Below are 144,179 nucleotides of genomic sequence, written 5' to 3'. Positions count from 1 at the left end.
TCATACCTGTCAGTATATATGCCCATCATACTGGTTTACTACCTGATATCTGTATGTGGCCCGTAAATGATATATCTGTGTCTGTGCTGTGTGATACACATCCATACATGTACAAGAAGTACTGACATATATATGTTAAGTATGCACATTCATGCACATGTGGACGTGACAGACAATAGGTTACCTGGGTCACACAGGTGGATGCTACCTACAGCATGTGTCACACACCTTGCTGCCCTGAAAGGCAAACATTGATAGCAGGTTGTGAACAGTGGCATTATACGTGGAACAGTGGCATGTGCAAGCATAATGTGTGAGCCACATTGTGTAATGGTACTGAGATGCAGGTGCCAAGATGACCTCTCCTGGCTGTGTTAGTAGTTGTCATTATTAGCAGGACTGCTACCCTAAGTATATCTCACATTGGTCATATACACAATTTCTGCTGGTGTCCATCACCTTACATGAGGCATGTGCTACAAAGCACATTACCGCCACTCGTAGTGATGTCATGGTATGAGTAGCAACTGTTAGACCAAATCAATGAGCCAATGTCCTGCTGTTATTATGAGGTTGTCCAGTGTCTGTCATTCTGGGCTGTCATGACTGAATGACAAGCCTTCAGCACAGAGTACATACATCCATGTTTCACATGTGTGTGGATAATACCTAGGTAGCATTTACCCATATAGCCACATTCCAAGGTAAATGTCCTACACCTAGAAGTAACACCCTGACACCTACAATACAATTGCATTGGATGCTTATGCTAACCAGTGCTAGACGTGTGGCTTTAGTAATCCATTTGGTCAATGTAGAACCTACAATGGGTAATACTGACATCTGTGCAGTGAGGAACACCTGGCTGAAGGCTCTGTAGTGCACAATTGCACTACCACCATATAATTCAGATCCAGACATGTGGACCATAACAGTGGTATGGACCATTCCTGGTGGTGGTGTACACATATTCATAAAGGCTATTCACATGTAAAGACCACTACTCCGACATAACATATCACAGATGAGTCAGGTACAGGTGACAGTGGCAAATGCTGCATTCTAGGTTGTATCCTCATATACATGACCACCTTGTCCCCAGACTACCAACACACATCCATATGTGGTATGACATAGTATGGTAGACCACCAGATAACCCTCGATTGGTGGACTGTACCTAGGCCTACATCAACTATGCAAAGTACCCATGTACAGACACAGCTGCATAATGTGTTATGCAATGCAATAATACCACTGTTTTTAACAAGCTCAGTTGTGCACATACTAGTGTCCCTCAAATGTTGTCATCATTAACATGGTCAACTGTAGATCTACACCAGTAAACAACACCCTCATGGTTGGATATGACCTTACTGTACCTGCCCTGGATATGTACATCCCACACTCATACAACATAAATGACATTACCATAGTTTCCATTATCCTTTCTACATACAGGTGGCTACAGTCATTACACACACGCACATGGCAGATAGCATGCTAACAGTACATAAGGTTTGATATCTGTGTTAACAGAGGTAATATTCCCTCTCTACTGGCACCCATGACACCTATCATATCATACAACACCCCATGTGGCATGTATGTCTTTAGACATGTCCACCTAATGCAATGCCTACAAACATACTCAAATAACAGGATCATAGGACCTACGCAAGGCCTGTATTGACAGACTCAAGGAAATCCAGCTCTGCTCTGTATGTTCCTCAGTAGTCACAGGTGATATATTCATGACATGTACAGCCATATGTGGCCACAGCTCCTACATATACCCCATTTCAACAATTGCAAGCCATGCATGTTGTGTGCTGTCTGGACATTAGCCTTAGTACCACAATAGCCAGTACATGCTGAGGTGAGATGTTTACAAGCCATAGACCTCGCACATGCTTGAATGAGTGTACTGCCTAGCTCTAACAGAGCACATTGCTGGCACTCTTCCAGTAAACATGAGTCATGTGTGGCAAATATGTTGTGCTCACTGTTGACCATTACAGTGCCCTGGCTTCACCATGGCACTGTCAAGTAACAGTTTGTAGGAGCATGACATGGAATAATGCTGTGTATGTCTCGTTGATATGTGCTGTTGTCATATATGTACACTTGGCTACTCGGTGAAGGTGGTGGTGTTCTACCAGTACATGAATACAACATCCATTATGGTGTAATGCTCGGCTATGTTTCACACATGGCGTGGGGAAGGTGTGGAATGTATCCTTTTGACCTGCTAGTGCACTTACTGATGTAGACCGCATATGTGTAAATGTACTGATGTTTGTGTAGATTACATGTGTGTGCATGTGTCTGATGTCTGAAGGTGACTGTTGTCTTAGTACATCATGCTGTTGCAATACAGCCTCAACATTGACAACTGTATATGGAGATATGCTCTAAGTACAGTAAGTCGTACATGAGGTATGGACAGATGTTTGGACATGACTACTAAGTGGTGGGGCTTCTTTGCAGATGAATGATTACTGAGGACAGCTCACTGGTGTGTTACAACCAGTCATACAATAACCTGTGTAACTGCTAATGTCAGGTTTTGATAAGTGAAGTGGACGACAGACAATGTAGAATGCTGTAAGGGTGACACTGAAGGCAAACCTCATGACACCTGTTATAGTAATACCTCCCCTGTGCATATATTATGCATATATCAGCACAGTTGGCAAAGGAAAGAGTCAGTAAGCTTTGTACCAGATGTGATAGTGCTGTACTTCTGTAATACCTATCATGAGATAGGCAAGTGTTCAATTTACAGTACTGGCATGTGTGAGTGTGTGTGTGGCCATATATGTCATGTACGGTTGGGAATACATCCCACATAATATCACTCTCCTGAACACCGTTGTTGACACCAGTACAGAGTGAAGTGTAGAAAGAAAGGCATAGGAAGATGGTTGAATCTCACACATGTAAAGTGTCTGTATGTGTGTGTGACATAGGTGTATATCATTGTGAATGCCACAGTGTGTGTGTGTGTGTGTGTGTGTGTGTGTGTGTGTGTGTGTGTGTGTGTGTGTGTGTGTGTGTGTGTGTGTGTGTGATTGTGTGTGGCTGTCTGTGTGTATGGCTGCCCGGATCCTGGAGTGAGGATGTATTTTACCATAGTAAAATGTTAATGCCCCCTCCCCCCATCCACTCAATGCAATCTAGCATCCCTGTTGATATCATCATCGTAGACGAGCATTCTAACCGCCTGTTAACATGTACACCCTGGGGTGTTTTCTGTTGTTACATAGCCTACTGATGGACCCCCCTCCCCACATACACTCACTGCACTGTAGTATCCCTCTCGATGTCCTCGATCTTAGGCCATTCCAACTACCTGTACATGTGTAATCTCTGTGGCCCGTCTTGTAATTGTGTAGTACTATAATGATGATATGCACATAGGTAGGGGGTTCTCATCTGAACACTGGCAACTGTGTGCGTGTGTGTGTGTGTGTGTGTGTGTGTGTGTGTGTGTGTGTGTGTGTGTGTGTGTGTGTGTGTGTGTGTTACTGTGTCTGTGAATCCCTGAGTGTGTGGGTGTGTCTGTGTTTGCATGCTGTCATGGCAGTGGGTATTACTGCTTCCCAATGAGAAGCCACTATTTCTACTGGCCTTTACCCTTGTCATCCGGCATACCACTCTCTTACCTCCTCCCCGCACCAGGTAACTATACCTGTGATGTCACCCACTATGGATGTGATGGCTCTGAACACAGTAGCTTACTACACAGCTATCATGCTCTTGGATCATTAGAACAGTAAGCATAACTGAAACATGTGAGAATATAACTGTGATGTGGAAGATACAAAGTGCATGTAGGTATTGTCATACTGACCTGTGTCTAGTCAACTTGTACATATGGGACACTAACTGCAAACACCGACATCCCCTGGCACATGCAACTACACCTGAAAGAGGAAGGCAGAACGTCAAGATCAACATGCTGTTAGTGCTGTTACACATGATACATACTGTCAAATGTACAAAATGCATTCTAAAACTGTAATACATGATATGTCTGCTGCCTCTCAACACTACTCAGCAATATTAATCTACAATTGTCTACCTAGTATGTTCACCCTGTGCATCAGACCATATGAGCATGTCCCTGTACCGATTGTGTGGATGACAGGGATGAGGCACAGGCATAATCATATGCACAGGGTGATAATGTTTGGCAGATGCCTAGGCTACACCATTGGATCTGTGTGTGTGTTAGGGCCTGTGATATCACTGGGCGTGTGTGGATGTTATGGGTGTGTGTGTTGAGGTGCCCTACATTTGTTTCCAGTATGTGTGTATGCATGCACACAGGTCTGGCATGTGGCTGGCCTACACAGGGGTATTATTGACATCTGCAGACTGTACAAGGCAGGTTTCACAGTTCCTGGTGTCCGGCCACGGCCACGTGACCTGCACCTGTCAGGGATTGCACGGGCACTACCAGGCAGAGGTCCAGATTGAGTACTGTCTGATGACACATGTCCACTGGTATCGTGTCCCTGTTGGGACAGTAAAGGACCACATGCACGTGGCCTGCTGTGTCCTGGTTTGGACTGCACAGCACCAGCTGCACTGCTGCTACTACTGCCACTATGGGAGCAGGCATGTGCAGTAGCATGTTCATGTAGACCTTCAACAGGTGATGAGGCTGACCTACTTCCATGTGCCTGATGCCTCACTCCCATCAGATGTTTCAGCACAGACATTCCACGCTCGAGGATTGACATGCCACGATCAAGGACTCCCACCATGTCTCCCAATCGTCTATCCAAAACATCTGCAAGATGATGGCGAGCATTTGCAAGTGCCTGGATGTTATCAGTTAATGAATGGACAGCAGCCCTCTGAAGCTTCAGACCCTCTCAGTTGTGCCATTCAGCACGTGCCTGTGCCTCCATTACAGCCCAAAACATACATCTGGTGGCTCTAACTGATGTGCTTTGTCTCGCAGGGGCATGTTGGCCAGTGGTCCTCCTACAAACAGCACTGGGCACATGCCTGCATGGGACATCACCAGTTAGTTGATTGGGATCATGGGTGTGCAGGCACACCTTCCATAGTCTCCACACTTCCCTGTTCCATGCTACCAACCGCCAACTGTCCTTCCTCTATGGCCAGTGATGATGGGGTATGTGTAGCCAGGGGAACTGTGTGCGAGGATGAGGGGGAGACAGGTGGAATGGCAACCAATGGCACAGATTCAGCCCCTGACAACCCTGCCTGTGCCTCAATCATACTATCATCATCATTGCTAGAGTCTGTGGGGACACTAACATCAGGTGGACCGCAGGAGGGCAACGCACCTACATCAACACCTGTGAGGGGAAGACAAGAACTGTATATTACAAGTTATACCAGACAGAAAACACAGACACACACAGACACACACAGATACACAGACACACACAGACACACATGCTACATGCAGGTGATATGACAGATGGCATTCAGCTTAGACAATTATAGTTTCAGCTTAGACAATTATAGTGGTAGTTATATATCCCTGAGTTGCAAACAACAGCATGCATGTGTTATAGCAGATGGCATGCACCTTACACAATTATAGTGGTGGTTAGCATACATACCTGTGTTGCACCATTTTGTGTTAGTAGTCTATGCCCCATACCTGCAGCACAATGCATGCACTTTGCACTGTTGCACCGCACTGCCATGGTGTGTGCAACATACACCACATGTTAGCAGACCATCGCTAACCTTTGTACATCTGCCACTGATGCTTTGTGTTGTTATGTCGACTGTATACTATGTTTGCTTGTGCCCTAGATTGCATATCTCCACCAAATCAGAGCACGTCTGTTCAACATTATTCCGCCTACCCCTGAGCTGAGTCTAGACATTGTGCATGTGGCTGTACACACATTTTACATGGCTGTCCCTACTTTGCAATGGTGCCGCAGACCAGCACAGGTTTACAGTACACCAGCCTGCTGTGTGGCATATGACCTTGCCCATCATATGTAGTATGACATGTCTTCTGCTGACATGTTGAATGACATGCATACATGTGTTACACACTGGTGTCCTTTCCAATCTACAGTACAGTAATGGTGTCCCAATGCAGGGACATGTTATACTAACATGGACCTTCAGCTGATGCAATGTTGTCTGTCCACCCTACAAATATGCAGGGACATACTGCACATTGACCTGATGTGCATAGCCATTGCAGGGCATCATGTGGCTTCACAATTGCTATACAGTGTGAGCTACTGAAACAGTTCATAGCCATGACTATTTTCATATACAATACATATCTAATGTGGAATGTGACCCATGTCACTGAGGTGTATACACACTAAACCTTAATGTGGAATGTGTGACACAGGTCACAGAAGGGTATATGGATGACACCCCTCACATCTACAACCATATTACTGATGCCTGGCAACTATGCCCACACATGGCTAACTTAGCAGTACTCTATGCCCCACATGCCATCTGTGTACCTCATACACATGAGGAGCAGGCATGACAGTGATGTCTGACACCAGCAAGGTGAATGTACTGTATCTTTGGCCTGATGTGGTTGTATGTGTATGTTGTGCAACACATGTATGTATTTGGATACTGTATAGGTGAATGATGTCATGTCATGACACACTCAAGATGTTCAAGACATGTTATGTGGTGGTTTCATGTTATGCCTACATAAGCTGTGCACAGGCCTGTATGATGTTTAGTGTTTCACATCTGCAATATCACCATTACACAAAGGCCATAGTTGTATTGTGTCGAGCCAATGTACAACAGATTTACACATGTACATCACTTCTACTGTGTGTGTTGCTTCATGTCTCTGGCCATCTTTCATGGCCATGTGTACACATGTTCTGTCCAATGGCTGTGATGGCCATCTTATTTCACATGGCAGTGTTATCCCATATGACATACACCCATAGATGTCATATGCTCCACTGGGGACAGGGTTATGCAGACAAAGGGTGGTATGTATGGCATGTGAGACATGTTTTGCAGGATATCTGAGCAGTGTTGCAGTCAGCCCACTACATGTCATAGACATGTCAGATAGCACATGACATTGTGTGACATTCATAGGAAAGGTATAATCCACAAGGGTGTATCCTGTGGGATGGTCATATTCCAGTTCCAACAAATTTAGCGTGTGTGCACACATATGCTCTCTGCACAGTACTGTTTTCATTCCCAACATGTGTAATGCTGATATGTAGTACCTGTCCCTACAGTGGAACACACCTCCACCATTGTATTCACTGTTGTCCACACATCTGGCAATGACAGTTTGGAAGGTTTAGTGTAGGTGTTTCATATAGTCTTCAATTGTTTCACATGGGTAAACACTGTGATGCATTGCAGGTCTGACCAGTGTCCATTAATAGGACCACCATACATTATGTGTACGTGTGTTATGGCAGATATCATGCAATTAATATGTTCTGTGCATTATCAAGCCTGGTAAATAATAACAATCTCACCTGACACAGGCTGCTGTCACTGCAAAACACAAGAGGTACCTAAACAGGAGTGCCACAGCAGTATGATCATTATCCACACCTGTGTGATAGCTACAGGGTGCAATGTTCATGTTAGCACATAAGCCAGTACAATACACTATACTATGGAGTATGCACATCTGTGCATACATAGAGTAGCAGACTATAGTATGTGGCATGTGTGCATACATGCCTTGCATATGATGTTACATTACATATTGCACAGCAACATATGTAACTATGTGAAAGATAGTTGTGTTATATGTGCAGTAGTGCCTTACCAGGCAACTCCAGGCTCAGTGGTTGAGAGACCCCCACCTCCACAATACCAGCTAAAGCTTATGGATGGAGGTCTGCAGGTGTCCCCAGGTTGGCCAGTAGCTCCTCGGTACGTGTGAGTGGGGGCTGGGTGAGTGCCCCCCCCACCTGTTGCACCTTGTTCTCTGACGATTGCATTAGCATGCTGTTTCGCCCATCATATGAGGTCAGTGCAGTGTCAGCGCACCTGCTGATAGGTGCGATTGTGACCGGCAACATCATTTACCCTCCATTCTGAGTTCCTCCCACAGGACATCATGCTGCTGTGCATCCTGTGGCACATGGCTGAAGAGTGTTGTGTGGTTGTAGAGGAGGTATGGGATGAGGACCTTATCCTCCAAGTGGCTGTATGCCAGCAGTCTGCTACGTGGCATACCTGGAAGACATAATGATGGAGACAGGTCACAGTAACTTACAGAGAAGAACAGCAGTACAGCTGAACATACATGTGTATCACATTTATTAAGATTACAAATACGTCTTTGCAAATCTACATGACACAAACACCACTGACATGTATAAGTCACACACATTTGACACTTACTGGTGATGTGATGTTATCGCCATATATGTATGTGTCATGTGATGACATTGCTCATACACCATGTGGATGTTGTCTTGATGTGGGCATGTCTGTTTGCCTGTACTGGTGTCTTTACCTATCAGCACATGCCTGGATGTGTTCACATTAATGCAATCAACATTAATGCTGTATATATGTCACATATATAGCCATACATAGCCATGACCTGTGACCCTGCAGACTTGCAAGCATGTATGTGTTTTGCCATATACATCTACATGTCACTGTACAGCTGTGTAACATCCTGCCATGTATTGCCTGTGTTGCACCTGTGTAACACATGGGACAATAGCTAGCCTGATGGTATTTTCAGGGTTGGATATCAATTATAGCATGTATGGTCATAGTGATCTAGTATGCTATATGCCCTGGGCCATTTATGAGCCTAGGCAGACAGGTTACCTAGCTGTAGACAACAGATAGATAGGTTTCAGTGGCCAATTCAAGCTGTGACACAGTATTGATCCACAGGGTTACTGATATATTTGGCATGCGGTCATCACACCATGTCACAGAGAGGGGTGATTTGCAGCTTCGCTGGACAGGGATTCACAGTATGGCAAGAGTATGTTAAGTGTATGGGACATAGATCTGTCAGGCGTGTTGTGATTCTTGCACTATAAAGGTGGATGTCCATGAAGTATGTGTTTATTTGGGATCAGGATGTGTTAAGTGTAGCATGTCTAACACCTCTCGGTTGGACATGGCTTTATTCAGAGTAGGCTGCATGCTACATAGTGCAGCTAGGGATTGGGAAGGGCAATGTAGGCCATCTACACATGGGCAATAACCCTTAAAGGAAATATGTGATCCATTATGGGTCACATGGGTGTTGAGTATGGCTGAGCAATTATCTCTATATTCCTTGATGGCACCCTGTCATGATTAGGGTTGTCACATATGACTACCTGTCTGGTGTGGTGAAATAATTATCATAGGAAAGAGTACTGTCCAGCTGCATCCCATACACACAGTTGCCATTATGCTGACTGCTGCCTAGGTGATAGTTCATGGGTACAGGGTTTGTAACATAGAGGATGACAATGCAATACTTAGCTGTCAGATTTTGGCCATACGTCACACACCACACATCTGACACACTAAGGCCCTTATGTATGTTGAACGCAGCACACATTGAGTCGACTATTGCTCCTAGTTCATAGTCATTTGCAAACATCAATAGGCTGATGCCCTCTGTGTTAGTCTGTGTGGTATAGATAACAAAGAGGGGGAGTACCAGGAATGAACCCTGTATTACTGTGGCTGGCACTGGTTTGATGTGCGTGTATTAGTCAGACACCTTCTGTAGTGTTGGTTCTGCCAGCAGCCCAGTTACCAACCACTCCTATGACATAGGAATATACACCTAGTTTACTGTGTGTAGCTGGAACACAGTATGGGTGATGGTCTCCTACGACCTGGCAAGGTCATGATATGCAGTGTGAATTAACCCTGCTATCATCTACATCTGTACTGAGTACATCAAATACGTTGATCATGGTTTATGGCCTTACAGACCAGACTCAGCTGGGTAGTTGTGCACTATTTCCCATTATCAATGGTGTCTCCCCCTTTGTGGGGTGTAATAACTGCTGCTGTGCACCATTCGGTGTGTACACAGCCTGACATGGAGTTATGATTGAACATGATGTGTATGTGGATAGCTGAATATTCTTACATTTGTGTTGGATACACCCTGGGATGTTGACAGGTCCCATGAAAGCTGTATGTATGGCTTTAAAGAGTGCAGCTTGTACTTGCATAGTCATTATTACAGGGGCCCTGTAGTGTACATGGATATATTACTAAGTGTACCTGTTGGAGGGGTGGGAGTGGGTTTAGGTTCTCCAAGACCCTGTCTGGATGAATGTGTGCTATTTCTGTAGGTGCAGTACTTCTCATGCCATAGTGCTGTGCAGCACGGCAGGTGATGTCGTTGCCATTACGATTAATGGCACATCTATAGAATGCTCTGTGCTTGGCCTCATAATATGTGGCTGATTAGTTTCACAGTAGCATTGTGTGGTTTTATATGGTGTATCTGCATCTTACTGAGGCTGTCCAGGGATCACCTGCACTCATGTGTGTTCACTCTTGCAACAGTTACTACCTTCTGTGGTACAGTTTAAAGCATGGTGCCACCAGTTTGCCTTCTTGTTTGTGTTGGGTTGAATCCTGGTTCTGTTTCAATGGCACAATCACTGCACATATGTGACTGCTTAAGATTCATTTATGTAGGATTCAGCATTTGCACATGCATTGTCCATCTGCATGGGTGCCATGACAGTCACCACTCTGCTCTTAGGAAACATAACATTGGCATTGGAGACTAACTATGTGTAGCATACTGTTAGCACTGTTTGTGTGACTACTGTGATCCAGATCAGTGGGATCAATGGAATCCAGCATGCATTGAGCGCAGGTGTTGGTACATGAGGAGTCTTCCCAGTTCATAATGGAATAGTTGAGAGTAGCCATTATTATGGTTTTGTCTCAGACCTAATCTTCCCCATTACAGCACATTGTGACAGCTGGGAAATCTGTGGCTTTGTGGGTGATCTGTCTCAAGGTGCAATTTGAATTCCACCTTGGCAAAAAGGTAGTTGCTCAGCATAATGCATCTGAAGTTATGCAAGTGCAACTAGCATGGGGGTGTACTGGTGGGTGATCTGTCGCAAGGTGCAATTTGAAATCCACTTTGGCACAAAGGTAGTTGCTCAGCATTATGTATCTGAAGTTATGCAAGTGCAACTCATGTGGGGGTGTACATATCCTTCAGGAATATGGACACACCTGCGGCCCGTGTTTTCCAATAAAGGATAATGGGCAAGAGGTGAGGTATGTGTTATAACATGGTCATGCAGGTGCACTCTGCAGAGCATTGAAACATGTCTCAGCCATTGCACAGCTATGTTATCCATGTTAGGGATTGATATATATGTGTCCGTATAGTGTTTCTGACGTGTATCGTTGTGTAGCGAGACCTGCAGTTTATTGCTTGGCTGTCCCTGTAACAGCAGTGGACCTTTACTTGAACTGTGCATGATGAAGGCACTATAGGGGAAGCATGAGCCCTAGGCAGTATCCAAATTCCCAGGGGTGACAGATGCAGGCCCTGTCTGGCAAAGCATCATGGTCTGTCAACCATGTTATCCCAGGCAGACAGATACTGGATACTCTTTGACTTGCACCACTACACTAGACAATTATGGAATACAATCCTTTTGTCCCTGTACTGCAGTATCATTCTGGCCAATGGCAGAATGCTATCCAGGCCTTGAGACATACCTGCATGAGCTACACAAGACCTGTCATTTCCAACATGTGTTTCCATGCAGTCCAAGCTACTGCATCACAGGTCCTGTACAACAACATGGAATATGCCAGAGCCATGTGTATAATTCAAAAGGTGGTCTGAGTGTATGGGTATGTGGCTAATCATGGCAGACAGCTCACAGTATGTATGCCCTTGTATAAGTTGGTGTGTAACATAGTGCTAGAGTTTGCATTCACAAATGAGTACTGTTGGCCATGTTTACAGTCATGTGTTCTGAGGTGTGGCACAATTATGCAAACTATGTCATACAGTTTGTGTATTTCGGTGTCTGTCTCTTCCTGCTTGGGGGGCTCACTTGTTTGGCCAGATACTTAGAAGCATCTGTGAATGTATGTGATTTCTGGTAGTGTGTGTGGGTGTCCTTACTCTGTTTTGGTAAGGGTATGTGTTGGTTGTGTTGATGAGCTGCAGTGTTAACCTACACCTCATGACTGTCCAGGCCAGTCATGGCTGTAGACAGGGCTGCCTTCCAGCTTACCCATGTAGCTGCATCCCAAGCAATGTGTGGGTGTGGTGTTAGGTGTGTTTGGCAGTGTACATGGCATAGAGATTGCATTCCCCCAGGATGGCCACATACACAAAGCTGACTTTAGTAAACACCAGTAGCTGACTAGTGGACATGCCTGTATGAGCATTCAGTACTACAAGCACCAGGCACTGTATTTAGTTTAAGTATTGCTTATGAAGATGTTTTAGACAGTGATGCTCACATGCAAATAACTGTGTTATGGATATGACAACACTGGCTATTACAGAAACATTGTAGCTACCTTTCGCAGCAATCCTCCTCTGAGGTGCACATCACATCCTGTTAGTTGATTACAGATGATGCAAGTGTCTACAGGTCTGTTTCCTTCTCTGGGTATATACTCACATATCCACCAGGACCATGAGCTCTGTTGGGCACAGACACCCACTCTCCAAACAGAGTCATGTATTAATAGACTCTGATGCCACTATCAACATGATCAGGATATAATCAAATAGTGTGAGCCATCACCTATGAAGCAGCTATTACACATGGGCAGCTGTCTCCTACATCTTACACTCCTACTGCAGATGTTACACTGGAGTTAAAGATGATATGCAACCTGTTTCATTACCAGTGCTGTGCACTACCTTACATACAGTATGTGCAAGCGGCTGTTAGGTTGGCAATGAGAGGATGGGCTACACAAACCTGGTAGCTCAACCAGTGTGTCCCTACTCTCAATATCTACTCTATGTAGGTGTGTACATAGCCATTTGGCCCAGCCCTGTAACAAGGGTCACTACACATTTGCATAACATGTATACATGCACAGCTGTTATTGCTTGCAAACGATACTAGAGAGGTCCAGCCCTGTAACAAGGGTCACTACACATTTGCATAAAATGTACACATGCATAGCTGTTATTACTTGCAAATGATACTAGAGAGTTCCAGCCCTGTAACAAGGGTCACTACACATTTGCATAACATGTACACATGCACAGCTGTTATTGCTTGCAAACGATACTAGAGAGGTCCAGCCCTGTAACAAGGGTCACTACATATTTGCATAACATGTACACATGCACAGCTGTTATTGCTTGCAAATGATACTAGAGAGGTCCAGCCATGTAACAAGGGTCACTACATATTTGCATAACATGTACACATGCACAGCTGTTATTGCTTGCAAACGATACTAGAGATGACCAGACCTGTAACAAGGGTCACTACACATTTGCATAACATGTACACATGCACAGATGTTATTGCTTGCAAACGATACTAGAGAGGTCCAGCCCTGTAACAAGGGTCACTACACATTTGCATAACATGTACACATGCACAGCTGTTTTTGCTTGCAAACGATACTAGAGAGGTCCAGCACTGTAACAAGGGTCACTACACATTTGCATAACATGTACACATGCAGAGCTGTTATTGCTTGCAAACAATACTAAAGAGGTGGATATTACATGTGTTATGTGCATGGATAGTTACCTGGCTCTTCCAATTATCTTTGTTATCATGCTGCTAAACTGTCAGATGAATACAAATGATATGTATCCTGCTATTGAGTATTGTAATTGCCAATAGACATAACTACTGTTTACATAAGATAACAGAACTGCTATGTCGAATAAAATACAGATCTGCCTAAAATACTGTACATTACACAGTTATTGGCACAATATCCCACAATGCACATCATATTTGCATGGTAAGCCCACCTTTAACATTTTCATCTTACTTATACACCCATACATATGTCAACTGTTACAATTTATCGACATATACTATCCCCTGTTATAGCACATACTTGTTGGACCAATCCTGACACTGACAGTGGCTGGAAGAGAATTGGTGGGTTCCAAGCCCATATCATCCCTTGTGGTGTATGCAGAGTTTGCCATGTGACCTACAGCAGTACACACATAGAATACTACAAGCATTACCACTGCTCAACAATACATCGCTACAAGATAGCTATTTCCATTATATGCATTGATTACATTGTAATTCTTACAGTGCAGGTACTATATACACAGACATACTACATGTTATACATACCTTATTAATTATCAGAGGTATTATTCACTAGTATAATACTCATTTTCGGTTTGTCTTTCAGTGTTTTGTACTGTCCTACAGGTAGATAAAGATGGTTTGAATGTGTGACAAAGCAACCTTTTATAGTTACAGATCAGTAACATGTGCTATCCCGATAACCAATTGGTGTTCCTAAGTAGCTAATTACATGCACATCAGCTGTGGTGCTACTGCCTTAGCCAATACCATGGCTACAGTGGAGTATAACTGAGTACTCCACTTGGGAGTTGTCCCTTTGCCTTACTTGTGAGGAAGACAGCATGAAAGTGTTGTTTAGAATCTATTGCAACAGCTGTATAGAGATGAACAGCAATATATTGTGTGCAATGCCTAGAGGATTTGGTCTAAATGTGAGTACTGCTGTTATATTTCTGAACGTTGCTACTTGCATATGGTTTGTCTGTACCTAATACTTTTGCATATTTTTCAATCTGGTCAGGTTGTTTGAGCAGCTCAAGGCTGCATAGCTATGCATATAATGTTAGGGGGTTTATAGTGTGTTTACCAGACATATTTAGTTTGGTGTTACTGTGTATCATACTGTGCTGAGAATCAGTACTCGGTAATACTTCCTGGTGTACGAACCTTTCAACCCTCCAAAACAGGATTAGGTCATACAAACCCTGTTACATCAGCAGCTGCTCGATTGTATAATGGCAAATTTTTCACATAGGGTCATGTTAGTGTGTCTGTGTCCAGGTATGTTAAGGTTTCAGCAGATGTTGTACAGTAGTTGAATAATTGGTTATGGTATGACAGTATGTATTGATGTAATTATTTTGGTTGTGGGGTAGATGTTGGTGGGTGTACATAGCACATGCAGGTGTGTAGGAACCCCTTTTATACAACGTCTATATGTGTGTGGGTGTTTTTTTCCCTATCAGAACACCTATCCCTTAGAGGACTAATAGTATGGTAGATGCAGTTTGATTTATTAAGGCAGTATTAAATGCTTCTTGTATAGCATGCAGGTACTGTTAGTCCTTGAATCCTTTTGGCAATACATCAGAATGTAATAAAGTTTTGCAAAATGAAAGCTGTCGGTGTTTTTTTGTCATGGATTTTTGCAGTCATTGCCGTTGTTTTGGTGACTGTGTCCATAGAACATATTTGTAATAGTGTATTGGTATATACTCTTCATATGTTATGTTCATATTGTTTGGGGGGGGGTCAGAATGTGTGATTGCTATGGTCCATGTTATACTCAGATATGAACACTTTGAATACTGTATGTGAGTGTGTGTGTGTGTGTGTGTGTGTGTGTGTGTGTGTGTGTGTGTGTGTGTCTGTGTGTGTCTGTGTATATATATATATATATATATATATATATATATATATATATATATATATATTATTGCATATGTTTATCTCTACCTCCATAGATGTGTAGATGTTTTTAACCTATCTATATATCTACATATATATGTAGACCTGTTTATATCGACATGTCTCTATGCATCTCTCTCTCTCTCTCTCTCTCTATATATATATATATATATATATATATATGTGTGTGTGTGTGTGTATATGAGCATACACCTTTAATTGGATACATGGAGGGTTGCCCTATTTCAACAAAATCCCCCCTTTTGTGTTTTAACCTGTCTGCATACACAACTGGGATAGGTACTCCCCAGGTAGCTTAGTGTTAGGTTACTTTGAGGATGGAGTACATGATTGCGGGTTATACTCCTGGAAGGTGTTATTATTTTACCTCTCAGAGTAGGCACTGGTAGGGAAAGTGTGAATAACACACATTTACGTAGTTGTAAGCAGGTTTGCCTGTGGTCTGCGTGACGTTAAGCAAAGGTTAAATCTGTGAAGCGCTTCTCCGTTTACCATGTTTCAGTGCCTCTTACCATCATGCAAACCCCTGGAAACCCATTTACAACTGCTTGAGTGTGTTAATCCACCTGCATCCAATAGCCCTTATTCTGGCCCTCAAAATAACCTCATAGCCCTTGCGGGTCTTGAACCCAGGACCATGAACACCACAGTCACTGACGTTACCACTAAGGCATCTGAGATATGTACAAATGTTATGGTGTTTAGAATATACATTGTACTACAGACATTCCACACTACTGAAAACAAATGCGACAGTCAGTTGGTGTACATATGTCTGATACATGTTAATGTTCATATGTTTGTGAAATTAGGTGTTGCAATGTGACATGACAGGGAGCATTATGAATGAGAAAGGTTCTTGCTTTGTGTCCTTTTTAAATTGCCCCCATACTCCATGTATACCCTTCCAGTTCACTTATTGGACATCCAACCCAGGCCCTCCTTGAAGCATGATTGCATTACCCATCATTCCTCTCCCACCCCAATCTTCACATACACAACAACCACCCCATCTATGGTGAATTAGGTTAATATTAATTGTTATAATACCAGAGCTGCATGTGTTTTGTGTACACTCCAATTCCTTTGGAGGGCTTCAGTGTCACAAAGTATGTTCATAGATGTTTATATATATGGCTATTGATGTAACTGTATAATATATATATATATATATATATATATATATATATATATATATATATATATATATATATATATATATATATGTGTGTGTGTGTGTGTGTGTGTGTGTATATATCTATATCTATCTATCTATCTATCTATCTATCTATCTATCTATCTATCTATATATATATATATTATTGCATAAGTTTATCTGTACCTCCATAGATGTGTAGATGTTTTTAACCTATCTACATATATATATGTAGACCTGTTTATATTGACATGTCTCTATGTATCTCTCTCTCTCTCTATATATATATATATATATATGAGCATACACCTTTAATTGGGTACATGGCGGTTTGTCCTATTTCAACAAATTCCCTCTTTTGTATTTTAACCTGTCTGCATACACAACTGGGATAAGTACATCCCAGATAGCTTAGTGTTAGGTTACTTTGAGGATGGAGTACATGGTTGCGGGTTCTACTCCTGGAAGGTGTTATTCTTTTACCTCTCAGAGCAGGCACTGGTAGGGAAAGTGTGAATAACGCACATTTACGTGGTTGTAAGCAGATTTGCCCATGGTCTGCTCAAAGTTAAGCAAATGTTAAACCTGTGAAGCACTTCTCCGTTTACTGTGTTTCAGCGCCGCTTACCATCGTGCAAACCCGTGGAAACCCATTTATAACTGCTTAAGAGTGCTTTAATCCACTTGCATCCAACAGCCCTTATTCTGTCCCTCAAAATAACCTAACAGCACTTGAACCCACGACCATGGACACCACAGTCACTGACTTTACCACTAAGGCATAACAACTTTACACCCACAGTTTCACAGTAGCTTTCTGGGAGAATGAGAGCTTATAAGGACACCACTGTGCTTAATGTTCAGCTCCAGGTATGGTTTCTTCTGTCAGGAGTATATTAGCACATCATACTTTATGTAGTCCAGTAAACCAGATCTGAGTTATGTTGGGGTTGGTGCATTACAGTATTGGGAATGGCTGGCCATTAGGCAACAGCATTACGTTCGACTGTAATGAATCAGTGGCCTGTTCAGTGAATCAATCATATTATTTGTGTGTTCCTCATACAATCTGCTCCCACCGTGTGATGCCTATCACATCGGACTACATGACTATGGGTAAGGGAGGAACTTGAGGTGTTTTGGTGTCCATGAGCTAAAAAAAATGCAGTTTCATCTGAGGATCAGATCCAAACCAAAAGGTTGAGGAAGAATGAAAATGGGCAACATAGACAGAGCGTTATGGTAAGTACATAACTTTTTACGAGTAAATGTTTTCCTTTAACAAAGTTAATAAACCCATTAAGCAGGTGAACCGTTGTCTCATTACTTTTGGCACTGAAGGGATGGTAGATAGCAAGGAGGAGGAGCCAGATTTACCTTTCTACTAAAATGCTTATATATAGCAATTCTACACCTAAATGCACTGTGTTTATGGCTGTGATATCTGCACTATTTTTTTCTAAACAGCCATTCAGAGTCCATACTTAAATGGTTATCTTTCTGCTTAATACATCCCTGTTATCTAACAGAAACCTGTTTCTAAGAGCAAAGACCTTGATGTCCTGTGATGTGAGGTGCCTAAATAAAATAAACATGGATTATGTTCTGTTTAGCCCTCATCCGTGCCATATAGCATTTATGAGAGTTCCTAACATGTCTCAGACCAGCACACAGCACTAAAACCTGAAATTCCACATTGCCCTGGTAGCAGAAGCTAGGGATTCTCAGGCAGGCAGCAGTCCTGTGCCCCTTTCAGCCCTACACAGGATTTCCCCATGAGCTCAGCTGTTTGCAGCAAGAATCAGATGGTAGAGAGCAGGCCAGTTGTTTGCCCACTGGGGGTGGCCTATACTCTTTCCCCCTAGTGGAGCACACCTCTCCTGCGGTGGTTCTTCCAAGTTCCACTATATAGCTTCCTTCTGAGAGTTTTCTTTTGCTTACAATGTAATTGCACACAGTAGTAATGGATCGATAGACTAAAGCTCCACAGAATAGACATGTAGTGCTCCTGCCAGGTGTCAGCCATGTGAACAGCTTAAATCTCCCTTCCCCCAGGGATGGGTGAGCAGCCAGTGGAGAGTGGTTGACTCAGAATGTGTTTAACCGAAGTCTTTTCTTTTAAGAAAAACTTAATACCCACTCCTCCATCTATCCACCACCAGAGAACATTAACCAAGCTATGCACATCTGTTGTCTAAAACATAAAAAAGAAGACACTGCTTCCGTCACAGAACTTTGACTGCAAGAAGAGAGTGATATTTACGTTCTGCTGTAGATGTTCAGTTACTGGGATTTTGCACATAACAGTATTTATTTCAAATTGTCACCACAAATTAGCTTTTTTTAATAAAGTATCCATAATTTCTAAATGTTAGCCATGGAAACTATAGTGAGTGATGTACATGATGTAACTCAAATAATTTTCCTTACCTAGCTAATTCTAAGGGAGCAAAATACTTAACTTACCTTTGTTGTAGTGTAGACGGTGTGTACACAACGAAATTAATTAAAATAATGAATCCTCTCTCTATGCTACGATCTCGCTCCTTCCTGCAGCTTTTCTTTACCAGTAGTAATATAAAACGCCCGAGCGGTGTTTTTAAGATACATACCAGCGGAAAGACGCTGGTATGAAAAAAACGTAAAAAGAAAGTTGGCGCATGCGCAGAACAGCAAAACTACACGGACGTATAAACACACGGAAAAAAAGTGAAATTAAATTTAAATTTAAATTTAAGGGTCGCGGGCCGCATGGGAGAGCTCTGAGGGCCGCATGCAGCCCGCGGGCCGCGGGTTGGACACTCCTGATATACATTGTATTACAGACATTCCTCACTACTGAAAACAAATGTGACAGTCAGTTGGTGTACATATGTCTGATACATGTTAATGTTCATATGTTTGTGAAATTAGGTGTTGTAATGTGACATGACAGGGAGCATTATGAATGAGAAAGGTCCTTGCTTTGTGTCCTTTTTATATTGCCCCCTACTCCATGTATAACCCTCCAGTTCACTTATTGGACATCCAACCCAGGCCCTCCTTGATGCATGATTGCATTACCCATCATTCCTCTCCCACCCCAATCTTCACATACACAACAACCACCCCTTCTATGGTGAATTAGGTTAATATTAATTGTTATAATACCAGAGCTGCATGTGTTTTGTGTACACTCCAATTCCTTTGGAGTGCTTCTGTGTCACAAAGTGTGTTCATAGATGCTTATATATATGGCTATTGATGTAACTGTATTTTATATATATATATATATATATATATATATATATATATATATATATATATATATATATATATGTGTGTGTGTGTGTGTGTGTGCAGACATCACTGACATGTATGTATATATATATATATATATATATATATATATATATATATATATATATATATATATTAATTTGTAACAGTAATACATTTGTTGACTGTAATGTGTTGGTTCACAAACTACAGTACATTACAATGTACTGTACATATGTACACAAAATAACTGTCCCATTTGTGATCATTACAGTGAAATGCATATGGTATAAGGTGTAGTCTCAAGACCATGAAACATGTATACACCTCGGATGGCTTTGTGGTATGTCCCATGATTATAATGTGCATGGTCCAGGGTTTAGCACCTGAAATAGTTTAGAAATGTTTTTTTATTCCAGAATAAGCCTCATTTAAGCAGTTGTAAGCATGTTTAAAAGTGTTTGTGTGACATTATAGCAGTGGTTAAACACAGTTAAACAAACTTTGTATCGTATAACCTGTGCACGCAAACATGGCCACATCTGCTAACTACACTGGATGTCAGTGAAGTAACATCTCACTATGTGCTGACATAACATTACATTCTCTGTTGACTGTACTCGCTAGCACACATGGGTTTATATGGATGTTTCAAATGTTTATTATACAGATGATTGTTACCTATATATGCAAGCTGTGGTTAAGGTATACTTTTGAACATGAAAAACATACCTGTCTTTATCGGGATTGGAACCTCAAATGCACAGATACTATGCAGATGCTGTAACCATTACACTGTTGACATTAACATTGCTTCTGCCTATTTCCTATTTAGATAATTTCTATGTATAAGCTAGGCTAAGCAAAGGGCGGGAGTCCCCAAACTCACTGAGCTTCTCGTACACTTGAAATAACAACATATAACAAATGTACTGTGAGACAATACATTACATTCCTAACTACATTAGGCATAGCCCCTCACTGACACACTTCAAGGGAAACCTTGTTGTATGACTGGGTAACAGAATATACATTCCTGGGATCATGTGTCCCAGAACCCTACAGCCAGGGGGTGGGGGAGCCTGTCCAGTTTGATAGCTGCGAGACCTGTTGGGGGAATTGAATGGTGTTGAATTCTCACATTAACATGCCCTCTTTAGATCACCAAGTGCCCCATCACCCTCCACAACACCAGTCTTCAACAGCTTCCAGCAACTCTGCCTGGAATTGCTTCATTGGCTATGCTTGACAGAGGCTAAGTTACTTCATCAATGGTGCGGGGAAAGCCAACACACTGTAGCTATGCTTCTAATTGCCCTTGGGCAGATAGGTAGTAGGCTATCTGTGAACCTCTAATGTGCAGACCATCACAGCCATAATATGTGAATAAACAGACCTTCAGATCACACTATACAGTGAGAAATTACCATGTAGTCAGTAAACAGTTAAGTACAGCAAGAACATACAGAACACTGATACTTAGTCACTTCAAAAGCCTATCTTGGATGCTAGAAGACTTGTATAAGTTTAAGGCTTTCTATTGCTTACCAGTAGGTTACCTACAGGAGAGATGAAAAACAAGTACAGATGGGGAACATGTATGCAACAATACCATACCGGCCTATGTCTCAGCCTTAGGCTTTGGAATACTGGCCAAGGCTATTGGCGACCTTTGGTACCTTATTTAGGAGAGTCTTAAAGGTGAATACCAGCTCTGTGAACAGCGCAATAGCAGATTCAATGAGAGTTATGCTACTCAACACCAGAGGTTGTGATCACAACATGGATGCACTCACATTACTCCTCAGGATGGACAACATCAACATCTGTGCAGTAAATGAGATCTGTCTTAAGGCTCCTGAGAGCACACCAGCACTACCAATCTACAACCTATACCACACATTTAAGCCACAGAACATTGACTGACAGACACGGAGGGGCTGTATCCATATTCATCAGGGATACCTACACCTCCAGGTTAGTGGGGTAGCATGATACCGCTGAGATCATCCATGTGCAGCTAACAACAGCCACAACTGCAATTTCAACTGTGTCCTGCTATGGATCACCCTCCATGACCCAGGATTACCTGGAGATAGTGGAGAACATGACAGTCCTAATGCACACCCTGTCATTGGTTGATGTCAACTACCACACCATTAACTGGGAAACTTACTCCAGTACTCACTTCCAGGCCAAGCGCTTCCTGGAATTTATCACATCATATGCCCTGTATCAGGTGGTAACCTCCCTAACGTGGGGTGGAAACTACTAGAAGTGATCATCACCAACATGGGCAACAGGTGCACCACAGCAGAGGTTAACCAGTCACTGGTTAGATCTGACCATGAACTATTCACTGTTTCCACACCCAAGCATCTCCCCCACTCAGGGATACCACAGTGTATACCTTTCCTACAGCTAATTTTACACTACTAGTGACAGGGGTGGGGGGTTTCACAGCCCCCACACTAAGGGGAAACACTGCTCAATATACAGACAGATTTACAAATGCAGTCTATAAGCACCTACATGGATGTATGGATCTTGCCATCACTGGTAAACCAAGACTCACTCCTCCTAGACAAGGACACCGGTCTGGTGGACCTCTGCAATGAACAGGCTATACTACAAAAGAAGGGCAGTGTTCCAGACAAGCAGCAAATCCCATGAAGGGCAGACATCCGTGACCACTATTAGTATGATACGTAGGTCCATCATGACATCATCCAAGGCTAACATCAGCAGGAGAATACACAAGGATTCGAAAGATAACCACAAAGCCTTTTTTGGCTATGTTAAGGATCCATGTGGTGACACACAGATTTGCACTGTGCCGGTGAAATATAGCACAAAATATGCTGACCTTACTGATATCGCCAACATCCTTGCAGATACATTCAGTGCATACTTCACCTCCAAAAGAGCCCACAACACTACCTGAAAGGTACAGTATCCCACACATCAAAGACACACAGGTGGAAATGGCCCTCTCTAACAGCAGAACACAACATCAATGGAGACAGATGTTGTCTCAGACTGCATCTAGCAAACTGTACAAGACAACCTGCCCCCCACCAAATTAAGCTTTCTTACCTCAGCCTCTCCACAGGTAACATGCTCATACAATGGCACATGGCAACAGTAATTCCACTCCATCAAGGTGGAATCACAACTGACCATGGTAACTCCCACCCCATAAGCCTGACTAGCCTGGTCTGCAATGGTATGGTTTGCATCCTCATGGCACTCTTTAACAAAGACATTGGAAACCTCCGAACATGTGACCCAACCCAGGTCATCTTGACGGAGTGCAGTTCATGCCTACTGAACATGTTTGATGTCTTACATACAGTTACCAAGACATTAGATGACAGGGGAGGTGGTTCACACATACTACGTGGACCTCACCAAGGTTTTTGACACCATGCCCTACTCAAGTATTATTGATAAACTCAGCAGCCTGTACATATACCCATACATCACAGGTTTGGTTGCCAACTGGCTTACACACAGAACCCACATGGTACGACTAGCAGTCTCCAGGTCCAACCCTTGACCAGTCATGACTGTTGTCCAACAGGACTCAGTCCTGGGAGCTCTACTGTTTGGCATATACATCTCAGAGGTACAGGCAAGCAGAGGTGGACTACAGCAGACGATGTTTGGCAATGACTGCGAACTGGGAGCCATGATTAATAGCCCAGCTGACACAGACATCCCTCAAGGGGCCTCACAGAGAATGTCACAGGGTGTCAACGTCATGGCCTCCAGCCAAGTGCCACTAACTGCATGGTCATTCCATTGTGGAATTGGCACTCACATATTAACACATAAGTGGCAGCCACTTTAATATGGATGAGGTAATGGGGTATCTGGGGACTAAGGGAGATAGTGATCTCCCCTTTGACAATCACATCTCCACAGTAGTTAGGACATCCTTCAATGTAGGCCATCTGATTACTAAAGGATTCCCATCTAGACATACTAGAGTTATAGTGCCCCTTTATTCATCACTCATCAGTCTCATCATAGGGTATAATAACCCATGTGGGATGTACCTCAGAAGACACTTCCAACAGCTGGGAGGTCCACGAATGTACCTCACCAAGAGGAATACTGGCATCCAACATATGGCCTATGCAGCTAGAGTGAATAAACTCCTGTTTTACTCAGTGGCATCTCGTTTACACAGAGATGATCTCCGCTGGCCAACACAGTCATGTCAAACTTAGGCTTGATGGATGTGCTCCACCTATGGGAATCCATGTCACAGTGAGCCACACGCTGTAGTGAGCTGAACCTTGCCACAACAATAACTGGAAGATGAAGGAAGGACAGTTCCCTGTCACAGACACTCCCCATAGTTTGGAACAACATCCCTAACTACATTATACAGAGCCGCTCACTAACACTCTGCAAGACAAACCTTGAAGAGTGGATGGGGAACTGTAGTTTCTCCCCAGGGATCCCACCATTGGCTCTGCTCCACAGAGGGACAGTTAATGAATCAATGGGGTGGCAAAAGCTGACACATTTTGGCTGGGCTTATGAATGGCCTCTGGCATTTGGCCAAGTACCTACCTATGAATCTATACATACAGTAGCTGCATATGCTGATAGCTTAATTTACTGATCACATGTTGACTTACCTTGTGCCAATGGCAGTTGTGTGTGCAATAGTTCAGGGCTGCCTATGTTGGATGCACACAGTAGACTCCCTATACACGACAATTTACAGGTAGTCTTGTGCGTGTGCCATCCAATTTTACTGTGTGTGCAGGTGGAGAAAGGTGTCAGTCCCTAGGTGCCTACACTGTCAGAGTGTGTGCTATACATTCCCTCTTTGCCAAGGCATGGGCATACTGGGCACGCCTTCATCTGCCTACTGGGGCTGTCTCAGGATGTTCATGGTCTGAGTACTTCTGTGCCTGTGGGGCCCTTGGAAATGGTGGTGGGCTGAGAGGGCCTTCACCATTTTGTCCCTGCTGCAGCTGTTTCCACAGAACCATATTGTGTAGCATGGCACTCACTATAAAGATGTGGGCACATGTGCCTGGAGAGTACTGCAAGACTCCACCAGATATGTCCAAGCAACGGAACCATGATTTCAGCATCCCAAACACACGCTCTATGATCATTCTGGTTTGAGTGTGTGCCTCATTGTGGTGTTCCTGCATGGGTGTGTGTGCATTTCATCCATGGTTCCAGTGCATAGCCAGCATCCCCAACCAGGTGGCCATTTGGGGTGTTTCCCCTGGCAAATAACCGATACAGCTGTGAGGCATGCCAGATGTGGGAGTTAGCTTCCAAGGCTGCCAGCACACACATCCATGATAATACCCTGGGCATTGCACATGACCTGGCAGTTGATGGAGGGGTATCCCTTGTGGTTTATGTAGTGCCTACCCTGGTCACCGGGTGGTGACTTGATGTGTATGTGCATGCAGTCTATTGCACCCAGTACCTCTGGGTATCCTGCCACACAGTGGAAGAGACGCATATCGCTGGCCAACTCCTCCTGCATTCAGGGGAAGTATATGTGCTCATTGGCATGTGGTAACATGGCATCCAGGAACTGGTGTAGTACCCTGGATGCTGATGCCTGTGAGATCCCCATGATATCCATAGTTGGTCTTTGAAACATACCTGTAGCTAGTATTCTCAGGCTTACACATACCTTCGTATCCACTGGGATGGGTTCCTCTCTGTTTGTTCTGGCTCTGAGGCATGGCTGGCACAGCTCCACAAGTTGCTGTATGATGTCCCTGTCCACCCTGTAATGCTCTACTATCTCCAGATCATGTAGCCCCTGGTAGGTTACCCTGGGTCTGAACACTCTCCTCCTCCTCTGGTGCCTGAGGTGGTCATGTGCATTATTCTCCACACCACCTTCAGTCTCCAACACATGCTGGTGGATCAAAGCTATGGCAGCCCCTAACATGTACATAATAAAAGTTCCCTGTCTGTATACACCACTGGTGCAAAGTGTATGGGAATATGCAAATGTGTGTGAGGTGCTTTCACACTTTATATTATTGTGCTATGGATGCTGCTGATGTCAGTGGGTGTGTATAAGCTATTCCAGCTGCAGTATGTCTTAATTATGGGTTTTGCAATGAGTACTGCAAGTGTGGGGCCTTTACTGTGGAGATCTACTTGTCTGCCTTGATTAATCTGTTGCCCTTTAATTCACTTTTAGACCTGGATTTCCTCCCATTATCAGGCAGGCATCCACCTGCCATCTTTCTTGTTTTGTACTTTCTCTACCCAGTCATGGCAAAATGTGCCTTGTAGCTGATATACTGCAAATCCGCTTTGTTCTGCTTTGACACTTTACTGTTTTCTTTGCAGTACAGCCCCTCCCATTTCCTGTTCTGCATGTAGCTGCTTGAAGCCTTGTTAGCTGTTATCAATGGCCCACTGTAGGCTCCTAGGTGTTAATTAGTCATTTGTACTCCAATTTCACTGCTGCAGCATTTCCTTATTTTTTCCTGTATCCTTCCTGTTTCAGCTGCAGTGTGCGCCGCGCATACCTGTTTACCGGGTTTACGTGCATTTTCATCTCCGTTCACATGCATACTTGGTTACCTTGTGTACTCTCAGCTAAGCATAGCTATGGCCAATTTGACAAACCCCGATCCTGCAGCTTTGCCTAGCTAGAGGCAGACTGGTTTAGCAATGATCCAATGTGCTTACAGCAATGGTGACACACCCCTCTCTTGATGTCATCTTTATCTGAAGGGCACACCTCATTGTTATAATGCTACGCTGTGAGGTGCATCCTTACACTAGCGGGGAATCTGCGATTCACTATTATTCCTCTCATTTGCATGGCATTGCCTACTAATTCCTAGCTACTGTGCATAACACTGTCACTGCCCCTTAGCAACCCTTGCGCCATAAGTATGGTGTAGCATGCCTGCTACTGACTATTATGGGAAATTGTGATATGTGTTTCATTGTGGTTTTATTCTATATTTTTATATATGCCTTGCGATCCCCTTTGCACTCTGCTTCCCTGCACTTCCACATCATGATAGTGCGACTATATATATTAAATGTTAATTTTATATTTTGTACATTTTTTATGCCAATGGCTATATATTTAGCCATTGGCATATAATATAATACATGTGTTTGGTCGGCTGTCATGGCTCCAATTTTATGTTTGCAAAAATGTAAACCATTTTTTACGGTTTACATTTCTGCATGCTTACACTACACCTGCACCATTTTCTGACATACCTTCATTTGCATGCTACACTGCTGAACATGGGGTAATTAGCATACAAGGTTCGGGAGTTGTGCGGGCGTAGCCTATGCAGGTAGTGCACGTGGAAACAGCTCATATCTGAATCGCTCGGTGGCCATATTTGGTATTAGAATGCCAACACTATGCCTGCACCTGGCGTAAGCTTCATGAATCCCGGGGATCATTATTAAAAAAATATATATTGACACAATAACTTCCAGTAACAAGTCTACATGAAATTAAAGTCCCAAATTAATGAAGATTTTTTTATAGGATAAATGATGAATTCTTGAAATTTGCCTGGTATTTTTATCCTCTCCATTGTCTTAATATCTGTTATATTGTAAATTAAAGCAGAGCCACTATAGTCTTTGTGAGTACTATGTAATATAACATATAATGAAAGCAACACTTTCTCACTTCTACTAATAGAAACACAAATAATATCCATCATGACAGTATAACACTTTCTCACAACTGCATTAACAAATGCTTCCATTTTCAGATTGTCACCTATTATAATCCTGAGATCTTTATCACAACTGATCTCAAGAATGTTGTCCTGATTGACTACCTATGGGTATTTGTTATTTTGTTGACTAAAATGTTGAATGTTGTACATTTTTTTAATTAAAACTACATTATTGTTCTCAGTCAGTTTATAATGGAGATCTACATAATTTTTCAAAATACTCTGTTCACTGAGATTTCAGACAATAACAGAAATCTTTGCATCATCTGCATATATGCTTATCCAGATTATATCTGCCTTGGGAATGTAGATATAAGCAGGCTAAATAAGAATGGAACAAAAAACAAAACCAAAGATACCCCAATGCTAATAACATTTTCATCAAAAATGGTGTCCTAATCCTTAACTTTATATGTCTTATCTGATAACCCCTGTGCTGTCAAATTTATAGTTTATTTGTTAATTTTTAATGACTAGTTAACTTTTAACATTCTGTTGTGATGCACATTAAAAGTAAGATTGACATGTGTGACCCCAGCTAGAAAGCCTAACTCAAAAGAGAAAATAGCATCCATGCAAAAATTTACCAAATTACTTAAGAACAATCTAACAGATATAAATCCATATTGTGTGATATCAAGCAACTTTCTCAAAAACAAATATAATAGTGGTCTTTTGAATGCTTTACCTGACAAACTTGCCAGACCGATAAGGTGGTAGTTATTAAGTGCACTGGACTCCCCCCTTATGAGAATAGGGATAGCAACTGCTATCTTTCACATTTTTGAGAATTAACCACATCTTAAAGTTAATTGAAATATTTATCTTAATCAGGGAATTAACTTTGTCATAACTTTCAATAAAAACAGCCATTGGGTCCATCTGATCCTGTATTTTCCTGATTGCCTTAATACAGTCACATACCTCATCTATTATGATGTATGTGTATTCCTCCTCTTCATTAGAGAAATCAGTTGCACAAGTTACTGAGACAAAAGAGGGTAAAGGGGAGAAAAAAAAAGCAGCATATCACGTATTAGCCACTCACTCAAAGTATTTATATAAGGAATAGCGAGGCATCCCATATTTCTTACATTTATTCTATGAACTTAATGAATATTTTATTTTTTATAGAAACAGTTATTATCTTTGCTGATGTTAATTTCATTTCATAAGTTTTTTTCATAGTCTATAGATAATAACTGACTTCCTGAACCTTTTTTTTTTTTGAGTGACTAGGAAATTTACTATACATGGTCAAAAAATACTTGATTCTATTGTAGCACTTTTTTGGAGATCTGAACACCAGCAATGATTTTTCCCCATTCTTAATACAATTTATTTTTTTGTTTATAAAATGGAAAAATATGACATATAAGAGATTAAATGAACTTAAAAAGATCTTCTTTAAACACTTTGAGATGTCATTCTCTCTTCCACTTGACTAATTCTTGATCTATTGTAGAATAGATAACTATAACACACACACACACACATATATATATATATATATATATATATATATATATATATATATATATATATATACAGAGAGGGAGAGAATATTTTGGTGACTGACTTGATGAACTTTCAGTCAAGATAAACATTTTAAGGGGACTACTATGTGATCAGAATTTCCAAGCTGTGGAAATTATAGTACAACCCAATGCTTTAAGCACATTGCTAGACAATACCATATTAACGACATGTGCAGCTTGAGCTGGTTCCTTCACAATTTGTGTAAAATCATGTACCATACATTGTTCTAATAAATTCATTAGTAGTTCCTACCTACTTACAAACCAGTGTTCCTGGATATATCTAGGGTGTTTATATCACCCATTGCAATTAGGAATTTATTTCCAAAACAATGATATAATTCTGAAACACAATTTCTAAGACTTGATTCATACCTTTTTGGGGATTGATAGAAGGAAGTACTTATAGATTTTAAATTCCCATCTAGATTCTGCAATTATTTCATTAGTAAGTATATCAACACAGTCTAAGGACATAACTATCCTTTAAGTAGAAAGGCACTTGCCCAGCAGATCTTGCAGTGCTAAACTTAAGGTAACCCTTCTTTCCATAGACATTATGAGGCAAATTGCAACTGTTACACCATTTTAACAGCAAAACTCTGTCTTATAGTTTTCCTCTATATTTCTTATTTTTTAAACTCCTGTCATTAATCATTTTTCTATTTTCTTTTTTATAATAAAAAATATATGAAACATGGTCAGAAGTGATCTTACTAATTTTTTTGATAGCCTTAAAGTTTGTACTTGACATCTTACTTCATATGTTAAAATGGTGAAAACCATCTTGAGAGAATAAAGGGGACTTTGATACAAAATGTCACATAAGAAAATATCTGAATACCACTCTTCTGACAATGAAATTAAAGAAAACTTTTAGACATGAAAGCATCTTTTCTCAAAATAAAAATTAACAATGGGGTCTGAGGAATGCCTGTGAATATCAAAGAACAATGCTTTCAATGATGTTTTCCAAGATTTCAGCTGAGGTTTGCTGTCATCATTGCTTCTATATAACACAATGGGTAAATCATATGGCTTACCATTTTGGAAAATTCTTAGTAGTTGAGAGTGAACATATTTAGTTTACAGTCAGGGAAACAGGACACAATCAGCTGATCTTGACTAATTCTAGGCAATACTCATTTTGCACTTCTGAACTGAAGATCATCAATTAATTAATCCCTTCCTGTAGTATCTACTGAGGAAGTAAGTGGGTTCATAAAAGTACATTATTCCAAGACCATCAGTGTGCAAATTACTTTCTTCTTATCTGTACTTTTGAAGAAAAACCTCTTTCTTAGTCAAACCCACATCCTTGCTCAATAAAGCCCTCCCAACAGCATGCATTCTTCATCTGTTTCCATACCCAACCTATTTCATGTTTATCCTCTTTCAAGAAAATTTCATTTTACACTACTTCATTTAAGGTTCTCGTTTGATAAAATAGTTTCAGACACACTATGGGTGAGTCTATGTTTTTTCACAGTCATGTTATCTTCCTTTTTGGTATGTAGTAATTAAGATATAGATGTATTACAGCAAATGTCAGAATTAATACAGAGTCTTACAAAAACTTACTGTTTCTGTATTGTATGGAATCTGTGTTCACACAAGAATCAACTTTTGTGATGACAAAAAGTAAGATGATGATGTAACACACAAATTATCAATTGTACGTCCTTGTCCCAAACAGCTATTCCATTGTTCCCTGGACTATTCTGTTCCATAAAAAAGTGTTTTTGAGCAAAAATAACATACATTTGTTATATCTTTAGATTTAACTAAAAGAGATGGTTGTACTGAAGCTGCCACAATATAAACACTGGAGATGCATACATTATTAAGAATACATTTAGAACATTTTGGGGTAGAGGGATGTCAAATTCAGCAAGATCATCACATAACAATTTACAGTCTACACAGTGATGTAGAAACCCACTTTTCATTAAATAATCCAAATAATATTTGCCCATCTCATCCATACTTAGAGTATTAACAGGAGTTAAACTGTGAGTTACTCCAAAATTATTAGAGGTAAATCACGTAGCTGTGCAAAAATATAAAAAATATACTATGTAAACACAGAATGAGTTCCACAGAAATCTTTTAAGACATCTCACAGCAGTTAAAAATATATCTTCCACACAATGACTGCCCACGACTCTCTACAATCATTGTCTATGACCTTTTACTCTTTTAAGTCTTTCTTGGACATGCATGCCAATAAAGTCAAGACCCACTAGCTGTAGACATGCCATTGTTTGCCTTTTTTCTGAGCTCATCAGTGCATTCAGACACTGTGTAGCTGAAACACTGGTATGCCATTTAGGGATCATTTGCATAAATCTCATGGGGTGCTCCTGCAGGAAGTTTAAGGTATTACTCAGTGAAGACTCTAGATTGGCTGGATCTTTCTTGCAGTTTTTGCTAAATAATTTTTCTTGCAACTATCCCATTGGCTTCTCTTGTAGGAGGTCTAAGGTATTACACAGTGAATACTCTAGCAGGCCTAGGTCTTTCTTGATGTTTTTGCTAAATAGATTCTATGGCCTTGTCTTTTTGGTAATAGCAAAGGTCTCTCTTAAGGTATTATAGAGGGAAAACTCTAACATGGCTGGTTCTTTCTTGTCATTTTTGTACTGAATAGTTGGTCTGTTTCAACCTTTTTCCCTTTTGTTTGGATGCAGTCCTGACATGGTGATTTGAGTCAATAGTGGGAGATCACATTATCAGATGAAGGCAATTGTTATTATTAAAGATAAAGAAACAATGTGCATAATTCTTGCTGGTGTACATTCACAAATCTATGGATGCGTAGTAGGTCCAGGGTATTGTCAGTAATAAAATTGTTGAAATACTGTGCATATATGTTGTTGCTGGACTATGTTTGTCAGTCTATGGATGGGTAGTTGAAACCCACACGAAAACTTATTTGGTTTAATTTTCAAGAACTCCAGTTTAGGTACACATTGAGGGCAGTGGGAGACATAGAATGGGTTCTAGAAAGATATGGTAGTTACATTTGTGTATTGGAATTATGTTATCTAAGTGTTTGAGGTTGTTATCATGTTGGATTTATTTTAATGTGAGGGGGTTAAGAATGAACATAAATATGCCCGCCACATACATACACACTAAACCCAGGAAAGGAAGGAGTGATTTCAGAATGCAGATATGTATTTGCTCAAGGTTAGGAAGGTCGTATGTTTTGGGAGTTGTCTTGCTTAACCTCATAGCATTTGAAGAGTGGCAGCTTTAGAAAGTCCTGATTTGAATTTATTAAAGTAGATGTTTTAGAAGACTGACTGCCTCAAAAAGGTACTCTGAGGGGTAGAAAGTATTTTGGTCAGTGTGCAGAAGCTTTGTTTGTAGAGGTGCAGACCATTCCTGGTGAAACAGGCAGGACTGCCAACAATTTCCTCCCATGCTGACACTCAAATCCTCCTGGAATGTTGCCAGATACAGAACCAATTGTGGAAATTATTTTTTTTCCAATATAAGTCACATGCATAAAGGACATGACTATGTAACTCTTCATTTCCCCTATGGTGGAGCACCTAAAATCTTACACCCACCTGAGCAACAGTCAGACCGCATACATACTGGGGGATAGAGATCTTATGGCCCTAGTCATATCTTGAATCCTAACACCATAAAATACCTACAAGGAAAGAATTGAAAAGACAACAAATCAAGCCCCATATTAAAGGTGGCTTTGCAAAAGGTTGGAATCATATATGTCAAAAGTCAATTATTTTGCAGAATATCCCTGATTTTGTCTCATTCTTTTGCCCTGTCCCTCATGAATTTTTGATTTTCTGGTAAATTACTGAGGATTACATTCAAAACAATAACAACAGACATTAGAGTTTGATGGCCCTTATTGTTCAGAAAATGAACATTAATACAAAATATGCAGTTGCTTATCTTTTTAAAAGAAATGCAGCAAACAATTGTCCCACATTTTGTGCCCTTGTCTCCTATTATTTTTGGATTTGTCCAGAAATCCTGACAAGAGATGTTGATCCATATGGTTGCCATCATCTCAAGCTACTGTGTAATTCATTTCTTTAGGATTGGGGGTGCATTAGACTTAGTAAAAGAAGGATCATCAGTAGATACATTAAAGATGGTAGATAGATGGACATGAAAAGTCTACCCAGGTCATATTAGATACGTTACTATCTTACTTTCTTGAAACTGATGAGAAAGAGGTCAGATGTTGCTCTATTATCGGATCTCAAGCTTAACATTAGGAAGAAATGGAGAAGTTAAAGCACAGGCAAAAATGGAGACATGGGTTTTAATCAGTAAAAGTTTAGGTTGGGAGTGCAAAAACTGTATGGTGGGAGTTTAGATGATGTGAGATGATGGGTAGAGAGGTATCATAGAAAGGAGAGGGGTGTAGTAGTGGGTTTGATATTATTAATCAAATAAAGGTAACCAGTCTATTGTAAAAGAATGTCTGCATACAATATGGAAGTTGTCAAAAGAAGGGGACATTGTGATATAGGGGAAGAAATTTAAATATGGTATTGGAGCCATAACTGGACAGCCTATTTGGCTAGGTAGAGTTTTATAAAAATGAATCCAAAGACATTGCAGAAGAAATGGTTGAGCTAGGACTATTAAAAAATGTGGCATGAAAAATGAGATAATGGAGGCCTTTAACATTAACTGGTGATGAAAGTAAATAGTCCACTAGATACTGGCATATGCATCAATGGCAGGGGATGTAGAGTGGATTTAAATGCCGGAGTAAACCATTTCTGACTATGCTTTGATAATTATTTTGTTGCTTGTGGAAGTTACACACATCTTAGAGGTTTGATGAGGAAAACAGTTAAGTAAAGGGAGGCCAGCAGGAGAAATTCACTGAAAATGTTTAATTAAACAAGAAAGCAGTGAAGAGAAAGCAGTGGTGTGAAAAGATGTCTGGGACAGGATTAAAGAAGCACTGGGGCAGACTAATCAAATTCAGGGGGCTATTTTACAGGACAAGAGGAAATCAGATTAAGGATGAGGAAATGGAGTTAAAGGGAATGCAGTGTATCTTAGAGGGGAAGAAGAAAATAACGAAAAAGAGAGGATTTGGAATGTGAATGAGAAACTAAAATGCCTGATATGATCACATTTAGAGGAAAAAATGAGAAATAGATATACTTGGCACTAACTGATATGCAAATGAGGATGGGAAACCAAGCTATTAGTGTTGGAACTTGGGTAACAGCATAAGCAAGTGTGGGTCAAATAAGTATAGAACAAATATGAAGAGGGTATGGCCATTTACAAAGATATTTAGGAGGTCTTTAAGGATGTTTACAGCGACCCATACTAGGAGGCTGTTATGAAGAAAGGAGTCTTTAAGGAAAAGGAAGGACTAGGTCTATAGCAATGGGATCAAGATGCATTTATCAAAAGATAAACTAAGGGAGGAAGTGACAACTCTGAAGCATATGAAGGATGGCAAGGATGGAGGAATGGATGGGTTTTCCACAGATTTCACATTTTGGATTGTGGGGAGGTGCAAGAGACAAGGAAGGAAGGAAGTGACAGCCAGACCTGTAAGAAGTGGACAGTAGTTCAAGCTGTCAGGGAGCACAATTGTCAGTTTCAATCAGGTGAACAGAAAAGGTGTCAATGCATTCTCAGCATTCATACAAATATTGAAGTTCATGATTCGTTCTTTTAAAAAGCCATAGCTGAGCAATCATTGAATGAATGAGTGCAGCTCCCCTAGTTACTGCTCTGGTGTCAGTGCGGCATTACAAAAGGAAAAGGAAGTTTCAAAGGATGCAACATATAACAGGCTAATATTGTTATGAAACACAGATACTAAATTGCTTACCAGCATGTCTGCTGACAAGGCCTGAAGACGGATTATAAAAGGTATCCAACCAGGGTTAATTAAGGGAAGATCCTCAATATAACACTGAAGGTCGTTGCTTAACTGTATGGCCTAAGCAGAAAAGAAGAGACTGGAAAAAGTTAGCACAGTGCTTATGGATATACAGAAAGGTTTTGAAAAGGTCAGCTTGGGAGTTCTTATTTAAGTCACTAAAGCAAGCTGTGAGAGAAGTAATATTTCAGCATGGAGTAAAAGCTTTACCTACACAATGAGTCTTTGGCTGTGTTTATCATATATGGAGACATCCAGTCAGATTACTTTAGGTTGAAGAAATCCACAAATATGCACACTATTCCCTGATCTTATTCTTAAAAGTAATGGAGAAGTTGTTGCAGAGGATTTGGAGGTATTTGGGGGAGTGGGGAAGGAAGGAGGAATGGAGACGCCTCATGATGTCTATGAATGATGCAAAGCTTTGTTACAGGATGTTAGAGGTATGCTACCACACATACTGGAATTTTTTAGGAAATTTGGAGAGGAGGTGAGGTGGCAGTTTCAACTTAACACATCTGTAGTGATTACAATAGAAGAGAAGGGCTGTCTTAAGTTTCAGTTACTGTGATCAGAGGTGGTAGAAGTTCATGAGTACGAAAGTTTTTCACACGATGAACAAGATAAAAATTCACATACTGGCCAAAGTTAAAAGACACTGTAGTTAGAATGTCAGACAGACAAGAAAAGTTAATCCCCAGGATTCATTAAACAAACGTTTCCATGCAGGAACAGTTTTGCTGCTTCTGCACGGAATATGGCCGCTGAGCAATTCAGAAAAAGGCTGATGTGATGTGCACAAGCCTGATGACACTGTTTCTGCATAGAAAGCCATGCAGAATGCTAATTATGTAATTTTCTGGTGAAAACCATGCAAATGAGGTGAATTAGTGATTCAGTAACCAGGCAGGCATCCATGCAGGAACAGTGCTAGTTGCAGAAATGTGTTCGGTTACTAACTGAACACATTTCTGCAAATAAAACAGAGGCATGACAGCTCAAATAAAGGCATGTATTATAAGCTTTACACATGCCAATGAAAACTATATGGCCATTGGCATGAGAAAGTGTTTAAATTAATAAAAAATCAATGTATATTTTTTGGGCCAATCTCGGCCATTTAAGCATAGGACAACGTCTCGCAAATGGGATCGTGCTGAAAATAAAAAAAAATGTTAAAACACAATATAGGGGAAATCTGCATTTTGCCATTATAGTCAATGGCATGCAGAATCAAAAAATTACCAGGGAACACTGGTTGTCAAGGGGAAAGGCTTTGTGTCAAAGCAGTAACTATGGACTAAGGCAGTGGGGTATGCAAATAAGGAGAAATTTACTGAATCACAAAATATTCTAAGTCCACACACTGCACCTAACTGTCCAGGTGCTAGAACAGGATAATGTAAGCAGGAGGAGCAGCTAACATGAAAAGGGTGTGCTGTAAGCACACTGGAGCTCCGTTGCCCGGGTTTCTGCTTAGGTAAGCACAGCTAAGCAAGGGGGTGTGTCTGAGGCTGTAATGTCTTACACCATGAAATGAAGACCATGTTCTCATCCAGGGGAGGGCCATTTCTACTAAAATGTGTTTGCTTTAGCTAAACAGATGTATGTGCCGTACACTGGGACTTACACCAAAAGAAAAAAAAGAAGAAATAACAGCATTGTTTACACTTAGGCAGCAGGTGTGCACACCACACCTTGGTGCTTAAAAGGGGAGGAAATGAGAAGGGGAAAAGAAAAAAAGGGAAATAGTAAAATACAGCCACTCACATACAAGTAAAATAGCTGGCAGGTGGAATGTCTCAAAGTCAGCCAATCACACAAGCAGCATCTGCAGCACACCACTATAAACTATGGAAACACCTTCCAGTCTGTTTTTTCCCACAAAATCTGCACCATAGGTGTACACATACAGGAGAAGTTTAACTGACAAAACTAGCAAAAAAAGTTAGGGGGCTGCTGTCGCCTTGATCTATCAGTATGTGCAAGAGGCCGAGGGCACTGAGGAGGATAATGCTGACAACCAATTCAGACCAAGGGGGGGAGAAGAGTGTTCAGACCCAGGGTAACATACCAGGGGCTACATGACCTGGAGATAGTAGAGTGCTACAGGGTGGACATATCAATTCAGTGCCAACTTCACCCCCCTCTCACCCCCTAAATGGCCCATCTCAATACCGGAAGATTGTCAAATTCCAGTAATAACGGCCACACAGGTACAAAACGCACTCTCTAAAGCCAAGAATACAGCATTCATGGGACCAGATGACATCCCGGGCTGTGTACTACATGAACTACAATATGAACTGGCACCTCACCTAAGTGTCATGTTTAATCATAGCCTCACCTCAGGTTTCATGCCCACTGAGTGGCGCAGAGCTACAGTTATCCCAATCCACAAGGAGGATCCACCTTGGATCCCGGAAACTACCGTCCCATCAGTCTGACAAGCCTTATCTGCAAGGCCATGGAGCGTATTATCATGGAACTTATAAACAAAGACATTGGCAACATTCAAACACTGGACCCCACCCAGTTTGGGTTTGTGAAGGGCCGATCTTGTCTCCTGAACCTGATTGACTTCTTTGAATCAGTCTCCAGAGCCATGGACAAGGGTAAGGTGGTCCACACAGCCTATCTAGACCTTGCCAAGGCCTTTGACATCATCCCCCACTCTGGAATCATAGATAAACTTACTAAGTTGGGCATTAATCCCTATGTCATCCAATGGGTTGCTAAATGGCTTACTGATAGAACCCACACTGTAAAAGTAGCCGACTCAAATCCAGCTCCAGACAAGTGACAAGTGGAATACCTCAGGGTTCAGTCCTGGGGCCGCTCTTGTTTGGCATCTACTTCTCTGAAGTACAGGTCAACACTAAGTGACTCTGGCTAACAAAGTTTGCAGATGACTGCAAACTGGGAGCCATTATTGAATCCCTAAATGATGTGGATACTCTACAAAAGGGCCTTACAGAAACAGATGCTTGGTGCCAGAGCCATGGGCTCAAGCTCAATGCCAAGAAATGTATTGTTATCCCCTTTGGGAAAAAACATGTATCCATGAATTACCATATAGGTGGCAGTACACTAAACACAGAAAGTGTGATAAGAGACTTAGGGACACAGGTGGACAGTGGTCTCACCTTCGATAACCACATCGCCACAACAGTCAGGAAATTCTTCTATGTGGCACACCTCATCACGAAGGGCTTTTCATCCAGAAAAAGGAGGTCATTGTCCCACTGTACTCATCCCTCATTAGACCCATTATAGAATACAATGCCCCATTTGGTATGTACCTCTCAAGACATCTGCAACAACTGGAAAGGCCTCAGAAATACCTCACTAAAAGAATCACAGGCCTAAAGCAGATGCCCTATGCTGACCGCCTTAAAAACTCCAGCTATACTCTGTCGCATATCGTCTACTCAGAGGCGATCTCTGCTTAACATACAAGGCCATGTCAAACCCAGAGCTAAAGAAATCCCAATCCCTCAGAGCTACACGCTCCAGGGATCTAAACCTTGTCATCACAATAAACAAAACATGCTGGAGGGATAGGTTCCTGACCCAGAGACTCCCCAGACTCTGGAATAGATTGCCCATACATGTCAAGCAGAGTGCCTCTTTGGACCTCTTCAAGAGGAACCTTGACGATTGGATGGGAGAAAGGAAATTCACCCCAGGGATCACGTCAGTCACCCTGCTAGACAGGGGTCCAGGAAAGTAAATAATGTGGGAAGAAATTACCAGGGAATTGTTATGGCTAGGCTTGTATAGGCCCTAGGGCTGATAGCCTAGTACCAACCTATGAACCTATGAACCTATACTTCAGCAACTTGTTGAGCTGTGCTGGCCTCACCTCAGACCCAGAACCAACAGAGGGGAACCCATCCCCGTGGATACCAAGGTATGTGTAGCCTTAAGAATGCTAGCTGCAGGCACTTTCCAAAGACCAACTGGGGATATCATGGGGGTCTCACAGGCATCTGCGTTCAGGATACTCCACCAGTTCCTGAAAGCTATGCGACCACATGCTGCTGACCATATTTACTTTGCCAGCAATCATGATGACAGGACCAGCAATATGCATCTCTTCCACCATGTAGCAGAATACCTGGAGGGACTGGGTGTCATAGACTGCACACACATCCACATCAAAGCACCACCCAGTGACTAGGGTAGGGTCTACCTAAACCGCAAGAGGTTCCACTCCATCAACTACCAGGTCATGTGTGATGCCCAGGACATTATCATGAATGTGTGTGCTGGCAGCCCTGGAAGTTTTCACGACTCCCACATCTGGCATTTGTCACAGCTGTACCAGGCATTTGCCAGTGGTGACATCCCATATGGCCATCTGGTGTGGAATGCTGTCTACGTACTGGAGCCATGGCTGATGACAACCATTACAAATGCAAACACACCTACACAAAAATGCCATAATGAGGCACACACACAAACCAGAATCATTATAGAGCATGTGTTTGGGATACTCAAGTCATGGTTCTGCTGCCTTGACATATCTGGTGGAGCCTTGCAGTACTCTCCATCCACATGTGCACACAGGTTCACAATATGTGCCATGCTACACAATATGATCCTGTGGAAACAGCTGCAGCAGGAAAAAAATGGGGAAGGGCCACACAGCCCTCCGTCATTGCCAATGTCTCCACAGGCACAAAGGGACTTGGAGGAGGAACATCCAGAGCCTGCCCCTGAAGGCAAGTGGAGGTGTGCCCAGTATGTCATGTCCTTGCCAAAGAGGCAATGTATAGCACATACACTGACACTGATGGGCCCGAGGGACTGATATGTCTCTCTGACTCGCACACACAGTAAAATGGATGCCAAACATCACACCACCTATACCTTACCATATATAGGCAGTGTACTGCATGCATCCAACATAGTCAGCCCTTAAGCACCATCCTCACAACTGCCTCAGGCACAAGTTAAGTCAGTCTTCTTAAGAATAAGTGAATGGACTAGAATGTTTTGATAGCATATGTATGGTATTGATGCAAGCATGCAAGGGAATGGGGTGGCTTACTGGGATAGCAGCAGACAACTGACAGCTATGTGGGACAACAGGAAGTGTATGCCCTGTACTGGTTTACCCACACGATGCAGTACCACCCTAGTTGACAAATACCACTGCAGCATATGTGGTGAGCCAAATAACTGGTGGGCCATAGGTCACATGCATGGATGTCAAAGTGGGGGTCCCATATTCACCCCCAATCTCACCCAGCAGATCAGCTGTAGAAACCCATACAAAAATGTCTGGCAAAGGCCACCACATGGCGACATCCATGAAGTTCCCATGTACAGACTTACACAGTGATATCACAGCAGGTCTGGCAGTGGCAGTATGGCTCTGAAAGGTAAGAAGTCTGAAACTAAAATGTTTATGCCAGAACAATCTGACCTCTGGTCGATACTTTTATGGCTGTAGTCACAAAGATAGGGCACACCACTATGCTGAATGGGACCAACATGTTAAGCAAATATCAGCACAGTCTATGCAAATGTGTATTTTTTATAGATGTGTCACCCCCCTCACCCATAGTCCCATAGAAATGCAATAACACATCCCTAGCTTTAAGCAGCATCCATCTGTCAACTAGAGTGATGACTAAACATGAACAGAAAGCAATTGTCAGTAACACCCAGTCAACTTACTGGTGCCATCCCAGGGGTGTCCACTACCTGGCAGCCTGGAACATATGATCATCAGAATGCACTGCCTTGCTACAGATGGCCTGCATTTGTCACACCTTGTCTACAGGGCTCTGGCAAATGCCCATTCCTCACCCACAGTGTCCTATTAGGGAGTGTCATTGGGTCCATAACACCAACATAATGCAGTCTACAAAATGCAAAGAAAGACCATGCTGCTAACTCCTAGGAGCAAACCTGCCAGCCTCTGAGAGCCAGACATCTGGACAAAGCCATGAATAATGGGGTGATAAAGGTCCAAAGAGAAGAACACCTTTGAAATAATGCTCTAATAATGTTAGAACGTTGATGGAATGATTGTAGTATCATGGAATGTCTGAAGGGTATCATGTGAAACTGCAATGTCAACTGCCAGTAATATCTGACTTCAACCCTGAGTGACTTGCAAAACACTTTTCCTTGAAAGCCACACTCATTTGGGTAACCAACCAGATATATGAGTCATGAATCTGGACATTCTGTGATGCTCTGTACAGTTGACAGGTAGGGCTAGGAGTCTAAACATGGGAATGCACTCATTGCAGGCAGTCATAACCCTGGAATATGGTGACATGTCTGCACCCACAGAACCCTAACCCACAGCCATGAGGAGTAACACACCCTTCCCTGATCACTCATCCTATGCAACATCCTGACTCCAAAATGTGGCCAGCAAAACCAAATGAGGTGGGCCATACATATAGTTTTGACACATACACCTCCAGGCTGGTCAAACAGTCTGACACACACAAGACCCTCCAAGTGCAGTCAACCTTAGAGATGACCCCTATGCAAAATACTGGTAGCTATGGACACCCCCCCCATATTGTATCCCCTACAAATCTATCTGGAGTCTGCCTGTCACCCTGATCCTAACTTTCTTATATTGCCCAACTGTGGACTGAAAATCAGACCATGCCAACACAGAAATGCACAGAGATTCCACCATTGTAATATATCTCCAAGGTGCTGGACCATTTCCACAACTCCAGCAGTCAATTGGTTGTAGGTACTCCTCTCAACAGTCTGGATTGTGCAAGAATGCTACCATTTGGCCTATAATATTGATTTGTGCATAATACATCCTGTATTCCTCTGATAAATCACTGTAACAATCTGAGAAGGTATGTCATGAGGTACTGAAACAATACATGACAGTAACAAACATCATATATGTCAGATGTCTGCTAAAACAAACCCTGCAACCCTAGCAACCCATAAATTACTAAGAGAAATAGCCACACTCACCTTATGGCCCATTGTCTCCCCATTTTTGTAGGCTATCTCCAGATATCATGCACCAACAGGTTAAGAGGTATGTCTGTAGCACAAAACTAACTGGACTGGAGTACAACAATCCCTGGAATGGAGTCCCACATTTACTATAGAAGGTCACACTGGGCATGCTTATATACTTAATTCCTACATCCTACTGACAATTCTCTAACAGGCCTTTCCCACCAAGTGCACTTCCCATTGCCCTACTTTAGCAGTCCTGCAGATATTGGTTACCTTAGAAGCCCCTTTCATCAAGCCTTAGCCCTATAAGCTCTGTGGCTCATGTGATAACTGCGTAACACTATAGGACAAATAACTAGTTAGGTAGGAGTTCTAATCTCAGTCCTGGCAAATGTAAAACTGTGTGTATGTGTTTATAAGTTAAAGATTTTGGTTCCATTCAAACCCGGTACACTTCCCATTTCCTACTTTAGCAGTCCTACAGACATCACAAACCTTAGAAGTCCCTTTTGTCAGGCCTCAACGCTATAAGCTCTGTGGCACGTGTGATAACTGTATAACACTATAGTGCAAATAACTAGTTAGGTAGGAGTTCTAATCCCAGTTTGGGGAAATGTGTGTGTGTGTGTGTGTGTGTGTGTGTGTGTGTGTGTGTGTGTGTGTGTGTGTGTAAGTATGTATATGTGTAGTTTCAAGTATTATGTGGCCTCTCTCACCCAATACATAAGCCATTGCCATACATTACAAGGGCTGGTGATGTTCCTCATCTTAGAAGTACCTTGGGACAACCATCGACCTATAAGCTCTGTGGCATGTGCAATAAATGCACAACACCTTAGTCACAATAAATACAGACATAGGGGTTCTAATCTCAGTCCTGGCAAGATTGTGTGTGTGTTTAATTGTAAGAACAGTATCCTGTCTATGGGGAGAGGTTATTGTGTTTGAGTGAGAACCATATCCATTGGGGGGGTTACTACTTTTTGCTGTTGCCCACCCCCTACATGTCTCAGTGTCCACATTACAAGGCCAACAGTTCTTATCCACTGTAGCAGGACCTGCAGACACTCTGCAGCCCTATAAACATTGTGCCATCTGCAATAACTATGTGATAGTATGGAACATATAATAAGATAGGCAGCCCATCTAATCCTTGGATATCACTCACCACTCAAGAATCATACACAAACTCTACTCAGGTAGGCAGCAATCCCTACATCAGTAGGTGGCCTGCAATCTGGCACACAGGTAGAACCTACAGTGTGAAAGCAGTGGACTCCATGTCAGACTGTTGAACAGTCAGGAATGGAGTCCCACAGGTTGTGGACCTCGGTACCCTCATGTTTGGGATCTACACCCCTGAAAACCAGGACAATACGAACGCACCCTGGCTGACAATGTTTACAGATAACTACAAGGTGGGTGCTATTTTTACCCCTCATGTGAGGTTGACATCCTGTTGTCAGAACCCTGGGCATAAGCTCAATACCAGATGATATGATGCCATCCCCTTTGGGTACGACATGGTTCCCATAAAGTAATACATTGATGGTAGTCCACTGAACACTGATGTTGGTATAATGGAACTGGGAACACAGGTTGACAGTGAGCTCTGTGGTGACCACCACAGTGCCACTGTCTTCCAAAGGTCCTTCCATGTGTCATTTCTCCTGTCACAGGGTGTTGAATATGGGAAGTAAAAATACAGTGTTTCCCTGTACACTCCCCTCAGTAGGCCAATCAATGTGTATTATGGCCCATTTGCCATGTACCCCACTGGCACCAGCAACAACAGGAGAGGCTTCAAATGTACCTCACAAAGAGGATCTTAGGTAGTACACACTTCCCCCATATGGAGATACTCCAACAGCTCCAATGAATCTCTGTCTCATATTGGTTATTTAGGTGTGATCTCTGCCTGACATACACAGCCATGTCTGACCCAACTCTGTCAGGAATACTATGTTTGAATAAACCAATCTGTCCACACAACATGCCCCAGATACCTCAACCCCCAGCCTCATAATCAGTAGGATGTGCTGGAGGGACAGGTTCACAACCCAGAAACTGGCTACGCTATGGAATAGACATCACATACATGTCAAGCAGAGCACATCACTGGCCCTCTTCAAGAGAAATCTGGAGGAGTGGATGAGGAATAGAATACCCACCCTGGGTGGGGATAACTCCTTTGACTATACTCAGTTGACACACTGGAGAGTATTGTCAGGTGGCATGATGCCAGTGTATTCTCATGGGCTAGCTTTATAAAGCCTCCATGACCATTTGCCAGGTACACAACTATGAATCTTTGAACATATGGATCTCAGTACTGTTCAGTACTGTCAAATGTGTGTGCGTGTGCATTAGTGTGTATAAAATTGTTTGTGAGTGTGTAAACATGTGGGTGAAAGTAGTTTGTGGCTCATCTCACCCAGTGTAACTACCATTGCCATACCTTACAAGTGCTGTAGATGTTATTCACCATATAGATACCTTGGGACACTCCCCTTCCTATAAGCCTTGTGGTGTGTGCGTTAACTGCATAAAACCTATAATTACAAAGGTAGGGATTCTAATATGAGTCCAGGCAAATGTGTGTGCATGTGTATTATTGTGTGTGCATGTGTATGTGTGTAAATTACAATACTTTGTGGCATCTTTCACCCAGTACATCACCCATTGTCATAATTTGCAAGGCCTGGTGATATCCCTCACCTTAGAAGTACCTTTGGACAAATATCAACCCCATAACCTCCTTGGCACATGCAATAAATGCTTAATAATATAGTAATAATAAATAGATAGGTAGGGGTTCTAATCTCAGTCCTGGCAAATTTGTGTGAGAGAAGAGTATCCTGTGTGCATGTGTTTTGTGTGAGAACAGCCATTGGATGGGCATGGTTTCATATTTTATGCCATGGTACTCACAGTACACATTCTTAGGTCTACTGTATGAGATCCACTGTTCACATCAAATGTAGTGGTATTTTTAGACACTCATCAGACCTATAACCCCTGTGCAACAGTATGAAATAGTATGATACAAATAACAAGATAGGTTGGTCTGCTAATGTTAGTACTGACAAGTGTGTGTGTGTGTGTGTGTGTGTGTGTGTGTGTGTGTGTGTGTGTGTGTGTGTGTGTGTGTGTGTGTGCACGTGCATTGGTGTATATAGCAGGGGTTGTGAGCGCGTAGACTTGTATGTGACACTATTATGCATACTTTTACACCCACCATTACCATACCTTACAAGGCCACATGATGTTATTCACCTTACTGGTACCTTGTAACACTCATCACACCAGTAGTCCTGTGCCACCTGCTATAGCCGCATAATAGTGCGGTACTACATATTGATGGTAAGGAGTTCCAAACACAACACCGGCAACTGTGATCATGTGCATGCATGTGTGTGTGTGAACAGTATTCTCTGTGTGTTTGGTTGATACAATATCCTCTGGGGTTGAGAGCATTAGTGATCTGAAGTGTGTTCCACCCACCGCACTTACCATTGTCCACTCTACTAGAGCTGATGTCAACCACCATAGACTTATATACAACCCCTCAGCCCTATAAGCTGTGAGGCACATGCAAGAACTGTTACATAGACCTGGGAAATGTGTGCAGATACAGCTGTACCTCAGCAATGACATGGTTGATGTGTTACAACACTGCCATATCCATCATCGGTAATGTCTGCAGGGCCACATCCTGCTGACACACAGACACCTGGAACACAAACAGAATACAGCATGTGAGAACACATTCACTTAGTGTTACTAACACCAATAATGCATCATGGGTGAAAAGGTACACACACACTCTGATCTGTAACCATTACAAATGCCAGATGACAGCACCTTACACAGCATGAAATAGCTATACTCTACTAAAGTCACCCTGTGCATCAGACCCATATTAGCATGTCCATGCATCAATGGTATGGATGGCAGGGATGTGGCACAGGTATCGTCATATGCACAGGGTGTTGTGTGGGTTTTCCAGAAGCCTAGGCTGGGCCATATGGGTGACATCATGTGTGTGTGTTTGGGGGGGTGTTCATTAAATGGGCTGTACAGAGGGTGTGTGTGTGTGTGTGTGTGTGTGTGTGTTTGTGTGTGTGTGTGTGTGTATGTGTGTGTGTGTGTGTGTGTGTGTGTGTGTGTGTGTGTGTGTGTGAGTGTGTGTCTGATGGTGATGTGTTTGTATGCACACATTCACGCCATGTGGGTGCCCTACACAGGAGTATTTTGGACAGTTGTGGGCCGTACATGGCAGGGTGTACAGTTCAATATCTCCAGCCATGGACATGGGAACTGGACTTGCCAAGGGTATAATCGGCACCACCAAGGCTGAGTCTAGATGCAGTACTACTCCCCAATGGTGACTACTGCCTGCTGGATATGTGTCCTTGTTGGGACTGGCCAGGATCACGTGCCCATGACTTGCTGCACCATAGCGTGGACAGCACACCCCCTTCAGTAGTGCTAATGGTACTGCCAGTACAGGAATGTGATGGTGCACAGTGACATAGACCCTCAGCTGATTGTGGTGCTGCCCTACATCCACATGGGTGCTGGCCATCATCTGCCAAAAGTTCAAGCATAGATATTCCATGGTCAAGGAGAGCCAAGCTCTCCCCCTACTGTCTATCCATGACCTCAGTACACTCATGGATGGCCACAGTGAGTTCACGAATATCGCCATGGACACCAGGGATGTGTTCATCCATGGCTCTGCGTATATGTCTGGTGTTTCATTCATTACATGCCTGTCTCTCCATGATGGCCCAAAACATGCATCTGGTGACTGCTGCTGTGGCACTTGTAACAGGGATATGACAGGCTGCAATCCTCTTCCGAGCACCCCTGCCCATCTGTCTTTGTAGGACTTCACCAGCACTCTGGCTATGGTTAGTGCCTGCACCCTAACTTGCCATAGTCACTAGAGTAGCCTGCTCCATGCCACCACCCACCAACTGTCCATTATCTATGGCCACTGGTGACGGGGAATGTGTGGGCATTGTGACTGTGTGCAGGGATGGGGTTGACAATAGTGGGATGCCAACCAATGGCAGAGATTCAGCCCCTGACAACCCCACCTTGGCTCAATATGAGTATCATCATGGCCAGAGTCTGCAGAGGCACTGACATCAGAATCAGAGTGGGAGGGACCATGGCCACCATGTCCACCTGTGAGGGAAAAACAACGTATGTAAATTACTACCGGCACTACACACACACACACACACACACACACACACACACACACACACACACACACACACACACACACACACACATGGGTGAGGTGCCTCAAAGGCATTACACAGACCTCACATTAGCTGACTAGGGGCATTCACGACACACAGTCAGGCAACAACATACATGCTCTGGACAGATCCTGATCATCATGCTGTGAAGCCCTTTCCTATTACTGTTACTACTAATATACACCTTTGGGATATGTGAGTGGTGTTGGTAGGTGATGGTCCTTCACATAGCACATGTTGCACCCATGTAAATTATTGCCGTTCACCTGTATAGCACTGTGGCAACTCCTGCAGTACATACCTCCCAACTGTACAGGGTTTTGCTGAATGTCTAGATGTGTGGCTCATATGTTTGGTCTGTCCTCATAACTCCTGTGTTTGTCTAATACATTAGTGGGTTGACCTGTGGATCGGTGCAACTAATTAATGTCCTAATTTGAGGTGCACACTGCGTAACCTGCAGTACATGTATTTTAAAACAAAGCAGGTTACTCAAACAACCCCCCAAGTTTACAGTGTATATACTAAGTGTACATACACCTGTTAACATACCAGATTTTTGTGATATATCACATAAAACCTCAGAAATCAGGTCATAACATTGCCATCATTTCATATGACACATAACCTGTGCAATTCAACTGAACAACATACACATCAGTTGCAGGTAAATGAAATAGCTGCAATAGGCTGGTTGCATGAGTGTGCACACCCTTAAAGTAATACTCTGTTAAAGCACCTTTTCATAGGTTCATAGGTAGGTACTAGGCTATCGGCCCAAGGGCCTAAGTAAGCCAAGCCAACAAGGTTCCCTGGCTTACACCAGCCAAGAAAGTTAATTTCCTGTGCCCCTGTCAAGCAGAGCCACAGAAGTGATCCCCGGGGTGTATTTCCTATTTCCCATCCACTCATCAAGATTTGTTTTGAAGAGTGCTAATGAGGAACTTTGCTTGACATAGATGGGTAGCGTGTTCCAGATTTTAGGAAGTCTCTGGGACAGGAATCTATCCCTCCAGCATGTCCTGTTTATTGTGGTGACAATGTTTAGGTCCCTAGGGCATGTAGCTCGGAGGGATTGGGATTTCCTTAGGTGTAGCATATCCAACAGCTCTGGGTTTAACATAGCATTATTGGATTTTGATTTAATCACAGCATTCAGACCTCTTTGGAAAGTGTCTATCAGCATGGCACATCTTGACTTGCCAGTGTCTGCACACTGTCCCTTGCAAAACACCTCCAACTATGTCAGATTGCAAGGGAATCCCCTGTGCACTGCCCTCTTCAGGTCACACTACATATATCCTATTGGACATAGGTGAATGCTCTGGCTGGGCCTGTGCATAATGTTGCATGTGTTCTGGTGAAGCCATCCTTTTGTTGATTTGGATGTATGGTTTGGGCTATTGTTGTGTGGAATGGTGGAATTCCTCACTATCCACAACTATGTGGCAGACACCAGAAAGATTGGAGCCACAAGGGACCAGTGTTTTGAACTGTTCATAATCCCCTGCAACTTGGCTACAGCCCCAGTTCCAACTTGTGAACAGCAACCCAAAGCAGGAGACTGCCATCAATATGCTTCACCTTGGGGATGGTGTTGTGATGATGTGCAATGGTATTATTTCTCCAAACAAACCTGTCAGAACTGTGGCCAAAGAGTTCAACCATGGTCCCATATTACCATAACACATTTTCCCACTTGCTTTTTGGAGACCTGATGCATTGTTTTCAGACTTTCTCCAGGCCTGGATATTGTTTGGTGTGAGGAACTGTTGCCATCTTCCAACCCTACCCTGTAGGCAAGACATATGGAGACCACGGAGGATTGTTGTGACATGTACTACACACCCAGTAATTGCCGGAGATTCCTGCTACTCCTTCACTGTTGCTGTAGGGCTCCTGGCAGCCTCCCTGGCCAGTTTTGGTCTTGTATTCTCATAGAATTTGGTGGGATGTCCAATCCTTTGCAATGTTATTGTAGACCCATATTTTCACCACCTTTTGATGACTGTCTGCACTGTGTTCCATGGTATGTGCATTGCTGTGGAAATGTTTTGTTACCATTCTCCAGGCTGATACAGCTCGAATATGTGGTCCCTTAGCAGCTTTGTCAGCTCTACGCATACCATGGCTGTTGCTGTAGCAGGCAACTGGGTATATGTTAGGATAATCCTGATAGGACAGCTGACCGTTATTTGCTGTTGATCAAAGGGTCTCTGTAATTGATAGCAGGTGTGTACCGAATAAGATGTACTGTTGTAGTTATATCGAAAGCTGCCTCAACAAATTAGTAGCTTCAGCCTGTGCACACATATGCATCTAGGTTGTTGTACTATTATGTGTCATTTTTGTTCCACTAACAGCGTTGTTTGCTTTACAATTGAATTGTTCAGGTTATAGGTCACATAAGAGGTTGGCAGTATTTTGAAATTGTCTGTTGTGCTCTTTTGTATATCACAAATACCTGGCATTCTAACAGGTGTGTACACCATTTATATGTACAGTACACCACTAATTTGTACAATATGACCCTAACTTTGGGCCTAGACAGATTAAATGCTACCTCATTACATTGATGCGCACATTGGCCTTACCTTAACACTCCTCACCTGTTGCCTGGGTGCCACTCACTTCCATGACTGCTATTTCCCATGTTTGAGGTTGTGTGGGGGATACACCAAGGTTGGCAAGGAGCTCCTCTATCACCGTAAGTGGGGCTGTGTGGCTGGCCCCCTAACGGTAGCAGTATGGTCCTTCACTACAGCAGCAGCCCTTTGCTAGGCATGGCATATCGGGTCAGTTGCTCTATACCTGACCTGGATCATGTGTGTGTCCATGGTGGCCCAAGATGTTCACTCTGTGGATGATCTCATCCCACATGGCAATCTTCTGCCACAGATTTTGCAGGCTACATCCAAAAAGGATGGCATAGTTTAAAATTACAGCTTCGGTGATGGCTGCTGTCTCCACAAGGTGGTTGCTGTTGCATGGCACCTGGAAGACATAAACAGGTAAACACATCACAGAACCTCAGACATTGCCCAGAGTTCTTTACAGAGACAGCACATGAATATTGACTATCATTAGCCACGACTTACAAGCACATCATACCCCTGTACGTAGCAGCACTGTATGAGCATGCATTGTACTCCTGGTCCTGATGTGTCATGTTCCCCACAATGAGGGCCAGTACATTGCATAAACCGCCATTCATCATTCACGTTTATGTAGAGGGATGACAGTGACCATGTTCCTTGCAGATGGGATGTCAATGGTACTCAGGCTTTGCTTGCATACAGTATGTAATGGAGCTGGAAGCATATGCCTGGGTTCATGTAGGATGCAGACAGGAATGTTATCTGGCCCCAAGGGGACTTGCTTTTGTTAACTTTGATTAGGCAGTTTGCACCTTATCAATGATGATAAGGGGAGGGGTGCATGTGCTGTGCATATCCACCTATACTGATGGTGAGCCAGGGGGGTGATGTTTGCCCTAAACCTGTCTGCAGCAGGTTGGCTGTAGCTATGGTGTGTGTGTGTATGTGGTGTGATTGACCACCATTACAGGGTGGATTGGTTTGTTGCCTCTGAGACTGCAGACGTATGTGAAGATGGCCTTGTGATTGCCCTTAGTGGGTGTGTCCAATTTGTACTCATAGTTAGCCTTACAGTAATCAACCTGTGACCTAATATGCTCATTCAGACAAAAGTTGGCATGCTTGCCAGATGGTGCATGCTCCTACTTTGCCCTGTACAGCCAATATAGCATCCCATTATGTGCTTTGTGCATTGCTGCTAGCCAGTGAAGGGGATTACTCTACTTTGATGGAGACAGGTTTTACAAGTCAGGTATTGCTGAGACCATACAGCTATGTGGGTGGTTATATATCTGTTTGTAGTAGGCATGGACACAAGGTCATAACACTGTTGGACACCTCTCCACTTTGAACGTGGTTCTCATGCATATTCTAGTACCCATGTCTGTGTCAGGGAAATGCAACAAACATTAGCTGTAGATGTATAACTTTGTTTGATGCACAGAAACTAAGATTACATGTGTACAACATGTACAGCTTATTTATCTGACATTTTGCATCCCATGTCAGTTGTTATGAGGCAGCCAAGTACACCTACCCATACATACATATACACAGGTAATACCTGCTATACATTTCTGTTCTATGTCAGTATGGCACACTGTAATTATAGTCTTGCTGCTCAGTCAGTCATGGCAAACCTGGTAGGGTAGGACATTTGGAAGACACCACACATACATGGTGGGCTATGGGCCAAAATTAGTGACACTTTCTTCATATTGCTGTAACACACATACATCATTTGATAGTGCAGTAGCCTTTGAATTCAAAGATTTACCCTGGAGGATGTCTGATGCTCATATGGCAGGCAGAGAGAAGAAAGGCTAGGAGTGTGATAGTGAGGGTAGGAACTGTTAATGTTATGAGTATGACTGGTATGGGGACAGAGCTAGCTGATATGATGACCAGAGGAAAGCTGGATATATTGCGTGTACCAGAGACCAGATGGAAGGGGTGTACAGCTCTGGGTATCAGAATCAGGTGCAAATAGTTCTATAATGCTGTGTATGGGAGGGGAACTGGTGTAGGGGTTGAAGGAACCTTACGCATAGAGTGTTTGTGGAGGTGATAAGAGTGTCGGGTAGAGTGATGTTTACGAGGCTGAGAATTGATGTTGTAATGATGACAGTTGTTAGTGCATATGCTCCACTAATTGTGTGTGCGATGGATGAGATAGTGGTATTTTGGTGTGGTTGGATGAAGTGGTGATGTGTGTACCCAAGGGTGAGAGAGTGGTGATTGGAGACAATTTCAATGGGTGTGTTGGTGAAGGGGACAGAGGGGATGCAATACTGATGGGTAGGTATGGTGTTAAGCAAAGGAATACAGAAGGTGAGATGTGGTGGAGTTAGCAAAAGAGGTTGGACTTGGCTGTGGTGAATACGTAGTTTTACAAGACCAAGGTGCATAGTGTGCCATACAAGAGTGGAGGAAGATGCACACAGGTGGATTATCTCCTATGCAGGTGGGCCTGTTTGAAGGGGATTGGTAACTATAAAGTGGTGACGTGAAAGTGTAGTTAGGTAACATGGAATGTTGCTCTGTGGGATGACATTGGTGATCAAGAACAGGGGCCAGGAGTGTGAGGGCAGTACCACGTATCAAATGGTGGATACTGAGAAAGGGTAATTGCAAGGTTGAGTTCAGGGAAGAGTTAAGACAGGCAGTGGGTGGCAGTGAAGAGTTAGCAATATCTGGGTAACTGCATCTGAGCTAGTAAGGGACATGAGTAGAATGGGGCTTGGTGTGACATCTGCACAGAGGAAGGAGGACAAGGAGACCTGGTGGTGGAATGAGCAAGTACAGGGGAGTATACAGAGAAAGAGATTGGCCAAGGAGAAGTGGGATTGTCAAACAGATGAAGAAAGTAGACAGGTGTATAGGGAGATGGGGTGCATGGCAAAGAGAATGTTGGCAAAGGCTGAGGGTGGTGGAAGCTAGGTTAAGAAGGGAGATGAGGATTACTGATCAGCAGTATGGTTTCATGCCAGGAAAGAGCAGTACAGATATGATGTTTGCTCTGAGAGTGTTGATGGATACATAAAGAGAAGGTCGGAAGTAGCTGTGTTGTGTCTTTGAGGACTTAGAGACAGCATATGACAGAATGCCTAGAGGGGAGTTGTAGTATTGTATGAGGAGGTCAGGAGTGGTGGAGGAATCCATAAGAATGCTACAGGATATGTACAAGGCTAATGTGACAGTGGTGAGTTCTGCATTTGGAGTGACAGGTGCATTTAAGGTGGAGGTGGGAGTACCTCAGGGATCAGCTATGAGCCCTTTCTCATTTGCAGTGGCGATAGACAGGTTAACTGACAGGATCAGACAGGAGTCCCCGTAGACTGTGCTGTTTGCAGATGACATTGTGGTCTGTAGTGAGAGTAGGGAACAGGTTGAGGAGACCCTGGAGAGGTGGAGGTATGGTCTAGAATGGGGAAGGACTGATGGCCAGCAGGACTAAGACAGAATATATGTTTTTGAATGGGAGGGAGAATAGAAGATCAGTGAGGATGCAGAGAGTACAGTTTGCAAAGGTGGATAGGTGCAAATACCTGGGAACAACAATTCAGAGTAATGGCAAGTGTGGGGGAGAGCTGAAGATGAGATAAAGGCAGGATGTGGGTGGTGAATAAGAGTGTCAGGAGTGATTTGTGACAGACGAGTACCATTAAGAGTGATAGGGAAGATCTACGAGAGGGTAGTGAGACCAGCTATGTTATATGGGTTGGAGACATTGGCATTGAAAAAAAAAGGCATGAGTCAGAGCTGGAAGTTGCAGATTTAATAATGTTAATATTTGCACTGGGAGTGACGAGGGTAGACAGGATTAGGAATATGTATGTTAAGGGGTCAGCCCAGGTTGGATAGCTTGGGGACAAAGTCAGAGAGTGGCAGGATTATGTTGGTTTGGACATGTGACGAGGAAGTATGCTGAGTATATTTGGGAAAGGATGAGGCTGCCAGGTAAGACAAAACGAGGAAGGCCTGAGCTAAGGTGCACGTATGTGGTATAGTGGACATGCAGGTGGTTGGTGTGATAAAGCAAGATGCAGAGGATGGAAGATATGGAGACAGATGATCTGCTGTGGTGACCACCAATGGTTACAGCCAAAAGAAAGATAAGGTGACATTGTAATGTCAGTGTTCACAGGTTTACAATTATTTGCCAGACATAACACAACTCTTGATGACATAACTACAAATACAAGGCACACATATCATCACTGTGCATAACACAGGACAGTTGAATGGTATGAGCTCAGTATATTACAAGCATTTCTATACACACAGCTGTAACAGCATTTCAGTCTGGAAATACCCTGTCTATGTCCATCACATGTTTGAGACAAACATGTATATCATATTTGTATTCACAATTAACATATGAATATCTGCAACATCCCAGTAGCTGGCCTAGCAGTGTTACAGTCAGTATTGTGGAACACACACTCCAGTAGTGGTCAAATGTGAGCCATCTTTTCCTGGGGCGACTCAGGCCCCATAAGCTGTGTTCTATGTCACTGCAGACAGATACAGATGGCATGGCCATAGGTTCTGCTTAGCAATATATCAGTACAGCATGTGTTGCTGAGACATAATATTTTTTGAACTTCCTATTTTCCATGTTTACATACTCCCTACTACATTCCATTACATGCTTAATTGTTTGATTTACCTGTGGGGTTTTTTTTCGGTTCAGTTGGTATAATCCATCAGTTTCAGTGTGTGTGTGTGTGTGTGTGTGTGTGTGTGTGTGTGTGTGTGTGTGTGTGTGTGTGTGTGTGTGTGTGTGTGTGTGTGTGTGTGTGTGTGTGTGTGTGTGTGTGTGTGTGTGTGTGTGTGTGTGTGTGTGTGTGTGTGTGTGTGTGTGTGTGTGTGTGTGTCTGTTTGTTTGCCTCTCTAATTCTCTCTCTCTCTCTGAGACAGATGTAGGATATACATCTGTTTTGTGCAGGCAGCAGCTTGCCTGTTGTAGGTAATGCTCATGAGCAGCTGATGGCCTGTGCACCAGTTGGAGTCCCCCACTTGCTAAATGCATGTAGAATAGCTGTGGTATCATCCCCATACCCAATAACATGGAAACACACTCTTATAACTGAGTACTTCATGAGGGGGTTGCCCCTTTTCCTTGCCTATGAGGGGGACTTCATGGAGGTGTGTGACAAACAGCATCACAGAAGGTAGCTATAAATGCCTCTTACAACAAACACCGTGGAGACAGCCCAACAAACTGGGGGAGAATGTTCCAGACATAGGGACAAAATGTAAGTATTGCTATTATACAGTTGAAGTAATGCTAGCTTGATGGGGTTTGTGTGGATATGGTTGCTCTGTGTGAATTTAAGTCTGATAGTATGTGGTTACGATGCAACCACGATGCAGCACAAAAAGAATGACACTTGCGATAAGATTAAGCGCTTTTCATTTATTACAGTGAATAAACTTCTTAAGATTAAGCGCTTTTCATTTATTACAGTGAATAAACTTCTTCTGAAGAAGTTTATTCACTGTAATAAACGAAAAGCGCTTAATCTTATCGCAAGTGTCATTCTTTTTGTGCTGCATCGTGGTTGCATCGTGGTTACTTCCTTGTTTTTTGGACTATTAGTTTGTGTTTTGCTTGTTTTTCACCAGTGTTATGTGGTTGACATAACTCTCAACTGTAGGGCTATCTGCAGACTGGCCAGAGATTGGACTCTTATATTTGATGTGTTACTCACACATTTTTTGCCTTTGGAAATTCAGTAGCATACTCCGAGGATTGCAGTCAGTAAATGGTAACATCCATGTGTCTTTCTGACTTCATATCCCTCAGAACAGATATACTACAGCAACCCTGTTACACCAACAATGTTCTCAGTTTATAACATAAATATGTCAATAATGCCCCTGTGTTTGGGCCTCTGCCCCCCCAAGTATGTCAGGCTTTGTCCAGATGTCATGAAGTAAGAGGTGGATAGGTATAGTATATCATTATATATTGATTTAATTCCTGATATCATCCCAGTGATGTATCAGACTGCCAGACATATGTGTAGGAGGCCTTATATATGAGAACAAAGCTTGGATTTTTTCTGTGGGACTCTATACAGTTGAGAGGAATGTGTATTTCTGGCAATTGTTGACAGACTGACAGGATTGTATAGCAGTGCATTGTGAATGTGTTATTTGGCCTGTGTGTGTGTATGTGTGTGTGTGTGTGGGGGGGGGGGGGGCAGATGTAAGTATTATGGGTCCTTCTCAATCTGACTTTGCATGCTGCTCCAGTTTCTGGTGCTCTATCAGCTGTATATGTTTTTAGGGGCAAACTGAGACATGCCCCATACCACAGTCAGGCGTTAGACTACACTGTGAATTGGGCCAGTATATGTAGGGGTAGTGTGTGAGTGGCAAACATGCTGATGATTTTGTTCACAAAGTCCATATACTCTACTGTTCATGTGGTTTACCAGTATGTCACTTTGAATGTGGTAAGATTGGTTATGGGTATGCACTTTCACACTGGTGTGTGTCATTGCTGTTACATCCCTGTAGTGCCTGAAATATTTGCAATTACATGTGTATTCCCCCATAGCAAAATTGGGTTAGTGTTGTGTCGGTCTGCCTGTAGTTTAGACAGTGCTTGGTGACATGCCTAGCAGCTCAATGTAGTTCCCCTACTGTGATGTTATGTCCAGATGTTTATCAGATGTACTGTTGCTTGGCCCCCATAAGTGTTGTGTATTTCTGACACACCAGTGGGATGATGTGAAGATTTATATCAGTAACTAGTGGGGAGAAATTTGGGTTTGGACTTGGTCTATTCCAATCAATATATGTTCCATCAGACAGGAGGGTATTACTGCATCAACTGTGTCAACTTATCTACTCCAGTATTTGGGATATGTTCCCATTTTCATGGCTTCATCCCCTCCCCCATGTCAGGTTTGGTCCATATTTGTTGCACTAAGGGGTTATGAGCATATCACTTGACTGGCTAGATTGTTTCAGACTGTCCAGGTTTATTGCTCATATTTCTGGTCTCTTCCACAGAATCATTATTTTCATTTCTGTAGCGAATCACTGTGATGATGTGAGGATTTCTGTCAGTAAATGATGACATACATTTCAGTTTCAGAACTCACGTCCTTCTGAACATGTATGCTGACACAAACCCTGCTACTGTAGCAACTTTCCACATTTATAACTGCAGTACGTACATTATGTCCCTAGTCTTGGCCTCTTGTCCCCCCATTTTGACAGCCTTTGTCCAGAATGTCTTTGTCCAGAATTCTTGCACTAAGAGGTGGAGAGGTATGGTGCTGAATATGACTCCACTACATGTTATGAGCATGTGTGTGTGTGTGTGTGTGTGTGTGTGTGTGTGTGTGTGTGTGTGTATATATATATATATATATATATATATATATATATATATATATATATACATATATATATATATGGGTCTGGTTAATTTTGCTGAAAGCACATTTCTCCGAATGTTATTTCAGCAAGACAAAATCTCAGAAAGCACAAATCGCCGAAAACTTATTTCCCCGGATTTCATTTCCCCAAAAATAGTAGTGGCAGTGTGTATGCCCTTTCCCCACTGTAGTGCAATCCTGGAGTTAGAATATATAGTTGGGGGGTGTGGGGGCATAGCCCCTGATCTAGCTTGTTTTATACTATGCAGTTTCTGTTAAGAGGGTAAGTACTTTTTTAATCAAACTATATGGGGGGACTCCACCCCCCCCAACTATATATTCTAACTCCAGGATCGCACTACAGTGGGGAAAAGGGCATATGCATTGCCACTACTATTTTAGGTGAAATGAAATTCGGCAAAATGTGCTTTCGGTGATATGGTCTTGGTGACATGAAATTTGACGAAATGAACCAGATCCATCTATATATATATATATATATATATATATATATATATATATATATATACATATACCTTTTTTGATATCTATACATACATATATATATATATATATATATACATATATATATATATATATATATATATATATATATATATATATATATGCATATATTCTATATGTATTTGTTTTATATGTATAGCTCCATATATCTGATGTATATACTTTTTCATATTTATCTATCACCATACACATCTATATGTGTATATTTATATATACTAAACATGACTGATCCCACAATATTTGTTCCCTACTATTCTATACCTGTACTGAATGATATATTTGAAAAAGCAGCATTCAATACTATAGCTGAGATTGCTCTGACTAAGGTCTACAGGATCCTGGGTTTGGCAGGGCTGATTATTTTGTTGCTGGGCAGAAAAGTGGCTGATGGATACAGAATATTTAAGGCACTTTTAAGCAGTTGTAAGTGGGTTTTCATGGTGGTAAGCAATGCCAGCACACATTTAAATGGGAAACTGCTTAATCTGTGTATGCATCACTTATCATTGCACAAAATTGCTTACTGCCACTTACTGCTGCTTACTGTCACTTACTCCTGCTTAGCCCTGCACTAATTCCTTTAAAAGAAAGGAAAAAGAGGGTGATAGGAAAGTGGTGAAAATGAGGCCACGCAGAGAGAAGAAAAATATGAAAGATAGCTAGGCATGTGCAGTATGGGTGTAAGGAAGGTCCATAGCCGTCCATTTCTGATGCAGCTAACAGCTGTGCATTTGTACAGAATTTGGAGGTGAATTTGGACACTCAAACCCATGAGAAAGGGGTGTGGACAACAGTAATGTGTTGTTAAGCCAATTAGACCCAATTACATGTGTCCAGTGGACATGTGTGCAAAATGGACAGCTATATATGGAGTGACATTTTTTGGAGGTGCAGATTGCCCTTTTTTTTTCTTTTTATAAGGTGAGAGTGGGATGTTGGGGAAGGATAGTAGGTACATTTGGAGAGGTAAGTTGGGTAGGAATACAGATAAGACAGACTAGACAGGTGACAGGGGTGGTATATGACACATATGGGGTAAACACATTGGATGGGGAGGGTGGATGGGAATCAGATGCACATGATCCCCCATATGGTTACAGTGGAACTGAGATCCCTACCCATGAGTAGTCACCACTACACCTTTACAGCCCTGAAGGTGGCTGTGCTGGCGGCTGTTTAGGAGGGGCAGGCTGACCCTCAAGATGTGCCAGGCGGCTTTCAAGCTGGTGCAGCTGACCCCATACTCTGAACAGAGGATGCTGCTCACCTATCCCTGGAACTAATTGTGGGTGATGGTATCCTCTCCATGCCCATTCTCAGGGGGCAGGGATGAGCACTATTCTCTGAAGTGGTTCCACCCAAATGTGGTTCAGGACCAGTGGAAGAGGAAGGCCCAGGTTGGGTCCCAAATGTGCTAGGGTCTGGTGCCACGATCAGATGAGGAGAGACAGGTGGATCTGTCATGATCTGCCTTCCCAGACATGCTATGGTGTTTCAGCTTAAAAAAATATGTTGTTTAGTCAAGAACAACGCATTTCAGGATTAGTTATAACAGCATGCATGGGTGTTCCAATTGACTCCTTAAAATAGAATTGAAGCAACTGCATAGCAAACAGAACACATGCATATATGGAACCACAGTAGGCATTATAACAGCATGCAAGTTACATTGATAGTAACAGGCCACCAATTATAGTATTTGACAGGGAACATTAATATTGAAATGGTTCAGTATTTGTATAACAATAAGACACATGTCCCAACAGTAGGTTTGGAGATGAACATACCCATTTAATGTCTATGAAGTATTGGTGCAGATAAGGTGGCAGAGAGAGATAGAGGTCAATTTACAACTGTCTAGGCTTCGATTTTTAACAGCTATACAGATCATTACTCTACTCATTACTCTCCATGGCTGACCTCACTCTATATCTACCTATAGCCTGGGGATGGACAGTGGGAATGTTGTACACAGTGTATTAGTTAAGCCTTCTTACACAGACACATTTCCTTACCTGGCGGACCTGTTGAAGAAATATGTGTTAACACTACCTGACTGTTTCTACACATATTCACATCTTAGTTACATATGTGACAATGACAGGCGTGCCCAGCACTTATACTTGGGGGAATGGTACTGATATACTCCACCAGGTTTTTATCTATCTCCCCTGGTTATTAGCAGCAATGGCCATTAGCCGTGACAGTGTGACACTTGAGGGACATGTATCAGAACAAATTGCTTGGTGTATGTACTTATCTTGCTGTCATTTGCAGTCTTGGGTTTGGACAGGGGATATGTTGAATACAGAATGTGTTGGTAAAGCCTTCTTACAACTATTACAAACATTTCCTTACCTCGCAGACCTGTGGAGGTAATTTATGCTAATACTACCTGACTGTTTATACAAATATTCACATATTCTTGTTTGACAATATGCATTCAGCATACTACCACTGCCAGGATTCAAACCATGCCTGTTTGTGCAAAAAGGTACACCACAGCTGTGTTTCATCAGAATGAGCTGACATTTTAATCCCTAGTACTCTCTGGTGTGCACAATCTGACCTTGTAGTTAGACAAATACCCTAGGTAATGACAACTCTACTGCAATTTTTCAGACAACAGATATGTGTTAAGGTTTCAGTAATAGTTGCATAAAACAGTTATTTTCTACCAGAAACACATAACATGCAGAACTTGTACACATATATATATTCCTACCACAACATGATAAAGTAAACACAGCAGTCTAGGGTTTTTATTTTTATTCAGTGTTACAGAGACCTTTATTTACCTGATAGCAGTCCTTTAGTCATTGCACACAGTACACAGTTTACCTACTAGTTGTTGACAATCTACTACTTTCTATTAATTTACCCTGAATAATGCAAGCTAAATGTTTAATCACCAGCCTCCCAGCACAGCCTTAGCAACCTGCTGACATGTGCATCAATATTTGCAGCCCTCTCATTTGCAGCTATACAGGAGATAAATAAACATTTATGCATACCTATTGATTACATACTCAGGCTGGACTTTGCAGAACACTAACTGATACTGATACTTACACACATCAGGGACATTCTGTGCCTCTGTGTCTTGGATCCAGTGGTCCAAGAGATCCCTCTTCCTATGCTTCAGGTCAGTATAATAGTGCTGTACCTGCTCAACCATCCAAGGGATATCAGTAGCACTGGTGAGGTCACGTGCAAGATGGTCCCAGACTTCATCTTTGTATTGGGAGCCCTGGTACTGGTCCTGCAGCAGTCTCCATTCATGGTCTTTTACAAGGAGTCCAACCATGACCCTGGACTCCTGAATGCCCCAACACTGCTCCTGAAAGCACACACCCTCACCCACCCCAGCCATAGTGCCAGCAGTGATCAGCTATAACTGGTTATGGTTGTATTCCTACCTGTGGGGTTTAAATAGGGCTCCCACCCTTTGCTGTGATTGGCCAGTTTTGAATATCCTGAGCTAAGCTAAGTGGTGTAAAAACCTGTTTAGCTAAGATAAGCATTGCTTAAAGGGAAGATGCTAAGCACTGCTTACCAGTGCACAAATCCGCTTAGCTATGCTAATTACTGCAAATCATTTAGATTTAAGTAAAGCTTACACCGGCTAAGCATAGCTGAGCAAAATTTAGCATTGTTCAGCTTTCATTTTATGGACTATCAAGATTGTGGTGTTGATTCCTTATTAATGGCAACTTATGATATCTATGTTTATCTTCCATAACATCCCCCTATGTATTTTCATTACATTATATTCTTGTGTGGCTATACTGTATTGGACACTTGTATTTATATGGGGTTTTCACATCTGTACTACACTGACACCTCACATTTGGACCTGCTACACTACCCTGGTTAACAAATATATATTATTTACTACCTATTTATTAAAAAAATATATTTTAGTGCTGTTTTCACATATAAAAATGAAGAGACTGCATTGGGGTTTGAACTGTGAATGTATGCTAAGCAAAAGCTGTAACCACTATGCTATCTCAATTTGGTTAGTTTGTCTGTATGTTTCTATTTAGCTCCTTCAGATGTTTAAGCTATGCTGAACACAGCTGTGAGACATGCACACCCACTCAGCTACGCTTAAACTTTAATGGGGACGGGGGAAAAATATTTGTTTTATTTGTCTTAGTTTAGGGATATGCACATAGCCGACAGTCATACTTGTCAACCTCATAGAGCATAAAATCTGGACAAAGCCTAACATGATGGGGGGACAAAGAGGGATGGATTTTAAATATTGCTCTTACAAACTTAGAAAGTTGGTGTAGAATAATAGTTTTTGCATTAGCCATGACTTTTTTGAAGGATATGGAGTCTTAGACTCAAATGTTTGCCATTATTTTATGACTTCCATCCTCAACTCTTTGGCAGACTAGTATGGATTTTAGGAGGAACACACCTAACATATGTGGCAAAAATCTGGATTCTGTGAATATATGTACAATTGAGAGGTATGAGAGTGTCCACGGACACTGTTTTTATTTACAAAGTTCCGTATATGGCACTTCCTAAGTACAGGGGGCATGTTTACTGTATGAGCACTGTTCGGACACACTCCCAACAATCATTCACGGGTCATGCCCATGCAGGTAATACAGCAGTGCGCCTTCATGAATATGCAAGGTGCGCTGCTGTGCTGTATGGGCATGATCCACTCCATGCAATAATAGACTTATTCTTGCACGGAGCTTTCATGAATCCCAGGGAATATGCTATGAAGGAGGAAAGTGGTAGTGACAGTCCTTCAGCTAATTTTAAAACTTTCAAAGCATGCTGGAAATATTCCCTGAGACAGAGAAACTGCAGAATTGCAAGGAATATGTGAAAAGATTGTTTAGGAAGGGAAGATAGAAAGGATTGCCAAGGGTCAGTTGAAAAGGAGCAATTATCTGTGAGGGTGATGGATATCAGATTTGAAGCTGTAAACTGTGATAGTCAATATGGTATAGAGGATGAGGGGAAAAAGGACAGCAAGCTTTGATAGGTTGAATTATGTTGGTGTGTATTGTATTTTTCCTTATTCTATGTGTACCAGATTTTGTCTATTTCTAGTTCACAATCTTCTCAGATTCCCTAGCTGCTGACACATCACCTGATCTTTGGTTTAGCTACAGGGACCAGAGAATAATTTCCATAGCTTTTCTCTCTATCCATTCCTCTTGCCCACAACTTCTTATTGGCTGCCTTTCTGGCTAATGCTCTACAGTGGGTTAGGTGCTTATGCTGTGATTATCACAATAGGTTTTGAGTGCAGTTCCCTGAATTTGTTCTACTGTTGTCATTGTTAGAAACAAGTGTCATCTGTCCTAAATAACACATTTTGACAACTATGACCCATATTAAAAATAAAGAAAAAAGTGTTTGTTTTCGACATTTTAATAACAAAAAAAATCTGAATTCATAGTACTTAAAGAAAAGGCATTGAGCTTTCAATGAGTGAGCTTACATACTTTTGAAATGAGTGTTTCATGTCAACAACCCTAAGTCCTCTGAATCATCATGAGAAAAGCAGCAATAAATGTCAGTGAACTTTAACACATGAAATGACTTTCCTGTCTTGGCGATCATGCCTATTCCTGCTTCCAAAGACATGCATAAGGGGGATAGGACACTCAAAATTGGCTATAGGTGTGAGTGTGTGTTGTCAATGAACTACTGTGGCAGGCTAGCTACCCAATGGTGTAAATCGTGGCTTAGATGATTACTGTTCCTTGGCTGTAGATGATTATTACTGTTGAAGTGATACCCTGAACTCATATGCAAAAATGGAAAAAAAGGGTTGTGGACGGATGGATAGATTGAAAAATGCAAAGTGGGGGTTGCTACTGAGTGATCCAGTATCTGTTTGTCGCAACTCTACCCATACACTGTGAGGTGTGACAATTCACTATTCCTTCACTTTTCAGTACCACTCTTTCTTGCTTGCATTAGATGATGACCCTTACTGCCCACAGAGAAATACTGCAGTGATCCATCTATCAATCCATTTTTTGAGCCATTTCCCATGACGAAATTCAAAGTACTGTATTAATTCTTACAATAAATAACTTCTGCACATTTCTTTTATTTTAAAAGCCGCTGCTACGTCAGAGCATCAGAGCCAAGCACTATGGCCAAACACATTCCCGTATCACAAGTTAACACCAACCTACTGCAATATGTTATCATCACTATAATACTGCACTGTCAGTTATCCATATAACTTTCACAATTTCTTTGCTGTATGTGTGTTATAGTCATATCTTGATTTTTTTCATTTTCTGGATCTTGTTTGCACAAGCCTAAATTGCAGAATAGTCAGCAGACCTCTTAACACTGCATCTTACTGTTAAGCTTCATATCCCTTTATCACTGTAATCTAGCATTCCTGTGTTATGCCATTTGGAAATCTCCACTGTCCCCATTGTTGGTATGTGGTTATCTTCTGCTTTGTTTAAACTCTCCCATTTTTCTTCTTTATCATGTCCATCCTATCCCACTCACTGGCCCCACAGAAGATGATTCTCACAGACACACACACAAACACACACATGCATATAAACAACTAAGCGCTTGTGGCACACACCCAAACATACAAACACAAACATACCCATGGTGCGCATTCCATATTAGGCTGACAAAACAGATCCATGTCCTTAGGTGCTAAATGCCATGCTAACCATTCTACTGCATATGTATATATTCTATTGCCCCAACACACACACACACACACACACACACACACACACACAAACACACACACACACACACACACACACACACACACAGACACACACACACACCTCTGTTTTTTTATTTAAAATTTGAATTCTTCAATGTATTTTTTATTTTGCTCTTATTATATTACATACATTCATAGATTAATACTAGGTTAACTGCCCTGAAGGGCCATTTTAAGTTGAGCCAGATACCTAAGGTTAGAATCAAATCCTGTACCTTGTGTCTATGAGGAAAAGACCTAAACCATTAAGGCAAACCTATCACCCTAAGTTTGATTTGTTTTTAATACTTATTTATGTTTTCTTGGAATTTTTTAAAAGTTCATGGCTTAGGCCATTTATAAAAAAATCATTTTCTATTCACTGACTGAAAACAAATTAACTCTAGCTAATTAGTGGGAGGCGCTCTGAAATAGATTTGTTTTTATAGCTGCATTGTTATTAAGCTGCAAGTGCTGTGAGACTACTGCTGGTGTGTTTATAGGTGCTTACTAGGCTATTGATATTTGAGCATCTTAAGAAGGTTAACCCTGCATTCTATGGTAATTATGGACCCTTATCATTTGCAAAATATATCTCCGAAGATGAGCTGCCCAAGTATATGTTAGGTACTTATATGTTTCTCCTATCCATGAAGGCCATTGGTGCTAATCCAGGGGTAAATTTGTGGTTGCCCATCCATATGTTTATATTACATTTGAATAGAGTATGTGAAGTACTCTTCTTTATGTGGAAGGGAAGCCAGTCCCATAGCAGTGGTATTCTCTGTGATGCATACCTGTCCCTCCAACACGATCTGTTAATCTTACAGAAGAGATTGAGATCACTTGAATGGGTAGTTCTAAACCACTGGACTTCCCAATGTGTAATAGGTCTGCTAGAACAGGGTTAGTTGAGGGTCTATAAGCAAGATAGAGGTCATCTCTCAGAAATGTATATTAAACTGTGAAGCAAGACAGGGCTTCAAAAATGGTCTGAGTAGTTTTTAATGATTTAGGCCCTTGATTTTTTTAGTGAGGAAGCTGTGACAAGTTATCTGTGACAATTATTTAGACTGGTACATACAGCAAGTGACATTGTACTCAATGAATGAGTGACTAATGATTGCCAAATACAGAGTAACAAAAGTGGTCCTGAATCTAGATGCCATACCCTTCAATATAGCTATATGATGAAAAAGGGCTTCCTTACAATAGTGGACATGTGGTGAAAAAGGACAGTTCATTGACAACAACAGTTCCCAATTTTCTAACTAGGTAATCAGTTTTCAGGGATATGATGTCAATATGCAATTAATTTTCAGGGATGTGATGTAAATGTGATAGTTACAAAGGTAGTCGTGCTTGTTGAAGGATATAATTATACATTTCTTGACATTTTGCTTTAGTCCATGCTATTGGCACCTACTATTAGCTTGGGATAGGCCCACTTGTAGGCCTATGCTGTAGTTTTTAACATTTATGGTGGCAAAATGTTTGCACATGACTGCAAATTTAGTCAACCGCAATCCCTTTACCTTAGCATTGACCTCAGAAAAAATAAATTCCAAAGAGAAGTGGGCAAATAAGTGAACTCATGGAGTGCTCCACTTGTTACAGGTCTTGGGACAGCTCTGATCTGCCCTCGTCCACTGCTTCAGCAATGTTTTTGAAGAAGTCAAACAGATTAATGAGACAGGAATTGCCATGACATATCTGAACTGGGCTGGGTTGCAATTTGATAGGTCACCTATATCTCTATTAGTTCCGTAATGATCCTTTCCATACACTTGCAGATGAGGTTGGACAAGCTTATGGGTCTATAATAATCAAATCTGTTGCAATTTCACCTTTGTGCAAGGGAATGACTGTTGGTATTTTTCATTCATCCAGCAAAACCCTGAGTTAAGGCTAATGTTGAATAGCCTGTGTAGGAAGTTGGACAATTCATGTTTCAGTCAAGCCAGTAAGCAGCCTTGTATGCTATCTGTCCCTATAAATTTAATGTTCTTGGCCTAAGACAGAGGCTTGAGGAGATTTTCCTAGTGGATTTGAGTGAGGGGGTAGATGTAAAAAATTGAAACAATAATTGAACTTGTTTGCTAGTAGACTGGCTATGTCCTCTGGGTTTCAGTATGTCATATCACTTACTATTAGCTCAGCACAGTACTGGGCATTGCTTCTGATATTTCTAACATATTTAAATAAGTTTTTTACATTAACCTTTTTTCTGTTCATGTGCTTTTGCCTCATATTTATCTTTGGTTGATTTGATTAGGATTCAAACTTCCTTGGTTAGTCTAGAGTGATTTTTGCTTCTTGAGGGTTTGATTTATTTCTGTGTGTAATTATGTTTTGCTTTTTCATTAGGGTTCTACTGTAGGGTTTTATTTTTGAATTTTGTGTTGTATTTATTTCTGAGGAGGACAGATATATCTGTGCAACTATTTACATGTGCATATAACTTGGCAGTAAAAATTTCCTCTCAAGCAGTGGGACTGCCAAAGTGAAGAGGGTTTTTTATTTAGTCAGATCATCACTCAGTTTTAGTAGATTTGCCTTTTCATAGTCTCTCAATAATGAGCTGATAAATAAAGAATTAAGATGGCAGCTCAGATTAAATGCCGATTCCCTTCCTGTTCTTAATGAGTACTTGTCTGTAAAACCTGTTTTGAAAAGTAAAGCAGCCTCTGTGTAAAAACTTTTCAATAGGGTATGTGGATATATTTCACTGTAAGTAAATGTTTTTGTTAAATTAGAAAATTATAGTTTTTTGTGTAATGTAGCGAGCAATGGGTCAATAATGGTGTGTCAAATATGCAATCAATTAAGTATTATAAAAGCATATAATTTGTTTCACTATTTTATCTGATGAAGTCTTACTTCTTGAGACGAAAGCGCTCATAGAGTGTTTTATTTTTATTAAATTTGTGGAACCTATCTGCAGTGATTGGACCTCGATTTTTTTTTATTATATTCTTGTTATTTTGTACTATTTAAATACTCTTAATGTGAATATGACCGATGTCTTGTCTGATTTGACAAGGTAGGTTATTACAATAGACAAGGAGCAGAACTGTCCTACAGTGGTAAAGACCACATCCAGGATTTTTCTTTCCTTGTTGGGGTATGGACTAACTGGTGCATTGAGCTTAAGTCTAGAAATCACTAGGTATAAGTCTCTCAGTAAATTGTGGGATAGTTGAAGTCTCCCATGAGAAATGTGTTTGGCTTAATATATAGGGGCTCCATACTGGTTAAGTATACAGAATGGGCCATTGGATGATAGAGGGGATTAGTACTCAATGATAGGTCTAATGAATGCTGAATACAGTGAAACAATGATCTTCTTGAACCTGGGTGTCATACATATGTTTATAACTTGCACAACATAGAATGATTTGCTCACTACTGTAGACCCATGATGGTCAAAGACTAGATTACTGTCTATGAGTGTCCTCAAGTCCCTGACTACAAGGTCAACTCTTAACAATGTGTTGTCAGTACAATAGTTGCCATTGGTGGCTGACTTCCCAAAGGACACTATTATGCATTTCTTGCCATTTAGTTTTAGTCCATAGCTCTGCCACAAGTTATTTGTCTGTGTCTGCCCTTCCTGGAGAACATTTACATCAGTAGGGGATTCTGTGACTGCTCCATATTTGCAATCATCTGCAAATTTAATCAGCCAGAGGCTATTGACATTGGTCTTGACTTCAGAGAAGTAAATGCCAAAAAGGAACGGTTTCCGGACCAATCCCTGAGGAACTCCACTTGCGACTGGCCTCTGTGTAGAGATGGGCACTCCAATTCTAACTTCCTAGGTCCTGTCTATGAACTAACTGCCTATCCACTAGGTGACACAAGGGTTTTACCTAACCTCTTGAGTTTGTCAACAATGCCAAAGTGAGGTGCTGTGCCAAATGCATTGGACAGATTAAGATAGACAGTATGAACCATTTTGCTCGCATCCATTGCTTTACTGACCTTCTCAAAGAAGTCCACCAGGTTGAGGAGGCATAACCTGCCCCTGACAAAATCAAAGAGGATTGGGTCTAGTTTTTTGGAGGCTTTGTGTTTCATTATTGATCATTTCCATGATAATTCTTTCCAAGGTTTTGCATATGAGACTATAGAGAGTTATAAGTCTATAGTTTCCAATATCTGTAGATGGCCAACCTTTATCCAGAGGGATGACTGTTGCTGTTCTCCATTCATGAGGTACAAAGCCTGTTTGGAGACTGCAATTAAATAACAATCACAGAAGGCCTGCTGAGAGACTGTCTTGTAACACTGATGCAGTGCTCTTAGCCTTAGAGAGAGTACTGAGGACCTGTTCCTTAGTGATAGTAGAGGGAGTAATAATTGATGGTATTTCTTGAAGGAAGGTTGACAGGGAGAAAGGGGAAACGTTGGAGCTGAATTTGTCAGCCAGTATGTTTGCTCTCTCTTCTAGCTCAGTATAGGAGGCTTTATAACAACAAGCTCTGCACACAATTGTGTATTGCCTACATACATACATAGATAGCTAAAGAATACCTTGGGGGTGCCCATTACCGGGAAGGCCAAATTTACACCATATTTTGCTTTGGTAGACTTTGTTGTACTCTGAGTTGCTTGTTTAGTTAAAGTGCTTTTTATCCTGCTGGGAGCTATGTCTCCAAATTTTTGTCAAGGTTTTCTTACTTCTGTAGTGTGATTCCACTCGAGTCACTTGTTTTTTGAGTTAAATCTGTACTTCTTCCTAGTGGATATAGCTGCCTCTATGCAGCTATTAACATGCTTGTATAGGGCTTCTTTGAACAGTTCCACATTGGCAGCAGTGTTTTCATGGTTTATAGGGGCTTGAAATTTTGACAGGTTACCACTTAACTGTAGGAAGTTAACCTTAGAGTAGTTCCTGAGCATTCCAGGTTAACTGAGGGTCTGGGTTTTATTTTTACTTGAAAGGAGACCATTTTGTGATCTGACCTTACCAGAGATGACATTGCACTAGGGTGTGTTTAGCACTCTCCCATATAAGTGAGGACCAGATCCAACATGTCTGCTCCCCTGGTTGGTGTATTGACAGTTTAGTCCAGGAAGCCTGTATTTGAAAAAGCCAGGAATCTTTGTGTCTGCATGTTTGGTGTCTTTTCTGATTCCCAGTTAATTGTGGGGTAAATAAAGTCAGCCATGAATATGGTATTAGGTTGCATGGTGAGTGTTTCCAATAAGCTTAAATACATGTTATGGGTTTCCTGGGTCATAGAGGGAACCTATAACTTTCAAGGAGGTAGTATTGTATTTTGCATATGGTTTTCTGAATCTGGAGAAGCTCAGTTTCATGGTCCTCTTTGACCAGCCTTAAGGAATATTATTTTTTGATGTAAACCAAGAGACCTACACCTTTAGTTCCTGTCTGTATAGTTGCAGGTCTAAATGTGTGAAAGGCATTATAGCTTTGCACTGCCAGTGTACTGTCCACGACTTTAAACCATGCCTTTGTAACTGCACAGATGTCAGCATTCTCTAGGGTGAGGAGAGCTTGTAGGGAGTAGAGTTTCTCGTTTAGACTCTTAGTACTGCACAGCAACACCTTTAGATTTCCTTGGTTTTGATTTGCTATGTCCAAAGTACCTTCAATTTGGCATTGCTAAAAAATGCAGTATGAAGGAGAATAATGTTTTAGCTAATATTCAAAAGCCTAGAACAGAGAGGCAAAGCAGTGTGGTCTGTTGACCATCTTCTTCCAGATGACAAATATTGCACCCTCTTAGAATGATGCCAGAATTTAAACCAATTATTAAAGTCAGTCAATCAGTGTTTGTATTGTGGCATAATCTTTGGAGGAGGTAATATGCTGCTTGATGCTAGGTTCATACCAGCCTTGAACACATATTCTGAGAGTTCAATGATGTCTCTTTATATATAGGAAGTCACATTTCGGGTAATTTACACTCACATGGACTATGACTGAGTCATACTGGTACTTTTGGTCCAAACACCTGAGTGAGTGAATAATGTGGTGGACCTTTGTCCCTGATAAGCAAATGGCCATGACTTTCTCCATGCTCAGCCTGTTAAGAGAGACAGCAATTTGTCTTACAATGAAGATTCTAATGGCCAGAATGTGGGATTATGCTCTGCCTTGCTTAGAAGTACAGGCTCCATAAAATGTGGCTGTATGTGCTAATGTGGGTGTTGTTTTCACAGAGTGCATTCAGGGCTGCTGAGTGCATTTGTTATGTGTATATCATCTAGGGGGTATTTTGGGGTTTAGGAAGGTTACATTAAAGTGCCTCAGCATATGTGGGTCTATGTGTCTCCTTTGAACTGTGTCTGATGGGAGCACCGTGTATACTACTAACAACCTGATTGTCATTAGGAGTGCTTTTATGTGACAGCTTTGCCTACAGTGACATTATGTAAATATCTCTCTCACAAACCTTATTAGTTAGTTTGAGAATTAGCTGGTTATAAGTAAAGACAGGGTATTTCCACATTGCCTCAGGATGCCCATAGCCAACAAGCTGGTAACAAAGATAGTGGGAAAGTTCATATTCATGGCAATAGGTCCTTTATTATTGATTAGATGATTGCAGTGAGAATATACAATGATGTCAGGAGTATCTGGTTTCAACTCCGGGGGCAGTTCTTGTCGGTGCAAACAGTATACTGTGTGCAACTAGGTATTGGTGAGATTTCAAGGGTGTTTTTTTACAGAAATAATGTCAGCTCAGGGTATCTGTGTCTAAACAAGGCACTGCCAAACACCTGAGGGGAAACTAATAAGTAGACACTGATGATTTATGGATGAAGTCTTTAGGGAGATATTCTACAGTTAGCTTAGGCAGCAGCTAAAGCAGTACTTACTGAAAATAATGAATTTGCTTTGCCAAGAATGATGAAAAGAGGGTAGTCACCTGATTGGCTACTGGCAGGGTACAACTAGTGCATGTCTCACTACAGCTTCATGCTGCTGGGATACAATGCCCCTTTGCTTCTTCTCTTACCAGAAGCAAAACAGTAGCAACAATCCCAAGATAAGTAGCAGACCACAAGCTCTGTGTTTGTCAACAGTCTTGTCATAGATGATGCAGGGGGCTGTAGGCTTTTTGTAGCCTTTTCATGGTAAATGCCTTGAAACCAGACCAGTCAGGAAGGTCCTACCCAGACACTCACTGCCCAGTCAGATACATCAGGAATTAATGCCTTCTGTTCATTCTATCATCAGGACAAAATATAAGCACAGACCCCAAGCTGCCACCTGTGAAGCAGTTATCAGGCCTTCTGGTGACTGTTTCCAGGAAATAATATCCCTGTTTCTTCTCTCACCAGCAGCAATACAGAAGCAATAATCCCACAATGACTATTGCAAGTCTGAATGTGGACTCTGCAATAACTGGTGGACTTGGACTAGATGTTGCAGAATTTAAAGGTATAATGGAAAATGTGCAATATCCTCAGAGCTGCAGTATGAACTTAGTTATTAGGAAAGAGGGGGTAACTCAAGCTTTAGTAATCTAAGGGGTAAGCCACTAATTTTAAAAGAGCACGATAAACTTGAAGGGAGTGGATACTTAGTATTCTGGAGCTGTGGAATGGGATGGCCAATACATTTAAAGAGCTGAAGAAGAGTGATTTCACAAAATTATAATTTTACTCTTACTGATAGCAGCCAATAAAAGAGGAGAGTGAAGGAAATATGGATTTATATCAACATAACAGGCAGGCAATTAAAGAGACAGTTAAGTTTAAAAACAAAACAGCACCAGGGTGGAACGGTAGGGGAAAATTTAGGGAGGTATTCATAGTCAGTAGTGCAAATAAATTAGGGAATTTGAAAATTCCAAATGAGCAGATAATGAGATGGTAATGAGAAGTGATGTACATGTTCTTATGCTAATTATGACTATTTTAAACCAATTGCAATTCATAGTCAGTTTTTCTCACTTTCCCACACATCATAGATGCAGTATAGAAAGGAAAGATGCGACAAAAGTATCAAATCTGCATCTGGCATAAATGCTGTCTCTTGCAGCTAGCTTTGCTATTTGTAGGTCAGAGATGCTTGTCTTGGCTGGGTACATAACCCTTGCTCCCAGCAGTGGTCACTCAACAAGAAGATGGAAATATAGACAAAGGATTACTCATTACAACTTTGATAATCATAGGTCCATATGTGTTTACTAGGCTGACGACCACAAGAGCCTTTTTAAGCCTAGTCATGCATTCCAAATCTCTGGCAAGTTCTGATATCCTTGATAAATGAAAGTAGGGGCTTGGGAGATTAAACCATTTACATGCAAGGGCCTGGGAGATGAAGCATTTACAAGCTGCCTGTGTCCATTAGAGACATACGTGTTAAACCAGGGATGAATTTCCTGCTCTTCATCCAGTTGTCCAAGTTGCACTTGAAATGGGCTAGGTAGGAACTCTGCTTCACATGGATGGGGAGCCTGTTCCATAGATGTGTAGTCACTGGGATACATACCTGCCTCTTCAGCAGGTTCTATTTATATCACAGACAAGGTTTAAGTCTTTAGAATAGGTAGTTTTGGTGTTGTTTGTTTTGTGGATACACAGGATGTCCATTAGAGTGGGGTCTGACAATGCCCTGTATACCAAGCATAGATCTCCCTTCAAAAGCCTGTAGGAGACAAAATACAGGGATATGGCCTTGAGGCAGTCTGCATAGGAAAATTTACTCACATCCTATATTCTTTTAATGAGGAACCTCTGTGGACTTCAATTGTTGGATATGCCTGGTTAGATGCATACCAAAGGGGCAATGTACTCGACAATAGGTCGATGAATGCTGACTACAGTGGAACAATGACTTTCTTGGACTTAGATGTAATACCTTTGTTAATAAGTTGCACAACATAGAATGATTTCCTCACTACTGCAGACACGTGATGTTTAAAGGCTAAATTACTATCTGTGTGTGTCCCTAAGTCCCTGACTACTTGGTTAATTCTAAGGGGCGTGTTGCCAATACGATAGTTACTAGGGGTGGATGACTTTCCAAAGGATACTATTATACCTTCCTTGGCATTTAGTTTTAGGCCATGGCTCTGACACCAGTTGTTTGTCTGTATCAGCCCTTCCTGGAGAATATTTGTGTTGGTGTGAAATTTAATGTCAGCTCCTGATTTGCAATCATCTGCAAATGTAGTCAGCCAGAGACCAGTGGCATTGGCCTTGAATGTAGAGAAGTAAATGCCAAAAAGGAGCGATCCAAGCACTGATCCCTAAGGGACTCCATTTGTGACTAGCTTCTTTGTAGAGGTGGAATCCCCAGTTATAACATCTTGGTTCCTGTTTGTGAGCCAGCTGGCTATCTACCAGGTGACATACGAGTTTGTACCTAGCCTCTTGAGTTTGTCAACAATGCCTGAGTGGGGTATTGTGTCAAAAGCCTTGGCCAGGTCAAGGTAGGCAGCATGAACCATCTTTCTTTCATCCATTGCTTTAGATACCTTCTCAAAGTCCACTAGATTGAGTAGATGTGATCTGCCCTTGACAAAACCAAAATGGGTTGTGTCCAGTGTCTGGAGGTTTGCTATATCTCTGTTGATCATCTCCATGATCATTCTTTCCATGGCTTTACATATAAGACTAGTGAGAATTATGGGTCTGTAGTTTCCAGGGTCTGTAGATGGCCCACTTTTATGCAGAGGGATGACTGTTGCTGTTCTCCATTCATGAAGCACGAAGCCTGTTTGGAGGTTACTGTTAAATAGTAATTCCAGAGATCCTGACAGGTCATGTTTCATGCTATTAAGAAGGCATCCTGGGATATTGTGTGGGTCCATTGATGCAGTGTTCTTAGTCTTAGAGTGATCATTAAGGACCTGTTCCCTAGTGATAGTAGGGGGAGTTATATTTGATGGTATTTCCTGAGGGAAGGTTGAGGGAGAGAGAGTGGTAAAGTTGGAGCTGAATTTATCAGCCAGGAGGTTTGCTATATCTTCTGGCACATTGTAGGTGGATCCATTTACAATGAGCTCTGCACATATTTGTGTATTACCTTTGAGGTTGAAGACATACTGAAGAATGCTTTGTGGTTGTCCTTGACCTGGGAGGCCAAACTTACCTCAAAATGGGCTTTGGTAAACTTTATTTGCCCTCTGCGTTGTTTGTTTAGTTTGATTAGAGTACTTTTATTCTGCTGGTGCTGCACTTCCTACTTTTTGCCATGATTTTCTTCCTTCTGTTATACATCCTACTGATTTTGTGATTCTACCAGGGTGGCTTGTTTTTTTTGTTAGTTCTGTACTTCTTCCTGATGGGTACAGCTGCCTCTATGCAGCTATTAACATGCTTGTATGGGGTTGCTGTGAACAGTTCTGCATAGGTAGCAGTGTTCTAAGGGTTTATGAGGGATTGACATTTTGCCAGGTTTTCACTTAATAGCAGGACGCTAGTCTTAGAGTTGTTACTGAATATTCCAGGTTTAGCTGGGGTTCCAGGTTTTATTTTCACTTCAAAGGAAACCATTTTGTGGTCTGAACTTACCAGAGAAGACATTACAGTAGGGGGTGGGCAGCACTCTCCCATATTAGTGAGGACCAGATCCAGTATGGTTGCACCCCTGGTTGGTGTATTGACTATCTAGTCCAGAGAATTTGTGTTTACAAAAGCCAGGAATTTATGTGCCTGTACATTTGATGTTGTATAGGATCTTCAGTTAATAGTGTTTCTACTAAGTTTAAATACATGGTATGGGTTTCCTGGGTCATAGAGAGGGTCCTATAGCTTGGAAGGAAGTGGTATTAGATTTTGGCTATGCTGATTTGAACATGAAGCAGCTCAAGTACATTGTCCTGTTTGACCAGCCTTGAAGTATATTTATTTATGATGTAAGTAGAGACACCTCCACCTTCAGTTCCTGCCTGTGAAGTAGCAGATCTAAATATGAGGAAGGCATTATAACCTTGCTCTGTTGGTGTGCTTATCATGGCTTTAAACCACATCTCAGAGAACACACAGATGCCACCAGAGTTTCTAGGGATTAGAGTTCTTTGTTTAGACTCCTAGCATCGAGCAGTAATACCTTTTGATTTTCTTGGTTTTGATTTGCTATGTCAGAAGTACTTTCAGTTTGGCATTGCCTAAAAAAGGCACTTTGGCGAAGACAGTGTTTTAACTAATATTCTAAAGCCTACAGAGGAGAGGAGCAGACCATCCCTGGCAAAGCAGCATGGTCTGTTGACCATCTCCTTCCATGCTGTCAAATATTGCACCCCCTTAAAATGACACCAGAAACTAAGCCAGTTATTAAAGTCAATCATATTTTGTTTGTATTGTGGCATCATCCTTGGAGAAGGTAAAATGCTGCTCAGGAAAGTCTTGACAGATTTAGCGTGAACAGGGACATTATAAGGGTCTTAGTGGGCATGTTTGACCCCCATACAGGCAGTGGAGGAATGCATGGACTTACTATTCCGGTGGACACCAAAGTGTGTATACCCCTCACTATACTTGCTAAGGGGACCTTCCAGAGACAGTCTATAGACATGTGAGCATCTCACAGGCTTCTGTTTTGAGGATCTTGAAGGAGTTCCTAGATGTAATCTTGGCACATGTGGATCAGTACATCTATTTCCCAGTGTCACCTCAGGACCAAACTTGGATTATGCGTGTCTATTATGGGATGGTACATTTCCCTGATGTGCTTGGTGTGATAGATTGCACCCTTGTCACAATTAGGGCCCCTCCTGGACCACAGGGTGAACAGTACTGCAGTAAGGAAGGACTTCCATTCTATCAATTGCCAAGTAATGTATGATGCATGGGGATGCATTCCCAACTACTCTGCCCAGCATCCTGGAAGTGCACATAATTCTCATATCTTGCACACAAGTTCACTTTACCACAATTCTGCATGGTAGTGGTCATCTTCTTGATAAGCTGAATTTCTTGCTCTTTTTTCCCCCTTTTTTAAGTACATAGTTATTAATGTTAAAGGTAATTGCTGTATTGATAAACATATTAATATATGCATTTTCTTATTTTTCTTCCCTCTCCTTTTTCTTACTATTTTTTTATTTTTATAAGGGGATGCCAGATTTCCGCTGCAGCTATGGTTCATGACTCCGGTGAGAAATCCATATGGAGCTGTGGAGGAGAAATATAACAAATCCCTTTTCCATATCCATACTGTGATTGAGAGGGTGTTTGTACTCCTGAAGAGCTGTTTAACGTGTCCGGACGAGTCTGGAGGTGCCCTTCAGTATGACCAAGCTACTTTATGTACAATATTCACTGCACATTGTATTCTGTATACCAAGATTATGGATCAGTCTGCTGGTGAAGTAACCGATGTTGTCACTGCAGCTCCCAGTTATAGTACCACTATGACTAATGATGGCCAGCCAGCAGCAGTAGTGAGGGTCCTCATGAAGCAGGCTGATGAACAGCATGCGACCGCACAGGCTAAGAGGTGAAATCTAGTACAGAACCATGGACCAGGGCATTCAGGTTACTGTTCACTTAAATAACCAAGACAAAAATAGACCAAAACAATACAAAGTCCAACTCCACAGCCAAGGAAGGTATCCAATCACTTTATTGGTATAAAACAAGTTAAGCACTTTCTTCCCACTTTTGGGACTTCCTCGGTTCTGAGAAGTCCCGAAAGTGGGAAGAAAAGTGGTTGGATACCTTCCTTGGCTGTGGAGTTGGACTTTGTACTGTTTACTTAAAAACAAAACACATAGAACATAAATGATGCATACAATGACACCTGTGTGCTATGCTGTGATGTGCATGGTCTACTATCACTGTTCATCTGACACTCTCTTTCATCTAGAATTATTATTTTTTTTAAGTACTAGATGTTTGTCTGAGAGCTCATTGATTCCAATGCAGTGATTCTGAGAGGCAACAAGTGAATAAATGAGTCAACAATTATACATGCTATATTTAATGACTGTTTTTAATATTTATTTAGTATTCAATAGAAACAGGTACTGTCAGCAAAGAAATATTAACTTTAATTTTCAATGTATATATAAAGACTTATGCTACACTGCACATCAGATTTCTTTCTTACTGTTATGTAAAATATCGATGACAAAAGAATCTATCTTCATTTGTGCAGTCATGACATATGTATGTACTTAACATATGTACATAAACTTCACTCCTTCCCACAACACAATTGCATTTAAATACAATTGTAAAAGATTGCAACTCCTGAACATGGTGAAAATGATGGCAGGAAAGGGAATAACTTAGCAAAAATTTCCACTCCCCAAACACCGACTAATCCTTAAGTTTCATTAAACAAACATAAAGAAATATTAAATCATTGCAGCCCTAGCTCAAAGGAGTCCTGTATAGGCCTGGTGATGGTGCAACTGATCTAGAGGATGGGCTACCATGAGAAGTTTAAGGTGAGTTAGTGTGATGGTGGGATCTAGAGGAGGAAGGAGATCCTGCTGTCAGTGACTGACAGAGCTTCATGACCGTGGTCTTGACCTGGAATGTGAAGTTCTTGTAGGTACAGATGTCCGTTGACATGGCCTGTGAGAAATGTGTTGTGATTGCTCAACATGCATGCTGATATGACTGTAATGACAGCCAGTGTTATTAACATGTGATCGTCCCTCATATGTCTTGATTGCCTCTGCCTTTCCTCCCAGTTAAACTGAGTCTGGCTCAACTCTGGTATGCCTGAACCAGTGTACAAATGGAGGCTGCAACTGATGCCTGGTGTGCCACCATGCTACATGTCAGTGAAACCATGGCATTATCCCATCTCCCTGCCAATTCAAAGTACTGTTTAAAATCTTGACTCATGCCCTGTAGGACTCCAACCGTTTCTAGCTGACTCTCTGTTGCACTGGATTGAGCCTTAACTATGTCACGGCAAATATCATGTTGTGCTGCCAATGCTTTATGTGTTTCCTGAGATGGCTCAAAATCATTTCTGCACCTAATATCTTTCTGTAATGTTATCACTGTAGGCAAAGTGGCCTCAGACTGCCTACCTTCATCCTGACACTGTTTTTCTGCCTGTGAATACACTGGTGTAGAAGTGCATGTTTGTTCCTGGTGTACTGTCAGCTTGTGTTTGACTTTGTGATGTAGTCACTTTCTGTAGCATTACTAACATGTTGTGAGGTGAGAGAGCCTGCCTTTACTCTGGGAGACTGACTGCCACTTCCCTCAAGGTGCTTCGTAAATACAACTACATTATCATCCTCATCATCATCAGCAGCAGCAACACCCTTCCTACTGCTGACTTCATCCATATTTATTGGTACAGTTGAACTGTTTGTTTCTGATGCTGAGTCTGTGAAATAATTCATTGTAATAGATATATAATACTGCAACAACATGTGGTATAGCATGCTTACATGGGGGGTGGGGGTGGGACACTTACCATGAAGCCTGCCTTCATTTTCATTAGCTGCTGATGTACAGCATTTGCCTAATAATAATGAATTGTGAAATGTTTAATTACAGCATTGTTTGTCACTTTTCAATGTTAAACATTTAAAAGGTATATATTTTAAACCAACCTTCAAGGACTAATGAATGCAAATGCTGCAGCAGACTTTGGTTTGATGGGACAGTGTTCACACCACCTCTAATTATTTCCCATGGCAGTACAGAGGGTATTCATCATCTGGTGTTAACTTAAATTTCAGAGCCTCCCCCCTGCATTCTGCCTGCCCTTGCTTCTAGATCGTCCTACCATATCACTGCCCTTTTCTTGCACTGTGGCAATGATCTGTTTCTGACTCCAACTGCATTGATTTCAACAACTAATTGGATCCATGTTTTGCTCCTCTAAGCTTGTCTAGGCCCCCCTTTACCAAACAGCAGTTTGCTTTATGTTGTAAGTGCTGCCACAAATACACAGTTTTTCCTAATAGCTAAAGTTATCATGTCTGTTCCTGGATTCCTTATTCTCCATCTGTACTACACAGGAAAACATCAAGAAATAAATAATAAAAGGGCTACTGTCAGACACTTGCTACAGTACTCCCTGCATGACATCAGTAATTAACATGTAATCCACTGGCCTAGTATTCCTGCCACCAACATAGCCACAGAAACAATTTAACACAAATGTGATTTTAACAGACACCAAATTTTTCAGTACAAAAATGCAGTTCTGTCTGCCACTGACAGGTACTCTTCCCTCACTGACATTAGTAAAACAACAGGTTCATTACACATCTACATTTCTCAATTATGCTCCGTAAGCACTGACAAGTTCAATAACAAGGTGTAAATTGTGTGGATAATAACAATGATGTCTTGTTCAGCTATTACATTTCAATGAGCAGAAGCACATGTCAAACAACTTGCATGCAGTTCCCCATAATTAAACACTCATTCAATGTAAATGCACAATACAGTTCCAAATGAATTGCAACTGACCTTTAAAACATCATGACAGGAAATGTTAATTGCCCAGTTAATGCCTAATACTTATTTTATAAAGTTTTTCTTACATTTGGATGCCTGAGGAATTCTAAATAATTTGCTGCCTATCTCGGCTACTTGCAAATCCATACAGCATAGCTCAGTCTTATGGCATCAACCGGAATCAGGCACCTTAAAAGTACAACTTGGCGAATTCGAAAGAAACTTAAAAAATTTAAATCTTTACAAATGGACAACGCCTTTTTAGAAAGATCTATGGAACTCAAACAGGTGTCGAAGGGTTTAAGGATGTTCAAATTACCAATGGGATTCGAAGTGTGAAAAGAAGGATTTCAAGATCTATTGGTGTTCTTTGACCGCACAGGTATGGAACTCATGCATATCATTATTCGTAATAACATTCATAAACTAGATCTATTAAAAGATGAACTGGCGCATTTAAACAATAATATCGTGAAAGATTTTCTTTTTGACTTCAATAAGCACAAGTAGGATAAAATTTTAACTGAAACGGATAATTTTGTGAAAAGAGGTCTGGAAATTAAAACAGTCAAACTGAACAGGGACAGTAGAGATTATGTCAACAATCAGGTGTACACTCATTTCAGAGAGTACAAAAACAGCAACACCAGAGCTGAATATGGAAACAATGTTACCACTTCAGGTAACATTTGACAGGGCTCTATCAGCTTGAATGAGCAGTTTGATGATGATGTGGTTACGGACATTAACAGTGAATATGACAACGAACATTTTTTAGATCCCTACCAAGTGAGACGTTCAGAATGAATATGTGAGCACAACCAGGGTTTAAGGCAACAGGAACATGCCAGGGGGAGAGGACAGAGGTTTTACAAAAATCGGTGGTCCCAGGGGAACAGCAGACCTATATAAACATTGATGAACATTTTTCACACCCCACCTGATTTTGAATTTACACGTCAAGTTGTTACCCATGATTATAATGATCATGATTTGTCTTTTTCTGATTTTTTGGCAGTGGAATCAGATCATGCACATGAATTGTTTCCACTGTCCAATTTTTTAATGAAAATTTAGATGTTGAGACGAATGGTTACACTGAGATTATGAATGAGAATGATGGTAATGGTGACATGGATATGAATTCCTTGAATTTTGATGAACACATTGACACCAGATTGAGTTGTAATTTAATTAAGGTGGATAGTGTATGTATTTACAACTTTACAAATTTGGAATTGACTGAGAATTATTTGGCCCTATTTAAGAAGGGCTTTACTTTTGTTCCAACTTTTAGAAATGAGATAGCTAAGATTTTTGTCAACTTTAAAATGTACACGAGACAACTTAATCTAGAAATGTTTTTTTCACAAGAATCCCAGTCCAATGACAGACAACATTATAGTGCTTAAAAGGTCAAGCACCTTTCTCCCCCCAGTTTACCCCTGTATACACATTTAAGAGAAGATGTGTGAAACACAACTTAGAAGGATGTTTAGGGGGTTAACTACACAATCTAACAACTTGACACCGGGTGAGAGATTTTGCCAACATGAATTAACATCCACAAATAACTAAAGGGTAATGAAATCGGACAAAGGGGGAGGGGTAGTGATTATGTCCAATATTGATTATTCCAACAAGATGTTGAATCTTTTAAATGACATCACTATATACACTAGAGTTTTGAGGAACAAAATCAATAGAACTTACACAAAAATAGATTGGCGTTTATACGAGTGGTTAATGGAAGGAGTCATCGACAAGAATGAATATCAATATCTTATCGTTGATTCACCTGTGACCCCCTCCATTTTTGGAATACCAAAAATTCACAAAAATCACAATGATCCACCATTTCGCTCGATAGTTTCAGCAAAGGGTTCCAAAATGGAAGCCATGGATTCCTTTGTTGACTTCCACTGTAAGGACATCACCAAACGGTTGCCACACATATTGAGGGATTCTTGGCACTGTTTGGACGTGATAAAAAACACACAAATTGAAGAACAATTTTTAATGGTCACAATTGATGTAGTCAACTTATTTTCAATAATACCCCAAGAACAAGGTCTAGAAATGTTCAATAAATGTTTGGAGAAACACAGCGGTTTCCATACAGTCAAACGTAGCTTAATGGTAGAACTTATGGAACTGATTTTGTCCAACAATTTCATCAGGTTTGAAGGTGAACTTTACAAGCAGGTCACCGGTGTAGCTATGGGTGCCAGGTGCACACCAATGTATGCCAACTTAGTGATGGCAGAATGGGAGACGCTATGGATTTTCACCTCAAACTTCATGCATCAAGTAACACTTTATTTGTGTTACCTTGATGACATCCTGATTTTTTGGAAAGGAACAAAGGAAGAAATTCAAGAATTTATTAATTACTTGGGCACCACTACACCTTTTTTAAAATTTACTTATAAGATTCATGGAGAAAGTTGTGACTATTTGGACATATTATTATACAAAGAGAAACATGAGGTCACTGTGAACTCTAGTATATATCGCAAAAAGACATATTCTAATACCTTTTTGCACTTTTAAAGTTGCCACCCATATTTCCAGAAAAGGAACATAGTCAAAGGACAAATGGTTAGACTTTCTAGACTCATCAGTGACAATGATCGTCTAAACATTGAATTATCAAGACTGATAGACATGTTCATTGAAAGAGGATACCCCATGATGTTTTGATAAAAACAAGAAAAGAGATAGAAGCAAAAAGACCTACTGTCTTTAAACCTATACTCAAAGGAGGTTTGATCAAAGAATTTAGTGAACAGAACACTGTAATTGAGACAACAAAAGTACATCAAAGGAGATGGGCTTTGATTTTGCCTTATAACGAGGTGACTGGACAAATGAAGAACATTATTACAGACACATGGCATAGTGTTTTTAATAACGACACAACAACCATAGTTAGCAATATACCAATGTTCACCTACACTAGGGGTAGGAATCTCAAAGAGATGATGGAAATGGAATCTAATTTAGAGATTTATAAGAGCTCAAAAATGAGCAAATGTGGCTTATGCAGCACTTGTACGTTCATTAACAATGGCCCTTATGTAGTAGTCCAAAATTTCAATAGGACAATTAGATGCCCGGGGTATTGCAATTGTAACACCAAGATGGTGGAGTACATTGCTACCTGCCTTAGTTGTCCCACATTTTATGTGGGCAAAACTATAAGGAAATTACGGCTTAGAATTTTGGCACACGTAAGGGACATTAGGAATAAGAGAACATACAATGCCCTATACACACACAGTCAAAACTGTATTAATTTCAAAAAATTTCTATTCTTTGTGATAGATAGAATTTCATCAATGACAGAGGAGGTGATGTTAAGACCCTATTGGAAGACAAGGAATGCTTGTGGCAGCTTAGACTAGATGCATCCAGGCCACCAGGAATTAACGACCACATTTCACTGTCTAGCATTTTAAAGTACAGATCTTACTGTATTTAAAATGACAAATAGAACAGTGGATTATTCAAGGTTAGTCTATATATCTCATTAATAGCCTTTATTTTATTACATCATTATATTTTGAGAACATCCAGGTGTTTCAGTATTACATTATAACACTGTGGTTGTGACATAAAGAGGCTTTAGGGCATTTTACATTACACGGGATTTTAGAGCTTTTACGCCACAGAAGTTCTTGATATGTTTTAGATTTATAAAAGGATGTTTGTACATTAACATCATAGTAGGTAAGGAAAAACATTTCTTTTTGTCATTTGTTAATTGCCACAACTCTTGTTTACACACACACAATATTTTATAACACACGTTATATAGTACGTAGTTACTTATGCACTTACTGATTAGACATTATTGCAACTAATGTTTATTGTTTTAGTATATGTAAGTCAATACATTCATTTTTTTATATTAGGTTATTTTACATTTATTTTGAATTGATTTTATTTTATTTTGATTTAATTCCATTTGACATAGGAGTTTCTACATTTAAAACAATTGATTGTTTTGAGTTTGGGATTGGTTTCAAATAAGGGGCGTGTGCATATGGAAATTGTTAAATACTGCTGTTCAAGATAAGTTCTGTTACTCTGATGATGCCCGATTGTTTAAACGGGTGAAAGCGCTTAGTGACAGTATTTTTATCACTTTGTATTGTTTTTATTTGTCGCTCATTCTAAGTGTTTGGTCCATTAAAGTCTCAAGTTCTCTTGGAGCTGGGTTGGTTTTTATTTACAAGTTAATGATGGCATTAACTCAGGCTGATTTAAATGTTTACTATGCAAATTAGTCTAATTTATATGCGTGTTTATGAATCGCAGTATAAAGCAAAAGTGTTATGAAGTACATCGATGCATTCTGGATTTTCACCGATTGTGAACATGTATGACACACTATATGAATGTCTGAAGAAGTTGGGAGTATTTTCTCTTATGAAAGCGCTCACAGTAATAAACAGTGTTTTTGTGTTCCTAAAGCTGGCTCATATTTTCTTTTACCAAACACTATATGAATGAGTCTGAGAAGGCATGGATGCACTGCGAACATTTACAAACTTTGCAGCAGTCCACAGGAATGTCAAGCTGTTCACAGACATACACAGCTTGGCCAAAACTAGCTAATATAGATATATACTTATAAAATTCAAAATGGAGTAATCTGAATGTCAGGTTGCAATGAATGTGAAGCTTAATCCTGGGCCATCTACTTCTGTATGTCACATCATAACAAGTAATACATATAGAAAAGTCCTAGAAACAGTTCCTCACATTAATACTGACATTTCTTTCTCAACTACTTATTAATAAAAGAAAGAAAAAAACATAAGAAAGTAAAGATAAAAAACTGATAGGTCACACTTAAATGTATAAAACCAAATGCAGACATAAGAAAAAATATAAAAATGTCATGAAGAAATATTACTGGCAGCACCTAATTGATTTAGATAACATTAGAAATAATACATTTGTAATTGTATAGTCTAATAAGTGTTTCCCTTTAAGAAAAAATAGGGTGTGGCAAAGCATTTGAGGTTATATCAAACCTGTCAATGTTATCAATACCTGGTTGAATGATTATGCTAGTAAAAAAGGGTTTTGTCAAGGTGGTGTCACACCCCAACAGGGAAGGGATTGGTTCTAACCCTGGTAAATACAGCCCTCCCCATACTTTCCTCATTCTGGTTCTGGATGTTTGAATGATGGTAGCACCTGTGAAGGCACAAGGCTGCACTCCTGGTTGGGATGAGAAAGAGACCCTAAGCATAGTCTACCTTCTGCATGACTGGAGAAGATCCAGGCATGTGCATGTACTGGTACATGGAAAAAATCGGTATCTGTCATGAGCTGGTTGACCACCTGTTGACCCTGACAGGTATAACCTACTGTGGTCAGCATTGTCATCACAGATATGACAATATGCAAAAGTGTAGTACTAACCAGCTGGTTGAGTGGATTGATCAGGTATGGGTGAAAAGAACAGATTTCTACAGTAAGACCAATTTGTAATCCATATCTATCTAGATAGATAGATATATATAGATATATAAAATGCAACAGAGGTGGAAAAATTGTACAAGTACATGTATTTCAACAGTCAGATATCTTAATCTACAAATATGTACTGGAGGTGACATTCTGACTTGCATTAAGAAAATATAAATAAATACTATTTCACATAATCCATCTGCTCATGACTGCTATTACCTTTAAAGAGGTTACAACAATAAATAACATGTCAGTAAAGCATAAGAAATTAATCTGTTCAGGTAATTCTGTAAATATGTTAGTCTTGTGTCTTTTGGCTTTTCCCGGTTAGGGGCCACAGCGGAACTCCAGTCCGCTAATGATTGGTAGTTGGTTTTTACGTGCCGAGTTACCAGCCCTGACGCACAACCTAGTAATACTCAAATATCAGCAATGTTAACTGCATGTAATACAGTTATAAAATAAAGTTGAAGTTGCAGATGAAAAGACTGTGTAGCATTGCACTGAAAAAGTTGTAAGGCCTTTTCTAATTATTACAGGAAGTCAGGCTTTGTGAGAGGTAACTGAAATATAAGTTAAAAGAATTGCAAAACTTGTCTGTTCATAAATATTTCTTGCTGCACGTACAACATGGCTAAAATGATACGCACCACCCCCTAGTCAGACTGACTTTTGGGGGAGGGGAGGGGGGGTTACTTTGCTTTAATAATGAGCAGCAAATACCCATTCAGATAACAAGCTGTTTTACTTCATTATTGTACGTAAGACAAAATTCTGCAGAAAAGAAAATTCACACTTCCTTGAATTGTTACATTTCTGCATTTGCAGTTTATGTTTTCCTCACAGTTATATATGGACTTTTTAAAACAAAAGACAGACCTGTATTCATATTTCTTCTCTACCCTACACAATGCCATAGAATATTTCACTACTGAATTTCAATAATACAGACACATATGCATTTAAAAGTTACAATCTGACAGCAGCTGAAATAACCCTAGCCCTCCTAAAAATCAACAACCACAAAAACATAGCTATAGCCGCCCTATATATCCCACCTGGAAATAACATCCCCCTTCTGGAAGATATTCTTTCTTGGTTCTCAGCTAATATTACCAACGAAACAATCATCTTAGGAGACGTAAACATTAACTGGACTTCTATTCATTCACCCACCTCCACCCAGAACATCAACTTATACAACTTTTCTCAATTAGACCTAACAAAAACAGTTCTGCAGGCAGCATTCTGGACTTGATATTAGTCTCCCACCCAAACAATATTTCTGACAGTGGCACTTTGCCCGACTCTCTCAGTGATCACCTGCCTGCCTTCATTCATCGCACTCCTTCCTCCCTACACTTACAGCACAAATATAGCTTAACCCGCAAACTCAAAAACATGAACCCACAATCCTTTTCCAATAGCTCAAAACAGATGAACTGGAAACCTCTGAAAACTCTTCCTCTTGGCAATGCTGTTACTTACTTCAATACTACTTTTATTAACCTACTGAACTATTTTGCCCCTCCCAGAACAAAAAGAGCAAAATCCATTACTGCCCCCTGGCTTTCCAAAGAAACATTAAGACTCATGCGTACTCATGATAAATTATGGAAACTCCACCCAAAATGCAAAACACCCAACTCTCTTACAGAATACAAGCAACTTCATTATAGAGTTAAAAAAACTAATTGCTTGTGATTGCAAATCCTACTACTGTAAGCTTCAAAATAACCAGAAATCCAATCCCAAAAAGTTTTGGATTAGTATCTCTAACCCCTCAGTCCTGACCAAAAAGACAATCCCTGCCCTGACCCTACCTGTCCAGACCATATCATCGCCACCAAATGTAACTCCTTCTTCATAGACTCTATTGCCAAGCTCACCAAACCTTTCCCTCAGAACTCTATCTCTCCATCCACTCCTCTTACCCATAACTCATCTCTCCCTACTGCACATACTTCATACTCCTATCTCTATCTCCATCAAACCCATCCTAGTCTCCACTATAAAAAAAAAAAAACTCCTCCAAAAGCTAAAACCATGTTCCAACGCCTCTGGCAACCTTCCTGTTAATGTCCTTAAGCTAGCTGCAGATGGCATAGTACTCCCCATATGTATACTAATCAACCATTCAATCCAAGAATCGTATTTACCCCTCCTCTGGAAAAAAAAGCCTTTATCTTACCCTTACATAAAGGAGACAACAACACTGAAATCCCCAACTTTCACCCCATAGCTATCCTCTCTCCTATCTCAAACATTCTTGAAAAATGTATTCACCTTCAACTTTTACCCTACCTATTAGATAGCCACCTGCTTACACCAACACAACATGGATTCAGACCTGGACATAGTACCACCACAGCCTTACTATCCTTTCTTGAAAACATTAACTGTCCCTGTGATTCTGGAAATATTGTGCCTGCTCTTCTCGTAGACCTATCTAAGGCCTTTGATACAATTTCCCATAGCCTACTTCTATCTAAACTCTCCCATTTTAATCTCTATCCCTCCTCCTTGAATTGGTTTTCCAGTTATCTCTCTGATAGACAGCAAGTCGTCAAACAGATTAACTGCACCTCCCCCTACCTTAACACTCTGACTGGCATCCCCCAAGGATCTATCCTGGGACCACTTCTATTTAATGTCTTCATAAACGACTTCCACCAATGCATCACTAATGCCAAACTCATCCAATATGCTGACAATGCAACCATTATTTGTGCTGGAGAATCCCTTCCTAAACTCATGCAAATAACACAAACCACCTTCAACAGCACTGAGATTTGGATGCAAATTGCAAAATAATCACTTAGCTGTTAATGCATCCAAAACCAAACTCATCATCTTTACCTCTTCAAAAAACACCGAAATAGACTCTAACTCCTTCTGTATAGTAAGTCAAAACACAACTCCCATCGAAATAGTCTCCCAAACTAAGCTTCTAGGTGTCATTATTGATGAACAATTAAAATCTGACATTTATCTCCAAATCAACAACAAAAAAAAACCCACCAGAAACTAAGAATGCTTTACCAGCACAATCTCCACCTCATTTCTTCAAATAAGCTTACCCTCTCTACACCATACCTCCTTGCCTCTCTCATATACGGTGCTCCTCTCCTTACCAACCTACAAGCAATCCTCATAGCTAAACTGGCATCCTGTTACAATAAAATCTCCAAATCTGCTACTAGCTCAAAATCCTCATCTTACCATTGTGACTCCCTACACTCCCCGAACTGCTTGGAACTCCCTAACTATCTCTCCTATGTTCAAATCTCCACTGCACATAATCTCATTTTCAACCCTTGTCAATGCTGCTCCCTCTCCTCTATCCTTACTATGCACATCCCTGACCGAACCCTCAGATCTAATAATCAAAACCTCCTTGAGATACACAAGCCATCACATACACCTGGGAACTTCTTCTATCTTTCTCCGTTGCACAGAAATGGAACTCACTTCCTCCCCACATCCGTACTACACAAAATCTTTAAGTCCTTGCGCCATTCATATCTCTCCACGACCTGGGAATGCTCCTGCTCCCACCCCTCCTACCTTCCACCCTACTACTCCTATTCCTACTGGCTTACCCTAGCTTAAGTAGGCAGTCTGCCTGCCACTTAAGATATAATGTCTATTCTCTTTTTAGGGCTCTGTACTACTTGTGTAATTCAACTCTGTTGTACAGCATTATGTATTAGTTACTGCTAGCTTGCTTTTGGAACATACTGTATTAACTCCTGGCAATACTTCTTGTTAATCTCTTGTATGTGCATATGATGGAGCTGTTAATGTATTAACTCTTGTATCAATTCTTGATGATTTTTGGAGATATATACTGTGGAGCTTTTTCCTGCGGGCCTCCATTGAACAAGGGCTCATCTTGGCCCACTGGACTTTCCCAATTAACAAATTGCAAATAAATAAATAAATAAAACAGACAAAAAGAAAATGTTTACAGGGAATATAAGATGTGTATATGTAGAATACAATCAAATATAGATAAACAAGAGTATCCTTCTCACTCTTACTGAGGAAGAAATACAATACAATTCTCAACAAGAAAAGAGAAGAAACAACAGACTGGTGGAATCTTCTGGTAAGATGAACAATTGTTCATAAGATATGTATTACATAAATAACCACAGTAGAAAATGCTACACACAATTCAGGGTAGCATAAATAGTAGTACAGCGATGGTTTTAAAACTGAATATAGTGGTAATCTTCCAAACGACTGTTATACCATTGCAGCTGAAAGGCATTCAAGGAAGACAGGAACAAATCAAGGAAAATTGTTATACTGTCATTTTTAAGCATGATTAACAGCAGTAGTTAATAATTTCTCTCATGTTTGATGACTGTGTACTGTATTATTTGAAAAGTATGGAATTGACGCACAGAACCATTTCAGTTCATCACAGGTATGTATAAGCACTACTTTTACACATTTGCCCAAGTTACATAAGCACTTCCCCAGTCACTACTCAAATGTATGTATAAGCACTTCCCATACATAACTGTATTTCAATAAATGTATTTTTCTCAATAGTTTATTGATTTGTTACCTTGCAATGCAACAATATTGTATTGGTTTATTTTGCTTTTTTTTCTGTTTTGTTCCTCCCCCACTTTTTTCTTTTATTTTTTATTTTGCTTATGTGTTTCTTTTAACTTTGTTGTTTTGTTTCTCTCCCATTTCATTTTTTTATACAAATTCAAGTCCCTCAGGAGCAGATCAGGCATGTACCTCCCAGGCTAGGGAGAGATCACCATCTACCTGTCCAGGGCTGTCCTCACAGGGTCAGAGTGGAGGAGCTGGTCCTGCAGGCACTCTGGCATTAGCACCATGGCAAACATCATTGAATGGAAACTTTGGAGTTTGGTAGGATGCATTGGAAGAGGTAGTGGACAGGAGAATTATGCCATTTGAAGCCTCTCTTCAGTGTATAGGAGACATGCTCACCTAGTTTGTGCCGATGACAGCGCCAACATAGGCTCCTGTCTCTCAACATTGGAGACTTCCATTGCAATACCATCTGGCAGTGGATGTGTTTGAAAGGGTCTATATTATAAGTTCGAAGTTTGAAAACTTTGAATCTCATATGATCGACATCATATGAGCAAAGTTTTCAAACATTGAACATTTCAGCGGAGATTGCTGTAGGGGAATATTTCCCTTCACTTCAGTGTAGTGCAATCTCGGAGTTGGTATATTTAGGTAGCGGGGGATGTGGGGGGTGCAGGGGGGCTTGCCCCACTGCATAGATCATTCAGGTAGGTTTTTTTGTTTTTAGTTTGTTTATATTTTATGTTGGATGTTTGAAAACTTTGCTCATATGGAGTCGATCATATGAGATTCAAAGTTTTCAGACTTTGAACATATAATACAGACCCGTTTAAAACTGTCTGGACTGACTACACTGTTGAGACTTCCTCAGCCCTTCTTCCCTTACTGTTTCTCCTAAATCATCTTCACTATTTCCCACCCACACTACCCTTTTACAAAAAAACTTTTGAAAAATGGGGGAGGGGTCTTTCCCTGACAAAAACATAGCGCCCATCCTCTTCCACCTCCTCTATCTCAAGCCCTCTTGATGTTTCCTTTATGCATCCCATCTTTTTGTTCTACCATTTAAATTATTTCCTATCATCCTCTTTCTATTTTCTAATGACTCCATCAGGGTATCCTCAAAAGGATACTCCTGTATGAAATTATTCTAACCCCTCTGCTTTAAAAAAAAAAAAAAAAAAAAAAACAGTTTTAGCTGCTGTAAAGTCCACAGATTTGTTATAATGCTTTAAATGTGACTGCATTCAGCAGTTCTTGCCCACAATATGTCAAGACACATACAATTTATGATACTGCATAATAGTTTGTACATATGAAAAGACAATCTTTACACAATTTACACATTTAGGAAAAAAGGGAATGATTATAGAAATTTCTTCATGTTTATGTATTCAGTTCAGCTGTTACACTGACCTTATTGCATATCTGCATAGCCCTGCTGTCTGCTGATACATGCTAATTCACTTGCACAGACCCAAAGTATGAATACCACCCTTAATATCTGTGTGACTCACAAAAGCATGCATCTCAATTTCTTAGCACATGAAATCTAGACAAAACCTAAAATAACAGTGGGGCAAAGGTCTAGAAAAGGGGACAGATTTTAAATGTTGCTCTTATAAACCTAGAAAGTTACTAGAATAACATGATTTGTGATAACATGCATTTTCTGAAAGATATGAAGTCTGAAACTCAGATGCATGTCATCATGTAGTGACGTCACTCAAGAGTAATTTGCCAGAAAATCACACATTTTATGAAGAACAGACCAAAAATCTGAGGCAAAAATGTGGACATTCTACAAAAATCTGGACTGATGAGAGTATGCACAAGAGACACAGCTTTGGTCTCCTTCCTAGTTTAAATATGTAATTGAAAACAGAATCAAGTAAAACAGAGTGTAAAGAAAATACACCGCAATAGGTGAAATAGATCATAGGATCATAGGAGGTTACTAGGCTATTGGCCCTGTGGTCCATATGAGCCTAGCCAAGAGTTTAGGCCATGTTTAGACAAATCAGCACCTGATGCCCCTGTCCAGCATGGACACGGGTGGAATTGCAGGAGTATATTTTCTGTTTCCCATCCAGTTATCCAGGTTGAGCATAAAAAGGGGTAAAGAGGTACTCTGCTTGATGTGGAGAGGGAGTCTATTCCATAGATGGGGGAGTCTCTGGGACACAAATCTGTCCCGCCAACAAGTCTTGTTGATGTCACAGACCAGGTTGAGGCCCTGCGTGTGAGTTACTCGAGTGGAACTTGACTTGTGGATGTGCAGCAGTCCCATCAAGTTGGGGTCCATGAACACCTTGTATGCCAGACAGAGGTCACCTCTGAGGAGTCTTTATGAAACCAAGTACAGGGATAGGGCTTTTAGTCTATCTGTGTATGGTACTGAGGAACCTCTGTAGTCTATCCAGCTGCTGCATGTGCTTTGCGAGGTACATGCCAAAAGGGCATTATACTCAATAATGGTACTTAAAAGGGAAGGAAACTAGGATATTATGACCTCTGTGTCCCTGGATGAGATACCCTTACTTATGAGGTGGACTATGCAGAAGACTTTCCATACAATGGAAGCAACATGGTGGTCAAAAGTCAGGTTGCTATCAATCTGGGTGCCCAAATCCCTCACGGCTGATTGAGTGCTTAGGAAGTTGTTATTAATGTGATAATTTGTTGGGACATCACTCTCCCCAAAGGGGATGATAATGCATTTTTTGGTATTCAGCTTGAGGCCATGTTTCTGGCACCAGTCATTTGTCTGAGTGAGACCCAATTGGAGGATGGCACACATCACTAGGGGAACTGATGACACCACCCAGCTTGCAGTCAACTGCAAAACCTGGTCAGCCATAGCCCACTGGTTTTGGCCTGCACCTCAGAAAAGTATATCCCAAATAGCAGAGGCCCCAAGACCAAACCCTGGGGTATGCCACTTATTACAGATCTACTGCTTGAGGTCGCTTCCCCTATTCTGACTACGTGGGTTCTATCAGTGAGCCAGTTTGCTACATATCTGGTAACATATGGATTGATGCCTAGTTGAGAGAGTTTATCTATTATGCCCAAGTAGGAAATAATGTCAAAGGCTTTGGCCAGGTCAAGGTAGGTGGTGTGCACTGTCTTCCCCTAATCCATGGCTTTTGTGACTGTCTCAAAGAAGTCGACCAAATTTAGCAGACATGACCTCCCCTTAATGAAGCCAAACTGAGTGGGATCAAGTGTTTGGAGGTTGCCAATGTCCTTGTTGATGAGGTTCATGATAATCCATTCCATGGCCTTGCAGATCAGGCTAGTTAGGCTGATGGGTCTATAATTTCCTGGATTGGTGGACACTCCATTTTTGTGTAAAGGATGACAGTGGCTGTCCTCCACCCAGATGGGATGAAGCCAGTACTCAGGCTTAAGGTGAATAGGGTGCTTAGTGGTGCTGCAAGTTCCTGCTTGAGTTCACATTTGATGCAGCCTGGGATGTTATCGGATCCCATGGAGGCTGTATTTTTTGCCTTTGAGCGAGCAGTGATGACCTGTTCCATAGATATAAGGTGAAGGGGACAGGTACTAGGTTTGCCCTGAATTACTGATGGGGGGGGGCAGAGGGGTAAAGTTTTCAATGAATCTTTCAGTCAGCACGTTTACTATATCTACAGCATTTGTATATGTGGTGTCCTTGACCACCAGTTCTAAACAGATCTGGGTGCTTACTTTGAGGTTGCAGACATATATGAAGAAGGCCTTATGATGGCAATGAAGCAACACAAATTACAAGAAAGCATAAACAAACTAATGTTTCTCTTACAGCAATCTATGACAGAGTCTGAGTGAGATTTACCAGGAAAGCTGGTTACCATTGAACATGGGACACTTGCTACATTGTTTCAGGATACCCATTTCAGCTGAGCTTGCTAAAGAGACGATTGGGAAGGGCAAACCTGTGGTTTCAGTTGCTTACTACCTTTGACTGGAGGCAGAGTAGTGCCTAAGAGATTAGAAGTTGCTTAACTGCAATGCTATTTTTGGGCCTTTGTATCTCCCCCATTAGTTTTGGCTCTGTTCAGATTTCTTGAGCTAAGACGTTGAGAGGTATACAGGGAAGTAGTTAGCCTTTGTTTCATATCAATCCACTCACTTAGTACACACTTCATCTTAACTTTAAAACCTGCAACATCTGGGACTAGACCACCCATCACTGGAGAGCCTAGGAATTTCTATCTATATCTATCTCTGAATATATATATATATATATATATATATATATATATATATATATATATATATATATATATATATATATATATATATATATATATATATATATATATATATACATACACACACACACACACACACGAGTGGACACGCGCACACATGCACGCACACACACACACACACACACACACACACACACACACACACACACACACACACACACACACACACGCACAAACATATTTATATCTATCTATATCTATAGATAGATAGCTAGATATACTTATATGTATCAGCCTAAAAGGAGATGGCAGACACTTATAAATGCTATGCCAGGGATGGATTGCACATATCCCCATGGCTTTTGTATATTGGCTACAACTATGTGCACTCCCACAGTGCCTTTATTTAGACAAAGCCAATTCTCAAAAGCTTCCATCACAGCAAAGCCAAATCCAGATAAAGGTGTTGCTGCTAGGTGCTAGATGCCTTAATAAAACACCTACCCCTCCTGCAGTCCCTCCTTACCCTGGAAAACATAGGTATGTGCACACATTACTTATTATAGGGCCCTCCCTCTATGTAACCCTCAGCCCATAACTCCTAAATTACTAGTGAGATGTCCCCATTGATTATGTCAAATACCATTCTCCTGGGGGACTACTATGTATACATCCTCTGTAATGTATGCCCGGATATTTCTGGACTTCATCATTATTAACTATCTGGACCAGTTAGTCTGCACCCCAACCAAGTATGAGAAAATCCTGGAATTGATCCTCACCGATATGGGACAGCTCTGCTCCCTACCAGTTGTAACTCATTCACTGGTCGAATCGGGCCTCAAAGTAAGTAGTCATATTTACCTTAAAAATAAACCCAGAGGCATCCTGCATTACCTCAGTATTCAGGGATTATGCCAAGGCTAATCTAGAGATACTGAATGATTACTAGACTCAGCATCTCCTTCCAACTTGATGACCTTATGTGGAATCCTTTAGTGCTAAATCGTATGCACATGTGAATAGCTATGTAAATGCATCTTCACCTCTCTGAAGTAAATTTAATAACAAATTCAAAAATAAACCCTTATGGCAGCACCCAATATAAACAGGCTCTATAATAAAAAAGAATAAATTAATTGCACATAAAAATAAATGTAACCCAAGATGCAAAAACAAGCTCTTGCTAAACATAACAGGGAATGCTAGACACTAATCAAATCAACCAATGCAAGATGTGAGGTAAAATTTGCCACTCAGCCAAAGGAGAAACACAGATCCTCCTTTTATTATATTAGCAACCTTAGAAGCAATGCCTAGCACTATGCAGAGCTAATAGTAAATTATATCACATCCATAGACCTAGTAAACATAGCCTGTGGACAAGTGGATACATCTAACTGAAGCTTCATCCCCATTCCAACATCCCCAGATCTCATATCTGCATCTGCACCCCTCAAATCTCCCATGACCAAGTCCTCAAGGCATTATCCAATTGTAAGAAAGCTGTTTCTATGGGGCCTGATAACATACCACTCTGTTTACTGGCCAGCCTGAAGGAGGGCTTGTCAAACCCCCCTATATAGGCTATTCACTGTCAGCCTCCAAAACAGGCTTCATGCCAGATAAATGGAGAATAGCAACTGTCATCCCCATGCACAAAGTCTGGATATCAGTAGACCCAGGAAATTATAGGCCGACAAGTCTGTCAACCTCAACTGTAAGGTTATGGAAAAGATCCTTATGGAGTTAATAAATATGGATATACGTAACCAGCAAACTCTTGACGCCAGCCAGTTCAGATTTGTTAAAGCTAGAGCCTGCTTTCTTAACCTTGCTTACTTCTTTAAGAAGTTTATTAAAGCAATGGATGAGGCCCAATTAGTTCACACTCCATATCTAGACTTTACACAGGTGTTGATACCATCAACATATCATAGCTTGACTATCCTTGCTAGCAGTTAATCCCTATGTAACTCACTGGATAGCAAATTCGATCACAAATAGAATCCATGAAATTTGGATAGGCTTCTCTAGCTACTCTATAAAAAACTGTCGCTGGTGTTGTACCCTGGGGTTCAGTCCTTGGGCCACATGTTTTTGGCATTTACTTTTCAGAGGTCTATGAGTTCATGGCTGACTAGGTTTACAGATGACTGCAAATTTGGTCCCATCATAAACAACTGAAAAGACACCAAGATCCTCCAAGAAGGACTTTTACAAACAGATAGCTGCTGTCAAAACCATGGACTAAAACTGAATACCAAGAAATGTATAATGGTATCATTTAGCAAGCAAGAAGTTCCTTATAATTATCACATTGACAAAACACCTCTGAAAATGTATCCAGTAGTTAGAGAACTGAGAATCTATGTAGACAATGAACTGACCTTCGATCACCACATACCCACTACTGTAATAAAGTGTTTGTTTTCATTGCACAGCTTATTACTAATAATGGTATGAAGTCCAGATCCAAACATGTGATTTTGCTATTATATTCCACACTCATCAGGCTGATCATTGAATATAATGCTCCCTTTAACATGTTCCTTTCCAAACATTTGACATAACTCAAACACCCACAATGCTTTCTTACTTAGAAAATGAAGGGCCTAAATCAGAAACATTATGTAGATGATTTCAAACCCTCACCCCTTTTCTCAGTGACAGAGTATTGAGGAACAATCTGTGCCTCACACACAAAGGCTCAAAAGAGCCTATCCTGTCAGACCAACTGCACATTTGAAAGTCCCAGTGGGGGTAAAAACACCCACTCAAAAGATCTAAATCTGTTTTTTAACAGAAGTAGAACATGTTGGTGGGAAAGTTATACAGTATATCACTGGCAATATCACTTCTTTGGAGTAATCTTCCTCTCCACAAAAAAGCTAAGTATTTCTCTTGCACTATAAAAAGTAAACTGCATGAATGAATGGATAACTGAAAATTCAGCGCTTAAAATGATAGGGTTTTGCACCCTTGACCGTCTTGGACAGGAGCAACATGTAAATGTTCTGCTTGACTCTGGATTATTTGTACTTAAAATATAAGAGCAAACACTTCATGGGAATATATGGCTAGGCTTCTAAAGATCCTCATTGATCAATAGCCTAATAAGCAGCTATGACTATAAAAAACTATTTACTTATCTGTCTTTCTCTCTAGTTATCTATCCATTTCTTTTTTATTCATTTTACTGTATCCCAACAGGGTGTAACTGGCAGATTCTTCTCTTCTGATTTGCTTGAGTTCCTAGTTACAGTTTCACCAAACCAATGACCTTGTTCCATTCCACGTAATCCATTTACAGAAGGACTTCTTCTTGTAGTGATTCTCAGCATCACCAGAAAGGAAACTATATCAAGTGCATGTGATCTGAGACTACAGGATCAGCAATTTGAAGTTTATGGTTCTCTTTCTCCAAAAGAAACACAAGAACTATTAGACTTTCACCAGTCTGTGTTTTTGTTTCAATAACAGTTGAGCTCTAATGTGTAGCAGAAAATCAGTCATTAATAAATGTGTTACTCGTTATGCATAAGGCTTTAACTCCCTGGTATGAACAGTAAACTAAGCCAAAAAAGTCAGCTGAGTTAGAAAGAAGACGCTTATTTTGATATTTCTAGTCATCAAAGAAATGAATATTTTCAACTCCAGGATGTAAAGTTGATTGAATTGTGAACTTTGTTGCATGAGACGGTTGTACTGTCATTTTAAAATAATGAATATGTATCTGTCAAGTTCTTAGTGCAAGAATTTTGAATACAGCCAAAAATAATAGGGTTACAAAGGCCCATAATCAGGGAACGATTTTAAATGTTGCTCTTATAAACTGAGAGAGTTGATAGAATAGCAGGGGTTGTATTACCATGAGTTTTCTAAAAGATATGAAATCTGAAACTAAAATGTCTGTCATTATTTAGTTACTTCAGTCTTCAGTGCCTTGCCAGAAAACTACATATTTTATGAGAAAAACAAATGTATGAGTAAAACATCTGGACATTTTGTGAAATTCTGGACAGTTGAAAGTTATTTATGAACATATGATCTTTCAGAAGTTCTGCTGAAAATACTGTTTATATTAAAGCATGAACAGCATTTGGGCAGGGATGAGTGATCCTGGAAATATAGAACAGTTTTTCAGGGGACAATGAGGCAAGTACACTGAGTCAGCACAGGCCAAAGATGCAAAACAGAGAAACATTCAAAGCAACTATGCTGAGGTTATCAATCTTAATGGTACAGTTGTTTTCAGCCGTGACATTGACTGCAGGTGTTTGAAAGTATGACTGACTGTAAGTAGTACAGCATATATTTTAAGTGATGACTTTGAGGTAGAAATAGATTCAGAGCTGCAGATGCAGATAATGTCTGTACTCCTGTAACTCCTATCTGGAGTTTTCCAAAATCAGGCACTTTTACAGTTCATAAAGAATTTCGACATTGTTTTAATTGCATTAAAGGCATTTTGTATGCATTTTCAGGAGTACATAATATATTAATAGCTTGCAAAGGTTTGATTAATACTCCAAAATGATAAAGCAAACAGTGTAGATACTTTTGTAGATGTATTAAAATAACAACTTGCCTTAAATACAATTAACAGTGATTCTTAAAAAAATATACATATAAAAATAACATCATGTAAGAGCTATAAAGTTGTTGCTATAACTTTAAGAAAAATACTCATACTAGTACAGAATGCATCATTGCTAAAAGATGTTTTATAATGCTGAATAGTTCAGTGTCATGCTAACAATAGTTTTTCCTTTTAGCAGCATAAATAAAAAATCTCTGAAGGCACTGACATTAACAATATAAGACAATTTAGTGTGTGCACTTTTTAAATAAACCAAGATGTTTCCTTCTCACAGCTGGGTTTGAGGCATATTCTATCTTTGGAAAGCTATTTTGTCTTCTTCCTGATAGCGTCATAGGAAATGGTTTAAATATCCTCAAAGGATATGTCTGAGCATCAAACACTTATCAGAAACTAACAGGTGACAGTTTCATGCACAGTAATATACAGCAACAGCTCATTTTAAAAGTATAAAAGTAAAGCCAAGAAAAGAGAAAGAAATGCATATTCATTGAAACTAAACTATATTGGAAATAGTCTAATCAAATGCATAAGATATTCAACAACTATTAAAAAAGAAACTTGGCTATAATAAAACTGTAAATAAATGTGTAGATAAATGTCCTGTGAAACAAGACACAAGAAAAGTAATATGTGTGTGTCAAGTGAGCTTTGGTTGTATAAGGTAAGCCTAGTTTCAATCATATAATCACTAACATATAGTTAGGACTTGAAATGCAAAGTAAAAAGTTTTTTTTTATTCCAAAATGAAATTATTTAATTGTGAGCTACAATCCTCCTGAATGTAATAAACAGACAAAATAATGTATATGAAATATAAGAACAGTCAATTTTTTTTTTTCAAAAAACACAACTGTCCAGAAAAGTAACTTCACTGATTTACCAGTTTGGGGGGAAAAAATCACTGATTTGCTATCAAGTACAGTACCCAGAACCCTAGGTTTCATTCTTTTTTTTTTTGTGATGTACATTTTTTAACAAGAAAACATCAATAGTCCCACATTTCCAAACTCGGCACATTGGCTCCTGTAAAAGACAAAGCTTATTTCAGTGTACCATTTCTGAGCCAAATGATGTTTGTAGTTTGCATGAACAAACTCAAGACATAGCATTTCAACCAGACTATATGTGTAATTCTCTGCTAGTCTGCTTTGATGTTTTGAAATTGCCTTTCATGGCAATAGTCTCGAACATCCCACTCCTGCCACAGATATCTGTCTCTCTACTCCATGAAAGTTGATTGTTCCTGTATTCCTTCACACGTCCTGGTTTTTCTCCTACACATAATGTTGCCAAACCAACCCCATAAAATCTTGCCTATTCACCCTGTACATGGCATGCATAGTAGGTGATAATATTCAAAATGGCATGGAACTACATTAACATGACATCACCATGCAATAATTCCTTTCATATAGCAAGTTTTTTTCTATTTCCTCCATCTTTTTGCTAAATACTCTGCTGTGATAAGCTCAATTGGCTATTTTTTCAAACTAATAAATAAAATGATTAATAGTGTTTTAGTAAATGCCATTCCAAATTCCTTAAATGGGATTTGTCATACCTCAGAAATGTGTGGCCATTAATTCCACATAAAGTCTAATAAAAATTCCGGCTCCATAATCCTGTCAGAAAAATATCAGATGGATTACCCCCTGTAAAGTTAAAAAAAATAGCCTACAATTTCAGTATTATAGGTTCACAGGTTGGTACTAGGCTATCAGTCCTAGAGCCTATACAAGCCTAGCCATGACAATTCCCTGGCTATTTCTTCCCACAATATTTACTTCCCTGGACCCCTGTCTAGCAGAGTGACTGATGTGATCCCCAGAGTGAATTTCCTATCTCTCATCCAATCGTCAAGGTTCCTTTTGAAGAGGGCCAAAGAAGCGATCTGCTTGACATGTATGGGCAGTCTATTCCAGAGTCTGGCAAGTCTCTGAGTCAGGAACCTATCCCTCCAGTATGTTTTGTTCATTGTGATGACAAGGTTTAGATCCCTGGAGCATGTGACTCTAGGGGATTGGGATTTCTTTAAGTGTAGCATGTCCAACAGCTCTGGGTTTTTCATGGCCTTGTATTTTAAGCAGAGATAACCTCTGAGTAGATGATATGAGTATAGCTGGAGTTTTTTTAGATGGTCAGTATAGGCATCTGCTTTAGGCCTATGATTCTTTTAGTGAGGTATTTCTGCGGCCTTTCCAGTTGTTGCAGATGTTTGAGAGGTACATACCAAATGGGGCGCTGTATTCTATAATGGGTCTAATGAGGGCTGAGTATAGTGGGACAATGACCTCCTTTTTTCTGGATGAAAAGCCCTTAGTGATGAGGTGTGCCACATAGAAGGATTTCTTGACTGTTGTGGCGATGTGGTTATCGAAGGTGAGACCACTGTCCACCTGTGTCCCTAAGTCTCTTATCACACTTTCATTGTTTAGTGTACTGCCACATAAGCAATGCTAAAATAAGACCCCTTTTTATGTGCATGTTTGTATGTTTGTGTGTGTGTGTGTGTGTGTGTGTGTGTGTGTGTGTGTGTGTGTGTGTGTATGTATATGCAGGTTACTTGTCTGTTATATAAAGTACATTGTAAAATGGAACAACTGAAATCAAAACCCCAAGATTCAGTTCCAGTTAGAGAGCTACAGCTTGGTGGGTGTTTCACAATAGTACTGATTATCACTGACTAGTTAAACTGTGTTATATCTGATCAGATGCAAAGCTGAATGTCACACCTCCTGTCCGATAATTATTGCAGTATCGCTTTACATTCTGCAAAGATTTTGAAAACAAACACATAAATGCACACTCACACAGATAGACACACACACACACACACACACACACACACACACACACACACACACACACATACACACACACACACACACACCTTAAAAATCAGATAGACTTTTCATTGATTCCAATTTCTAAAACTAAGGTATAAAACATTCCACTAAGATAAACAAAGAAAGTGACTACTACTTCTAAAAAAAAAAAAAAAAACACAAGACAGCAATGACACATTTTAAAAGTACAAAAACATACAATAGAAAATTAACAAAAATATCAAATACAAAGTTTATTTACTAAGCACAATGCTTTTGGGGTGGTCATTACAGGGTAATAATGGACTGCCTAAAGGTGAGGATGCCTACCACTTATGACATCTTGCCTCACGGTGACCTTTGACAATCCATTATTTCCCTATACTGCCCTCTCTTTTGAGCAGTATTGTTTACATGCTATATTGTCAATACAGCCTATGTGCTTTATATATATATATATATATATATATATATATATATATATATATGGAATACAGTTGAAAGTTTAATAATTTTTTTATTAGTTGATATACAATTTATATATAGAACACAAATATAAGAAAAATAAAAGTCTAAAACCAAATACTTCTGCAATTACACTTTTCACCACATACATTTTAACGTTCTTACTTCAGAGATTCTCAGTTTGTTAACTTTCTATTATAGCCTCTTAACAGTCATCATAACAGAGCTTTTATTTCTGTTTTCTTTTCTTATTTCTTATAACTACCTTATAAACATTTTTAATTTCATACTACGGTCATCAATTTATCCTTCTCACAATTATAGGTTCATAGATTCATAGGTAAGTACTCGACTAGCTGATTATATGGGCCATTTTAGACCCAGCCAATTTCCCATCAGGAGCTTAAATGTCCTTTCCATTTTGTCCAATGTTGCCACTTTTCCTGGTTTATCCTTTGCTGATCCCTATTTAACCCTTTACCTTTCCATATAAGTATGTTTCTTACATCTTGCATCACAGTGGAGATGGGGGCCTTCCATTTCTTTGTGATTGCTTTCTTTGCCACTTTAATAAAGATATTTTATTCCAGCTGCATAGTGTCTATCCTCTTCCCTGTCTATCTCCTAAAAAATATGGAATGAGAAAATAAAAACCAGGAACCACCACAATGACCATGACTTAATTATACATTGAGTGCTTTTGTCTTAACATTCATTAAACAGACTTCAACAGAGTGAACAGATGAAACCAAGCCGTACCACATATAAATACATTGACTACCAATGTAAGGCTTAAACAATGAATTAATTAAACATTCATACATATTAATTAATTAATCCATGTATCTTACAGCAACATACTGAGCAAAATTATGCAATGTTTAAAACATTTAAAATATCATTAGCTGCACATTTACAATTTAGTGAACCTTAAATAAAACTAAAAGTGTATATGAACTAAAAACTATATCAGATGCTATTCAGAATGCCACTGTTAAAATAACTACTTAAATAATTATTAAAACAGTTATTTAAACAAAATATGTTTTAGTTTTTAATACACTAGTCAATGAAACAATATCATTTAGATCTGGTGCAACTGTAGCATTCAGCCTAAGTTGCTAATTAAGTTCCTTTAGTTCAAGTAAAGTATCTAAATGCAGAATGGAATAAAAGCTAACTCCCAGTTCTACCATGAACTAGTGAAGTTACTTAATGACACAGGTATTTCAATGTTAAAAATGATTATGAAATATACTGAAATTTAAATTTCTGTGCTTGACTCAGAGTTAAGGGCATTGAATGAGACAAGTAGAAAAGACATCATTTGCTAACATTAAACAACAAAATACAGCCATTTTAGTAAGGTGGAGATTAATAGCAATAAATACAATGCATAAATTAAAAAGAGATAAAATGGACTATGAGCAAGGAAAGTCTTATACTACACCAAGGCAAGGGCATGGTAATAGAATCATGTCCTATAGGGATCATTTGGGTTTGGAGAATGATAATTTTGACAATGGTGACTCTGAAGGCATTTTGTAGACCAACCACTTGTTCATTGTTTAAGCCTTTCACTGGTTGTCAATGTATTTATATGTGGTTCTGTTTGCTTTCATCTCTTCACTATGATGAAGTCTGTTTAATACATATTAAGATGAAAGTGCTCAGTGTATAATTCAACTGTGGTTATTGTTACAAAGGTGGTTCCCGTTTTTTATTTTTGTATTTTCTTGTTTAATTTGAAAGATGTGAGGAGAACCTGTTGTTTCTCAAATACTTGTGTTGGTAGTTAGTGCAGTTTCCCTTTGAATCCCTTTGATGCTCACATTCCAAAAATATATGGGTCCACTTTTTCCTTTCCTGTCTTCACATCAAAACAAAATGAATTTGCCTAGGAGTACTTATGTTTTAACTTGTGGTAATACATTCATGCAAAAATGTTGAACTTCCTACACTTATTTGCATAATTCAATATACATGCTTGTTTTCAATTAGTCTATTTAAATGGCTGCCCTTACTCCAGTTCCCAAGTTGTTCTCCAGCAATTACTTATTTTTACATCTATAGTTCTAATGCTTATATAAAGTTGACTGATCTCCCTTTTATAATTACAAGTTCTATTTGCCATTCCAAGAGGAACTTTTCCATGCCTCCCATATTTTGTTGATCCAAGTAGAGCACCCATAGCTTTCTTGCTGCCTTCATCAACCCTTCATATTCTAACACACTTTACTTCACCTACCTGTTCCCAAAAATCTCACTTGAGTTCTCCTAGTTATCAAACTCAAAAGGCACCTTCCTTTTTAAGTCCTGTACATAAGTAACCTATTGGTAAAATAGCATTCTTGGAAAATATGAAATAGGTGTAGCATCAACCAAAAACACTTGAAAATAGTAAAAATAAACACAATGGAGGGTCAACAAATGGTTTAAAAACAGTTTAATATTATACCATAAAACACTAAACACTTTTGCCTCCCAAAAGAGACTTCATCATAATATTAAATAACTTTTAAACTATATGATAACATTCTTCTAGGGTACTAGTTGGCCTTTTTTCAGATATCTAAATACTGTTGCAAGTACTCATTCTGTTCCTATAAGTTTACATTCTCTTATCAATACTAACTTCCATTGGCTTTCCAGAGCACTGACTTCCAGTGCTTTCACCAAATCCATCAGGCATGATTTCCATTAGCAAAAATAATTCAGCACTTGCAATTGTATATAGAGTTGCAATTGCATGGATCCAGAAGTTTTATCCCACCCAAGTCTGTTCACATAACTAGTTTCACAATGATACTCTTGGATTGTCCCCTTCCCAAAAAATCTCTGATTAAAATTATCCCCTGAAGCCATTTTTGTGGACACCATCAATGAAATTCCTGAAATATCTATCTATCTATATATATCTATATATACCTATATATATATATATATATATATATATATATATATATATATACACACACACTGATATAGATATATATATATATATATATATATATATATAGGTCCCATTTAGATGATTGAAGTCTTAGAACTTTGAATTTCATATGGCAGACACCATATGATCGAAGTTCTAAGACTGCAAACATCTAAAAAAAAAAATACAAAAAAAAAACCTGGAAGTTTCCGCAGGGGGGCAAGCCCCTTGCACCCCCTATACCCCCTGCTCCTTAAATATACCAACTCTGACATTACACTAGAGCGAAGAAAAGGGAAAATTTCCTATTCTGTGCTGTATGGAGATCTCTGTTTAGAATGCTCAAACTCTTAAAACTTCGATCATATGGTGTCAGCCATATGAAATTCAAAGTTCTAAGACTTTGATCATCTAAATGGGACCCGTGTGTGTGTGTGTGTGTGTGTGTGTGTGTGTGTGTGTGTGTGTGTGTGTGTGTGTGTGTATATATATATATATATATATATATATATATGTATGTGTGTGTGTGTGTGTGTGTATGTGTATAAAACCATAGTGCAAACATAAGATAATCTATTGCTTGAATTTTCTGATCAAATTTTATGCATAACGTTTCACCTTTTATTTCAGACCTCATTCTGTCAAAAATGGTTTTATGTTTTTAATGTTGACCTCTTTATACAGATTTGCAGCCTGACTCCTAAATATCACTATCCTTCTGGACTTGTGGCTGCTGCAATCTTATTTCTAGAATGGGAGTATCATTGTCAAGTAAGTCTTCAGTTTTATTGAAATTCGCTTTACATCTCTAGATGCCACCAAACTCACTTAAAATATTATGTCTTTTATATATATATTTTCAAGATTTTTCCAAAAAGACTAACATATCATCTGTGTAGGTGGCCATTTTGTGTTCTGTTTCCAGTAGATACCCCTTTAAATTACTTGACCTTATTGGATCTTCTAGCAGCTCCAAATAAAGAAGAAATAGAAGCAAGGACAGCAGACAGCCCTAAATAATTCCTTTTTGAATCTGGTCTGATTGTGGGATCCTATGACCTGTCTTCATTATTGCTTTTGAACCTTTATGTGTTGTCAGCACTAGCTCAGCAAAGTTGTTCCTTAATTCAAATTTTTGAATAACCTTTCATAAAAATATCAAGTTAACTCTGTTGAATGTGTTTTCAGTATCTCATCTTATCAAAGCTGTTTTTCTCTTTTCCAGTCTATCATTTTCAATTGTCAACATGGTGTTGCTTAGGTTGTCAAAAGTCCGGCAGCCCCTTCACCCAAAAATGCAGTCTGGTCTCTATGCATTTCTGCTGGCATAAACTTTATCAAACATTCGACTAATATGGCCGTAAGCATTTTTTAATCCTGGTTTATGACTGATGCAGGCAGTGGGTGGATAGCAAGTCTTCATTTTTCCTCTGTTTATGTATGGCAGTTACTACAGCCTTCAACCATGGCCTGAATATTATTTTTTGTTATTAGTACTTCATTTAAATGTTCACCATAACAGTATACAATTCATCATCCACTCACTTCTCTTTATAGAAGTATCCCATCTGTTCCTGGTGTTTTCCTAATGATTGTTCTGTTCCTAGTGTTTTCCTAAGGATTGCTCTGTACCTGGTGTTTTCCTAAGGATTGTTCTGTTCCTAGTGTTTTCCTAAGGATTGTTCTGTTCCTGGTGTTTTCCTAATGCTTGTTCTGTTCCTGGTGTTTTCCTAATGATTGTTTAGCTATTGTGTCATTTTCTTCCTCCTTAGTAATGTCTTCTCACAGCTGTGACACTTGATTATGGCTTAGTTTGGAAAGTTGTTTTCCCAGTTAATTGTCCACTAACTTGCCTTCTTCAGGAAATTTCTACTGGTTAGCATATAGACTGCTATAATAGTAATACAATTATCTGATTATACCAGCTGACTTCTTTATTATTGCCTGTGTGCTTTGACTCAGGATAGTCTATATTTTGCTCATCCTTCTGTTGACTTTACTTTACACTTAGGGCTTTTTGATAAATTGGACTGATCTTGCATTACTTGCCTATCTAAACTCCCATTTCATTTTGACAATTTCATTTAACTGCCCTTTCTTCCTGATGTAGTCTTGCTCATCTATTGACAGTCAAGCACTCCTTTCTCTTTCCATGCCCTTCTTTCTTGCCCTGTGTCCCACCATGGTCACTTTTCTCTCAATCAGCCTGTATATATAATCTCAGCTTATATACTGTGCTCTTTCATTTTATCCCAGTTCCCAGATAAATCCTGTTTTTTGTTCCCCAGACAGTTTAACCAACACGTTATGCAAGATAAATTAATTTATTTTTATTGATAATTCCTTCTGTCCAATGTATACTGGGTTAGATTTTTCAGCATCTAATGTCCTTACACATCAGTCTTATCTTTGACTTAACTGACTCATCACATCAAACAATTCATTCATAGTAAAATCCATAAATTGTTGTATGACTGTCAGCTAACAAATGTTGTTTACATTTTTTAACTGGTATTCTTTAATGTTTCAGTCTGCATGCCTCCATCCATGATAAAGTACTTAACTCTTTTTTTTGTTTGCTGCTTCTCGGTTTATTTTTCAGAGTTCTTTTCTGCTTTCATTTCTTATCTGTTCATGAATCACTAGCTTCCACATTCCAAACATTCCTTACTCCCATAATGGTCTTCTATATCCTTTCTATCAAACTATTCATACTTATTTTCAGTATTTGCTAATTCTTTTAAGAGGATACTTTGTGTTGGCAGATGCATGCTATTCTCTGAGTGGGCAAACAATCCTGAGGATTCATTAAGAACACTACCACTCATAATAAGGGCCATGGCGAAAGAATCTTGTTTACATGATGCTGCATTTTGTCATTAATAGACACATTAGTTGCAAAGAAGAAAGGCCTTATTATCACCTAGTTTCCATGTCTATGAATCTCCTTTATCTACCCCTAGTGAAGATCAACACTTCTTAACATAGATGACAGTGGCAGCTGCATCATGTTCACGTGTACACTTTCCCCCTCAGTCACTCTTCCACACACAAGCACACATGAAAACATATAAACACACACACACACACGCACACACACACACACACACACACACACACATGCGCATGCACACACATGCGCACGCACACATACACACACACACACACACACACAAATGGTCGCACATATAAGCGTGCACACACACACACGCACACACACACACACACACACACACACACACACACACACACACACACACACACGCATGCACACACATGCGCACGCACACACGCACACATACACACACACATGCACACACACACGTGCACACACACGTGCACACACATGTGCTCACGCTCCCGCACTCACACACACACACACACACACACACACACACACACACACACACACACACACACCCCATACCTGTCCCTATTGTCAGAATGTCCACAGTGTCACCTTTTTCCCTGCCCTGGTAATTCACAGATGATTATTATCACAGTCTTTAATGTAAGACATTCAAGTTTCACACTTCATATTTTTCAGCAAATGCATGCTACGGCAAAAGTTGTTATCCTAATGACTTTCGATAGTTCCATTAAAAGGTTGAGAGGTATGCTTAACATTTCCTTTTCCTCTACCTCTTACATCTCAGAAATGCTGCAGGTACTATATGCTAAAAAATACCCTGCTGTATTAATTTCTCAGTGTGTGCAGCGGGTTAGTGCAGTATTTTTATGTGGCAAGGGTACGGGGATCAAACCCTTCCTGTCCTTTGCATTAAGACATTTGTTTTCTTTTTTTCAGTTATGCATTTGTCATGCAATATCATCTCTGGTGTCTAGTGTTTTCCCACATTCATGTTGCATTTAAGTGCTGCTTAGGCACATTGTGCAGAGTAAACCCTAGTATCTAGTGTGCCATTGGTCACCTGCGCTCCATTCAGTCACTTAGCTAAAGATGTACCCTGATGGCTAGTGGTTGCCCCAACCCTTGATCCCCATTCTATTTAAGTGCTATTCAGATACAAGTTTAAATCCCCGATGGCTAGGTGATTTCCCCACCCAGTCATTCCATACTCTGCACATCTACTGTTACACAGATGTATGACAGCCTCTCAACACCCAGCCCCCCCACACACACACACACAAAACAACCTCCTCACCACCCGATCTCATTCACGGACACTCATCTATTCACATGCACACGCATACACATATACACACACACATACATACACACGCACACACACACACACACACACACACACACACACACACACACACACACACACACACACACACACACACACACACACACACACACACACACACACACCCCTAACTTATTTCCTTACTAAGTCTCATACCACTCTTTCCCAGGGAGACACACACTCACACATGCAATCCCTCACATATACTCATGCATACACCTCCTAACATTATCTTATCCCTAAACTTCCTAGCACTTACCTCTACTGTGACAGATGAGCATGGCCTTTTGCTGATTATGACTTTCATGATGGGCCAGGAGCAGCCATGCTAATCTACACAGCTGAGCAATTCCATGAATTGCTTGGCTGTGTAAATATCTTACCTGCAGGCCATACCAGGGAGAGCACATGGCCGATTAGTATATTCCTCTCCACCCTGAACTGCCTCACTAGCTTCTAGCATGGCCATGGAGACAGCCCACTGTGGTGCTGCATGCATTCCTGCAAAAGCACTGTGGAAAACCAATCTTTGAATTCCAAAAGGTTACTGCCAGGTGTACACATCATGTACACCTTGGTAACTTTATGAATCTGACCCAATGTTTTATCATTCTCCTCATTTTGTTTAACAGTCTCCTACACAAAGGCATCCAGCTTGCTATTCACCTTTTTCATTTCCATTAAAATTATGTCCAGTACTAATCATCTATATCCTGGGCTGTTGTTTGTGTTGTGTTTTCTGCGTGGGTCATTACTGCCAATGTGGTTGAACACCCAATAACTGCTTCAAAACCTCTGCAAGAGAATTATTATTTTTTTATTTAGCTTAGCTTTATGCAACATCCACACTTTCTCTTCAGTAATTCATTTGACTTCTTTGTGGGTATTTCTTTCTACTTCTTTGTGGGTGTTTTTTCCATCCCTAAGGTAGCCCATAATAACATTTAATCCCACTAGTTCTACAAGAGCTATTCAAAAGCATGCATTCTGCCATTGCACCATATTGGAAGTCCTCCGTTTGCTATATATTTCAACACAGCTGGTTACAGAATGAGTAACATGGAGGACAGAATTACTTACTTATTTACTGTACTGCATGCTCTGCTTGGCATGTGGATGCATACATTTTGTGTGGTAGGAATCCCCAATTCTCGCTAGATTTAAGCGTGCTCTGAAAAGGTTTTTTTTTTTTTTTTTTGTAAACGTTAGAGTTGCTATAACTGAAATTGAGTTGGTCTGTAAAAAAACATCACATTGTGAGTTTTGATTGCTTTATTTATGAATTTTACATTTATCATATTATATACGTACTTACACAATCATATAATCCATTTCTATATGTGTTTTATTTTTTGCTCCTGTTTTATGTTTGAATTACTTCATTTGTACTTGACTTGGCTACAAGCATTCATAGCTAATGTTGAAGTAGCTTTAAGCACTGTAGGTTCCATATCATCCAACCTGTAGGGGATTATAGTTTACTTTTTATGTTTATGGTTCCACGTGGTATGAGGGTATATGCATACTACATGTCACATTTCAGCACTGCAGCATCTATAATGCCGCCCTCATGGTCATTATTGCTTACTTGCTATAGTGCAGGTATCACATGATATGCCAAGATATACATCCCATATGCTACCTTCAGAACTACAGGTTCCATATTATCCACGAAGACTGTCACAACTCATGGACCCACCAAAGTGCCACTACTGGGGAAAAAAGGATGAACAGCATTGAAGTCTATTAATGCAAGGCAAAGAAAAGCAACATTTGCACATAAAGGCTAAGAAGGAAAATTAACCATGTGTATGTTTTAATTATTTTAATTTAGACAATTTTCTGATTGCAAACTTTACCTTGTTTCTATGACTACAGAAATAAGGTCTGTGTATCTGGGGATGCACAAGCCAGTGCATTTCTTTGTGCCGGTCCCAAGCCCGGATAAATGCGGAGGGTTACATCAGGAAGGGCATCTGGCGTAAAACTTCACCAAATACTTCATGCGGACACCAGGAAATATTTCCATACCAGATCGGTCGAGGCACGGGTTAGCAATGACTGCCACCAGTACTGTTTGCCAACAGGGTGCTGGTGGAAATTGAGCTACTGTTGGCTGAAGGAGGAGAAGAGGCGGAAGGCATGGCCGAAGGCAGGAAGAGATGAGAAAGGCTAGGACTGTGGTAGTGAGGGTCAAAACTTTGAATGTTGGCAGTATGACTGGTATAGGGAGAGAGATAGCCGATATGATGGACAGAAGGAAGGTTGGAATATTGTGTGTGCAAGAGACCAGATGGAAGGGGAGTAAGGTTAGGTGTATCGGAGGTGGGTTCAAATTGTTTTATCATGGTGTGAATGGGAGGAGAAATGGTGTAGGAGTTATCATGAAGGAACAGTATGATAGGAGTGTTTTGGAGGTGAAAAGAGTGTCGGATAGAGTGATGTTTATGAAGCTGGAAATTGATGGTGTAATGATGAATGTTGTTAGTGCATATGCTCCACAAGTTGGGCGTGCGATGGATGAGAAAGAAACATTTTGGAGTGAGTTGGATGAAGTGGTGACAACTGTACCCAAGGATGAGAGAGTGGTGATTGGAGCAGATTTCAATGGGCATGTTGGTGAAGGGAACAGAGGGTATGAGGAAGTGATGGGTAGGTATGGTGTTAAACAGAGGAATGCAGAAGGTCAGATAGTAGTGGATTTTGCGAAAAGGATGGACATGGCTGTGGTGAATACGTATTTTAACAAGAGGGAGGAGCATATGGTGACATACAAGAGTGGAGGAAGATGCACACAGGTGGATTATATCTTATGTAGTAGGGCCAGTTTGAAGGAGATTGGAGACTGTAAAGTGGTGGCAGGGGAAAGTGTAGTTAGGCAGCATAGGATGGTGGTTTGTAGGATGACGGTGATCAAGAATAGGAGGAGTGTGAGGGCAGCACCAAGGATCAAATGGTTGAAATTGAAAAAGGGTAATTGTGAGGTGGAGTTCAGGGATGAGTTAAGACAGGCACTGGGTGGCAATGAAGAGTTACTAAATAGCTGGGTAACTACAGCAGAGCTAGTAAGGGAGACTGCTGGAAAGGTGCTTGGTATGACATCTGGACAGAGGAAGGACGACAAGGAGACATGGTGGTGGAATGAGGAAGTACAGGAGAGTATACAGAGAAAGAGGTTGGCAAAGAAGAAGTGGGATTGTCCGAGAGATGAAGAAAATAGACAGGACTATAAGGAGATGAGGTGCATGGCAAAGAGAGAGGTGGCTAAGGATAAGGCATATGAAGAGTTGTATGAAAGGCTGGACACTGAGGAGGGAGAAAATGACCTTTACCGATTGGCTATACAGAGGGACCGAGCTAGGAAAGATGTGCAGCAGGTAAAGGTAATAAAGGATAATGAGGGAAACATACTCACAAGCGAAGAAAGTGTGTTAAGATGGAAAGAGTACTTTGAGGGGTTGATGAATGAAGAGAATGAGAGGGAGAGAAGGTTTGATGATGTGGGGATAGTGAATCATGAAGTGCAGTGGATTATCAAGGAGGAAGTAAGGATAGCTATGAAGAGGATAAAGAATGGAAAGACTGTTGGTCCAGATGACATACCTGTGGAAGCATGGAGGTGTTTAGGTGAAATGGCAGTGGAGTTTTTAACCAGATTGTTTAATGAAATCTTGGAAAATGAGAGAATGCCTGAGGAATGGAGAAGAAGTGTTTTGGTACTGATTTTTAAGAATAAGGGTGATGTGCAGAGCTGTAATAACTACAGAGGGTTTAAATTGATCAATCACAGCATGAAGTTATGGGAAAGAGTAGTGGAAGCTAGGTTAAGAAGGGACGTGATGATTAGTGATCAGCAGTATGGTTTCATGCCAGGAAAGAGCACTACAGATGCGATGTTTGCTCTGAGAGTGTTGATGGGGAAGTACAGAGAAGGTCAGAAGGAATTGCATTGTGTTTTTGTAGACTTAGAGAAAGCATATGACAGGGTGCCTAGAGAGGAGTTGTGGTATTGTATGAGGAAGTTGGGAGTGTCAGAGAAGTATGTAAGACTGGTACAGGATATGTACGAGGGTAGTGTGACAGCAGTGAGGTCTGCGGTGGGAGTGATGAATGCATTTAAGGTGGAGGTGGGATTACATCAAGAATCAGCTGTGAGCTCTTTCTAATTTGCAATGATGATGGACAGGTTGACAGACAAGATCAGACAGGAGTCCCCGTGGACTATGATGTTTGCAGATGACATTGTGATCTGTAGTGAGAGTAGGGAACAGGTGGAGGAGACCCTGGAGAGATGGAGATATGCTCTAGAGAGAAGAGGAATGAAGGTCAGCCAGACTAAGACAGAATATATGTGTGTGAATGAGAGGGAGGATAGAGGAATGGTGAGGATGCAGGGAGTAGAGGTGGCAAAGGTGGATGAGTTTAAATACTTGGGATCAACAGTTCAGAGTAATGGTGAGTGTGGAAGAGAGGTGAAGAAGAGAGTACAGGCAGGATGGAGTGGGTGGAGAAGAGTGTCAGGAGTGATTTGTGACAGACGAGTACCAGTAAGAGTGAAAGGGAAGGTATACAAAAGGGTAGTGAGACCAGTTATGTTATATGGGTTGGAGACAGTGGCATTGGCAAAAAGGCAGGAGTTTGAGCTGGGTATGGCAGAGTTAAAGATGTTAAGATTTGCACTGGGTGTGATGAGGGTGGACAGGATTAGGAATAAGTATATTAGAGGGTCAGCCCAGGTTGGAAGGTTTGGAGACAAAGCCAGAGAGGCAAGATTACATTGGTGTGGACATGTGCTGAGGAGGGATGCTGAGTATATTGGGAAAAAGATGCTAAGGATGAAGCTACCAGGTAAGAGGAAAAGAGGAAGGCCTAAGATAAGGTTTATGGATGTGGTGAGAGAGGACATGCAGGTGGTTGGTGTGACAGAGCAAGTTGCATAGGACAGGAAGAAATGGAAACAGATGATCCGCTGTGGCGACCCCTAACGGGAACAGCTGAAAGAAAACGATGTATTTGAAGTGGCTCATTTACATTTTCTCAGCACTTAAGATCCTCCAGCTTTGAAATACTATCAATTTTCAAAATACATTTCATAACCATTCACAGTCTGTACAGATTATTAATACAATTGATGCAGAGTTTGAAAAAGTGAAACACCAAGTCCATCATATTACTGTCAAAATATTAAAAACACATTTGCTTATGCTTCATAAATGAGAATGATTACATGTTTTGGTTTCAAAGAATCAATAAAATGTTCCATCCTTTTGATTCTTCCAAGAAGTTGTAGTCATTCCTATCTGAATGAGTATATTTCATGATAATTAGCTTTTCCTGATTATTCTGGACAAGTTTGATTTTCGTGTCCCTTTTTCATTGTGAGGTTGAAGTACTGCAATACATTTGTTTTGCATGTGTGTGTATTTAACTGCAGCTTCTGTATGTACTGCATAAATAATATTCTAATATATGAGCCAGTGCATGAAATGTACATTATTATATCAATTGTTACTATCACCCTGTTCTATGTTTTGGGTAAAGATGGTTTAACGTGATATGCCCTACCAGATCAATAAATACAGAAACAAATCTGGAACAGAAATAACTAAAAGAAGCACTATGATTGATTTTATCCAATTCTGTCAGTCACCTATTGTTATCAGTACTTAGTCATTTTTCCATGAAATTAATAATCTGAATGCTGCTTATACAATGGTAACAAATAGTATGCCCTGCTCACTGACAACCAATATGAAAGTAGAAATCTTTCAAATATACTTAAATTAAAGCAGCTACCATTTCTCATATTTAATAATGATATCAGTAAAAAAAAAAAAAAAATGGCAGACTAAACGTAGCCTTGTTGTGATTACATACTTTAATAACATGCCACAGTGTCTTACTGAATGTAATCTCCATGGAAATTAGATGGTATATATCTGTTCTAAAATTAGATGGATTATAATGACTTGAAATATTTCACGGCTATAGCTTTCCACTTTATATCTACAAAATTTGGAACATTACCTCTCATAATATGGAATAAATGGGCAAACTATGGAACACTTAGTAACAGCTCACAAATAACTTCAACATGGAAGCTTACAGGATGGTTAAAATGTGTGACTTTATATTTCTTTAAAGCTATTTTGATGACGTAATATAATTCAGTACTATTCGTTAAAAAAGTCCTAATAAGAAATATGTGACAGACCCTTTAAATGTGGAATTGTGAGGAACATGGATTTTTTAAGATCTAAAATGAAGAGCATTCTTTATAGGATCACAGGATCATAGGACGTTAGAGGGACATAGGTGGAACCCCTGGGGTGAATTTACAATTACCCATCCAATCACTGAGATTGTGTTTGAAGAGGGCCAAAGAGGTGCTCTGTTTGATGTGAAGTGGGAGTCTATTCCAAAGGTGTGGTAACCTCTGGGAGACAAATCTGTCTCCCATAATGAGATTTGCTTCAGAGGTATGTTCACAGCAGTGCAATTGCATCTCCCTATGTACGCAACACAGGCTTATTAAAGTGCCTGATAGCAGAGGGATACGTCTACCTAGTAGAGAAAAACTGAGAGGGCATATCCATTTAAGTTCTTTAAGTGGCTTTGCTAATCCAGAGGTAAGACTAGGAGGCTTGCAGTTAGATAGTATAAGCTTATTAAAATACTTGTGAATGAATGCCATATTATTTCTCAGTCTCCTTAACATTTTCAATAACATAAACTCCTTAACATCTTCAATAACATAAACTCCTTAACATCTTAAATGGACTTCAGGCATCTGGCAAAGGATCTTGCCTCCCCCATAGTGCCTTTTTTAGGCAAATTCATGAGCACAAAATTACCAACATGAAAAATTATTTCAAATGAAATTTAAAAGTCATGCTGCTAAATGCTACAAGTCTTAGCATGAAGCTGCACTCATTGCAACCATTCCTTGCACTGGAGGATGTTGACATTAGTACAGTCACTAAAACCTGGTTCAAAGCTGTGGAGAGCACCCCAGCCTTACCAGGTTACTCATCCTACCATAATTTTAGACCCCAAATGGAGGACTACAAAGCCAAAGGAGGTGGAGTTTCAATATTTATCAAAGACATACACACCTCCAGGCTGGTCAAATGGTAAGACACACAGGAGACACTTCAAGTGCAGTTAACTGTTGACAAAACACCTATTCAAATCATAGATAGCTACAGACCCCCAACCAATACACAGGATGCCCACTCCACCTATCTGGACTTACTTGAATCCATCAAGATTTAAGCCTCTACCCTGATCCTGGGTGACTTTAGCTACACAACCATAGAGTGGAAGACCTGCTCTAGCCCAAAAATGAACTCCCAGAGATTCCTCGACTTTTTCAATACCAATGCATTGGATCAGCTGGTCGACACCCCTATGAGAGGTGAAAATATCCTGGACCTGGTCCTAACCAAAATGAGTAGCCACTGTAGCACCCCTACAGGGTCATCCTCCTTGGTAAGATCCGACCATAAAGCTATCACGTTTGAAGTCACCATCACCCCTGATCCCCTCTTGTCAGGGTTAAACGAAAAAACTTTTCCAAAGATGACTACAATCTCCTCAGAGCAGGTATAAGCAGCTTCACAGCCACCATCTCTTCAGTTGGAACTAGCACTAATGTCCAAGCCTACACCAAAAAATTATAAGAGGACCTACATAGCTGTATGGACTCAACAATACCTGACAGAACCAAGTCATCTTCCTCAAGGACAAGTAACCTGTCTGATCGACAGCAGCAATAAGCAAACTCTATAATAAAAGGAAAAAAATTGCTGTCCAGGGCCAAGAAGGAGCAGGTGCCAAATTGGAAGCAATCTCTCCTTTGTCTGAATAAGCAAATAAGGTCACTGGTGAAATCTTCTAAGGCTAACTTTGAGTCTAAATTGGACATATCCACTAAGGACAATCACAAGGCCTTCTTTACATATTCCACAATCTCAAAGGTAACGCCCAAATCTGCTCTGAACTGGTGGTCAGTAACACCACATACACAGACACCGTAGATATAGCCAACCTGCTGGCAGTCAGGTTCAGTGAAAACTTCACACCCCTGTCCCCCCATTGAGTAAACTAGGACATCCCCAACACCTGCCCCTTCCCCTCATCACCAGGGAGCAAATCTTTAATGCCATCTCAAAGGCAAAAAAATACAGTCTTCATGGGATCTGAGAACATCCCTGGCTGTATCCTACATGACCTCAAGCATGAGATCTCAGCCTCATTAGGCAGCCTATTCAACCAAAACCTAAGCATCTGCTTCATCCCAGCTGAATGGAGTATAGCCACTGTCATCCCTCTACACAAAGGTAGAGCATCCACTGATCCAGACAATTATAACCCATCAGCCTAACTAGCCTGATCTGCAAGGCCATGGAATGCATTATCATGGACCATATAAACGAGGACATTTGCAACCTCCAAATGATTGACCTCACACAGTTTGATTTTGTCAAAGGGAGATCATGACTGTTAAACTTAGTCGACTTCTTTGAAACAGTCACCAAAGCCATTGACGAGGGGAAGGTGGTGCACTCCGCCTATCTTGACCTAGTCAAATTCTTTGACACTATTACCCAACCTGTATGTTACCAGATGGGTAGCTAACTGGCTCACTGGTAGAACCCACTCAGTCAAAATAGGGGAAGTCATCTCTAGTAGCAGACCCGTAACGAGCGGTGTACCTGAAGGATTGGTCTTGGGTTCTCTACTACTATTTGGGATATACTTTTCTGAGATGCAAGCCAAAACAAGTGGTCTGTAGCTGACTAGGTTTGCAGATGACTGCAAGTGGGTGCTATATTAAATTCCCTTAGTGATGTGAACATCCTCAAAGAGGGCATTGCCCAAGCTAATGACTGGTGCTAGATGCATGGCCTCAAACTGAATGCCAAGAAATGTATCATTATCCCTGTGACAAACCAAAATGCTGCCAGTCCAGCTAGCTGGAATTTTGTAAATAATTGTATGTCACTTGAAAATATTAATATGATTTATATAGAAATGTGACACTGCCAGCACAGCTATCTGGAATTTTGTAAATAATCATATGGGATTTGTGAATATTAATATGATCCATAGGCTTGTCTTACAAATGTAAGAGAACTATATGTTATGTGGATGTTAAACTACTGGTACAGAAGTGCGTGTTGAACTGTATGTTATGTACTGAGCTTCAAGAATGTCACCACAGTGTACCCTGATGGAAAAGAGCAGAATTTTGTATAAACTATATAAATGTGCAGATGTGTGTTTTAATGGTAGAAACTGGAACATACAGAGTTAACTTGATAAACTTCAAGAAAATAAATTGAAATTGTTTATGATGTGCAAAAAAATTTAGTTTCAAGGCAACAATGAGACAGGATGTCTAGAGCTAGGAGCTTCTTTCTATTGCCTTGAAACAGGAATAATTACTAGGTTTAGAATGTAAACGTGCTTAACTGTTTTAAGATTTCCAGTCCTAGGTAAACATCTGAGAGATATGGACTTCTCACACAGAGATGCTAAAAATTCTGATGGTATCTGCAAGTCTGGGAACTGAAGGCAGGTGACAAATAGTGATGTCACCCAGCTGAACCAGCAGTAATGTTTTGATATTAATTCTCTGACAGCCTGTGCATTTTGTATTTTTCTTTGGACCTGGAAACATCCTCTCATCAGCACTTACCTTGCTAATAGTAAGTAATCAGAGTACAGTAATCACTCTTAGGTGTAGATAGGAATATAGTAAAGATAAGTTTAGATGTTTTCTGTATTTGTTTGAGACTGTCCTGCAATGTTGTTTTAAAATATTTCCTGTGACTCTGAACTCTGCAGTTTGAGTATTGTCTTGTTCTTTTATTATTTATTATTAAATATATTTAAACTTATTTATTTAATATTTGTTGACCGGGAACGTTCGACTAGGACAGAGCCTAGTTTCAGCGGAGGCTCGGGGAGAAATGCTCCAGACGCATATCTTTGGATTGTGGGAGGAAACCGGAGTACCCAGAGGAAACCCACATGAACACAGGGAGAACATGCAAACTCCACACAGAAGGCACCCCAGCCGAGAATTGAACTGGAGAACCTCTTGCTGTGAGGTGACAATGTTAACCGCTGCACCACTGCACCACCCATATAAATAAATTAATAAAGAAAGAAAGAAAGAAAGAAAGAAAGAAAAAATGTAAACCTTTTAATTGTGGCTGGTTTGTTGAGAGATATTTTAGCTATTAGAGTACTTGCATATGTTTTATAAAGGCCACTCCCAAATAGCCATGGCCTTGGTCACATTTACCATTTGGATAATAATGACATTACACAGTAAGATTGGGCACCCTTTGATAAGGGCCTTAAAAGTAGTTGATAAGAGCTGGCTGGTGGCAGTGATAACTACCTCATGGTCTGGGCAGAAGGGGGCATGGCTAGTAAACCTGTGACAACCTTCCCCAGGAGTGTCTGTGGGTTTGCATATAAGTCAAATCTCAAAGTGTGTGTGTGTGTGTGTGTGTGTGTATGTGTGTGTGTGTGTGTGTGTGTGTGTGTGTGTGTGTGTGTGTGTGTGTGTGTGTGTGTGTGTGTGTGTGTGTGTGTGTGTGTGTGTGTGTGTGTGAGCTACTTGGGCAGGGACACAAAGCACTCATTGGACAGACAGGGTGCTGGAGGTCTTAGCTTAGCCAGTCAGTTGAGATCTTAACCCTATAGCTGTGCCAGTGGGGAATCTTATTGGGGATCTGGAGAAAGAGAGAGAAACCAGCCCCATACTGACTGTTATCTCTGTGTGCTTTTAAGGGACATTGTACTTTACTGTGCATGTACTTGTCATCCTCACAATGTGTACATCCCTCACTGGTGATAGTGGTAAGGATTTAGGCTCTTTGATTACTGGGCCAGTGCAGGGGTGTCACATATTAATTGGTGGCAGTGATGGGATATCCACAGCACATATTAATTGGTTGACAGCAGTGAGTTAGCAACATCACATATTAATTGGCTTGTAATGGTGTGGATATTGAATTCCTGTAGCCTGTGTACAGTGGTCACCTGAGGTGTTTGTAATCTCAATCAACCATGCAGTGAACATTCAGAGTTCATATCACAATTGTTTTATTTATTTTTTTTGTTAGCTTAGTTAGTCAAGGAGAACAGACAAGCATGTCAGCAGAAGAGTATGGCAAGCTGACAAAGAGCCAGTTGGCTGAGATGTGCCAGGCAAAAAGACTCTTGCATGCCAACCTGACTAAAGCAGACATGACTGCAGCTTTAGTCACAGCTGCATCCCAGCCTAGAACCAGGAGGACAGTTAGACTGGTCATGGAGATGTATAACTCTCAAAAAATGGACAGCTCATCCTTTCGCCAGAGGAGTTAAAATCCATCTGGAGTTAAAGAGACTTCAGTTGGAGGCTGAGCATTTTGAAATAGAAGCAGCAGAGAGACTGAGACATTTGCAGACTGAGGGAAATGAGAAACTGCAATGTCTGCAGGCTGAGGAGAATGAGAGGCAGAGGCAACATGAAAAGGAGATGCTGACCCTTCACCAGACTCATGGAGGTAATGGTGAAGGGACTAACTGCACCCCAGAAGCAGCAAAGGTCAGTAAATTTCTTCAACAATTTAAGGAGGAGGATACTTTTGATAGTTGCATTCATATGTTTGAGAGGGTATGTAAACAGTATAATGTTGACCAAGGGCTATGGGTATGGTTCCTGACCTACTTACTCCATGGTAAAGCTGTAACTGTTGTTTCTAAACTGTCTGATACAGAGTGCTGCTCATGGGGTCTAAGGGAACCCATAGTAGGCAGCTCAGAGTGCCCAACAGAGTCTGCAAGTAGCAGGGGAAGCCTCTAGTCTGGGTACATACAGGACCTCGGGTTGCATGTTTTAAATGCAACCAGTGGGGCCATGTAGTATATAAAGGTCAACAGAGACAAGGTGGGGAAGAAAAGTTGGGAGAGCCAGTAAGTGGGAATTACAAAATGCCAGCAGTAAGTTGTGTTGAGACAAAAAGGGTACCAAACTACCACCAGAGGTTATATCCTATCTTTGTGAATGGGAAAGAGGCCATGGCTAAGAGAGACACAGTCTCTGATCTAAACATTGTAAAGCTTGCAATGGTCACAGAGGAGCACTACTTGCTTGGGCAGTCTATACCAGTCAGACGTTTAGGAGGGACCCCATTCCAAGTACCTTTGGTTAGGGTTCACCTTGACTGGGAGGTTGGGAAAGGAAGAAAGCAAGTAGATGTGTTTGAGGACATCCCTGCACATGTCCTGATAGGGAATGATTTTGATAATGCAGTACCATGTGGTCATGCAGTTATACGCTGTCAGGCTTGGAGACAACCATGTGGGTCCTTAGCCTGGGGAAGACCCAGACATACCATAGACTTGAGGCCAGGGCTGCTGAGGTGGTTACTTCAAGAAGAGGAGCTACCATGTAGAAGTGAGACTGAAGGTGAGCCACAGCTGCTTGCAGGTACTGATGTTCCCTTGGACAGAGTGACTGCAAGGGCAAAGGTGAATAGTAGTACCCAGGCTGAAAGTGAGGCGCCGCTGTCAGAGAATAGCAGACTTCTTGTAGAAGGAAAGCTGGCAAGGGTTACAAAAAGAGAGGTGAGACAGGCTCAGCTCTCTGACCCTACATTACATGGCCTGAGGGAGGTAGCTAGTGAGGCAACTGATTCTCAAGGGAAGGGGGGATGCATTTATATCACGTTATTAAAAGATGAAAATAGCGAACACTATTTCATCTAATCTAAAATATCTAAACCGCATAATATCGATCATTCAGAATAGCGAATTTTTTCCTTGGGAAAAAATTTGCTATTCCAAAACACACACACAACACAAGCACACCTAAAAAACATCAATCCACACACATACACTTATAATTCTACAACTAACCATACACTAAACTATACATACACTAATATCTATCCACTTACCTTAACCCAAACACTAACCCTAAGGTCCATCACTATCGCACACTCACCTAACCCGCACCCTAACTCTAACTCACTTAACCCACCCCTAATCCTAATTCACCTAACCCCCTTTCTAACTCTAACTCACCTAACCCGCGCCCTAACCCTAAATCACCCGACCCACGCCCCAATCCTAACAACCACACAATCGCACACTTACCTGAACCCGACCCGTACATTTCCACCACAGCGCTGAAAATAGTGAAGCCACAGAACCGGCCAACCAAATTCTTTCCCAAGGAAAGAATTTGGTGTTCTGAAGCTTTGCTATTTTTAGCGTTCGCTCAAAACAGGTCGATATTTGAACATTCGAAGTTTTAAAACTTTGATGTTCTGATATAGACCCAGGGGGATCTGTATACTGGGACAAAGGATTACTGTATATAGAGTGGACCCCAGAGGGAGGGCTAGAGGGTGAGAGAATACAGCAGTTGATAGTGCACAGAGTCTACCATCTGGCACTTCTAGCCATAGCCCATGAAATTCCCTTTGCAGGACATATGAGCATAAAACATAGAAAGAGATGTATTATGCAGAACTTTTATTGGCCTGAGATTTCCAGAGATTCGACAGGGTACTGCAATACCTATGAGTAGTGCCAAAAGGTAGGCAAGGCAGGAGACAAGGTGAAAGCTCCTTTGATGCATGTGTCTGTGATTTTGAGGAGCCATTTCAGAGGGTAGCAATGGATATTGTGGGGCCTCTGAGTACCCCAAGTTCCACAGAGAAACGGTATATCCTAGTGGTAGTGGATTATGCTACCAGATACCCTGAGGTAATGGCTCTGTCCTCCACTGAGGAAGAAAAGGTGGCAAATGCTTTGTTAGATATTTTCTGCAGGGTAGGTTTCCCAAAAGAAATACTGACTGCCAGAGGTGCCAATTGCATGTCAAACCTGCTGGCTTGTCTGTGGAAGTACTGTGGGGTGAAGCACCTAATGACCACCCCTACCATCCCCAGACTAATGGTCTTATTGATAGGTTAAACTCTACACTCAAGATGATGATATGGGCATTTGCAGAGCAGTTTATGAGGGACTGGGACAAATATTTGCCCCATCTCTTCTTTGCTTACAGAGATGTTCCCTAGGAATCCACAGGTTTTTCACCCTTTTATTTGCTTTATGGGCATATGGTCAGGGGACCTCTAGATTTGATTCAAGATGAGAGGGAGGGTGAGTGTGAATCCCTCAAGGAGTCTGTTGTGGCATATGTCCTAAACCTCAGGACAAGGCTCTGGGATTTCATGGTCTTGGCCCAGAAGAACCTGGCAGAAGCCCAACACCATAAAAAGGTCTGGTATGACAGGAATGATCGAGCTAGAGAGTATGCTGTACGGCAGCGGCTAATGGTTCTCATTTCTGTCATACTCAACAAGCTGCAGGCAGCTTGGGAGGGACCCTACATGGTGGTAAAAAGGTCAGTAATGCTAACTACATGGTAGAACTTCTAGGCAGGAGGCAAGGGCATGCATTGTAATATTTTAACATGATTAAACCATACCATGACAGGCAGGCCCTTGTGCTAAGTATTGGCAATAGGAGGCAGGAGGAGTCTGATAGAAATCTATGGCTACAGGGAGCCAGTAAGGAAAATCCCAGATTACTATGGTGGATCCTAGGTTTGCATGCATATGATGGGACAGTGCTGCATGGTACTATGGTGAGCAATGCCAAGGCAGCTGGAATCTCAAGACAAGGAATGGGGTAAGGTATTCCCAGATAGGCTCAACCTTCTCAAGCAATGTTTCTCAAGGATCACTTGAAAAACTAGTTTGACTTTTCATGGGGGGAAGTGTGACAAACCAAAATGGTGGCAGCCCATCTAGCTGGAATTTTGTAAATAATTCTATGTCACTTGAAAATATTAATATGATTTATATAGAAATGTGACACTGCCAGCCCAGCTATCTGGGACTTGTAAATAATCATATATCCTTTGTGAATATTAATAATCCATAGGCTTGTCTTACAAATGTAAGAGAACTATATGTTATATGGATATTAAACTACTGGTGCAGAAGTGTGTGTTGAACTCTATGTTATGTACTGAGCTTTAAGAATGTAGCCACAGTGTACCCTGCTGGAAAAGAGCAGAAAAATGTATAAACTATATACCTGTGCAGATGTGTGTTTTAATGGTAGAAGTTGGAACATACAGAGTTAACTTGCAAAACATCAAGAAAATAAGTTGAAATTGTTTACAATGTAGTATAAAGGCAGCAAGGAGACAGGATGTCTAGAGCTAGGAGTTTCTTTCTATTGTCTTGAAAAAGAAATAATTACTAGGTTTAAAATGTAAAAGTGTTTAACTTGTTTTACGACTTCCACTTCTAGGCAAATTTCTGAGAGATATGTACTTCTCAGACAGAGATGCTAAAACTTCTTTTGGTATCTGTTAGCCTGGAAACTGAAGCAGGTGACAAATAGTGATGTCATCCAGCTGACCCAGCAGTGGTGTTTTGATATTAATTTGGGAACTCTATCAAGTACTGTGCATTTTGTATTTGACTTTGGACATGGAAACATCCTTTCATCCATACTTGCCTTGCTAATAGTAAGTAATCATGGTACAATAATCTCTCTTAAAAATAGATATTAATATAGTAAAGATTAGTTTAGATGTTTTCTGTATTTATTTGATACTGTCCTGCAATGTTGTTTTAAAATATTTCCTGTGATTCTGAACTCTGTAGTTACTGTGCTTTTTGAGTATTGTCTTGTTCTTTTATTTATTTTTAAATATATTTAAACCTTTTAATTGTGGCTGGTTTAAGAGATATTTTAGCTCTTACAGTACTTGCATATGTGTTTGGTGACACTGTATAGGCCACCCCCAAATAGCCTTGGTCTTGGTCACACTTACCATTTGGATAATAAATACATTACACAGGAAGATTGGGCACCCTTTAGTGAGGGCCTTAAACGTAGTTGATAAGGCCTGGCTGGTGCAGTGATAATTACTTTATAGTCTGGTCAGAAGGGGGCATAGCTAGTAAACCTGTGCCAGCCTTCCCCAGGAGTGTCTGTGGGTTTGCATATAAGTCAAATCTCAAAGGGTGTGTGTGTCAGCTACTTGGGCAGGGACATAAAGCACTAGTTGGACAGAGTAGCTGCTGTAGGTGTTAGTTTGGCCACTTAGCTGAGAACTTAACTGTATAGCTGCTCCAGTGGGGAATCTTATTGAAGATCTGGAGAAAGAGGGAGAAACCATGCCCAGACTGTTTGTGATCTCTGTGTGCTCTTAAGGGAAATTGTATTTTACTGTGTCTGTACTTGTCATCCTCCAAATGTGTACGTCCCTCACTGGTGCTAGTGGTGAGGATTGAGGCTCCTTGATTACTGGGCCAGTGCAGTGGTGTCATGTTAATGTGTGGCAGTGGTGGAATATTCACATCACATATTAATTGGTTGATAGTGGTGAGTTAGCAACATCACATATTAATGCCTTGTAGTGGCATGGATATTGAATTCCTGTAGTGTGCGTACAGGGGTCACTGAAGGTGTTTGTGCTCTCAATCAGCCACACAGTGAACATTCAGAGTTCATAGCACAATTGTTTTTTTTTATTTATTTATTTTTTGTTAGCTTAGTTAGTCAGGGACAGCAGGCAAGCATGTCAGCAGAGGAGTATGGCAAGCTGACAAGGAGCCAGTTGGCTGAGATGTGCCAGGCTAAAGCACTGTTTCATGCCAACCTGACTAAAGCAGACATGATTACAACTTTAGTCACAGCTGCATTGCAGCATAGTAACCAGGTTGACAATTAGACTGGCCATGGAGATGTACAACTCTCTGAAAATGGATAGCTCAACCTTTCCACAAAGGACTTAAAAGTTTGTCTGGAGTTAAAGAGAATTGAGTTGGAGGCTGGGCATTTTGAAATAGAAGCAGCAGAGAGACTGAGACATTTGGAGGCTGAGGAAAATGAGAAACTGTGATGTCTGCAGGCTGAGGAGAATGAGAGGCAGAGGCAACATGAAAAGCAGATGCTGACTCTTCAACAGAGTCATGGAGGTAATGGGGAAGGGAGTATCCAAACCCCAGAAGCAACAAAGGTCAGTAAATTTCTTCTACAATTTATAGGGGGGATAATTTTGACAGTTTCATTCATAAGTTTGAGGTGACATGTTAACAGTGTAATGCTAAGTGCTCTGGGTATGATTCCTGACCCCTTTACTCAATTGTAAAGCTGTAACTGTTCTTTCTAAACTGTCTGATACCAATTGTTTAAATTATAATAGTCAAAATGTGTTTGTTAGAATGCTTTAAGTTAACACCTGAAGCTTATAGAAAAAAGTTTCATTAGCATAGATGCAAGGCAGATGAAAGTGTGTGTGAATATGCTGCTGAACTAAGCACTTATTTTCATAGGTGAGTGAGTGGATCTCAGATCACCACTTCTGAAGGGCTGCCAGACCTTTTGTTGAGGGAACAAGCCCTTAGCATTTTGTCTGAGGACAACAGAATCTGGTTAGCTGATAGACAATGCAATATTACAGATGAGTTGAGGAAGAAGGGAAACCTATACCTAGGAAGCAGGGCATCACTGCACAGGAAAGGGACACCCAGTGCTGCTCATGGGTCTAAGGGAACCCATGGTGGGCAGCCAAGACTGCTCCAACAGAGTCTGCCAGTAGCAGGGGAAGCCATTAGTCCAGGTACATGTCCAGGACCTAGGGTAAAATGTTTTAAATACGCTCAGTGGGGCCATGTAGAATATAGATGTCCACAGAGACAAGAAGGGAAACAAAAGGTGGGAGAGCCAGTAAGAGGGAATGACAAAATGGCAACAGTAGGTTGTCTTGAGACAACATGAGTACCGAACTACCACAAGAGGTTATATCCTATCTTAGTGAATGGCAAAGGGGTCATGGCTAAGAAAGACACAGCCTCTGAGCTAACCATTGTGAAACCTGAAATGGTTAGACAGGAGCACTATTTGCTTGGGTAGTCTTCTCCCGTCAGAGCTTTAGGAGGGATCCCATTCCAAATACCTTTGGCTAAGGTTAACCTTGACTGGGATGGTGGAAAAGGAAGCAAGCAAGTAGGTGTGTTTGAGAATAACCCTGCAGATGTCTTGATAGGGAATGATTTTGATAATGCAGTACCATGTGTTCATGCAGTTACACACAGTCAGGCTTGGAGATAAGCATGTAGGTCTGGAAGCCTGGCGGAGACTCAGACAGACAACACTCTTGCAGCCAGGACTGGTGAGGTGGTTACTTCAGGGAAGGAGCTACCCTGTAGCCATGAGATGGAAGGTGAGCGACAGCTGCTTGTGGGTACTGATGTTCCCTTGGACAGAGTGACTGCAAGGGCAGAGGTGAGTAGAAGTACCCAGCCTGACAGGGAGGCACCACTCTCAGGGAATACCAGACTTCCTGTGGAAGGGGAGCTGAGACAGGCTCAGCTGACAGACTCTACATTACAAGGCCTGAGGAAGGTAGCTAGTGAGGCACCTGATTCTCAAGTGAAGGAGAAATCTGTATACTGGAACAAAGGGTTACTGTATAGAGAGTGGACCCCTGAGGGAGGGCTAGAGGGTGACAGAATACAGCAGTTGGTAGTGCACAGAGCCTACCATTTGGCACTTCTAGCCATAGCCCATGACATTCCCTTTGCAGGTCATATGGGCATAAAACGTACAAAGAGATGCATTATGCAGAACTTTTATTGGCCTGGGATTTCCAGTGATGTAACAGGGTACTGCAGTACCTGTGAGCAGTGCCCAAAGGAAGGCAAGGCAGGAGACAAGGTGAAAGCTCCTTTGCTGCCTCTTTCTGTGACTGAGGAGCCATTTCAGAGGGCAACTGTGGATATTGTTGGGCCCCAAGTTCCACAGGGAAGAAGTATATCCTAGGGGTATTAGATTATGCTACCAGATACCCTGAGGCAGTGGCTCTGTCCTCCATTGAGTCAGAAAAGATGGCAAATGCTTTGTTAGAGATTTTCAGCAGGGTAGGTTTCCCAAAAGAAATACTGACTGACAGAGGTGCCAATTTCATGTGAGACCTGCTGGCTTGTCTGTGGAAGTGCTGTGGAGTGAAGCGCCTAAAGACCACCCCCTACCATCCCCAGACTAATGGTCTTTTTGAGAGGTTAAACACTACACTCAAGACCATGCTGTGGGCATTTGCAGACTAGTTTAAGAGGGACTGGGACAAATATTTGCCCCATCTCTTGTTTGCTTAGGTTCCCCAGGTATCCACAGGATTTTCCCCATTTGAGTTGCTGTATGGGTGTATGGTGACGGGACCTCTAGATTTGATTCGGGGTGAGTGGGAGGGTGAATGTGAATCCCACAAGGAGTCTTTTGTGGCATATGCCCTAAACCTTAGGACAAGGCTCAGGGAACTCATGCACTTGACCCAGGAGAACCAGGCAGAAGCCCAACAGCAGAAAAAGATCTGGTATGACAGGAATGCTCAAGCTAGAGAGTATACTGTAGGGCAGCAGGTAATGGTTCTCATTCCTGTCAAACACAACAAGCTGCAGGCAGTTTAGGAGGGACCCTTCAAGGTGGTACGGAAGGTCAGTGATGTTAAGTACATGGCAGAACTGCTAGGCAGGAGGCAGGGGCATAAATTGTACCATGTTAACATGATGAAGCCTTACCACGACAGGGAGGAGCTTGTGCTAAGTATTGGCAATAGGAGGCAGGAGGAGTGAGGGGAATCTATGGCTACAGGGAGCCAGCCAGGAAAATCCCAGACTACTAAGGTGGAGCCTAGGATGGCAGGCATATGATGGGACAGTGCAGTACGGTACTGGGGTCAGAAATGCCAAGGCAGCTGGAATCTCAAGACAGGGAATTGGGTAAATTATTCCCAAATAGGCTCAACCCTCTCAAGCAATGTTTCTTAAGGGTCACTTGAAAAACTACCTTGAGTTCTCATGGGGTGAAAAAGTGTGACAAACTGAAATGCTGCCAGCCCAGTCAGGTGGAATTCTGTAAATAATTATATGTCACTTGAAAATATTAATATGATTATATAGAAATGTGACACCACCAGCCCAGCTATCTGGAATTTTGTAAATAATCATATGTAATTTGTGAATATTAATATGATCCATAGGCTTGTCTTACAAATGAAGGATAACTATATGTTATGTGGATATTAAACTACTGGTGCAGAAGTGTGTGTTGAGCTATATGTTATGCACTCAGCTCAAGAATGTAACCATAGTGTACCCTGCTGGAAAAGAGCAGAATTTTTTATAAACTATATACCTGTGCAGATGTGTATTTTAATGGTAGAAGGTGAAACATACAAAGTCAACTTGTGAAACGTCAAGAAAATAAGTTGAAATTATTTAAGATGTGCTATAAAAGTTAGTTTCATGGCGGGGAGGAGACAGGATGTCTAGAGCTAGGAGTTTCTTTCTATCGTCTTGAAACATAAATCATTTCTAGTTTTAAAATGTAAAAGTGTTTAAGTTTTATGACTTCTAGTTCTAGGCAAACATCTGAGAGATATGTACTTCTCACACAGAGATGCTAAAACGTCTGTTGGTATCTGTTATCCTGTGAGCTGAATGCAGGTGACAAATGGTGATGTCATCCAGCTGACCCAACAGTAATGTTTTGAAATTAATTTGGGAACTCTTTTAGGGACTGTCCAGTTTGTATTCGTCTTTGGACCTGGAAACATCCTCTCATCAGCACCTGTCTTGCTAATATAGTAAGTAATCAGGGTACAATAATCTCTCTTAGATATAGATATTAATATAGTAAAGATTAGTTTAGATGTTTTCTGTATTTATTTGAGACTGTCCTGCAATGTTGTTTTAAAATATTTCCTGTGATTCTGAACTCTGTAGTTACTGTGCTTGTTTGAGTATTGTCTTGCTTTTTTATTATTTATTATTAAATATATTTAATCATTTTAATTGTTGCTTGTTTGTTTAGAGATATTTTAGCTCTTAGAGTACTTGCATATGTATTTGGTGACACTGTATAGGCCACTCCAAAATAGCCTTGGCCTTGGTTACACTTACCATTGGATAATAGTAACATTACACAGTAAGATTGGGCACCCTTTAGTATGGGCCTTAAAAGTAGTTGATAACAGCTAGGGGATGGTAGTGATAACTTTCTTATAGTCTGGGCAGAAGGGGGCATAGCTAGTAAACCTGTGCCAACGTTTCACAGGAGTGTCTGTGGATTTGCATACAAGTCAATTCTCAATGTGTGTGTGTGTCAGCTACTTGGGAAGGGACATGAAGCACAGGTTGGGCAGAGAGGGTGCTGGAGGTCTTAGCTTGGCCACTTAGCTGAGATTTTAACCCTATAGCTGTGCCAGTGGGGAGTCTTACTGGGGATCTGGAGAATGAGGGAGAAACCTGCCCCAGACTGACTGTGATCTCTGTGTGGTCTTGAAGGAAATTGTACTTTACTGTGTATGTACTTGTCATCCTCCCAATGTGTACGTTCCTCACTGGTGCTAGTGCTGAAGATTGAGGGCCAGTGCAGTGGTGTCACAATCCCCTTTGGGAAAAAGGCATCCCCATTTATTATCACATTAATAACAATGTACTAAGCATGCACTCAGTTATGAGGGACTTGGGCATGCAGGTTGATAGCAACCTGCCTTTTGACCACCACATTGCCTCCATTGTACGGAAGGCTTTCTATATGACCCACCTCATGAATAAGGGTCTTTCATATAGGAACAAGGAGGTCATACCATCCCTCTCCTCCTCCCTTATCAGACCCATTATGGAGTACAATGCCCCCTTCGGCATGTACCTTGCCAAGCACTTGCAGCAGCTAGTGAGACCACAGAGGTTCCTGACAAGGAAAATCCACGGTCTCAAAGCCATCTCAGACCCCATGTTGATGGAGTTGCTGCATATCCATAAGTCAAACTCCACTCATGCAACCCACACACAAGGCCTTATCCTGTTCTGTGACATTAATAGATCTTGTTGGTGGGATAGATTTGTGTGCCAAAGACTCCCCCATCTGTGGAACAGACTCCCTCTCCATGTCAAGCAGAGTACCTCTCTATCTCTCTTTAAGAGGAGCCTGGGTGACTGGATGGGAAACAGAAAATGCACCCCTGGGATTCCACCTGTGTCCCTGCTGGACAGGGGAAACAGTTGCTCTTTGAAGGAACATGGGCAAAATTCTTGGCTAGGCTTATAAGGGCCGCCGGGCCAATAGGCTAGTATTATCCTATGAACCTATGAACTTAGGAAACATCCCCAAAATATTTCCTTAATGAAACCTAAGTGCATTTTCTTTAGACATGATGTACTTCTACTATCAATATTATCATCCTCTGACACTTCCCTGATATTTGTTACTAAATCTTGACAAAGTTTTTATGATTGATAAGAATCAAGTTAATGCCATTTCATGAATACATATTGTCAAAGTCATTTACACTCCTAATTTCTGTTTGTTTTAAACTCCTGAATCTTAAATAGAGGACCTGTATTGCAAGCTGTTTCCCAGATTTAATGAACCACACTATAAAATATTTTAAGAAATACGTATGTAGAAGGCCATTTATGTTCCTTTCCAAGGTTTAAAGGATTATAATAGACAGACAGTCCAGGTAACCATATAGAGCTTAACCATGCATGTCAGATAGTCAAGTGGGTTCATTTTCCACTATACATGATAAGGGCCATGCTATTTTTCTAGGAATAAATGTTTGGTACTCATCCAGTCAGCAAGGCAGAGCTTGAAATATACCAATGTGTTTCACTGCTTGACATGTGAGTGGAACTTGTTTCAATGGCAGCTGATTCTTTTGGTGAAGATCCTATCTCTTGAGGAAGTCTTGTTTATGTTGCGATAATATTTGATGTCTCTGGAGAAATTATTTTTAGTGCTACCAATATTTCTGAAGTGGAGTTCTAATAAGACAGGATTTATTGTAGCTTAGAAAGATAGTCAGAGATCACCTTGGAGAAGCTGGTATGATACAGAAAAATGCAAAGAGTCGTCAAGCAAGGACAGCAGTCTGTGGGATACCTCTAGTAACATAACTTTTGAATGATGAGCTGCTACTAAAGTTTACTGTATGCATTCAGGCTGAATGGGAATGCGCACATACACACACACACACACACACACACACACACACACACACACACACACACACACACGCACACGCACACGCACACGCACATGCACACACACGCACACGCACACACGCACACACCCACACACACACGCATGCACGCACACACACACACACACACACACACACACACACACACACACACACACACACACACACACACACAGTGAGAAAGATTGAAAGAGAGGAGGGAGAAGAGCTTTACAAATGCCCACAACCAGAGACCAAAACTAGCAGATCCTCTCCCTTAACTATTTGCTTCCTGTCCTTATCATCTTTTTTAGTTCACACCATGGCCCTAGACCCCATGTCATGCCTACCACATACCACTTCACTTACTCTCACTGACAAACCTCTCTCTCAACCAGAATCATCCCTTTCCTTAAACCTAAATGCCCCCCTCCTTTTTTACTGGCTATCATGACTGAACAAAAAAAGTCTGCCTCAATGTGTAAACCTACTTGAACCACGCACCACCTCCTGAACGCAAAAATCACTCCATATTTAATGTGATTACCTTTATTAGCTAATTTAAGCCAATACTGTAAATCAGTAATTTGCTAACACATATATAACATTGAAAATGACATAATGATAACACACTTAACAGGAACATCCAAACTGTTCACCTTCAAACATTTGCATACAGGTAGGCACATTTATAACTACAACTTCACTCAAACCTCCAACTATTCACTCTTGAACCAGTATCACTTCTGGGCAGTATTACCACACTGCTCACTCTTACATGTTTTCTTTTGACTTACAAAGACAAAGGGAATGGGGGAAATGGTAGCCTTCTCCACCAGAAGCATACAGCCCCTAAAAGCCCACCAAGCTGTTGCCATGGCTCTCTCCTTTCCTTTTCTGTACATTCTGCTATGCTAAACACTAAAACAATCAAAACTAGAAGCTTTCTCCTTGACCAGCAAAGACATGTTAGCATTAAAACGATCAAGACTAACATCACGCAAATGAATTCCATCATCAAGATACTTTACCCGAACCTTCTCACTAATTTCCCAATGTTCTGAAATCATAATTCCTAATGAAATGGGTGCCCTAGAAACCCTATGATTTTGCATTATCACCACAGTGGCAGGTACCTTAACAACCCCCCTCTAATTCAACCTTAGTATGAGAGCAGACCACATACCCAAAGCTCCAGGAAATCTTTGCTTCAACAACATTAAATCCCATATTATCTGAGATAATAGCCTTCAGTTTAGAATGCCCCCCAAGTCACTGTCCTGCAAATACACAATCACTGTACTCAAGCCAGAAAACTCTGTTGCAATTGATGCACCACACTCAACAGCTGCGACCAATGCATGCCTCTAATTCCTCTCCAAGAGACCCAACAATAACTGGGGTCCAAATACAAGAAAATACCTCCAGATCTAACACCAATTTGCGTCACTATCCACGTTATATATGAATGCTCTACAATAATCAATTTTTGATGCCCTGTGAAACAGACAAATACTGAAGATAACTCCACTGATATGTACCAATGTATCCTTTATACATTCTGTATGCATTTGAAACAAATTTTAATAACAGCAATTGACCTCCTTTCATATGCTAAATCAGAAATCATACCAATCCAAAAGGAATGTAATGAATATCAGCCATCAGTAATTCCTAGTCTACTCAACGTTGACATGAACACATTTTCAGATTGTCTAATTTTCACTTGGGCACCAACAAATGACAAAAAACCCAAATAATTTCTGATGTTCACCAGAACAATTTGTGTCAGATCAACTCCCAATGCACTTGACAGAACAATCACTCCATATTACATGACAAGAATACCTGCTGTCCTTTACCTGACTGATTTGTTTTAGAATGCCCTTACAAATCAAAACCACATTCTTGGTCACACATACTTCAGCTCATATCAACTGTCCAACCAGTTCACTAACTTGAAAAAACCCTTCGTAGGTTAAAATGACAGTACTGCCTATAACAAATATTGCCTGTCAAAACTGACACCTTGTACAATCACCATAACAATATTCTGGGTAGCTGTCTTCTTACCAGCAAACAGTATTTGCTAGTCAGCCTTTCACCATCAACAAATCCACTACACAAAAAATTTCAACTCCTTTGTATTCACACTCAGACTTTGAGATTGGAAACCACTTAAATCCCCCCCCCCCCCAGATGATGTTGTAGAACACTTTAGCACTACCTTCCAAAATATACTAAATAAATTAGCCCTCACTAGGACTATCAGAATAAAGTCAAACTATGCTCCTTGGCTTACCAAAGAGACAAGATCACTTCTAAAAGAAAGAAATAAAGTATGGGAAACATGGGTCCACAAAAAAACAGCAGCAAATCAACAAAAATACCTTCAGCTAAGAAATAAAATCAAAAAGCATATCAGACGACGAAAAACACTATACTGACATTCAATCAAAGCAGGGAAGTAATACACAAAAGTTCTGGTCTGCCATTAACATAATTCTACAACCAAGCAAAATTAGCACACCAACCCCATCCAGCAATAATTCTACTGATAACATCGCTACTCAGTTTAACTAATACTTTGCCGAATCTGTTCTAGCCCCCACAAACCACACCTGCCCCCCTTTTCCTCCCAATCTCATCAACAGACCAGAATAGCAAATACGTTTCCCTTCAACCAGTCCCAACAAAAACTATAGAAAAATACTTAAATAAACTCAAACCCACAACACATGCAGCAGATAAACTATCTGACAAATTCCTCAAATTAGCAGCCAAAGCCATATCATACCCAGTCTCAATACTAATCAATAGGTCCATTTCTGAACATCAGATCTCAGGCCTCTGGAAAATATCTTATATAATTCCACTACATAAGGAAGGGAATTCTATAGAACTATCAAATTACCTAACTATTGCATTAACACCTTTATAAAAAATCCTTGAAAGATACATATATTCACAAATTCTACACTATCTCTTAAAAAACAAACTTCTGGCAAACACTCAACTTGGTTTCCTGCCCTTATCACAGAACTGCCACAGCCCTTATCAGCTAATACTATTAATCAACATTGTAATGATGGCAACCTTGTTTAATCTATCTTTCTGGATCTCTCTAAGGCATTCAATACTGTTTCACATAATAAACTCTTAGCTACACTTTCTGAACTTAATCTAAACTACCCCACTCTTGCATGGTTCCAGGACTATATATCAGGTCACAGTTAGGCAGTAAAATGGCAAAATAATCTATCTCCCCTTCTGCCTATTACTCTAGGTATCCCACAAGGTTCTGTACTAGGTCCACTTCTTTTTACCATGTTTACCAACAACCTTCACTCTGTCATCAGTCATGCGACCTTAGTCAAATATGCAGATGATTCTATCCTAATCTGTTCAGCCCTAACACCACAGCAGCTTCAAAAAATTACACAGGAATCCTTTACTGCAGTAGAATCTTGGTTAACTGTTGCACAGATAACACTTAACCCTAATAAATCTAAACTGAAGTTATTTCATCCCACAAAAGGCAATGATCCCACCCTCCCATTCATAATCACCTCAAATAACAATACCCACATTACACGAGTAACACAAACCAAACTTCTAGGTGCTATTATAGATAAAAACGAAGTTTGACTTACACATTGCCCAATCAATAAAAAAGTTTATAAAAAACTTGGAGCACTTTACAGGTGTAAAAAATTCCTTACCAATAATATCAAGTACAAGATAGCAAGAACCCATCTAGTGTCCACTCTTTTATATGCATCCCCTAGATTCAATAACCTTAGCAAATCAGACTTAACTAAGACTTAACTAAGCTAAACACCTGCTACAACAAAATAACAAAATTTGCAACAGATTCAGCTTATCGGTTTCATTACTACCAGGCCCTTAAACAACTGTCTTGGCTAGAACTAAACAATCTGCTCATCCTTACTCAACGTACAATGACCCATCAGATACTTTTCTACTCTGAAAAACACAAGTCTTACAAGACCTATTAAATCACTATTCAAACAAACTTTTACTGAGATCCAGCAACAAATGTCTAACATTACCAGAAGCAGGAACAGTGCTGGTGACTCCCTCTATTCCAACTACATTGGTGAAATCTGGAACACTATGCCCCTTAGCATAAGGTTAACAGCAAACAAAATGACCCTTAAAATCCTTCTCCAATCCCACTTACATAGCTCAGGGATATGTATATGCTCTGACCTAATCTATAGCAAAAACTCTGATCCAGGCTAAGCAAACTAACTCAATATTTCCTTGTTGTTATAAGTCACCCTGTTTCTGCATCTGCGTTTCAAGCTTTTTCATTTAGAAGTCCAGCCTATCTTAGTGTAATCTTCTCACATATACTTTTCCATTTATACATGTGTTAAAAAATGTTTAAGCACACCACCCCTCTCTGTTTTCCTTTCATGAAATGGCATTACATTAACATACGTATGTCAGTCTCTTTATATTATATTAAGCTGAGAAATTACAAGATAAGACAATTATTTGGGTGTATTAAGCTGTGCTCTCAATCTACAATGTATGTGTGTGTGTGTGTGTGTGTGTGTGTGTGTGTGTGTGTGTGTGTGTGTGTGTGTGTATATATATATATATACACACACACACACACACACACACACACACACACACACACACACACACACACACACACACACACACACACACACACACACACACACACACACACACAGACGTATATATGAGACGTCATACTGTATTTAGTCATATCCTTATGGTATTGCACTATTTGGTCTTGAACTGTCAAGTTCTTTTCCAGAACATTGTTATGTATATTGATGTCTATGTCTTATACTATTTGTAGTTATAATGGAGCTTTTCTCCCTGGGCGTCCATGAAAATAGACAATCTCGGACTTTCCCGGTAAAAAAAATGTAAAATAAAAATAAAATAAATAAATAAATAAATAATCGTCAACCCCCTTTTTCCTGTTTTGTACACGGGGTCAGGGTGTCGTGTCAATTGTCACCATCTCTCTGTGTTCAATGCCATTCTCTTACCTTCTTCGACACTCATGTCTGACTGTCAGAGGTTGTCTCTCACACAATCCATCCACTTTTTTGCTAGTTCCTCTTGCTTTCCTCCTGTCTGTCCCAAATCTTCTTCACTAGATTGTCTTCTGTTTTTCTGCACATCTGCCTGAACCACTGTAATCTGTTATCTTTGACCTTTTCTGCAGTTGGTGCTACATTTGCTTATTCTCTATTGTCCTCATTTTTTCATCTGTCCCACAGTGTGCATCCTACCACCCATCTCAGGGACTTCATCTCCATCACATCTAGCTTCCGCAACTGCTCTTCCTTACTGCCAGGTTTCTGCATCATACAATAGTACTGTCCTGCCACTGTTTTGTACACATAGGTTCATAGATTCATAGATTAGGTTCATAGATTAGTACTAGGCTAACTTTTTTATGATTTCCTGGACTTCTGCTTTCCACCACACCAGTTTTCCTTATGTAGTTTATTTCCATATCTGCCTTGGCCATGTATCTGTTCTGTGGTCTTCACACATGCTGCCTTGAGGTGTTGTCATTCTTTACCTTCAACTATTTTTCTCCTCTTCTTGAGTTGCTAGATTCCTGGCTTTCCTCCAGTCAGATTCTATGTCTTCAGTCTGGCCTCTGTTGACCTTAGAGCCTTCTCTGACCATTGTTTGAAGCTGATTTATGCTGTGGGCCCAGTATTTAACTGGGGATAACTTTATAATTGCAGATTTTTCCTCTTTGCCCTGTTCTTACTAGGAAGAAGTTTACTTGAATTGCATGTTGACTAGTCTTGTATGTGATCTTATGACTGCCTCTGTTGCTGAACCATGTGTTGGTTACTATTAAGCCATTTACCAGACAGAAGTTTAGAATGGCCTGTCCTTCTTTATCCTGTTGCCCCACCCATAAGGACCCAAACAGTCCTCATCCTGGTCTGTCTGTTCCGATATGTGCATTCAGGTCACCCATTATCAACACCAATTCATGTTATTGTACTTTCTCTAGTCTGCTGTCTAAATACACCCTTTTCCTCACTATCACAAACCTGATGTGGGACCTTGGCTGAGATTATGAATAGTGCCCTATCCTTACACTGGAGTCTGATTGCCATGAATTTCTCACTAATTCTGATGGCGTCCCTCAATGCCTTCTGAAGCTTCTCCCTTACAACAATTCCCACACCATTTCTAGCCAGTCTTCCTCCTGATACTAGACTCTGGATTCTATGCCAAGTGGCTTTGCTACACTGCTCTTCCATCTTGTCTTCTGGGTACAGAGGATATCTAGCCTCCTCCTCATCATGGGGAACAGGAAATTCATCTCTGGCTTGGCACCCATGTCTCTAATGGACATAGGCAAACTGTAAATAGTTCATCTCACAACTTCAGTAACTAAACTACCCTAGCTTCTCACCTTACTGTCACACATCTTCAACTGAAGAAAACTCTTCTACTGCAAACGTGCCTCCTTAAACCTCAAACAGAACCTTGCCTGCCTGCCTCTTGAGCCTGTTAATACCCGTCAGTTGATCTCTTAAGCAATGATTCTTGAAGAAGTCTTCACAAATGCATGTGCTAAGAAACCAGAACTAGCAATCCTCGCCTTTCAATATTCACTTACTTCATATCCTGTCCTTAAGACTTCATCTGATACAGAGTTCTGTTTTGTCAAATACTATTTTTTTGGAAGATCCATTTTCGTTAACTATTTATTCAAACATCACATAGCATAATATAAATTGGATTTGACTAGTTATAATGAAAGTATTTAACAATAGTTGAAGTAGAAACAAAACAAGTAACCAAGGCAAAGCTCAGGACTCAAAAGTGGAGCACTATCGCTCTTATTTAATACTTTAAGAACCTCTTCAGAAAATATTGTAAAAATTGACATCCGACATTTTTATTTTTTATTTTTTCCACATTGTTGTATTTTTGTTTTATTTTACAATAGTATATTACTCACAATATACAGAATTTCTCATTCCATAATGACAAAGGAAGAAAAAAGCCTGCTATCTTAAGTTGATTGAAAAACACAACTGCATAATAGATTTTATTGTTTATGAGCATGCAGATCCATTTACTGCATCTGGTAGTAACTGCATAACATTTGTGTTAAAACAAATTAAATTTACACATAGATTTAACTACAGCAATGACATTTATCGTTGAAATGGGTTAGGTAGAATGTTGGGTAATATTAACAACTGTGACCCTACACCAAAACATAAAATGAAGAATCAGTGATAACTATGTTCAGTCATTAAACCTGTCACTACAAGCCTAAAATGAGACTGAAGATACCAAAAGTAAACTAATAAGCTTATGATATAGTAACAGTTATCAGGTAAACACGGATCAAACTTGCAATCCTGAACTCTATTCCTGAGGTAACACAGAGAACCATTAGTTGTCTAGTCTTCTATGTTTCCCAAGAACTACCTGAAGGCTTAAAAGCCTCTACGTAATTCTCCATCCAGTGGCTTTCTTCAACTTGATTTTAAATAATTTTGTCTACCATGACTCAACTTGTGCTGATGAAGGGGGATTTATTGATTTCCAAAGGCAAGTAATAGCTTTCTTAGGTGGAGTGAGAAATGCCTGCAATACAGCAACCTTGTTTCCACCTATCAAATCTCCTTCTTTCTATGGTGGGGATGAAAGCTAATTATTGAAAGAGAGTGAACAAAGTCCTTCCAAAGCAGCAGCTTAATGCTTTACTGCAGACTATGCCACAAATTTTGGGCTTCCACGAAAGTTCCAGCTAAAGCACACACACGCTTACAGACACAATTCAGAATGATACAACATTGCACAAATTCAAATGCATATTAAAATAATAATAAAGCACATTTATCGCACCTTAAAATTATAGAGATTGACTTACACAAAAGCAAAAAGCACACTGTCAAAAAATTGATAGGATGTACACTGTTGCTTATGTATCTGTGGCTGTCAGCTCTTAGATTACCACCAGATCGATTCCTCCTGTGAAAACTTTAGGTTTGTACTACCTGAAAAAACTATACACACACACACACACACACACACACACACATATATGTTTGCAAAACCTGGTTCTAATAATATTGATGCCTTCTCAGCTATACTGTCACACCTGGCAAATGCCTGTTTGTTCTAATGTTGGACAGCAACTGTTTCAGTTACAGTAAATTTAAATGCAAAAAAAAATACTTTCCCTTACATGTTCAATATAAATGACTTTTCACATTTGCAGTCAGAAAGAAATACTGCACAAAAAGGTAAAGAAATAAATAAGGAAATGACAATGAATTAAACAAAGTTTCTGTCTTTTTCTACAGACATAATCAGAGAGGAAGAAAGAAGCACTAAATAAAAACAAATCAGCAATACAGTGATTGATGTTTCACATGATTTTTTTCTTTTTATTTAAAAATAAAATATGCAGATTTTTTATCTTTCATTAGTTGCAATGTCCGACAATCAACTGCATAACACTTAATAAAAATTATACTCACAGTTACTGCAGAAGCTAATGTGTTAGTTATTTTAATTCTGAAGTCCAAAGTTTGAATCCCCCATCCTCCATCTGAAAAGTGTGTGACACTGAGGAGGTCACTTACTCAAACAGTATTCCCAGCTCATCCCTTTAAATAAACTGTAAATGCTACTTACTTGAAAATCTAAGCTGTCTCAAAGGGTGGAGGTACAAGATCTCGTGTTATAAGGTTAGTTAATTAATTAATTAACCACCTATAGGGTGCCATCAGAGTAAAGAAAATACTGAACATTCTTCTATCTGTTGCTCTGAGAACACATGATGTTTTAAAAAAAGTATTTGTTGCATTCTTATTGGGGAGACATTTGTCTCGAGTAATACTTTGGAGGTACAATGCAAGGCTGTTTTTAATAAAGCATGTTCTTATCAATAACTATAATAAATCTCTGCTTGAAAAAAACAAAACAAAAATGAGATGGGTTGTGTTTGAAAACATTCTCCTTTCAATCTAAGTGTAATATGATTTTCTTTTTGTCCTCTTTATTTTGCATTATTGTCACAACATAGTGAAGTAGGCACATTTATTTTGAAAGATTTCATCTTGTAATGTAAGCATGAAACTTGAATAACGTACGGATATCTTTTTTATGTAAAACCATTTATTTGTCTGAGATTGCAATGACCCAGGTAGCACAATACAAGCAGTAACTGGAGAATTAAACTGAGATGTATTTTCAACACTGACAGGGCTGGTTCTACTTCAGAAATGTCATTGCATATTTATAACTGCTTTAGTTACATAAGCTGACATTTTCCAAATACCACTGTTCTTTTAAGAACAAACAGGTAAATTATGTAAGTGTATGTCTTATTTGATAGCTATCAGAATTATTAATTATTCTATCTTTTAAGAGAATGATGCTGCATTGCTAAATTTATTCATATTTAATGCACAAGTTGGCTTTAAGGTTTACAACATATGCAAGATGATTTGTAAACCACATAGCTTTTTCCCTTGCAATACCTGTAAAAGAATGTAGCACTATTCTAGCTAATTACAGTTAACAATAAAAAGAAAAAAAAAAAATATATATATATATATATATATACATATATATATATATATATATATATATATATATATATATATATATATCAAAATTCAAGACTTAAAATATGTTTTTATAGCTGTGTAAAATATGTATGTATAGCTGTGCATATTGCATCATTCCAATTATCATACAACTCATGATGTCTATGTCAAAATCTATAACCAAATTAAAAATAGTGCAAGTTTATACTTCTTTCAGTATAACAGACTTTACAATAAATAATTATTGAGCCTGGACCTGTTGTGTAGGGGATGAAACCTTAACTTAGATGCAAATTACCCAGACTCAATTAATGGTTTGGGCACTGAATGGCTTGGTTCAAGAGGGAGGGTATAAGCAGGTAACATTGCTGCAAATGGGTCGGAGTGAGATGGCTTGACCCAGTGTAGTGCTGACCCCCCACTAGAATAAAAAGTGAACATCAGTAATAGCTGTTGGAGTTGGTACGGCTCAGTTCTGCCCATAAATCTGGAGATATGGGTTCCCCTGCTGTGAAGATCCTCCTATGCAGCAGAATATGTCTATGTTGTCTCTGGACACTGCATGAGGGTGAGGTGTGGGGTCTGCACAATGGCTGAATAGTCTTCTCCCTAATATAAAATCCTCCCTTCCAGGATGACCACACAAGCAGATAAAGAGTCTTGACTTAGTCAGTAATGAATTTGTCATAAGAATCTTGTCCAGACAGGAGAAGAAATGGTCCTGTCGCTTGCCCACACTAGAGGCCTAAATGGTGCAGTTCATAGGTTCATAAGTACTTGCTAGGCTCATAATATACCCCCAGTGGAATCAGCAACTCAAAAGAATGAAGTCCTGAATATATGTTTGGATGAAAGAGCTAAACAATTACATTTTTAAACTATTTAAAATTGTCAGTTTACATTTTTTAAATCCCTGTTGAATTGCTGATTCATCTGGCAGCAGCGGTGATATATTATGGTTCTTGGTTTTGAACACCATTGATGAATTGTCTTTTTGCAGTACTTATAAAGCTATTGGTCTGTGAGGTTCTTATAAAGCCTAGCATTGTATTTCCATGCTAGTTTTTGACCTTTGTGTTTTATGTATGAATAACTCAGAGGCTGTCAGAAATAGATATGTTACTTGTTTCCCTTATCCACAACGAGCATGGGTGGTAAACCAGGGGTGAATTTGTGTTTTTCCATTCATTTGTCCCAATTGTATTTGAATATAGTAAGAAAACTACTTTGCTTTATGTGGACTAGAAGACAATTCCATGAAATCATAATCTCTATGATACATACATATCCCTTCAACATGTCCTATTTATGTTACAAAAGAGAATGAAATCCCTTGAGCAGGTACTCATGCTAACATTAGGTTTTCTAAATGTATAACTGGTCAAAAGGGATAGGATCTGTTGACGCTGTATATGCAAGATAGAAGTTATATCTTAGCAGCCAGTATGCTACTGAGAAGACAGAAAAGACTGAGATTGTCTGCACAGTTTGTATGGTTTAGGCCCTTGATTTTTTAATGAGAAAGCATTGCAATCTTTCCAGGTTTGAGAAGTGTCTGGACAGTTAGTTACCCACCAAAAGAGGCATTATACTCAATGATCAGCCTAGTAAGAGCCAAATACAGTAGCATGATTACATCTCTAGACCTAGAGTCCATACCTTAAAATATAAACTGTGCAATGAAAAATTACTTCATTACAATAGTGGATACATAGTGAACAAACTGCAGTGGATTTTCTCTATAGTTTCCCAGATTTATGACTACAAGATCATCTTTTAGGGAATTATAATCGGTGTGAAAGTTACAAGGGATGTCATGCTGGACAAAGGATACTAGTAAACATTTCTTGTCATTTAATTTTAGTTCATGGTTTTGACAGTAGTTATTTGTTTGGGAAAGGCTCTTATGCAGGATCTTATTCTCTTGGGATTTTATGATGGTACCAAGCTTGAAGTCATCTACAAACTTGCTCTGCCATAAACTCTTAAATGTTGCCTTAAACTCTGAAAAGTAAATGCCGAAATGGAATGTTTCAGGG

The sequence above is a fragment of the Protopterus annectens genome, chromosome 17.part0 (genome assembly GCF_019279795.1).
Source record: "Protopterus annectens isolate FY-2018-M chromosome 17.part0, PAN1.0, whole genome shotgun sequence".
In the NCBI taxonomy this organism is placed as follows: Eukaryota; Metazoa; Chordata; order Ceratodontiformes; family Protopteridae; genus Protopterus; species Protopterus annectens.
Note: the sequence above shows the minus strand (reverse complement) of the source record.